General features: G+C 47.9%; 5 protein-coding genes, 1 long non-coding RNA gene and 3 pseudogenes across 9 annotated transcripts; 7 read left to right on the plus strand and 2 right to left on the minus strand.

Moving 5' to 3' along the window:
• Positions 1-509: 509 nt before the first annotated feature.
• Positions 510-25,380, minus strand: LOC119176493 (uncharacterized). Of its 4 annotated transcripts, none has more exons than XM_075877797.1 (3): positions 25,127-25,380; positions 20,232-20,393; positions 510-1,780 (listed from the first exon to the last, which is right to left on the minus strand). In XM_075877797.1, exons 2-3 carry the CDS (start codon positions 20,283-20,285, stop codon positions 848-850), a joined length of 987 nt encoding a protein of 328 aa, XP_075733912.1. In that variant the 5' UTR covers positions 20,286-20,393; positions 25,127-25,380; the 3' UTR covers positions 510-847. The 4 variants fall into 4 exon arrangements, with proteins under 4 accessions (XP_075733912.1, XP_075733910.1, XP_075733911.1 ...); XM_075877795.1 differs by lacking the exon at positions 25,127-25,380 and adding an exon at positions 24,481-24,608; XM_075877796.1 differs by lacking the exon at positions 25,127-25,380 and adding an exon at positions 23,415-23,552.
• Positions 18,480-19,144, plus strand: LOC142775774 (uncharacterized). The gene is made up of 2 exons (XR_012886999.1): positions 18,480-18,544; positions 18,973-19,144. It is a non-coding gene; the product is annotated as an uncharacterized LOC142775774 (long non-coding RNA).
• Positions 25,381-27,593: 2,213 nt separating the features above from the next.
• LOC119175806 (glutathione S-transferase C-terminal domain-containing protein homolog) lies at positions 27,594-29,497 on the minus strand. Its single transcript, XM_075877794.1, has one exon. It carries the CDS (start codon positions 29,088-29,090, stop codon positions 27,849-27,851), a length of 1,242 nt encoding a protein of 413 aa, XP_075733909.1. The 5' UTR covers positions 29,091-29,497; the 3' UTR covers positions 27,594-27,848.
• Positions 29,498-36,664: 7,167 nt separating this feature from the next.
• On the plus strand, positions 36,665-42,230 carry LOC119176492 (tubulin alpha-1C chain). Its single transcript, XM_075877800.1, has 5 exons — positions 36,665-36,768; positions 38,037-38,300; positions 38,890-39,166; positions 39,738-40,265; positions 41,868-42,230. The coding sequence occupies exons 2-5, from the start codon at positions 38,050-38,052 to the stop codon at positions 42,165-42,167; spliced, it is 1,356 nt and encodes a 451-aa protein (XP_075733915.1). The 5' UTR covers positions 36,665-36,768; positions 38,037-38,049; the 3' UTR covers positions 42,168-42,230.
• A 2,123-nt stretch (positions 42,231-44,353) lies between these two features.
• LOC119183465 (tubulin alpha chain-like) lies at positions 44,354-71,221 on the plus strand. Its single transcript, XM_075877799.1, has 5 exons — positions 44,354-44,456; positions 47,824-48,087; positions 56,532-56,808; positions 68,976-69,503; positions 70,859-71,221. Exons 2-5 carry the CDS (start codon positions 47,837-47,839, stop codon positions 71,156-71,158), a joined length of 1,356 nt encoding a protein of 451 aa, XP_075733914.1. The 5' UTR covers positions 44,354-44,456; positions 47,824-47,836; the 3' UTR covers positions 71,159-71,221.
• Positions 71,222-85,300: 14,079 nt separating this feature from the next.
• On the plus strand, positions 85,301-86,543 carry LOC119160145 (uncharacterized). Its single transcript, XM_075876447.1, has 2 exons — positions 85,301-86,467; positions 86,517-86,543. Exons 1-2 carry the CDS (start codon positions 85,301-85,303, stop codon positions 86,541-86,543), a joined length of 1,194 nt encoding a protein of 397 aa, XP_075732562.1.
• Positions 86,544-91,468: 4,925 nt separating this feature from the next.
• LOC142761683 (tubulin alpha chain-like) lies at positions 91,469-103,813 on the plus strand (annotated as a pseudogene).
• Positions 103,814-110,769: 6,956 nt separating this feature from the next.
• LOC142775776 (tubulin alpha-2/alpha-4 chain-like) lies at positions 110,770-123,693 on the plus strand (annotated as a pseudogene).
• A 5,603-nt stretch (positions 123,694-129,296) lies between these two features.
• On the plus strand, positions 129,297-142,011 carry LOC142775775 (tubulin alpha-2/alpha-4 chain-like; annotated as a pseudogene).
• The last annotated feature ends 900 nt before the right edge of the window (positions 142,012-142,911 follow it).

Here is a 142,911-nt window from a genome sequence, read left to right on the forward strand (position 1 = left end):
TACTGACACAAAGTTTTGCGGCCGAGATAGATAGCCTGTGGGGTTGATTCCCGTGAACATTCGTGTATCATCCACGAAACACCAAGAAGGAATATAGCTGAGAACGTATTTTAAATTAATTTTGAAGTTAACGTGAGCCCTCGACTCCGTCGTGCCATTGATACCTTTAATGGGGACCCCCTACATCCCTCCCGTCACCTCGCTGCAGTCCATAAAACAAGTTATGATGACGTCATGTCTGCCATTTTTTCTTTGCTGTGTTTGTTCCCGCAGTTTATACTTCTCGGAGGCTGCTTGCCGTAGTGCACACTTTGAAAGTTTTGTGTTTGGCGACACTGCAGTCCGGTTTTCTATTGGAAAGTAATTCTTGGTGTGAACCGTGCGGAAGTGTGTCACAGTTCTGTGTGCTGACGTGACCAAGAGCTGCACATGCTAGGTGGCGGTAGTTGCACTTGGTTTTTGGTAAAACTAGAGGTACCCTGAAACCCCTAGAACTTGGTGGTGGTTGTGGTAGTGGTTAGATGAGAAAAGGCACCTAATTTCTGCAACCCGGTCGGGAGCACGGCGCAGTGCCCGCGGGGAAGGGAAAAGGGAGAAAAGTGGAAAGAAGAGAAAAGATTAAGTGATCAGTGGCACGGTCGTCATCAGCACGAGCAGCAGTCCAGAAGCAAGGGTAGGGGTGGCAAGGGGCCCGTCCTCAGCGGTAGGCCATGATTCCCGTCTCGTCCAGGAACTCCACCAGGCTCTGGAGCGCTGGTAGATGGGGACGAGATGGGAACAGCAGGTGTTCTAGGATGATGGCAGGAAGGCTATGTCTCTGGAAGGCTGCGGTGACCCTCGAGCGTTCCTAGGCCAAGGCAGGGCAGGCACAGATGAGGTGCTCGAGGGTCTCGGGGTCGCCGCAGCGGCTGGAGGCTGGGGAGGCGCAGCATCCCTTGAGGTAGCGGCGGGCCGCGGTCCACACGCATCTGGTCCGCAGCCGCAGCAGATTGACTCGTTCTCTCCTGGTAAGGCCTGCCTCGGGAATACGCGTGGGTCCTCGCTTATTGGCCACCCTCTGGCCTGGGTGAACCGAGGCGAGGAGCTTCTTGATACAGGCCTGCGTGTAGTCTCTCACCACCACGGCTTGGGTGATGGGGATTCCCGGCTGGTGTGCTGCCCTGGCCAGCGTGTCCGCCTCCTCGTTGCCAGCTATGCCCACGTGAGAGGGCAGCCAGTGGAAGGAGACGGACGTCCCAGCTGCTGCAAGGGCTCGGTACTTGGTTGCCAGGAGACTCCCCGTGAGCCCGGCACGGCGATGGTTGACCAGCGTCTGCAGGGCTGCCTTGCTGTCACACAGGACTGTGACTGGTTCCGCCGGAACGTCCTCGGCCAGCAGGTCCGCCACCAGGTGTAGCCCTACCAGCTCCGTGGCCGTCGAGCTCGCCGGGAAGGGTAGTCGGCACTGCCTGCTGATGACCCGGGATGGGATGACGCAGTCAGCCGCCGCTGAACCGTCTGGCATGACGGATCCGTCAGTGAAGACCTGGAGCCGCCCTGCCAGTTGCTGCTGGAGCTTGGAGATGGCGGCCTGTTGCAGTGCTGCAGCAGGCGTTCGGTGCTTGGTTACCCCGTCCAGGTACAGGTGGACCTCAGGCGGCTGGTGGTGGGGTGGTGGTCCTAGAACTTCGTAAAGTAGCGACACCATTCTTCTCCGCTCGCGTTTCTCCTCGGTCTCTGCTCCTTTGCGCTCGCATTTTGAACGTGGCGCCACCTGCGTTGCTCCTGCGTAACAGACACCCTTTCGCGATGAGAGCGCTTGCTCAGCAGGCAGCGCGCTTAGAGCATTCGCGCCAATCGTCGAACTCATCCTAAAATTATTCTAACGAGTGTAACGTTAGCCCATATCCGTACTCATGATCCGGCCTTGATCGAGTGACTCGGCATTGCAGTGACTGGATGTTAACTTCGTGCGCATCACCCTTTAGTATGTTCTTAAACGTAAAAATGTGATCGTTAGTGAGAACACCCGCTTTCCGTTATATTTCTTGGCACATCATTTAGCGCGTCTCCGAATAAGCTTTACACTGTAAATAACATCGCTCAAACATTCATGTGCGGCTGCTATGGCTAACCTTTCTGTTTGCTGGCGCGATGGTGACCGAAGGGACAGTGGTACTGTTTTCCTTACTCAGCACACTGGTGGTGCAAGCTTCATCGTGCACATGTATAGGATACACAGTATGGGCAGAGATCATTCACAGTGACTGTCATCCAATGAAAGCAATAACTCGAGTTGACGCTGTCGACGCGGGACAATGATGTCGCCGACACCCAATTTTATGGTTTGGTGAGGCATCTAAAGTCTTAATAATGTGTCAGAAGGTGCACATTTGATACATTCGAACAGCTGTGGTTACTTCGTGAAGTGGTTAGACGACCAATCATATTTAAGAAGTGCGCCTTGTGGACGTATCTCGCATACAAACTATATCGCCTAAAGAATGAGCTATCGTATGAATGAACTACGTGAACTACGCTAAGCAATCATACGTGATTGCTTAGCGAGAGTTCCACTCGTGGATATAAACCATCGCATGAAATAGCATATAAACTAACACGTGAAACGACACGTGTGTGTGAGAGAAAAAATACTTTATTCGCAGGATCCTGCGTGCAGGTATAGTTCCCGGCCGCGCAGGACTCTGATTACCCTTCTAGTGCTTTAGTCTAATATAGTCCCAAGAACACTGGGCCTAGATCTCGAGGGTTGCGTCTGGCCTAGCATCAGATACTTTGGTCCCTTTGGCTGGGTTTAACGGGCCGTTGGTTCTCATTTTCTTCTACCTGGCCAGCGCCTCCTCGAGCCGCTGGATCGCCCATTTTTGAGATTGGCAGTCCACAAAGCGAATCCATCGGTCCATCTGTCAGGGTAGGGTCTGCTCGGAGACGAGGTTCGTATTTTCGCATTCGCTCGTTGCGCCTCTACTATTGACGTGTTCTTCACAGGCAGTTCCACTGGATGCGTCACTGCTCGGTTGCACTGCATCATCACACCGCACAATTTATTCGAGTGTCGCAAGTTCTTGTTCACAAACACTGCATATATAGCTTACGAACATCTCCGGGCAGATGTGGCGCGCCAATGCCGGGGATCATACGCACTTCACCTGTAAGTATCTGAGTAACACTAATTCGGCACCAGAGAGATCTCTATGCAGCGCCGGATAGACTCTTCTGCCCTCCCTGAATCATGTGAGAACGCCACCATAGTCGGTCAGGGGTTCCGGCGCGTGTTAGTTGTTCTCTTCCGTACGAGGAGCCACGCTACCATCCCGGCATTCGATGAGTTCACGGGTGGCTGCGTCTACTTCTTCGTTGCGGTTGACCGCATTTAGCAGGTCCCCCACGTGGGCGGGGAACCATTTCATGGTGATGGTCGGTCCGGTAGTGGAGCCGTCCGAGGTTCGCGAGCCCCACAATCCGTTCAGCCTCCCTCCAGATTGTGCTTCTGGCATAGTTCTCGATCGCTGTTTTGGAGTCGCTCAGGATCGTCTTGATGCCGGGAACTCTACCCATCACCCGACATACATCGCTGCTTCCTCTGCTTGGCCCGGGGTCTTGGCTCGTACTCTGCCTGCAATGATCAGCTCACCCGTTGACGCCCGGATGACTGCCACCGCGAACACTTCTTTCCTCGTTGGGTGTTTGGCTACGTCCACGAACGCAGCATTCTCGTCGCTCTGGAACTGTCTTGCTAGGGCCGCCGCCCTTGCCTTGCGCCGCTCCGGATCTCGTTCTGGGTCGACATTATTTGGCAGTGTGAACACGATGATGCCCTTCGCCACCTCGTTCCTTATGGGTACTTGGTCCTACAGCTCATTGTTTTCAGCCTTCTCGTTTCCGGGTAAGCTGAGCCCGGTCCAAGTCAGGATACTTTTGCCCATCCTTGTGCCGTTCAGGCGGGCTAGTTGCGCTGTTCATTGAGCTTCGCCTATTTTCGAGAGTGGGTTGTGCACTCCCATAGCCAGCAAAGCCGACATTATTGTGCCTGGTAACAGGCCCAGTGCACTTCTGTATGCTTTCCTGATGGCAGCGTCTTTTGGTCCAACGGTGGAAGGCTCCCGTGTATGCCGCTTCGCGGACTACGAAGGCTTGCAACAGACGCAGGAACGCTCTCTCGTTCATGCCTTGATATCTCGTCGACACCCGGCCGCTTTACCAGGCGAGTGGCGATTCCGATCTTCGTCACGATGTTCTTCATCGCCGTGGTGTTCGTTCGGACTCCATTCATGTACATCCCCAGAATTCTCAGTCCGGGCTCGTGCGGGCTCGGTGCCCCATTTCTCGTTCGGACCACAATGTTCTCTGCTGCTGCTTGGTTAGCCGCTTTCCTGAAGCGACGAGACAATGGAAGTATTAGGAGTTGTCATTTTTGCGGCGAGCACCGCAGACCTGTGCTCGATATCGCGGTCTGTAGGCATCCACTGCTTCTTGGAGGTTGGCCTCGATCTCCCCGTCACTGCCACCGGTGACCTAAATTGTGACGTCGTCGGCGTACAGGCAGTGCAGGACCCACGGGCTCAGTGCCTCGATCATTACAATGTTGAAGAGAAACGATGAGATGATCGAGCCCTGTGGGGTTCCGACACTGCCCAGTCGTCGTTCCTCCAACTTCTTGCCTCCCAGCTCCAGCCGGGCCGTGCGGTCCGTCAGGAACGCTCGAACGTAGTTGTACGACCCCTCGCCCAGGCCTAGGCGGGAGATCTGCTCCAGGATTGCAGAATGATTCACGTTGTCAAAGGCCCCTGAAGGTCCTGGCCCAGGATGGTCCGGTTGTCCCTGCTGAGTAGCCCTCCTGGGGGATACAGGACTTCTCGCTGCAGTAACAGCATAGCCTAGAAACTGAGCATCGCGTCCGGATAGATGCCGTGCCGTTCCATGTAGTCGTCATTTCGTGTATTGAGTACCTGCTCCAGCACCTTACTCACGCAGGACGTGAGTGAGATGGGACGCAGGCCCTCGATCTCCAGTGGCTTATTGAGCTTGGGTAGGGAAATCGTCTTCGATGTCTTTCAAGCCTTCGGTAGAGTGCCAGACTGCCAGTACTCGTTGAAGTATTTCATTAGTGCCGCAATAGATGAGTCGCTCAGCAGCGGAGCGCCTTGTTGAAGATCTTGTCCGGACCAGCGGCCGAGCGAACGTTGATGTTCTGCGTCGCTAGCCGGACTTCCCATTCTACGATGTCTTTATCTAGGTGGGCGTTAGGTTGCCCGCCGTAGTCTCGATGCTGCTCATTGCTCGTCTCTGGAAGGTACCGGTCATTAAGATGCTTGTTCACTTCCTCTTCCCTCATGCGGCGAGCTGTAGTGTGGAGAATCTGTGCCATGCGGGTATGTTCGAACTCCCTGCTCTTCGTTTCGTCCATAAGCTGTTTGAGAATCTTCCATGTACCACAGCGGTGGAGTTGTCCGTCGATCTGATTACACAGGGCTAACTATTGCTGGTTGCAGAGCCGCTTGCTGTGTCGCTCGATTTCTTTGCCTAGCTCGGCGATCTTCTTGCACAACTTTCAGTTATGTCGTTGTCTTCGCCATCTTCGCTGCAGCGATCTTCTGGCGTCCAATAGATGGGCCAGTCGCGAATCCATTGTGCTGGTGTCCTCGGTGGCCTCAACTTCTCTCGTTGTTTGGTCTGTGGCATCCCTGGGTTTCCCGGGCCATTCTTCGACGTTGGTTATTACACCCGGGTCGAGCTTTCTAAACTTGTCCCAGTCTACGATCTTATGTTTCTTGATCTTGCCCGGGTTGCCGTTGCTGTGGGCTAACGAGATTTCTATCTCTAGAATATGGTGGTCGCTACCGAGTTTGATCCCGGTGTTTCTCCACCTCGTATTTTCGCCCTCGGGTAGGAGCACGAAAGCCAGGTCAGGAGTTCGTGTCCCTGGCCGTGGAGGTACCGATTCTGAATGGTTGTGCCGGGTTCGTTAGCAGCGTGAATCTGGTTTCTGCGGCGTCTTCGAGTAGGTCTCTGCCCTTCGGCGTCGTGACTGTTATCCCAGCCCTTTGTGCTAAGCATTGAAGTCCCCGTAAATTAGTGCTATGGCATCCCCCATTTTAGCCATTTCTTTCCCGGCCATTTGTCTTGCGGTTCTGATTTTATTGAAGAGGGCTTTGAACTTTTGCCCGTTGTGTCTCGGATTGCTGTAAATGTTAGCTAGAAGAAGCGACATGGTCGCTTTGCCCTTTCTGCTTCCCCGCAATCTTCTGCGTCCCATGAAAGCGAGTTCCGTTACGTACATTTCGATTGCGGTGTCCCTGCTACAAAGGAACTGTTGGTGTTTGGTGTATGCTAACCCTTTCCTGATTAGCGTGCACACCCCCTGTACGGCACCTTTCCCGCATGTTCAGGCTGGTGGTGGGCTATCGTGCGTTCTTGGGGTCTCTCTTCCAAGTGCGTCTCTTGGATGGGGATCACATCGAGCCTTTTCTCTAGCTCCAACGCTTTTATGTGCTGCTGTAGGACAGCTTTGCAACATCTGAAACCGTTTGCGTTCCAGTGTCATACTCTGATCGTATTATTGCTGTCCATCTTGGGGCTTGCGATTACATTGGTGTTGTTGCATGTCCGCGAACTGCTGCATCATCTGCTTTTAGAGCTGCTCCATTTGTTGAGCTATTTGCTGTTGCATGAGTTGCGAGCATCTTTGGACGATTCTCTGCTCCATTGCCTCTAGGTTCCTGTCCCATTTTTTGAGCGTACTCTCTAGTCTTGTAAGCCTGTTACTGAAGCCCACGTAGCCCACGTGTTTCTACGTTTTGTCCTTCCCCTCGTGCCCGGTTGCCGTTGACGGCACGTTGTCGTTGTACTCCCCCTCCTCGACTTCGCTCTTGCTGCCGTCTTCATCTTCGGATTGCAGTTCGATCCCTCTGGCTGTCGCCAAGGCTGCCTCTCTGAACTGAGGTCTGTTTCTCGCTGTTCTTTCGTAGGAGCTGCTCGTTGCTTGCGGCTCCGCTCCCGTTTCCTCGAAGGTGCTTTCCGTCGCCATCTTCTCTTCGGTTTCTTGTATACGCCCATCCTTTCGCACGCCGCCATATTGGAAGTTTCTGAAGATGGCGTCCTGTTTGGCGATGTGCTCGCGTTGTTGCTTGATGGTGAGTTGTAGGGCTGTCACCACCGTCTGCAGGTTTTGTATTTCTTTCTGCGCACTCATTACGCTTTCATTTTGCGAGTTTCTGCTTTGCATTATTTTGTGCGGTTGCTCTCGCCGCCGCCTCTGTCTTCGTTCCTGTCTGGCTCCCTGCCCGTTGCCGTGGCAACGCTCTGTGTCTCGGGCTTCACCGGCGCCGGCCTGGCTGTGACGTCAGATTTGCTTACCGGCTCCAGTCTTTTCTTGGAAACCGATTGGCGCCCCGATACGGACCTTCGGCTCGATTTCAAGCATTTTCTGTGCTCTTTGCTGGATGTGACATTTGCCCACAACAGTCCATACGGCCTGCTTTTGCTCTTGCTCCTCGTTTTTGCCTGCGACGTATGAGCTTCGCGAGCTTTCTGTGCGGAGTCGTTTTTTCTAGACGGCCTGGCCACCAGGTGGGAAGCCGGCGCCATCTTGTCTTCCATAGTTCCGTTTTTCAGTTTTGCCGCTATCCGCTTCTTTATTTGCGGTGGCCTCTTAAATTTGTTTTTACAGTTTCCCACTCTTGTGACATGGGAACCGCCACATAGTTTGCATCTTGGTTTGCAATGGTTTACGTGCTCCTCGTCGGGATTTTTCCGCCCGCACGCGAAGCACACCTTCATGCTGGGTGTCGGGCATATATCTGGGTTTGACTAACTCCAGGCAACGGTGAGTAACATGCATTTGGTCGCGTCATAATGGCGTGTGCAGGCATATATTTAAACTCTGGCTAAAGTTACCCGGAACACCATGTATGTATAATAAATATATATATATATATATATATATATATATAAAGGGAAACAAGTGTATACTTAAGGGCTCGTTTTTCGTGTTTTACACAATATTAATGAGATCTAACAGACAATAATGCCAAGGAAGGTATAGGGGAAGTTATTAGGCCAATTGTAATGTAAATGAGAAGAAAGAAAAGTGGGTGAAAAGATAACTTGCCGTGGGCAGGATCCGAACCTGCGACCTTCGAATAACGCGTTCGATGCTCTACCACTGAGCTACCACGACAGCCATCCCCCCCAACCACTTTATCGGGTATCTATGTCAATTTAAACATGGGAGTGTCAGTCAGCGCCACTAGTAGCCATGGCGGCGAGTGTGGTACACTCTTTATGAGCCTGTTTGGCATCACGTAGCACGTGGACTTATTACTAATTGGCAGCTGATCAATAGTCTACTGTATACAACCTAGAGGCACCAAGTCTGCCAGTACGAGACCCTCGTTAATGAATAAGGGAAACAAGTGTATATTTAAGGGCTCGTTTTTCGTGTTTTACACAATATTAATGAGATCTAACAGACAATAATGCCAAGAAAGGTATAGGGGAAGTTATTAGGCCAATTGTAATGTAAATAAGAAGAAAGAAATATATATATATATACATATATATACATATATATATTCACCCACTTTTTTCTTTCTTATTTATATTACATCGGTTCTAATAACTTTTCTATACATTCCTTAGCATCATTGTCTGTTAGATCTCATTATTATTGTGTCAAAACACGGAGAAACGAGCCCTTAGGTATACACCTCTTTCCCTTATTCATTAACGAGGGTCTCGTACTGGCAGACCTGGTACCGTTGAGGGACTATTGGTCAGCTGCCCGCTCATAATAAGTTCACGTGCTATGTGACGCCCCACAGGCTCATAAAAGGGTGTTCCACAGTCGCCACCATGGCTACAGATGGCGCTGACTGACACTCCCACATTTAAATTCACATATAAACCCAATAAAGTGGCTGGGGGGGTGGGGGGATAGTCGTCGTGATAGATCAGTGGTTAGAGCATCGAACGCGTTATTCGAAGGTCGTAGGTGCAATTCCTGCTCACGGCAAGTTATTTTTTCACCCACTTTTCTTTCGTCCTATTTACATTACATTGGTTCTAAAACTTCCCCTATACAATCTTTGGCATCATTGTCTGTTAGCTCTCATTATTATTGTGTCAAAACACGGAAAAACGAGCCCTTAGGTATACACTTCTTTCCTTTATAGCTAAGACTGCCCGGTTGCTGCTGCGACGCTGCCCGTAGATCCGGCTAGCTCTTGCTGCTTCAGTACCGACGCTGATACCCCTTTTGACCTTGCATTTACATTATATTTTGGTGGAGAGTGCTGCGGTCTTTCCCAGTCCTGGAACTGTGTAGCCGAAAGCTGCCGTCCGTCGTGCCTGACGACGCTGCCTTCACACCCCCAGCGGCTTCGCCATGCAGGAGCTGTCCCGGTGCCCAGCTCTTGCGAGAACCCGACATCTTCAGCGGCACCGACGAGAAAGACGTTGAGGATTGGCTGGAATCTTATGAACGAGCCAGCGCTACTAACAAATGGGACAATCCCACAAAGCTTCGTACCGTGATGTTTTATTTAACGGATGTTGCCAAGCTGTGGTACAGAAACCATGAGGTGGATATCTCCACTTGGACTACCTTCAAAACCTGCATCGCAGATGTTTTTGGACGCCCTGGTGTGCGCAAACTTCGCGCAGAACAACGCCTACGAAGCCGGTCCCAACAAACTGGGGAGACATTCACCAGCTACATAGAGGACATCCTCGACCTCTGCCGGCGTGTCGACCCATCGATGGCAGAAACTGACAAGGTGTGACATATCATGAAAGGCATTTCCGACGATGCCTTTCAAGTGCTGCTCTCCAAGAACCCTGTCACTGTCTCTGAGGTCATCGAGTTGTCAGAGTTTCGACGAGCTGCGACAACAGCGTCTTCTCATGCGACGCCCTGACATCCCGGATGACACCCTTTCAAGCCTGACCACAACATCTGACCTTCAGTCGCTGCTATCGCAGATCAAGGAGTTTGTTCGTGCTGAGGTCGCTCGTCAGCTATCTCTGCTATCAACAGCCGGCCAACCACCGTCCCCTCTGCCAGCAAACATTCGCCAGGTCATCCAGGAGCAAGTTTGCGCGGCTCTGCCATCTGCCCGTGACACTTCAGCATTGCCGAGTCCTGTTGCCTCTGCCGAGGTAAATGCACCTCTAAGCTATGCTGAAGTAGCGGCTCGACCACCTCGTCAGACTTTTACGTCACTTCCCTCAGCCGTGCCGCTCCGACCCACTCCTCGGTTCGCTCAGCCAAGGTCCGTCCAGAGTAGTGGACAATGGCGTACACTCGAAAATCGCCCAATATGCTTTGCCTGTGGGCTACCTGGCCACATAGCGCGATAATGCCGTCGGCGCGTCCCTGTCTACCGCCAGAGCTACGACCGAACCTTCGAATCTGCCCTTTATGTGACACCGCGCCCTTCGTTCACAGGCTCTCCTCAGCCCCCCGACCAGACGTCATCGTACGCCGACCACCACCCTCCTGTTAACCGCCACTCGCCATCACCTCGACGCCGCTCGCCATCGCCGATGCATTGTCGTCCTTCATCGCCGGAGCGGGAAAACTAATTGCCGCAGTTCCAGAGGCAGGAACTGCGTCGCCAGCGAAAAGACCAAGGCCTCTCACTTCACCAACGAATGTTCTGGACGTACATGTGGACGGCGTCACTGCACTCGCTCTTGTCAACACTGGTGCCGCAGTTTCAGTGATAAGTGCTAGACTCGGCCGCTTGCTCAAAAAAGTTATGAAGTCACTAGCAAGTATATCACTTCGTACAGTCAGCGCAGATCCCGTCACACCGGCCGCTGCCTGTACTGCTCGCATCCCGATTGATGGCCTCATTTATGTCGTTGAATTGCTAGTGTTGGATTCCTGCTCCTATGACCTCATTTTGGGCAGGGATTTTCTCTCCGCTAATAAGGCCGTCATCAACTGCTCTCGCGCTGAGGTGGCATTTGAAGTGTTTGACGACGCCCCATTATACGATGCTCATAAAACCGGGGACAAACTATTTGTTGCTGAAGACATCATACCGCCGCACTCTTTTGCCCTTACCATGGTGTCTTGCAACTCTCTCGCCGAGTCTAGTGCCCTTTTCACGCCATCTGCTCTTTTCGTTCGTCTCAAGTGTTCGGCGCTACCTTATGCCCTTCTAGAACTTCATGACGGCGTCAGCAGACTGCTCATCTTGAACCTGTTGTCATGTCCTGTAACACTACTTCGAGGTGAGTGCGTCGGGCGTGTTTACAGTCTCGACCCTTCTGCAATTATTGACATGCCGGCTGGTCCTTCCGCCGAACACAAAGTCGCCGGAGTGACCTGTGCCTCTTCGCCGCAGACTACTAGGCCGGACGTACTGAGCAGCTCCATCGCCGACACGTTAACCGTTTCGCAACGTGCTCAACTTCTACGACTGCTGAACAAGTTCCACTATTCCTTCGATTGCACTCCCCTCGGCCGCATGTCAGCCGTCTGTCACCGCATCAACACGGGTACCAATGCGCCATTGCGTCAAAGACCCTATCGCGTGTCCGCAGCCGAGCGCCAGGTTATCGATGACCAAGTAGCTGACATGCTCAAGCGTGGCGTCATCCAGCCTTCGAACAGCCCCTGGGCATCTCCAGTCGTTCTCGGAAGGATGGGTCGATTCGCTTCTGTGTTGACTACCGTCGTCTTAACAAAATAACTCAAAAGGACGTTTACCCGTTACCAAGAATCGATGATGCCCTTGACTGCCTCCAAGGTGTGGAGTTCTTCTCTTCTATTGACTTACGGAGTGGCTACTGGCAAGTCCCTCTGGCACCTGAAGATCAGCCTAAGACGGCCTTTGTCACACCTGATGGCCTTTACGAATTCTGTGTCATGCCTTTTGATCTTTGCAATGCACCCGCAACATTCAAGCGGATAATGGACAATCTTTTGCGTGGCCTGAAGTGTAAAACATGCCTGTGCTACTTGGATGACGTGATTATATTTTCACCGGATTTTCCAACGCTTCTCCGCAGGCTAGATGAAGTGGTGTAGTGCCTAACTGACGCCGGCCTTCAGCTCAACCTGAAGAAATGCCGCTTCGGCGCAAGTCAGCTCACCATCCTCGGTCATGTTGTATTTAAAGAGGGTATTCTTTCTGACACCGCCAAGCTTCGGGCAGTTGCAGAGTTCCCTAAACCTGCGTCTCTGAAGGATCTGCGCAGCTTTCTTGGCCTCTGCTCGTATTTCCGCTGCTTTATTCGGAATTTCGCTATGATCACCACCCCCTTGACTGAACTTCTACATAGTGACTCGAAAAGTTACGCTTGGTCACCCGCCTGTGACGATGCTTTCTAAAAGTTGCGCCGCCTGTTAACCTCGCCGCCAATCTTGCGTCATTTCGACCCGACTGCTCAGACGGAGGTACACACTGATGCCGGCGGTGTTGGACTCGGCGCCGTGCTCGCGCAGCGCAAATCGGGATTCCAGGAGTACGTAGTCGCATACGCAAGCCGTACCCTCACGAAAGCGGAGAAGAACTATTCTGTGACAGAGAAGGAGTGTCCGGCAATTATATGGGCTCTAGGTAAATTTAGACCGTACCTATACGGTCGCCCTTTCGACGTAGTCACCGATCACCATGCGCTTTGTTGGTTATCCACGTTGAAGGACCCCTCCAGCCGTTTAGCTTGCTGGGCTTTGCGGTTGCAAGAGTTCGACATGCGTGTTGTCTACAGGTCTGGCCGACGTCAAACTGATGCTGACGCTCTATCACGCTCACCTATGTCCTCCGAAAGCTCTGCATGTTTATCTGCCGAGGACGAAATGGTTGCGTTCCCAGAAAACTGTGACATGGGCGTCTGAGCAACGCAAGGATGACTGGATCAGCTCTCTTCTGTGATTCCTTTCAGATCCGTCGACTTCTCCATCTTCTCGAACGTTGCGCCATCAAGCGGCTCACTTTGAGGTCCGCGATGGCCTCCTTTATCGCAGGAATTACAAGTCTGATGGCCGAAAGTGGTTACTGGTCATACCTCGCCATCTTTGTGCTGCAATATGTTCAGCTTTCCATGCTGACCCTCAGTGCGCACATGCAGGCATCTTCAAAATATACGCTCGGCTTTCCTCCCGGTTTTATTGGCGAGGCATGTACACCTTTTTGCGCAAGTACATTCAGTCATGCTCGCAGTGCCAACGACGGAAAGCTCTGCCTCATCATACCTCTGGTCCGATCCAGCCAATCCCTTGCCCAGCCAGGCCTTTTGACCGCATTGGGATCGATCTGTACGGGCCCCTTCCATCCATGGCTTCCGGAAACCGTTGGATTGTTGTCGCTGTCGACTATTTGACGCGATACACAGAAACAGCCGCTTTGCCTGCTGCCACAGCACGCGACGTATCTTCTTTTCTCCTGCGTCACTTCATTCTCCGTCACGGCGCACCGCGTGAACTTCTCAGCGAAAGAGGTTGTGTATTCCTCTCTGAAGTCGTCAACGCACTCCTTGCCGAATGCCGTATCATTCACCGGACTACCACTGCCTACCATCCGCAGACGAATGGATTGACGGAAAGATTCAACCGTACCCTAGGGAATATGATATCAAAGTATGTTGCCTCAGACCACTCCGACTGGGACCTCATTCTGCCTTTTGTGACATAGGCTGCTATGACATATTTGTGCCGTTCTATTTTGACACGCTTCCACAGTGAATATCGAGTTTCACAAATTTATTCAATTTGGCTTGTGCCAAAATCCCTTAATGAGTTTATATACATCAATAAGTAATTTATTTATAGTTACATTATCTCAATAGCTTGCCATAAGCACTATTTTATTGAGTGCATCCTATAGACGTTTTTTGAATGAAAATTGTTGTTTGATACTCTCTAGCTGAGTCGGCAAAAAGCTACAAACTAGCACAAACAAGCAGGAAAATTATCGTCTACAGAAATTAGCAAGCAGAGCAAGTTTTAAACACAAAGAAAAATGTGGTGATTTTTAAGCCAGATTTTGCAAAAAGCTGTTGGAGAGTGAGGATCATTTTAGTGGAGAGTTGGAGATGTTTGTCTGGCTTTTTGTCTGATATGTTGCTCCAGATACTGGGTGATAACTATGATATATGCAGTGATAAACACATAACACATACACTCACACACGTGCACTACACTATTTACGATGTTTCATTCAGATTTGGGGCCCAAAAGAATGCCAGTAGCACTTTTGTAACATTTAACACACTGGAGCTACTTTGGCATGCGCCTAAAATATCTGTTGACTCTCCTTAAAAAGTATAAGTGATTGCTATCTATATCTAACAAATTCTGGCATTTTGGATTATATTTATCATACCTTTATCTGGTGTTTGTTTGATACTATTGAGATTTTGCTGTAATTTTAAACAATCAAAAAACATTCCCCTAGAGTTATTCAAACAAAAGACCAAATTGAATGGTACTGCGCAATACTACTTGCACTTTTCAAATACTTTCACACCATTAATTCTGACACGTCAACTCTACCATGCTGTGTCCAAATTTTATTGCATGACTTTATCAGTGTACTGTTATGATTTACTTTAGAGCTTTGCCTCTAAATTTAGGTTTACAGGTTTAACAAAGTAGTACGACCTTTTCGAGATAGTGTATTGAAGGGCTCCAGACAATTTGAACCCCAGTGGGTTCTTTATTGTGCTCTAGTATTCAACCTGACATGGTTCTCTAGGTTTTCAGTTCCACAGAAATGCAACCGTGGTGCCTGAATCAATCAAAGCTGCATCTATTGGGCGAGTACTGTATGAGCCACTGAAGCGGCACCACCTCTGAAAAGATAAGCGCATACATGTGCACTAGCCTATACATGCAAGCGCTTCTCATGAATTAAAAATGATTTTTTTGTGGCTAAAGTATTTTCTTCCTATTTTTTTTCTTCAGGCTTAAAAATGGAATAAAAAAACATTCACAAACTTTATGGACAATGACTAAACAGCCTAAAATTTTATAGAGGGGTTTCGATTCAAAGGGAAGGGGACTTTGGTGCATTAGAACTGTCATTTACTAATTTTATTGCAAGAAACGCCTCAAGGCCCTTACTTGTAGGGATATATTACATAAGGAGGAGGGAAAAACAGATAAGCTGTAGCATCAATAAAAAGCAGAACAACAATACTCATCAAACAAACACCTAAAAAAAGTGTGACATAACAAACAAAATACTGTACAAAAAATGCAGTTCTGAAAATAGAAAGGCTCTAGTGAGACAGACAATTGGGTAATATTTTTAATAACTTTATTAAATTTAAGTGTATTCATGTCAGTTGCAATATAAGAAGGCAGCCGGTTCAACTCGATAATGGTTTTAGGGATGAATGATTTAGCAAAATTGGAAGTACGGCAAGCTATGTGTTTAATTTTGAAAGGACGATGGTGATGTGGAAATATGATTGGAAAAAATGAAGTAATGAGTGGCAGTATATTTTATAAAAAAGAGGTAAACAAGCTAGGGTACAATGATGGTAAAGGTTATCACGACCAGCACAAGCCTTTAGGACTGACACACCACTGAAATGATAGTAATCGGAAAAAAAAAATAAAATCTGTTGCATTTTTCTGGAGAGATCGATGTTACTTATGATGTAGGCCTAATCCAGGTGCCACATCTATGAAGTATACTCTATATTTTAGGGTGAATTGAAGTAAAGTGGGTGAGTTTATGCACCTGTGCAGAAGCATGTTGTAGATTACAATTTAAGAGGCAAAAAGGTAGTGGCAACTACAAAGCGAAATATGTATGATGGTTCCATGTCAGGTAAAACATAGCATGAACATTTAAATAGTTGTCAGTGGAAGCTAAATCAACATTTATGTCATTAGGAGCATGTGAAGTTCAGAAAGCAGCATGAAACTTTTTGTAAACATGACAAGTTTAGCCTTACACTTATTTAGAAACGTAGCCATGATGAGCACCAAGTCGTAATTGAACAGAGGTTGCTTTATAATAACTGATAGCCAGAGTTACATTTCATGGCTCAGTACACTACAAATGTGGTCATCAGTAAAAAGTCTAATTTGAGAAAAAATACATTTAGGCAAATAATTAACAAATATTTGAAAAGAACAGGGGACCAAGGAAACTTCCCTGTAGAGTGCCAGATGTTACTTGAGCCGTCGAAGAGTTAGAGAGATGAAAAGGTGAATTGACTGCGATATCAGAGGAACCCTTGTATACTAAGATGTGTTTGTGAATGTTGAGTTGTGTTAACTACAGAGTCTATGGCCCGTATTCACAAACCAACCTTTGCCTTTCCTCGAGTTCTCCTCAAGCTTCTGTACCCTCTACATGTGTTATAAAGGCACAAAAATGGTAAGGAGGTAAAAAACTACAAGACTGGTTCACGAATATTGGCCAACTTCGTACATCAAGCGCAATAAAGGCTTACAACCGATAACAAAAACTTGAGGTAACACCGAGGATGGTTAGTGAATACGGGCCTATGGTCGGAGACCCAATCAGTGCATCGAAAAAACTGGGAAACAAGGTTTCAACTTAAATGCCAGTGTCTATTAATAAGCCATGAGTAAATTATGTCAGCTGATGGTCACAAGGAAATTCCTTACAGAAACTGTGCTATTTAAACATGATGTAATCTATGAAATAATTATTTGAGTTTGAATGATGCCTTCAAGGAGCTTGGAAAAGGTGTAAGTTAAAGGAATGGGTCTGTAGTTTAGAGAATCAGGGCAGGCGCCTGATTATAACATTGCATAACTTGGCTTCATACCAGTCATGAGGAATGCAGCAAAAGGATAATGATCAATAAAAAAGTGCAGTGAAGGCTTCAAAAATACTCCCAAATATATTTTTTAATATATCGTTGCTAAAAACAAGGCCATCCTTACTTGCATCATCTTTATTGTTTGTAAATAAAGAAAAAATACCATCTTTACTGATGACTTCAAATTTATTGCATAGAATAAAGAAATCATGAAATGATCTAAAGACTCCAAAAGGAGTAACCATTTCAAGAGTGAAAACAGATGAGAACGCTTTTATAATAAGATAGCTAGTCAACGTTCAGATGAATCAGGACGTAAATATGGCCTATATTACATTCCAAAATCTCCAGGGTTTATTACATAGCATAGTGGACACGCGGGGGCGTCTGCGTAAGCAGGGGTTTGGTGTGTAGCGACACCGCGGACACGAGCTAACGGGGGATGGGGGGGGGGTCTCACCAGAGATGGATTGGCCCTCCTGGTGCAGTCTCTGGCCACTACCTTCCACATGCATATGTCAATTAACTCACGGCCCTCAATTCCCAGCAGCTGCGAAGCAACTTACCACGCCAGCGGTCAGATCTGCAACGATCTTGCACGAGCTCACTGTGACAGCGGAATTGTTTTACCTTATATAACATGGCCAATAGGGATCAGAAGATGGTGCAAAAAGACCACCCCACCAACAGGACACCATATGGATTGTGCGAACACTGGATGTTCTCAGCATGACTTCACGGTTCACCTAGCTGCTTGTGAAATGCTGCGACATTTTTTTGCAACTGACTCGGAGGAGTCTTTTGGTGTTGAAAGCGATTAAAGGCTACAAATCCTGGGCCCTGCTTATTGTAATATAGTTCACTGTAATGAAATTTTAATTTCTTTTCAGTGCCTTTCCGAGATTGCACCCCCCCTCCACTCTGCCAGCAATTTCAACTTTGTTTGGGGGGGGGGGGGGAGAGGGTTCATGACTATCTTTTCTATTCAAGTCCCAATCTCATTTCACTCTTGAATTTCAACACAAAAAGAGTGTGTTGAGTAGCAAAAGTTACAACACAACTATCTTGACCACAATGCAGAACAGGAGTGCCTATGTGCCAATGTCTCACTGCAATGTTGCATAAGCCTCATGCTGTACTGAAAATGCATACAAGCCTCCAAGGCAGATGAAAACATAAAAAGTGGCCTGCAACAATGGCTCAGAGGCTAACAGACTATCATGGTTGTGTTCAGCTTCCTGTTATGGCAGCTAGATTTCAATGGGGGCAAAAATTTTCTTGTCTTCCGGTTCCAGTTTACATTGGACAATCATAAGTGGTCACAGCATCTCTCACAGTACCAACATTGCTCTGGCAAGTCAATCAATAAATCAATCCGAATCGCTTAACCGATGTTTAATAGTGTTGCTACCCTTTATGCACATCCATGTGCTACCTGTCACAATGAGGTCTTATTGTCTATGCAGATAGTGAAAGTGCTTAGTGACACTGCGCAGGGCACGGTACATTATCTTGTGTACTTATTCTCACCTATGCCAGTTTTGTGAAGTACAGCTTGCGTTTGCTGCTTGTAACTACATGCACATATTATCTGATGCCTTAGGCTACATGTAAAAAGACTTTATCTGATTGGAGAATGATGCTAATCTTCAAGGTCTGTATGCACATATCTAATATATTATTTGTGCGTTTTGTTTATCAAAGTGTCCGTACAATTACAGAACCGTGTTGGGCTTTTGTGAGCTGTGTAGAATGCCATAGATTGGAAAGCCTGATATCTCTATTAGTGAGTACTATATGACCCTTCATATCTTGCAGTACAAGATAAGCTTGCTCACTCGTTCTGGCTGATTTCGTGCTTTGATTTTCCATGCCTTTGCTGCATGCTCTAATATGATAATCTTAATTTAATTACTTCTCTACGAAAATACAGAGCCATCATCATCATTAATTACTAAGCCTCATTTGAAATCGAATGCAGAAAACTACAATTAAAAAAGAGCCTCTAGCTCAGTTTTTTTCTTGCAGAGACTATGTAATCAATGTAACCTGTATTTCCGCTACTTCTGAAGTGATGAGCAGCATTTACCTAATGCAATTCAGCAAGGCTCCGACTTCCTGGATATCTAAAAATTTTTATGCATAGGTGGCAACTCGAAAAAGAAGCAATGATTCTAATGCTTAGTTATCCGCAACTCTGCGGTGTGATTGCAGCGTAACGAAGCACCCTGCACTGCAGCTGTACAGGCGAACCTGGTGAACCAAGCAGTCAGCGCCACAGAGATTGCACGTTCACTGCATCGTGGGAAAACTTTGCAGATGCTCTCTCCAATTACCTTTTTCAACAAGACGCGAGAATGCCCAATAAAATAGGAAGCTATCATCAGGCGAGAAACTAGAAGAGTACTTTATTCTAAGTCAATCACAGCTCTTCGTTTGAAACTTGTAGATGGTTTTCATAGGACGTGACATTGACATTGCCTTCCATCTATGCCAACTTCCCAATACTACTGCAGGCACATGAAAATATTGCGGTGGTCTTTCTCCTCCAAATGTATGGGCCATCACTGCCCGACACCAATTGTTGGTCGATGACGTTTGGCAAAGAATTGCTTAGTTAAACTTCACAAAAACATTCTCCTCTGCCGTGCTGCTGCTCAGAACACTCCCTCACGAAAATCGTGACATTGAACTAAACTACACACGTGCATTTGTGACAAGAACACCCAATAGCAAATGTTTACAGGATGTTGGCTCTACAACAAATGGAAACTCCTTCTCTATTAGGGTGCGACTCTTCTGCTTGATTGGATTGTTGGTGCATAATAGATTAAGAATAAGACAGTGCATGAGATGGGACAAGATGAAGACAGAGAGGTCTTTTTGTGTGTCTGTGTCTTCATCTAGCCTCGCCCTTAAGCGCTGCTGTATTCTTCAGCTTCTAATACAGCTGGCGACTGCATAGGTTGTAATGCCAACTACAGCCTGGATCATTTATTTGGAGGATATGTTTCCATACAAAGTGACAATAACTTCCTTGAATATTTTGTAGCCTGCAAACTTTTACTGCAGAGTGCAGTGGCAGATCCAAAAGGGGGGCAGTAGGGGTGATCGCCCCTCCTTAAACTCTTTGTCAGCACCCCCGCCCACCTCACTTTATTGCATCTAGTCCACCTCCTATCACCAATTAGGACAAATTAGTGAAACCACTATGGGCACACATTAACAGTATTTATGCTGCAAAGAGGTTTTTCTCCTAGTACAAACAAAGTCATGACCACGCCCCCCTCTCCCGTGCAACTTTAGGCAACTGCCTCCCCCCCCCCCCCGTTGAGAGGACAGCGCCCGCCTGTAATGACTGCATACACCTGAAAAGTTCGACATCTCTGAAGATTAATAAGATGACATTTCACAACACAAACAACATGTACAGGTTCATAGGAATTTCGCACTTTGTACAAACAGGCACTTACCAGAACAGGTGGCCACAGAGACTTACTACGGCATCCTTGGCCGTGTCTAGGCATATGTTGCACTCAAAGCTGCCATCCTGCTGGCCGCTCGTGCTGCCGCCTTCGTCGTTGCTCGAAGAGGCCGACGCTCCTTTCGGGTTCTCCGAAGTCACCACCATGCCCCTGCAAAAATAGGTCACAAAGCTTGAATGACACAACAGCCAAGACTCAAGTAGCGCTCAGAGATAATCTAACCACAGGAAAAATGAGGTAGAACAAGCCGTACCTAACTACCAATACTGCCACATGCAAGGGAGTTTCAGTATACGCATACCAACTATCAGTGCTTGAGATACCAGCAGACAAATAAGCCAAGAAAAGCAAAGGGACATTACTTGTTTCTTTTTTTAATTGCAGTGTAGTGATTTTTACATACAATGAAATGGATTAAAGTGGACAGAACATCACTCTTTCCCCTGTGGGATTTAAATCCAGAACCTTTGAATTATGCACACAATGCTCTACCAATTAAGTCTCCGAAAGAAAAAAAATATGCCCCTTGAGCGATTCCCCTTTTTTCTAACTATCAGAGATTGCGTGACATTTTCCCTTCTCTGTGCTCATCTGTAAGGCTTGCATATCTTCAACATGAACACATACCAGCATTCTTCTTTTTTTCCGTCATCTCACACAGATGTACCATAGTCAGTCAAAATATGAGACATATTCCTTCCACAATAGAGAATAACATGTGAAGACAAAGAGGTAGTGGCAGTGAGGAAAATAAAGAAAGACTGACATTTCAACACCTCTGCAAGCTCCTGTACAACTGACAAGCATGACAGCTTCAGAAATATGGCTGATTTTACCAGTGGCTGTGCTATCTCCCTCCCACTGTTGCCATAGACTAGAAAGAGAAGTTGAGAAGGCACAAAAAAGAAGCAAATATTGCTACTGATACAGTCTGGGATAAGCCCAAGCTACCTCACGAGCCAGGCTTTTGTCCTTTGCCTGCAGAGTAAACAGGCTGCAAGGCTTCAGCACTACCATATTGCCAGATTGGGCTGCCACAATGCTTATGCACATCCTGACAACTAAAATTAGAGGAATTCAGGGGAGCAGGCGCTGAACCTTAAAAGAAGTTCAGACAAAAAAAAAACAAGCATTGTTTTTTAACTAGTCGAATCAGAAAAATAAATAAATAGGCTATTCAACACTCGTTACATTATGATGGCCAGATAACATTCTTGTCGCAAACTGAAGTGCCCTTGACAGGAACCTCGGTGCTCGACTTGCATCCTCGCAGTACGGCATATAGGCAACAGCATATTGTTACCCAGTCAACAGGTCGACGGAGACCGGTTGATTGATTGACTGCCTGATTTGTGGTATTTAATGTTCAAAAACTAACAATGTAGGAGGTACCACAGGGGAGAGATGCATGCTTATTTTGGCTGCAGTTCCCCAGCCAGTAAGAGTGTAACGAGTTTAGCACAATGAATAATCTGCAATAATTTTGAATGCAAGCGGCCTTGCAGCTTTGTACATCGATAGTTTTGAAAAACACGTTTTGAAAAATGAACAAGATATTGAGCTGAAGGAGTCCATGAAACAATTCTTTTCAGACCTAAAATACCTGCCCAGATATGCACATCCCACAAAATTTTTCCTGGCAAGTGCATGCACTTAAGTTAACACCATCACCGTATAACTTACTTTTTAAAGAAAACTGCATGGCCGCAACGATAGGGCATGCAGGCATCATGGTCTATCTGGCATCAGCTAGTTGATAATTTAAAATAATAAATTGTAGGCTTTAATGTTGTCATGACATGTTTCATTGGTAGCAATAGCTAACTCAGTAAGACAAATTTTACCCGGCTTTCTGCAGCCATACTCAGCAGCCAACTTATTCTGAAACTAAGACTGAGACAAGTAAATTTAAATATAAAAGAAAGAAACCAATATGAAATCAATTAGCAGGTTTCAGTTTATGCAGCGGCCTTAACCGCTTTTCAGTAATAATACACTTTTCAGCATTATGCTAAGCTCGTTGAACTTCAAAAACATTATACAAGTTTGTTTTGTCTTAAGAAAATAAGCAGATCTAGCGCACTTGTCTGAAGCAGCCCAGTGCTTTGCAATTAATGGCAATGAGTGTGACTCCATTTTATTTCAGCTACATGTAACGTGAGATCTCCTACAGTGCTTACATTTGTTCTAGTATAGGTTTTGGATTTATATAGTAGGTCACAAGCAGTGTCTAAGTGGAAACACAGTCATGTATGATGCATGCTCACAGACACGGACAGGCAACACATTTGCAGCAATACTGATGGGCAAGTTAGTAGCAATAACATTCTTTTATAGTGCAAAAAGACAGCACAAGAAATTGAGATAGAAGAAGGCACTAGTCTGAAAAGTCGAGTTGAGAGTAGCAGCATCTCTGTGGTGGTGTTCTCTTTTTGCATAAAGGAAAAAAACTATTTTGAACCTCTTGTGTTACAGAGGCACACACCCTAACAAGAACACACCTTCCGCATAATTATGGCTTAAGAATTTTTTAAATTGTTGAGCATGTTCAATTGACAAGTCTATGTTCTTTTAAGACACAGCAGTGCATGTTCCCATTACACTCAGCACAATGCACATTACACTCAGCAGTACAGCACATTACACTCAGCACAATTAAACTTTTACTTTGGTCGGCACAGTGCCTCCAGGTTTTTTACCTTCAACCAGCACAATGGAGTTAAATAAGAGCATGTGTATTGTGTAGAAAGATTTATGTATACAGAGGGGCACGTACTGGCACTGACTTGTGGGTAAACATACCATGGTTGCATAAGCAAGCTTGCATTTGCATTCAGGGCACAGGTAATTTTTATTTATTAATTAAACTGTATACAGCTCAAGTCTTTCAGCAATTCGCATGTGCCTAACAAATATGCTTCATAGATGCTCCCATACCAGCAACAATGCAGTCTCTCTTGTCTAAATGTGCTAATGTAATGAAAGCAATGTTAGTACACATCTCAGACTCTCGCTGCATCTAGCAAATTTACATGTGGACGTGTGGCAGCTGCTTCCAGAATGGCATCGTTCTGTTGCTCATGTGACATACGTGAGTTACAACATCTAAATGTGGCTGGTGTTACGATTTGTGCTTATGCGACACACTGACATAAGTTACTACATCCATACCTGGCTAGTACCTTGGTCTGTTCAAGCTTCTAAGGCCCACTCCCTGCCTTCTCTCTTGTTGTTTTTGTCCTTACAGCCGACTATCCGATACGTGGCTAGCGCTTAGGTTTGCTTGACTTTTGACAGCCGACTATTTGCCCAACTAAAGGTCATAGTTGGCAGATTGATTGATTGATATGTGGGGTTTAACGTCCCAAAACCATCATAGTTGGCAGGATCAGCATATCCGAAAAAAACACAGAGGTGCACTTGGTGGTCAGCGACTAATCTACAGCTCAACCGCCGACATTCAAGGAACAAAAAAAAAGTTGGGGGAGGGTGGGGGGGGGGACGCCCCGCAGTTTGTGCAATTAATAACAAGGCGAAGATGACGGAGACAGGTACGCAGATATCGACATTTCAAGCAGGCCCCGGATTTCGACAGTCCCGAACCCACGTCGTCGGACAGCGCCGGCAAGGTCGAACTTCCCGTCTTTACATGCACGCGCGCCGAGCTAGCAAACGTCCTCCACCAGGCAGTTGTTGGCTGCAGAAGCAACGAGCAGGCGAACGTCTGCGCCGCTTGCACGTAGACGCGGTCGAACAGCTTCCCACCCTGGTCTCGCTTTGTTTGTTGTTTCTCGCCAGCGGTGCCGCAGTCAAGCGCTTGTTGAACAAACCACATATACGTGCTACATTCCTTCAGAGTGGGAATAAAAAAAAAGGTGGGGGGTCGTCTAATCGAAGTTTACGAACGCGACATACAAGCATTCGTCGCAGAAGGTCGCGCGACTGGGCGGCGGTGCGCAAAACTGTCTAGAAGGACTCGATTCCGTTCAAGACTGATTTGGACGAGTTGGCACATGCTCAGCTGGGGAAACGCAGCGCAAAAAGACGAAGCAAGGTGCACAGGTAGGGCATAGTACGGTGCACCGCGTTTCCTGGGTCTTGGCGTCTTTTTGCGCTGCGTTTCCCCCAGTTAAGCATGCATTCCGTTTAGCGTTTCGGTTGGCGAAGTGGGCGGCGTACCACTGCAGTAGATTTTAGGCATTGTAGCACCACACGACACTTGCACACCTATACATACGTGTTTGCCAGGCCAAGGAGTAGTTATAAGGGTCGGGGGCCGTAAACGGGACTAGCCACCCTAACGAGACCATTCGTCGTCGTCGTCCCGGGTGCTTTCTTTTTTGTTTTTACTATTTTACTTTCCTCGGTACCTAGGCCGCACGCACCGCAACGGAGCGCACAGACACCTGAGGCGCGCGCCAAGCTATTTCTATATAACACTCACAGGAAGTAAAAGTCGGAAATGGGCACACGTGCTCACCATCCGGGAGTGAGAAAGATACAAGGGAGAAAAATGAAAGAGAGAAATGTAGGTTGTGTGCCGAAAAGAAACGAGGCGATCAGCGCGCGGCCCCCGCTAGCCCGCTTGTCAACTATGGTGGGAATCGAATCCGCTTGTACTACGGCGATCGAGTCAATCACGTAACGACCGTCGAGGCCGATGCGACCCGTTCAAGGTCTCTCGTTTTGTCGTTCTTTCACGGTGGGAATTATATCATATGACGCACGACAGCGATCTTTCTACACGATTGGGGGGGGGGGGGGGGGGGGGTTGAAGCGTCGCTGTGGGGGAGGTCGCAAAGAGCTCGTTTTCGTTTCTCGGCAGCTGCTATAGAAAAAAAAAAACATGCATACGCGAACCCCGGGCACAAACTGGATCTTACCTCGAAGTTTCCCTCGCAGAGCACGGGCTTGTTTTCGGGTAGGGCGAATCGCTACTACTTTCACTACCAGCAAAACAAGCGTGCTTTCCAACCACAAGGAACGTCGTTGCTTCACAGCTCGGCGCGACGTGACAATTCCGGCACGTCGCGCTGTAATTCCATTCGTAACGTTCGCCTACAATACAGCTACGCAACGCACCACCGGCTTTTCTCCCTATTTTCTGGTCCATGGCCGCTCTCCAAGTGTAACTCTGGACGTCTTCTTCCTTTCGGCTCCTGATACCTCAGCAAGCCCTTTATCCACACAATTTTTGTCTCGCCTCGAGCACTGCCGTCATATGGCCCGAATCAACACCGGCATTTCTCAGGAAGCTCGCAAGTCTCGCTACGACTCAACACACCGTGCTGTCACCTTTTCCCCAGGAGACGAAGTTCTGTGGACTCCCGTGCGTGTGCCCGGCTTGTGTGAAAAATTCCTCAGTCGTTTTATAGGGCCTTATACAGTGATTGAACAAACGTCCCCCGTTAATTACCGTATCTCACCACTTAACGCTCCCTCCGACCACCGTTGCCGTGGGACAGAAATTGTGCCCGTTTCTCGGCTGAAACTGTATACACCCGACGCAATTCCTAATATTGTCTCTCGCGCGGCCAAGAGGCCGCTTCCAGCGTGACGGGGAATTCGTGTGAGCGCAGTCACCGACTCTTCTTTATCAATTGGACGTGTCATCATCATTTGTATAATTTACTCATCTGTAGATATCATCATCAGTGTGTGCCAGCTCGAGCTCGCCTCGAATAAAGCTCTTTCTCATAATATTTTTAATTTCTCTTATTTCATGTGTGAAAACTGTCAAGTGATTGTGAGGCATGCCTCTAACTCGGGTCTCCTGGTTATTTTCTATCCACCAGAGTGGCATTGTATTTTGTCCCCCTGAAACTACTGGCGTGGTCAGGAATCAAACCCGTGCCCTTGAGCACGGTGTGGTGTCACTGTCAGTGAAAGCCTTGTGCAGATGGGAATGCCATCCCACGGCTATAATGAACGCAAAACGTGAGTTACATTTCTGGTTATTGTGGTCAGAATACAGAAACATTTGCATGTATATACTGAAATTGATGTGTGTCTCAGTAACTTCAACTTCTCACAATCATTCTGCAGCAATTCACCAGTGGCGCTTCTTGCATTTTGCTGTGTCGCTTAAGATTTTCAGCTCGAAAAATTGATCAACACAACCATCAATTGCTTTGTGTTCCTGGCATTGGATCAGATATGATGGCATCATACTTTATATAAATATTCAAGTGATGCAAACTTCAGGTAACTTTGCATCATTTTTGAAAAAAAAAATGCGAAGTTATTTTGAGAAGTGTACACCCACTAGTGATGCAGAACTATCGGTAAATGGACTATCGAAAGCTTGAATATTTCCTTTAAAACTACTGATAGCGCTTCAACTGATGAACTACCAATAGTATTACTGATAGTGTAATCAATAGTACCATTGATAGCATTATCAAATTTAATACTGTTGATAATCTTGTGAATAATTATGTTGTTGTTGGCCTGTGACATTGCCAAAACATTTGAGGGAACCAACTATCAGCAATACTCAGTTCGATTATGACGAATATTTTGGCAAAAGAAATAAACTATTTCCAGAATGAAAATGTAGGATAATATCCATTTAAAATTAAATATTCATACTAAAAAGCAATCAGTTACCTTCTACAAATAAAAAACAGTTTTTTTAATGTCGATATGTAAAACTCCAACTATTACTACTTGATATTTTTACTTTTAAATCACAAAATACTATATAGATTTAAAGCCCCATGCAGTTCCATCATATTACATACGTCATGGATTCCTTTCTGCTACAGATGTGCAGTTCAATTTGGTTATCCTGTGTCAGTGAAGCATTCTGGTCAAAGAACACGAGCATGTAAACTTGCTTGCTCTACAGCCTGCTCATCCTGCTCCACCATTTACCACATACCTGAGAAACAAGGCATATACGGCAATGAGTTCATATGATTATTTTTATACTATCAATATTCAACAATCAAACTATCAATAGCTCTATCGATAATGCTATTGATAGTTCTGCATTGCTCTCACCCACACATAAATATATTAAGAGACAGAAGCAAACCATATAAAATCACTGCCATGTGTTACTAGCAAATGAGCATGAATCTTGACTATGGTCACACTTGAGCAAGACATGGCCAGAAACGTTAAATATTGACTTCGTCTTAAAAATATTATTTGCTTTCAACATGTAGTAACAGAAGTGGTGTTTATCAAACTCTCTTTAATTCATCTGACTTTTCTTCACTGGATGGCTTTTTCTCGAGACAGTAGCAGCTGCAGTTGCAGTATTGTGAATTGGCAGGCAAATGCAAATTACCAAAATAGACTTACTTCATGCAATCCGTCTATACTTACTAAGCCCATTCACACTAAGAGGATGCAATGACAGCTTTATAACTGAAAATTGGAAGTATGTAAGAAGGAGCTCATTGGTGGTTGGCAAAACTTGCAGCTCACCAAGAAGGACATAGACAGAAAAAGTAAAGATGGGACGATGTGCTTCGAAGAAAGTGAAGGGAAAATTAAGCGCATCGTCCTGTCTTTACTATCTTCATGCCTGTCTGTTTTAGTGCACTGAAAGTTTTGCCATGTGCGCCTGACAACAGTTAATAAGCATCTCCAACTTCAGCGCATTTTAGATGTCCGTTTGCCAACTAAAACGAGTCCCTTGGGCGAGCAATCATGCGGTACCATCTGTGTCACAATTACTTCGTAGCCACTCTCGGCCGCACACATAGCCCGGTCTCTGTCTACCAGAGCCATGCAATAATGGCCCTGCTGGCATGTAGGCGTGTCACGCTCAGTTCGGTCAGCGTAGTGGCACAGCAACGTGTAGTCCTCCTTCGAGATGCCCGTATCCCTAAAAGCACGACTGAGGGTATAGCTGATTCGATCTGTCACTTTCATGGCACCGTAGCAACAGGGACACGACACGAACGCCGCATTGCGTTCGATGCACTTCTGCAAGACCAAGTCCGTGGCAACGCCGCAAGCATGCAGAGAGACTCCCAAGTCAAAATTACCCACGTAGTAGTTTATATTGCTTTGATAAAAGACAACATTTCGCAAGCCCAGAGACTTCACCCTTTCCCGAGCACGATGCATCGACTCTTCCTTGTTTTCAATCATTACGATCCGGCATTCCGGTAGCAGGTAAGCCAGGACAATGCCCACGTGGCCTCCTCCTGAACAGAAGTCTACAATCGTGCAGCCATCAAAGGCATTTTGAAGAGCCAACACTACGAGGTTCTCAATCTGCTGACACTTGCGCAGGACCCTGTTTTTTGGAAGACCTCCACCAAGGGGGTGCACTTTTTCTGGAAACTCCTCCCAGGGAAGGGGAAGGGAGTCTTTGCCGTGGTTCGGCTTCAAGTCTGGCGATATGTGGGCCTCCCTGAGGGAGTTAATGATGGACTCTGGGTTCTTGTGCCGAATACGAGGCTTTGTGCGTTCTGGATGAGACGAGTAGAGGCTGTCCTTCGGGAGCTCGAACTCTTCTATGAACCTGCTGCACTCTTCTCGCTCGACCTGCTCGATGTGCTTCAGTTCCAAAGATTCCAAGGCACGGTGAGTCTGTATCTGTGCAGACATCGTTTCGTACCACTTGAAAGTGAGAGGTAGCCTTACGGATATTGCCTTCTTACTCGTAACAGCTGCCAACTCGGTGAATATGAGGTGAAGGACGGGAAAAAGCACTACGTCGGCCAGTGTCTGGTCGAAACCCTCGACGAATCTGTGTTCCAGTAGAGGCAGTTTTCCATCAACCGGCTTATGCTCCACGGGCGAGCCGCCTCCTTCACGACGTGACGCCCGAAACACTTGCTGCTGTTTCCTCCGGACATTGTGCGTCTTCACAGGCTGTCGCATGTGGGCCTCGAGAAGGTGAAGTTCTTCGGGAAGCTTCAGCGGCGGAGATTCGAACCCGCTACCAGCAGAGACGCGCTTCCGAAGCTTCGGAAGGGCTCTCTGTATGTCCAGTTCGCAGAAGCGAGTCCAGAGAGAAGACTCGGAGCAGGCTGCGAGGCAACCGCCGCGGAAACCCAGCAGTGCATTGCACTCGCGGTCCCGGGTTCTACTCCCCAACTGACCCAGCGCCCATCGGAGGACACCCGTGAGCCCGCCGATGCAAGTCGCGGTAGTATTGTCGGGTAGATAGACAGCCGGAGGTTCGCAGTCGAGTAGTTCTTGCGGCGTAAGTAAGCCGTCGCTAGTCTCGAAGCACTTGAGTTTCGAAAGAACGCTGCGAGGCAAATCGAAGAGTGGATTGTCGTTACAGTCACTACCGCCATCGCTGGCTGGCTCGCGTGGCACTAAGACGATACGCAGGTCTTCTATCTCACAGTAGGCGAACGTGAACAAAGCGACGAGTGTGTTTTGCGGTACACGCAGAAGCGATGTCGTTGTCTTTCCTGCCGCTGAGCATTACGAGGGGCTCGATTGCCATGATTGTTGGCTCTCCACGAAGCTCTGTCAACTTTGTTGTGGAAGAAAATGAAGCACGAAAATGAAGCACCGCGTACTTGCCCGTCGCCGTGATAATGGATGGATGAATGCTTATGGCTGTACCCTTTAAATCGAGCAGTGGCTAGCGCCACCAAGCCGTAATACTTAATGAACCAAAAACTAGGTTTATTTTTTTTTTCTTTAAAAAGTGAGTTTGAGGATTCGTACTTTGCAGTGAAGGGTTTAATTTTCACTCGTGCCTTGACTTTAACCACCAATCAGATAACCTCATTCTAGTTAAGTCTACCCGCTTAAAGTCTATTTTGCCCTCCCGGTCCCTAAACCCCAGTGCTTTGAAAAACTCTGCGCCATCATCCTGAACTATAGGGTGAAGCCCTTTACAGAACATTATCAAGTGTTCGGCAGTTTCTTCTTCCTCTCCACACGCACTGCATACCGTGTCTACCCTTCGTATTTGGCCCGATATGTCTTGGTTCGCAGTACTCCCGTCCAGGCCTCAAACAATAGGGAACTACCCCGAGTATTATCATAGATCCTTTCCTTGGTAATTTCCTACTTAAAAGTTCGATAGATCTCTAGTGTGGACTTCTTAATCATGCACATTCTCCACATGTCAGTCTCCATTTCCTTCACTTTCTTCTTAACCGATAGTTCTTTTTGGTTTGGCCACCTGCTGTTTTCCAAGTATTTACCAGTCAATTTCCTGGTTCGCTTCCTCCATTTTGTATCGCTATTCATTCTTCATGTACAAGTAGCTGAAAACCTTCCTAGGCCAACGCTCCTCCCCCATTTCTCTCAATCGCTTCTCAAATTTTATCTTGCTGCTAGCTTCCCTGCCCTCAAATGATGTCCACACCATATCACCTTGTACTCCCCGATTTGGTGTATTCCCGTGAGCTCCTAAAGCAAGCCTACCTATTCCACGTTGCTTAATTTCTAATCTTGCTTGAACTTCTGATCTCATGCACAAGACCGCATTGCCGAACGTCAGCCCAGGAACCATGACCCCTTTCCATATTCCTCTCACAACATCATACCTATTGTAATTGCACAGTGCCCTGTTTTTCATCACTGCTGCATTCCTGTTACCTTTAGTCGTCACGTATATTTCGTGTTCCCTCAGGTACTCGGTCCCATTGCTTATCCATACGCCCAGATATTTGTATTTATCTGTTATCTCTAGCGTGACCTCCTGTATTCTAAGCTCACTACCTTCGTTGTCTTTGAAAATCATGACTGCTGATTTTTCCTTACTGAATCTAAAATCTAACCTCATCTGCCTGTGTCTGTGTTCCCTAAAATCATGTCTGTGTTCCCTAAAGGCTTCCTGACGTTTTGCTATGGCTCTCTTAACTTCCTCATCCCACCAACTTTTGGGTTTGTGTCTTCTTTTCCGGGGTGACTTGTCACGCGTCTTAGCAAGCTCTAGCTCAGAGTCTAATTAGATTCGTGTATGTCCACACTGTCTTATTATCCTCCGTGATTACTTGCTCAATTTGTTTAGTGGCTATTTCAATTTGCCTTTCTGGATAAAAGTTTTCCTGTAGTTGCTCATCTTGTCTCCTTCCCACTTTCACTGCTCTTCCAAAACTTAGCGTGATACGTTTGCGATCACTACCCAGACTTCTGGAGCCACCTTCATCTATGTGCATTCCCCTGAGCTTATCATACATCCTTTGTGACATCAGTGCATAATCTATCGTCGACTGCAGCCTTCCTACCTCCCATGTTATTTGCCCTTCACACTTCTCGGTACTTTTGCAAATGATCAAATCAAGCCTTTCACACATATCCATGATCATTTTGCCTGTCGGGCCGGTATACCCATCTATATCTTCTATGTGCGCATTCATGTCTCCTAGTATAATTATCTCGCCCCGCCGCGGTGGTCTAGTGGCTAAGGTACTCGGCTGCTGACCCGCAGGTCGCGGGTTCGAATCCCGGCTGCGGCGGCTGCTTTTCCGATGGAGGCGGAAATGTTGTAGGCCTGTGTGCTCAGATTTGGGTGCACGTTAAAGAACCCCAGGTGGTCGAAATTTCCGGAGCCCTCCACTACGGCGTCTCTCATAATCATATGGTGGTTTTGGGACGTTAAACCCCACAAATCAATCAATCAATTAGTATAATTATCTCGCACTCTGTTCCTAGCTCCTGAATGTCCTTTGATGTACACTCTACCATTGCCTGGTTTTCCTCTCTGGCTTTTGCTCCTGTCCACAAGTACACGAAACCAAGGGGTGTCATTTGACCTGCCACTTTCCCTTTTAGCCATAAATGTTCCTTGCACTCCTGCTTGACCTTTGCCAGTCTGTACTTTTATGAATGAATGCCCCAATACCACCCCCCTTTCTGCTGCCTTCTGTTCTATTACAATATTCCCACGCGTAGTCCGGATTGTTCGGAGGTTGTTCCATGTCCCTGAGATGCGTTTCTACAAAACCGTATACCATCGGCCTCTCTTCCCTTAGCTGTTCTATCTCTTCCCACTTCAGCCTGTTCCTACCACCCTGCATGTTAATATACCCTATGTCTGAATTGGCTCGGCGCTCGGGGCTACGTCTATTTATGCCCCGGACTCTACATATCTTAGATATTGGTGCCACTTTGGAATCGTATCTGTCCATACCACCTGTCGAAGAATCTCCCTGGTTGTTTTCCTCGTGTCGGTCGTGAGCGCCACCGCGCGGAGCTTCTTTAAAACTGAAGGCAGGCCAACTCCGCCATTCCTCAGGCATCTTTCTAGATGAGGCGTTGGCTGAGTGTACGACAGTATGGTACTAAGGTTCTTTATTCTATGGTACTGCCGTACCACGTCTACCGTACTACAGGTGTTTTATGACACTTCCTTGGAACTATGGAGGGCGAGATGGACTGGGACTCACTGAGGCAGCGTTCAATATTGTGTGCGAACAAACGATACGTGCTTGTCCAAATTTGAGCGGCCTTGTCTGACCTCTATGAATGCACAAAGCCTGGACATGTATACCTGGCCCTTTTACATCATTGGCGTAGCCGGGGAGGAGGGTTCAGCCCCACTCACCCAATTTTCAAAATTTGTTTGCGCACATTAGAACACACAAATAGCATATATGGTTGAATGACCTCCCCCCTCTCAAACTAGCTATGCCCCTTCTATGCATGTCCCTTTTATAAAAATCCAGTAGAACCGTTCTTCAAGCATAGCCTAGCTATAGTCATAGGTGTTTTCAGGCTTAGCCGGTGTTTGATCTAAGTGCAATCTAAAAAAGCAAGTTATGGCGACTGAGAGAGGTAAAAGACCGGGGGAGGGTGCGTCGGCGGGACGTCGGAGTGACGCAAACCAGCGCGGCAAGCTTGACTGTTGCCAGGGAAACGCAAACAGCAACAAAATATTCCGTCGCCGGCGGTGTTTTCGGCAACCGTGGCCGCTTTGGCCCAAGGCATTCGTCCGGTTTCTACGGAGCATCCCGCCTGCTTTTCCGGCAGCCGGCCCTTTATTCTTTCTTACAGCTCTCGTCTCATAAACCTAAAAATAGAATAAAGCGATGATGTAGTGACTGCTTATTGATTGATATGTGGGGTTTAACGTCCCAAAACCACCATATGATTATGAGAGACGCCGTTGTGGAGGGCTCCAGAAATTTTGACCACCTGGGGTTCTTTAACGTGCACCCAAATCTGAGCACACGGGCCTACAACATTTCCGCCTCCATCGGAAATGCAGCCGCCGCAGCCGGGATTCGAACCCGCGACCTGCGGGTCAACAGACGAGTACCTTAGCCACTAGACCACCGCGGCGGGGCGACTGCTTATCCATTATGCAACGTATCGAAATGATATACGAAATAGTGCAATATCGTCCGTACGAATAAACTTTTAGCGTAGAAACATTTTAACCAGTTGCATCTCTGTACAGAATAATTTTAGAATCATGATCGGCGATGCGATCTCTGCGATGTGCACTAAACCCGCCTCGTGCTTAATTTTTGTACCTAGTAGGTTTGTACCTAGTACGTGAAGGTAGGTTTAACACGATAAAATCGATAAAACTTGGTGTGCTTGCTATGTGAGAGATAAATAAAAGGAAGGGACAGGAACCTAAAGAAAACTGGTTTGCTACCCTGTAAAGGGGTGTGGAAATAAGAGTTTTCAGGTTTGCTAAATAACAGTTTAGGTTTGTTTTCCCATACAAATCTGAAACCTGCGACCCTGGAGGAGCGGCTGGACTCCCCCCCCCCCTCCCCCGATCATCATGCTTGTTTTTGTTGTTGTTTTTTTGTTAGGGGCGAACCTGTACTGTGGTTCGTTTATATTTAATAAGGTTGTTCTCTCTCTCATACTTAAACCTAACCTTAACAGAGATACGTTACGTTATCTTTATCGATAAACTGGGGTGTAACTACTGGGTTACCAATTAGCATTGTTTGTTTGTTTGGAGATAGGACGGACCCTCGGGGAGCACCACGTTTATGTTTTAATTTGCGAACAACATCCATCCTTCACGTAATAAAATTGTCTTGGTTTTAATAATTCTGGTATCCACTCAATAATATAATGAGAAAAATTTAGGCTCTGTAGGTTGTTCAGTATAATGGAGTGCTCGACACTGTCATATGCTTTAGCTATCTCCAGAGTTACTAAAGCGGCGTATTGTTTTCTTTTGCGAGCAAGCTGTATTCGACTCTCTAAATCGGCATGGGCACACCAAATTGAACATTCACTGCGAAAACCAATTTGGTTTGGCTTTAATATTAACTTATTTGTCATCCAGGCGTTTATTCGGCCATTTAGGACCCTTTCTATGAGTTTCACCATGTTAAACGTTAGCGAAATGGGTCTGATATTTTCTATGCGAAAACCTAATCTTTCCTTTTTTTTATTAATGGAATTACCTTAGCCATTTTCAAGTCATACGGTATCAAGGCGTTCCTTAAAGAATAGTTTACAAGATTGAGGACTTCGCCGGGTGATAGCTTGAATAAAATTTTAATCATAGGAACTGTGACTCCATCAGGACCAGTAGCTGACGAGGGTAAATCTCGAATCACTTTTGATGCTTCAGATAGCGTTACGTTTTGATTGATTGATATGTGGGGTTTAACGTCCCAAAACCACTATATGATTATGAGAGACGCCGTAGTGGAGGGCTCCGGAAATTTAGACCACCTGGGGTTCTTTAACGTGCACCCAAATCTGAGCACACGCGTTACGTTTTCGAAGTCAGCGCGTATGTTACACTTTTGCTAGTTGAAAGTCATAGTCGAAGAAAACTTAATTTCTAGACCTCTGCCAATTGACACTAAAGAGTTCGTCGTTTCTTCTGGTGATAGCTTTTCATAATCAGTATTTACTGTAGACGGCAGGATTTTGCGAGATCGCATATATCGAAATAAAGCTTTATTGTTAGGTTTCGAGATCAAATCGAAATGTCTTTTATCATATTATTCTTTAGCTTGGGCCACCGTGCGATCGGCAAGAAATTTATAATTGGACCAGTTCTTAGGAAACTCATCATGTATTATCTTCTCCCAAGCTGCCTGCCATCGTACTCTTTTCGCCGATTGAACAGCAAATTCAGCTTTTTTGTATGCTCTCTTAATTACTGCGCTTAATCTCATAGCTTTAGTGTCATCACCATCTTGAGGAGAGTCTAAAGAAGCTCGCCTTTAGGTCGTGTTTAAATTTTGGATAATTTATAAAGATCCGGGTACAAGAATTGAACATGATGGTTTAACGGGGCAAGTGATCTTGAACATGATAGGAAAGTGGTCACTGTTGGAGGCGCAATCAAGGGCTGTCCATGATGTACTAGCAATAGCCGAGCTTACAAAGCTTAAATCTAAGTCGCAGCGTGAACGACCTCGAATAAATGTGGGAGTTCTAGCGTTGAGGCACAATAAATTGTTGTCTAACGAACAACCGTTGGCCACATTGATCTGTTCTAAAACCCCAGCATGTATGGTGAGAATTGAAGTCGCCAACTAGAATTTTTTCTTTACAGCCTTCTCGCTGGCAGAGAACCAGTTCTTTTTCTTCATATTTTCAAGCTCAACACTTCAAAAGTTGAATTACCTCATGAATGGCGAGTATAAGACCACACGTGTTGCGTTGAATTACCTCATGAATGGCGAGTATAAGACCACACGTATTGCGCTTGCCGGCATGTCTTCAGAAGTGTAAAGTATTTCATCGTGTGCGTACAATAAATGATTAGAAACACCGACTTTTCCTCCGAAGTATAGAACATATATCAAGCATCTGTAAATAAGCGCATTTAACTGCATCCGTTGATTCGTACGCCAATCGCAGATGTCTATTATTAAGGACCTGCGACGGTGGTCTAGTGGCTAAGGTACTCGGCTGCTGACCCGTAGGTCGCGGGATCAAATCCCGGCTGTGGCGGCTGCATTTCCGATGGAGGCGGAAATGCCGTAGGCCCGTGTACTCAGATTTGGGTGCACGTTAAAGAACCCCAGGTCGTCAAAATTTCCGGAGCCCTCCACTACAGCGTCTCTCGTAATCAAATAGTGGTTTTGGGACGTTAAACCCCACAAATCAATCAGTCTATTATTAGACGCGCACAATTGTATGATAATAGCGGAATTAACGTTTTTGAATGAAAGCACTACTGAGAGGCGTTCAAGACAGCGAAGGGCGAGCCCGCAGTTTCGTGACACACGAAGTTTGGGCGTTGCCGCTTTGGCCTATGCGCCCGCACCACCCCACAGGTTTTTGTACTTTTTTTCTCCTTTCTCATTCATCGTCACGCCAATTTGCCGCGGAAGAATGTGACGAGCGCTGCACAACTACCGAGTGCGCTAAAAGAAAGAGTGCGCAGTTTATTAAAGTAAAAAAAAAGCACATCCTGCTATAAACAAACGCATTTTTGCTTGCAAAATTTTTTATTACCATTGTTTGGAATAAAATTAACTTAACTTAATGGTACTGTGAGTTGTAATTACTAAAAAAATACCGCGCTTGCGCGGCAGAATGGGATGCCTATATAAGACGTTTTGCCGGACTATTTTCTCAGACCCATCAGTTTACGGGCGTACCTTGTCCACGTCAAAGTAAACGTTGCTTTGGGCCGTAAACCGATCAAGTATGTATTCATTCAGCTATAAGTTAGTTTTAGAGGCGCTGTTATGTGCGATGACTTTGTTGAAAGTTTCTATTCTTGCGCGTAATCCAGGAAATGTCGCCGTGTCGCGATAGCTTGAATTGCTCTGTCGGCTCTCGGAATGTATACGAAGTCCTGTCGTAGCCGGCAAATGTCTCTTCATTCATAGGCTGTCTCTTCATAGGCGATTGGTTGCTGAGTGGGCGTGGGTAATTAATCTAGTCCGGAAGTTAAGCCAATGGTTAAACTGACTGCGTTACTGAACTGAACAGTTTGCTTGCGGAAGTAGTCCGCCTGTGGGATTAACATTCCCCCCCCCCCCCCCTCCCCGCCCGGCTAGATTAACATCTTCAAAATTCATCATGGCGTCGTCTCGCTGCGGCTGTGTATTGTGAGGGGTGTTGGGCGGCGCGTCTTCCGAAACCGGCTTTGAGGAGTGAGGGTGCCTGGTGCGGAACCGTTTCCAGGCCGAGGCCTTGTTAGGATCCTTTTGGTAAACCGGTGTGCATCCACGTCAGCGGTTTTTACGCGCACGATCGCGCTCGCTCGCATGTGAAAGGCGTCTCGTCTTGTTAGTCGGAGACAGTCACTTACACTGCGGTTAGGTAGTCATGATAGTGGTGGCGAGTTGTGATAACCGACATATTGAGGCGCGGTTGAGAGGAGTTGCTGCTTCGCTCCCGCTCTCGGGCGTGGCCCCCGGAGCTGCCCTCCGCTGGCAGTCGGTCCACCGCCACGGTGTCGAACATAAACTGCCGTCCCCTGGCGCTTGCGTCGGGCGTGGGCGGTGGTCCCGCATATTCCTGATCTTCGTGCCCGTCCTTCTGGACAATGGCACTGGGGAAAGACCATGCGGTGTACAAGTGTCGTTCATTCATTAGCATGGCAGAGAGCCAAACATTTCCTGTGAGCGTGGTTACAGCTTAGTCAATCATATGCTCTGCTAAATGAGCGATGTGATGTAAGTTCGAGTGGGTTGTTTCTGCAAGTCGTAAATATGCTTAGCTCCGGTGAACTTGACGCGGGATTTCCACTTGCAATTTCCTGTAGTGATGTGGTTCATTGCCCAGTGTGCATGTCAGTATGATGGCGTAGGTGCACGGCGAAAATATAATTTTGGAGTTAGCAGGGTGTTAAGACAGTCTCCCAGTTGTCTGGATCAGTGCTGACCCGTCAATATATGTGCACAACTTTCTGCCTCGAAGCTTGTTGTCAGTGCCTGCTCACGTGCCTGTTTCTTTGTCTCTCAGCTAACCGGTGAAAATGCGTGAGTGCATATCTGTTCACGTTGGACAAGCGGGCGTCCAGATCGGCAATGCCTGCTGGGAGCTCTACTGCCTGGAGCATGGCATTCAGCCCGACGGCCAGATGCCCAGTGACAAGACGATCGGTGGAGGCGACGACTCCTTTAACACTTTCTTTAGCGAGACCGGAGCCGGCAAGCACGTGCCCCGCGCTGTATACGTCGACCTCGAACCCACGGTTGTTGACGAAGTCCGTACTGGCACCTACAGGTGTGCAGCGATTTTTCTCAATCGCACAGCTTCTGTAGGTCTATCGCTAACGGTAGCAGCTTTGCAGGATTTGAATGTTGGTCAACAAACTTCAAACCATTTTTGTACATTGACACATTCGAATCTCTTGTGTAGAGTGGTAGAGCATTTGGATATGAACACTGGCACAGCCCACAGCTACTACAAGCTTCATTTTGTTTGAGCGATAGTGCACAGTTTGGTGTCATTATAGAGCCTATCTGCATATTATCGGAACGGCAACAAACTGGCCACTCTAGACCGCTCAGAATACAACTGTGTACTTATCAAAATGCATGCCAATTACAAATGTCACTTGAAATATACACTACGCATAGTGCGGGTTGTGCTTCAGCATAAAGGTCGGGTCAGTTTACGGTGAACTGTAATTCCAGAATTTAATGTGGCTTGAGACAAGGCAAGTTTAATATGCTATTGGGTATAGAGCATGCCTGTGTGGCTGTTCACTGCAGTTGCCAAAGTACCAGCCCTAGTTTGTGCAGTTGATGTGGCTAATAACTCTTGGCACGGCACTCACAGCTTGTAATAATTGTCTTGTTGACTGCTTCAGGCAGCTGTTCCACCCCGAGCAGCTGATCACTGGCAAGGAGGATGCAGCAAACAACTATGCTCGCGGCCACTACACGATCGGCAAGGAGATTGTGGATCTGGTGCTGGATCGGATCAGGAAGCTGGCAGACCAGTGCACGGGGCTGCAGGGTTTCCTCATCTTTCACAGCTTTGGAGGTGGCACCGGCTCGGGCTTCACCTCGCTTCTCATGGAGCGCCTCTCGGTGGACTACGGCAAGAAGTCCAAGCTCGAGTTTGCCATCTACCCAGCCCCACAGGTACTTGCTTTCTATAGCTTCCCATTCTGTGCTGTAGTTTGTGCGTAGAGTACCCAGACACTATGGAGGTGTCGGCGGCCTGGCTTTCTGGCTCGGTTGCTGGCTAATCCTGTTGGCCCAGGAGCTGCTTCATGTCAGTTGTCCGCGCCACTGTGTCTGACAGCATACCTGTCCCCAGCCATGTGCGGCTGGTGTGGGCTGTACTCCTGCATATTCCTGTTCTTCGTGTAGTCCCATTGGATGAGTACACAGAGGAGAGACCATGCAGGAGACAACACCTTCTCGCACCGCTTTGTAAATGATCTATTGCATGCTGTGCCAATTGGCAGTTGTTAAATTCACGTCTGCTGCCATCTGTTGCCTCTGTTATTATTAGTTCACGCAAGGCGTAGCTGTTCTACTGCTACTTTGTCCTGATCCTGCTAATACTTCAGTAGAGCACTGGTCTAGTCAAGGAGTGCCCTTTACAATGGCAGCTATTGGCTCAATGTATTTGCCATGATCAGTAGGGTTTGAAGCGAAGTGTCTGGCAGTGGTGTGTGCTCGTCCTCACTCAACCTCTTCTTCGAAGGTATCTACGGCAGTCGTGGAACCCTACAACTCCATTCTCACCACTCACACCACTCTCGAGCATTCAGACTGTGCTTTCATGGTCGACAACGAGGCAATCTATGACATATGCCGGCGAAACCTCGACATTGAGAGGCCCACCTACACGAATCTCAACAGGCTCATCGGCCAGATCGTTTCCTCTATCACCGCCTCTCTGCGGTTCGATGGTGCCCTGAACGTTGACCTGACGGAGTTCCAGACCAACTTGGTGCCCTACCCTCGCATCCACTTCCCCCTCGTCACCTATGCTCCTGTCATCTCTGCCGAGAAGGCCTACCATGAGCAGCTCACTGTCGCTGAAATCACAAACGCCTGCTTTGAGCCTGCCAACCAGATGGTCAAGTGTGACCCCCGTCACGGAAAGTACATGGCCTGCTGTCTCCTGTACCGAGGGGATGTTGTGCCTAAGGATGTAAATGCAGCCATTGCGGCCATCAAGACCAAGCGCACGATCCAGTTTGTGGACTGGTGCCCCACTGGATTTAAGGTAAGTTTGCTGCTACCTTGTGCGTCGTGCCTAGCGTAATTGAGAGGACCAGGAAGTTCTAAAGGGACTACCGTATTTACTCGCGTAATCCTCGCAGCCCCCCACATCGCCCAAGAAAAAATACTATTTTTTTTTTTCTAGTATTTATCGCACCCCCGAAAACTGCCGCAATAATGTGGTCTGTTCGTTCCAGCCATTAATGATGATAGTGCACACCATCTGGCGCCATCTCTTAGGCAATAAGCGTACTATTGCATGGAGATTCAATCCAAGCCAAGCCGAATTGGCGAGTGCACGTTGCGGCGTGTTTTGTATGTTTTGTCGGTAATCTTGGCACGTTATGGGGCGATACTGAAGCCACAGGGCTGCTTCAAGTTTCAAGTGATAGATCATGCGCTAAACAACTGCAACAAGGCCACCGGTAGGCCCTTCGGAGCCTACGAGTTTTGTATTCGCTACTGGTGACGGCAGCCGAAATCTACTAAGGTGCATTGGGCCTGCCGTGTGCCTAAAACTGGGATTGATGGTAAACTTCATTTCATCAGAAGGAAACGGACGATTCTGCTAAATAGGCATCAGCCCAATGCTGGCGTCCTAGGCTTACGTTTTGAGGGCTCCTGTTGAGCGCTGACCGCGACCGCTAGGCCCCCAGCGCCCACAAGCTTCGCGTATGGTATTCTAATTATCGACTATTTCCTTCCACGTTTTGTGTCTCAAATAAATCTTGCCTTGTGTTGAACTTCTGCTTTTATTGTTGAGGTAAGTTCTAATTAGTACTTCTTAAAGCTTGCTGTGAGTTGCTGGTGTGAGAATCCCGATTTGCGGCCACTTCGTTTGCTTTTTCGCTCTCAGAGGTTTCGTGGAAAGTTTTCTCCGCGCAATTCTCGCATCCCCCCAACTTTGCATCGATATTCTGGCAAAAAAAGTGCGAGGATTATGCGAGTACAGTATATATTAATGAGAACCAACAATAATGCCACGTTACGTAGTTGTTATTTGTGTATTTCGGAGTAGGACTTCACATAACAAATTGCAGTGCAAACTGAAAATGAAGAACAAGAAAGCCCCCCTTCATTTTTTTTTTCGCTGGCTTAGAATTTGTTGTAAAGATGCGAATCTCTTCATGGAGCTCGGTATCAAACTTCAGTTTTTTGGTCTTTCGTTGCTGCACAACTTCATTTTGATCCCTTTCTCAACTGCTAGTGAGTTGCCCCGCCGCGGTGGTCTAGTGGCTAAGGTACTCGGCTGCTGACCCGCAGGTCGCGGGTTCGATTCCCGGCTGCGGCGGCTGCATTTCCGATGGAGGCGGAAATGTTGTAGGCCCGTGTACTCAGATTTGGGTGCACGTTAAAGAACCCCAGGTGGTCAAAATTTCCGGAGCCCTCCACTACGGCGTCTCTCATAATCAAATGGTGGTTTTGGGACGTTAAACCCCACATATCAATCAATCAACTGCTAGTGAGTTCATAAGACTTGTACATATCCTAGTGGCTTTGTGTGTGAGCGGTGGCTTTTGTTCAGACATAGCTTGTGTTTACAATGTGCTATTGTGGCTTTGTGCATTCTTGGGTGTTCAATCACTACACCCGATTCGTATTGCAGGTTGGCATCAACTACCAGCCCCCGACTGTTGTGCCCGGTGGCGACCTCGCCAAGGTTCAGCGTGCTGTGTGCATGCTGTCAAACACAACAGCCATAGCAGAGGCCTGGGCACGGCTCGACCACAAGTTTGACCTCATGTATGCCAAGCGGGCGTTTGTACACTGGTATGTCGGTGAAGGCATGGAAGAAGGCGAGTTTTCCGAAGCCAGGGAGGACTTGGCTGCCCTCGAGAAGGACTACGAGGAGGTTGGCATAGACTCTGCAGAGGGTGCTGAAGATGATGGTGGGGAGGAGTTTTGAGGAAAAGCGTTGGTGCCCTCCTGCTCGGGGCCATGCAATAAAAGAGCAGTTGTCCATGCCCGAGATTTGTTGATTCTTCATATTAAAGGACTTGGTCTGTCCACGCCATTTAGTGGCTCCTGCCATGTCTAACGCAAGTTATCAGTGGTCTTAACAATGAAAAAAATGTATGTGGTGGGGGTCTTGCTCCATGCTCTCGGTTTTTTGCAGCCATAGAATGGCCAAGTGAACTTGTGGGGCTGCTTGTTTGTGACAGCGAACTTTTTTTTTTTTTGTTGCTGTTAGCTTCAAGACTTGAAATGCCACTAAATCTTCGAAAAAAAGGAAACATATGTAGAGTGATCATTGAGGTGGCTACTAACAGGTGGTGAATCTGATGAAATACCACCTACCAAGTCTGTACAGAGCATGTGATAAAGGGACCCTGCAGTATCCCTGTGCCTGTCTTGTAGACCCTTCCACTGGCGACACAGCCCTTTGATGAGATCCGGTTTCGTTCAACGATTTGCTTTATTAGCAATGGTGGACCACAAGGGCTTCAGAAAATAGCCCGCCGATTTTCCAGTTTCCTTCTGAAATTTGGCTAAATAAATTCAAATATTATAGCTATGTGAAAGTTCTGAAACATTCCCTTGTACTTTACGCACGTTTATTTTATGTGACAGACTGTGAAAGGGATTTTCCGTACGCTTGAAAACGTGCTTTTAGTTTCGACGTCAGGAGCTGGTATATGAGGTGACCGGAAGTTATTTTGGCTACAACGCTTGTTCAAGGAAGTCTCGCTGTTGCGTATCAAAACCTCTGAATCAGCGCTTGCACATTTTTACGGAGTAAGTTTGCAAATATGGTACGCACGAAGCAGTTCCCTTTGCTTTATCTACAATAGGTACATTTCCAAACATGATGTACACGGGCACTTGTGTACATGTCGCAACTAGGCGTATGTATTTTGTACATGTCGCAACTAGGCGTGATTTGTAAAAGAACCCTTCAGCCTCGAGTACGTGAGCAAGAAGAAAAAGTTAACCTAGTATGCAACGCGGTAAATTGAGATAAAGAATGGGATATTGATCCATTTGAACGAACTTAAAGCACGGAAACATTTTGACGAGCCAAGTTGCAGCTGGTGGTGCAGGTGATTTTCAAACTTTAAAATATGAACTTCGTAAACCAGCGATGCCATTTCTGGCATATTTACTGTACCCGCCACGTGCTTAATTTATGTACCTTATAGACGCGAAGAATTGAAAAGGTGTAACACGATACAATAAATATAACTGTGCTTCACATATGCGATTTGTAAATAAATCAATCTATATAAGCGGTCGTTATCTATAAGGCTGGGTGCAACGCACGCAGGAAGGAATGGTGCAACGGAAAACATGGTAAAACCGAGGTTTCGAGATAAGTACAGCCATTGTTTTTCTCCATTTATCTTTTTCATACCTACAAGTTCAACACTCCGAAATTTGGATTGTCTCACGAATGGAGAGTATAAGATCGCACGTTTCGTGCTTGCCGACATACCATTAAATGTCTGCAGTGTATTTCATTGTGTACGTACAATAAATGATCAGACAACAGCTACTTTTCCCCTGAAGTACCTATTTCATATGACTATATCGTTGCATTCATCGACTCGTAAGCCCACCGCCAATGTCAATTACAAAGGGATTAACCTTTTGTTGATTGACGAGCACCATCGAAGGCGTTGAATACAGCGAAGCCTGTTACATTGCGTTCAAACCAAGCCCGCAGTTCGTGACACACATAATTATGGGCGTTGCCACCTTGTCCAATGTACCCGCACCTAACGTCCATAGATGTAAACTGTTCTATATGAAAGAAGAGAACACCTAATAAAACATCTTTCGTCCAGGCACTTTACCCACTCCACCCCACAGGCGCCACAGGTTTCTTTGTATGTTCAGTTCTCATTCATCGTCGGCGCCAATTCGACGCGGAAGAATGCGATGTGTGACGTTGGAGCACTGCTGTCACAACCAAGTGCGCTAGAAGAAAGAGTGCACAATTTTTTCAAATACAATGACATGCATATTACTCTAAACAAACGCATTCTTGCTGCATAAATATCTTCACGGTTTTTAAAATAAAAAAGTACAACCTAACATTTTTGTGAGCTCTAATTATTGAAACATTACTGTGGTTGCGTGACTGATTTGGGTGCCTATATAATGCATCTCGCCGCACTACTTTTTACACACATCAGTTTACGGTCGTACGTTGGTCACGCCTAAGTAAACTTTCCTTTGGGCTGTCAACCCTCAAGTAAGTGCGTATTCCGCCACTAGTTAGTTAAATACACGCTTTTATGTGCGATGAGCTTGGTTGGATTTCCTATTTTTGCGCGTCCAGGCAATTTTACCGCGTCGGGGTAGCTTGGATTGGTGCCGTCTCTCATAGGCCTAGCGCCGGCATGGTCGAAAACACGACTTGCTGTACGTGGCCGGAAATATATGTGTATTCACACTGATCGTAGGTCAGTGCGTTTGAAGAACTAGCTGCGCTGCATTGCGATTGGGTGTTCGTTTTCTATGATCGGAGTGGACGTGCGAAGTGCTTTCGTAGCCGGCCAAGCCGGCAACTGTCTCTTTATAGGCCTAACCTTGGCGTGATTGGTTGCTCAGCGGGCCTAGGATAAATTATTTGATTGCGTTTCGAAGTTAGTCTTATCGCGTCGCTGAATTGAACAGGTTTCTTGAGGAGGTAGTTTAGTTGCACGACGCTTGCGGGTGAACGTCCTGGTTCATGATGGTGTCCGCCCGTTCTACGCTACAGAGGCCATCAGCCGGGCGTGCCCGACCGTCTGGCGTTTTCCAAAGACGTTTGCGCCTCATAAACTGTCCACATGCGGGATTTGACGTGGGTCAGTGCTAGTTGAGCGGTGTAAATTGAGCGAACAGAAGTAAGGCCTGCACCTTGTCGGAACGTCATTAGTTTCGGGTGTCTCGTACTGCACAACTTTTGAACTTGACGCATTTAGCTGTGAACTGGTTTTAATTGGTGCAGGTTACTCCCACGGCCCTAATACTACGAAGAAATCGGCTCGCACGGAGGTGCGTTGCATGCCAAAGCTTATAACCACTATTTCGCATCCGTTTCACCAGCTCCCAATGAAAATAGAAAACTTATGCTACGTGTAACGGAAAGGGGTACCCTAAGCTATAGCAAAAAATATCGCAGCGATTCTGGCACCGTGTTTAGAACATTCATAAATTGAAAAACTGTGAATCTAATGGGCTGATTCAGTGAGCGGCGGTGCTGAACGTAAAGTTACTGTGGCTATATGTGCCACCTCACGCGGGTTGGCGCGACGGCAAGGTTCCTTTTGGCGTTGCATAAGTGGTTGCCAGACTGGCACCGCCTTAGTAGAGGGTACGGCGCCTACGCCTCAGTGCTGCGCTGTGTGCTCAGCTGCACGCGCGGCTGCACCAAGCTTGCACTGTCAACGTAGGAAGTGCAGGAAAATCGTGAACCAGTGGTGCATATCTTCCGCACCTTTCGAAATCAATGGCAGGGTTCAGGAGTCAATGCTGCACCGCTGAAATGAATGATAAGGTGCAGCACCTCGTGATGCTTCACGAGGTGGCGCCGAATAGGACAGGCCTATTTTCTTCTATAGCGTGATGCACATGTCTCAGTTCAGTATCTGTACTATGCGATCTCTAGTGCGAATTTAAAATTAACTGATGTTTTGCTCGCAGGCAGGATTGTCTGTTAAGGTTTTCCATACGCTCACGCCAACCTTTTGCCTCCTTATTTTGGTCAGGTTCATTACTTCGTTTTACACTCCTTGTGAGGTGATTCTGCTACTCATGTGCCAATTTATTGCATGGCTAGGCTCATCTTTAAATGGGCCGTGCAACACTTCTGGAGCATGGTCAGAAAACTCTGCTGATTGGTAGTGGAGGCGGCCTGGAGTTCACAAATTGTCAGTCGGCTAACAATCGCTTTCTCTTCTCTTGACCAATCACGGCAGATGCTTGGAAATTGCTCGTAAAATGCCCATCTATCATCCTTTAGCTGATTTGACCATGGCACGCTCGGTCGTTAGAGATCGCCCCAAAAGGCCGAGACTTGTCCACACGTGCGCGCGATGCGATCACGCTAACAAGGCCGCGCATTCGAAGAAAAAAAAAATATGCTCAACATCGCTAGGCGCACGTGAAGTTTTTTTTTTGCCTCATTCTATCTCTCCCTGCTTCTAGCGCTTTTCGTCGGGACAAGAAGAGAGAATGCCATTGCCACATGCAAGGAATCTTTTTAACACCGCTCGTACTGAACGGATTCTTGAAATGTTTGTCATTGAATTCGTGAGACAATAAGATCTTCCAGTGAATTCATAAAATGTACTTGAAAAAGTGTTTTGGGGGCCCCTTTAAGGGGTACTGACAGAATTTTTCACTTGTTTCTTTTTCTTTCTTTAGCGTCAAATAAGCCAAGACTTTGAGAGCGTAGGAAATGTACTGGTATCTTGTATAATGAATGAGTCTTCCACGTACAGTCAGCCAATGGCTGCTAGATGTAAGCGCATATGCACCCTGAAAACTCGGAGCATGCTTTTGAAAACTCGTTTCGGTTCCTACTGTACACTGACGTCGAGACATGGTATGAGTGAGCTGCATCATCGGGCGGTACTATCTGCAAGCGAAAGTTTCCTTGTTGTATCTTCGTTCGTACGTAGTCTTCATTTGCCTGGTTCGTTTGCTGTGCACAGCACGTTGCTGTCACGCTGGACGCAACTTCAAGATTCATCATTTGCAAGTTTGACGTAACCAGTCTTCTATCGTTAGGTCTGAACGACACTAGACACTGAAAAAATGCGGGTACACGCTTTGGATCGCTCTCTCTTTGTCTTCTATGCTATTACCGAAAACGTTTTACATGCGTAAGCAGCTCAAGTGCAAGACTGTATTTGGCATGTTTTACGAATGTCATGTTGGGTGTCCAGGAGAAAAAGTTGCGGGTAATAGTTATTTGTGATAACCGACATATTGAGGCGCGGTTGAGAGGAGTTGCTGCTTTGCATGGCGCTTCGCTTCCGCTCTCGGGTGTGGCCACCGGAGCTGCCCTGCACTGGCAGTTGGTTCACAGCCACGGTGTCGAACACGAACTACTGTCCCATGGCGCTAGCGTCGGGCATGGGTGGTGGTCCCGCATATTCCTGGTCTTCGTGCCCGTCCTTCTGGGCAATGACACTGAGGAAAGACCATGCGGTGCACACGTGCCATTCATTAGCATGGCAGAGAGCCAACCTTGGAATTTTACTGGAACTTGGAATTTTACTGTGAGCGTGGTTGCAACTTGTGGTTTGTCATGTGCTCTGCACATTCAAATACGCCAATAGTGCAAGTTATGTGTCGCATCAGTCAGCTTGACACGACTTTCCGCTTGCAATTTTGCTGTTGTGGGGTGTTTAACTGCCCTGTACGCGTGTGTTTCCTTGTATGCACATAAAGATTTAGTGGGGGTTGATGATGGGGATCTTAAACACCTTCTCTCTTTGGCGACACCATTGCTGACATGTCAATTCATGCAAATTGCTAATTCCTAGAACATACTGACCTCATAAACTCTTGCCTCAACGGTTGTCATTGGTGCTTACCGACATGCCTGCTTTCTTATTCTATCGCAGCTAAACGGTGAAAATGCGCGAGTGCATATCTGTTCACGTTGGACAAGCGGGCGTTCAGATCGGCAATGCCTGCTGGGAGCTCTACTGCCTGGAGCATGGCATTCAGCCAGACGGCCAGATGCCCAGTGACAAGACGATCGGCGGAGGTGACGACTCCTTCAACACCTTCTTCTGTGAGACCGGAGCCGGCAAGCACGTGCCTCGTGCAGTCTATGTCGACCTCGAACCCACGGTCGTTGACGAAGTCCGTACTGGCACTTACAGGTGTGCAGCAGTTTCTTATGGTCGCACGGCTTCTGTAGTTCTTTTGCAAACTGCAACCACTTGGCGGAATTCGCATATTAAGGGTCATTCTATCTGCTTCCCGCAACGCGCAGCCGATCGGGTAAGCTGCCAAGGAGGTCGTAGAAAGTAATTGCGAAAGTAGAAAAACTGGTTGAAAAGGCGTGTATAAATTGTTAAAGGCGGGGGGTGGGGGGGGGGGGATGTAGCACATGTCCAAGGGACAGAAGAAAATAGTTCTTCGAACTCTTGCATGGCCGTCCTGTTGGCCTTGTTGTGCAAGCAACACTAGCCAACGTTCCCCATTGTGATGGCGTCGTGCGCAGCAAGAGCCGCGGTACATAATTGGTAGACTGCAGTCTGTCGGCAGCAACACGAGCACAGCATGTGTGGCCGCAGCTAGTGAGGCGAACACCGCATCCTTCTCGGTGGTAGCAGTTGGTGCTCTCGTAGGAAGGGGCGGTCTGGTGGCTGAGCTCGTGGGAGGAACTAGCGTACTCGTGGAGGTTTGCGTACGTTGCCGATGTCATTCGGCTGCCACCGCCGATAGCGTCGCAAAACGAGCGGCCCTTCTCGACCGCGGCATTTCCTCACCTGTTGATGTTGTTGACAGTGGTCCTGAACTGTTCCAGCGCATCGTAGAGCCATCCCGAGAGGAGAGTATAACTGTGCCCTTGCCCTAGACTTGCGAAAACAGGCAGCACAGTTTGTTGGTTGCACTTGCAGTTGAGGCAGCACGGATGTTCCGTGCTGGATTGGCAACCTCGGGGTGGCTGCCACCATAATTGAGGCAGAGCTCGTCAGGCAAGTTTGTCGCAGTGGTGTGGCTGAAACTAGTGCAGTGGGCACAAGGGGCTGTGAGAGACGAGGACAGACTGCTCACTGCAGCTTGAAGAGGCACACCTCCAGTGGTATGGTGATGTCATTGAAAATCGAGGTGCCACATGGGCAGGATGTAGCGAATAGTAGTACCCCCTCGCTTGCAAGCTCTACTGGTTCTGTCTTTTTCGGAAGGGGCCACTGCAATGCTTTATGGGCTGCACAAGGAGGGCTGTCCTTTTTGTCCTTCATTGGGGCACCATTAAGTCGTACATATATTTAACCGTGCACTCTCTCGGCTTTCGGACATATTTTTGCATTGAGTTATAGTGCAAGGATCCTTCATGCAGTCAGACTGTTGTGTATTGTTATGGAGCGTACATCTGTGTATTCTTGCCAATACTGCACTCGAGAGGCCACTGAACACACTTGAGAGTTTATGCACTCTGCTTAAGATGAGTGTCTTTTACAAACTTCACCTAAATTATTATGGGGGGAGGTGGCGATCGAAAAAAAACTTTTTTGTTTGTTGAGCTAGAGTAATGAAATTTGGCAGGCATACTGAAGAGTGTCTCGTATAGCTATATATGAAGTTTCATTGCGATATCTCGAGTAGTTTTCAAATTACACTGTTACATAATCCGAGGACATAGTCTGCTGGTGAAAAGCCTAGCATTGTAACAAAACATGCCAGGAAGGTCCAAGTCGTTTTGATCTTTACTCAAAAGAACACTACACAGGATGACATTATCAAAAATTGTCTATTCCTTTTAGTTTTTTTACAAATAACATCCCCATCAGCTTCATGTATTGCATCAGAACTTCTCATGCACTAGTTAGCACATGCAAAAAAAACTAGGCCCTAAGCAAGGTAAAGAATGTCATCCTGTCAACAAGACTTCAAGGATTAAAAAAAAAAACTGCATCAAAATCGGTCCAGTCACTGCCGCGCTACACTTTTCACAAGCAACACTAAGTGCCCAAAACATACTTCAGAGAAAATGGCTTTCAAAGTTTTTGTAGCACTTCACCTTCATCAAAATGCACCAGAACAGTAGTCTTTGGTGTCCATGCCTGCAGGTGGCCTTTTGGTCCTCTGTTTCTTCATCTGGTGCATGTTTGATGATTTTTTAGCCCGCTGGCTGTCCTTTTCTGCAGCCCTCTGGAGGGCAACTGCCCCAGGTTTTACACCTAGTGCAGTGCAAATCTCTGTGTAAGCTCGCAAGCTGCCTGCATTGTACTTTGCAACAGCTTCATGCACTGCTGCTTCCACAGTGAAGAGGGAGGCATGCTGCTGCTTAGATATCGGTGACCAAATCACTGAGTGGAGGCTCTCGGCAGCATTTTGAGTCTTGTTGCCGCTACATCGAGCCAGCAGTTGAGGGTCGGAAAGGCGTTGGTAGATGGGCCGCAGTGCTCCTATAACCTTGCTAGGAAGGTTGTACTTGTGTGGAGGTGGTGACTTTCCTTCTGCTTCTGCTGAACGGTGCCTGCACCAGCCGAGGGCACCAGGAGGACACAGCTGATGATGGGGCTCGGCATCAGTGGATGAAATGTGGTGGAGTGTTGCCATCACCGCCCTTTGCATATCTTGCACATCTGTGTTGCTTCGCAGGGCTAGGCCATAATAGCTGGTGAGCCTCTTTATAAGATCTTGCGTAAGGCCACCTCTTCCACCAAGTGCCTCTCCCTTTTTTGCTTTGCTCACAAGAGAGCGGAGTGCAGTGCCCATTCTTTTCTGGACATGATTCACACAGTCCTCCTTTGCGAGTGGTATGAATCCATGTCTGATCATTGCACAGGGCTGTGTAGGTGCGGCTGTCTCCATCACAAATTACGTTTGTGTACCTGAGGTCGTTCTTGCTGATGGAGTGCCCAAAAAGCTGCAGTGCAGCTTCAACTTCCATGCGCCCTGCGCCTACATCGGTGTTATTTTGGCACTCGTGAGCCTTCCTCCATTCTTCATATGTAGGGTGGCTCTCAGGTGGCCCTAGCGTACACCCAAGGCAGAAATTAGACAAGACTGTGCAGTCAATCACCAGACCCGTGTAAAATTCAATAACACAGCCTATACCAATGTGCGAGCTGTGCCCACGAGTTAGCCATGTGCCATCATACACCACTGTAATGTTTTTCGCGAAGTTCACTTCCATTTCTTCGTATGTGTTCTTGACGGCCTGTACAGCATCTGTCAAAACAGTTTGTGCAGCCACTTTGGCAGCTGGCTTTATCACATTTTTTAAGGGGGGGCGCGGCAAGTAAAGTGCCGATTTTGGTCAAAATATGCGATTTTCTGATTTATTTTTTTTCGTAATCTTCAGACCTTCAACTTCCTTGTTCTAAAATATTACAGCGAAAAGTGCGCTACAAATCCCGCAAATAGTGTTTTTGCCGAGGCTAGTCGCCGAAAAGTGCTAAAAAAAAGCCCCTGAAACGGTGTTGTTCACGCCGCACAAACGCGCCAAGTTGTTGACCGTGGGCCGCCATTTTGGTAGCTTTGGAAAGAGGAGAAAGCCGGCTTCCCGATGGTCGCGGTCTCGTATTTCGCCGAGTGAAAATAAAAGCGCGAGGAGCAAGTAAAAAAACGAAAACGAAGAACGGCAATTGGCTGCGCGGGTCACGTGGTAGCAGGCGCGACCTCTTACTGGTCAAAGCTGCGCCGCGCACCTTGGCAACCTTGGAAGCGCGAGCGCATCTGCGGCCGCCGTGTCGAGAATCATCCGGCGTGCGCTTCGTTTTTTGCCAGTTTGCTGTTTTTGTGATAGTTCGCGTGCTTTTTTTACCAAGCTTTGTTTACATCGGTGGTCTCTTCTGAGTGCTTGCTCATACTGCGGTGCTATGTTGTCGCAAAAAAAGTTCCGGAGCGTCCACAAGTACGGCAAGCGTCGGAAAGCTTGGAACAAAGGGCAGACGACTGCGGCTGCCGTCCCAGTCGCAGTTCCGGACGGAGCATGCTCTTCAAGCGTCACGGAGCCTCTACTCAGACCCTTCGCTGATTGTTGTGAGGCCGAGAGTGTGGAAGGTGCCACATCGTCGTATGTCAGACCGCCGGATGCCGTCGACCGTGATGGACGCTCTCGCGAACCCGATTGCGGTGGCACCGCGTCGGCAGCCGTTGCAACTCCGGGCGTGCGCGCGTCGAACATTCTATTGCGAGTTTCGGCCCAGATTCCGAGCAGTGAAGAAATCGCGCAGCGGGCGCAGACAAGGCGGGATGTTTTGGATGCCGTAGCATCGAAGTCCGCTTCAAAGCGGAAGCTCGAGCTTCTGAACGAAGGCTGCGACGAAAATGACGGCGGTAAGGACTCCACATTCTTCATTGTAAATAAGAAGATGCTGAACGGTCTGCTTTCGTCGGTAAAGTGCAACAAGTGCGACGAAGGGTCGATACGCCTCGAGACTACGCACTGCCTTGGACTCGCGGCGAGGATGGAACTTTTTTGTGACAATTGTGGCATAGTGAACAGTGCGTGGTCGTCCCCGAGGTGCTCCGGGCAACAAAAAACGAACCCCTTTGAGGTAAACGTGCGTGCTTTGAGGGCTGTGCAGTCAGTTAGCAGAAAACAATCTGCCATAAATGACATTTTTTCTGCGATGGACATTTCGCATCGAGCACTGCACCACAAGTCCTACCAGAGACTGCAAAGGAAGTACAGCCACCCTGCCACCACATCAGCTGCCACCCGCATTGAAGCAGAAAGTGCACAGAAGGTGCATGACATTTACAAGGACCTAGGAGGAGTGCCAGGCAACATTGACGTCATTTACGACGGCACGTGGATGACGAGGGGGCACAGAAGTCATATTGGCGTGGGCTGTGTAATCGAGCTGTACACAGGCTTGGTCTTGGACCACTGTGTCCTGTCCAACTACTGCCAAGGCTGTGCTGTTGGCCCCAAGCCTGGTGACGACAACTATGAGGAGTGGCTTGAGAAACACAAGCCACAGTGCCAAAAGAACACCGATGCTAATGCAGGCCAAATGGAAGTAGAAGCAGCGAGGATCATGTTTGAAAGATCGTTTACCAAGTACAAGCTTCGATACATCAATGTGCTCTGCGACGGTGACAGCCGTACGTACCTTGCCCTCACGCAAGACAAGGTGTATGGCTACATGTTGATTAAGAAACAGGAGTGTGTGAACCATGTGAAAAAAAGAATGGGCACTTCCTTGCGCAACCTTCTTGATGAGCACAAATCCAAAGGCCGAGGACTGAGCATGGGTGGCAAAGGCCGGCTGACGCAGGGCCTTATAAAGAAGTTGACGAATTATTATGGCTGGGCCATTAAGAGCCACCCCAACGATGTTCCTGGCATGGAGAGGGCCATCATGGCCACTTATTACCATGTAACATCCACAGACCAGGATCCACACCACGACCTGTGCCCAAGTGGGACCGACTCCTGGTGCCCGCACAATCAGGCATTGGCCAAGGGAGAGCCGCTGCCGCCTCACAAACATAAACTGCCCCCTCACGTGCGAGTGGCACTGCTGCCAATCTACAAGCGCCTCTCGAACAAAGAGCTCCTTGAAAGGTGTGCGCAGGGAAAAACCCAGAACGCTGTGGAGAGTATGAACAGCCTGATTTGGTCACTCCAGTCCAAGAGCCAGTTCGCCTCCCTTCGAAGTGTGGATAGTGCAGTTGCAGATGCAGTCTGCCGTTTCAATGGTGGCTGCAAGAGTGCGCTGCAAGAGATCACTGCTCAACTGGGCTTCAATCCAGGAGACTGCTCTTTGCGGCGAGCAGCCGAAAAGGATGCCAAAAGGGTAAAGAGGGCTCAAAAGGCGCATTGTTCCACGACAAAGAAGCGCAAAACTGGGTTGCGCTCTACAGAGGCCAAGGCCACAGCATCCCAGGATCACTGCCCAGGAGGATTGAGTGTTTTAGGCATGTTGTGAACTTCCAAACAAGAGTGAACTTTCAAAGTCAGTTTTCTCAACTCTTGATTTTCGCCTATGTGCCTTCGCTAGAACATCTGTCATTTTCTAACAAAGACTGATAGAGTCGTTCCGTTTTTTGCACTAGGCTCAGGAGGCCTTTAGCAGTGCAATAAAGCTTTATCTCTCTTCTTACTCATCATTTAAAATTTTTAGAACACATTTTATAATTACTGCGATGTGTGCGCAAAATAACATCCATGTTTTGGAAATTTTATTTATGGTTACAAGAACTAGAAAAATCAACTAATAGCTTCTTTGCACAAGTTGATGCTTTGGGAACATAATAATATGAAAAAATAATTTCATTTAGCAATAATTATCTCTTTAAGTGTGAAGAGCATTAATTAGTATAATTCTGCTTGTAACTCAAAAAGTACAACAGGTATTTGAAAACGGTTTTCATATTTGGAATCCTCACAATCATCCACATACACACACCAAATTTCATCACAAACAGTACATTAATAAAAAAATTAGTTTTACTTGCCACGTCCCCCCTTAAGTGGCGTTGATAAGTCTTCTGGTGCAGTCCTCTGTGCGACACATTCATCACTGCCCAGAAGTCGTTTATAGCAGTAGGTCCTTTTCCAATGCACCTGATTGCCTGCACTGATCTAACATTTACATCGAAGACTCTAGCACCTTCTTTTCTCTCCGACGACCAGTGAGAGCTGGCTGTGCCGCAAGAACGACATATAAGCACCATTTTCACGGCAAGTCCAAGCCTTGTGTCCCGGTCCACAGCGAGGTCTTGCTCATGGCAAATTGGGCAGAGTGTTTTCCCAATCATCGCGTTCAGATCGGTCATCTGCATAAGCACGTATTCTTCTTCTGGCGCAGGCGTAATTTCGCGTTCCTGAGACGCTGTCAGTGCGAATTTCCGCTCGGTTGCCGACATCGCGCCGAGCGACTCGCGAACTGTTGTCGACTGCGCCTCTGCCGTTTGCCTGGACAGAAAGCTTGGTTGAATATGCCTTTGAATGGTGCGACGCTCGCCGAGTAGTCTCGTTATCACTCCGTTGATTTACGGCGTCTGCCGACGCACCTGTCATTTCCGCTTCGATCGTTTCACCGTCATGTTCAACAGCCCGATCTCGGTTAGGCGAGCGTGCAGCCTCACGTTGATGCGTGATAACATTGATAAGCATGCCTTCAGTTGATGACTCTGACACGCGCCTGCGTTGCACCACCTCTGCATTGTCCGCTGGGTTGAGATAACTTGTTGACGGCTGAGGATCCAGGGTGACTTCGTTATCGCCGACTGACTGCCGACTTCTTGGGCGTTTCTGCGAATGCCGTGGAATAGGCGGTCGGCGCTTTCGTTTACCGAAAGCGAGCGCAGTCGCGTGTTTCCTGTGAAGCGTGCGATCCATCGCCGCAAACCACGTGCAAAGCTTTTGAAGAGCCTCCTCGGCACAAAGAGCTGCGTCGGTCGTGCGTCCGGCAACTTGCGACTGTTCAAGCAGAAGGTACGGGAGAACTCGGCGATCGGGGGGGGGGGGGGGGGGGCTGCGCAGAACTATCTTCTCGTGAAGACGGTTCGCACGACAGTGCTGAGGCCAATCTCAAAAGATGAAAAAGCACACGGAAAACGTTTGCAAAGAACAAGTCGGAGCAGACAACAGGCCGGCTGCGCGGCAGCCGCACCATGCGTGGGAGATGAGCATGTGAGCGCCCGCACCAGCCAATAGCAACCACTTGTTTCCCCTCGCTCCGAAGGAGCGCGCGCTCCGTCCAATTGTAGCTCCGCGTTTGAAAAGCGGGAAACGGGAATACCCCGCGCGCTACCCAATCGCAAGTCAGTTACGCCTCGACCACGTCGTTGTTGTCACCGCTGATGGCAGGAAAAAAAGCAAGAAATCGCGAACAAAACGTGACCAAGATGGCGGCGCTCGGTTGAGCGGGGGAGAAACGGCGTGCGCGCCAAGTTAGGGTATTTTTGACGATCACGCGCTCCTCAGGTGCTGCCTCGGCTAGCTAAATATTTTATTTGAGGTACTTTTAGCGTGAATTCGGCGCTGATATTTACAGAGGAGGTAGTTTATAGATTATACTGACCAAATATACTGTTTTCTAAAAAATGGACTTTTTTGACATTTTTCGGTTTTCGAAGGCCGCGTCCCCCCTTGACCCAGGACAGTGTTGGTAGTTAGGCTGTCCAGATTATTTGTTCAGTCTGTTAAAGGTGAACCTTATGCAGGCGTTTGTTGCACTGATGGGCCTTTTTTTTTTTTTTTTTTTGGATGTGAATGAGCGCATGCACGCCGGCCTCAAGGAGGCACATGCCATCATTTCTGGTGGCCAAACCGTGAGGACGCGGGCGGACCAGCCAACATGTGGTGCCACAAACATGCAAATGTTCCTCCCAAAAAGAGGCGCGAACCGGGCTTCCGAGATTGCCTACTGGCACACGGCGGATCATTTCGGAGTCCAGGAGCCACCAGTTTTGATTTCAGCAGTCTCCACTTGGGGTGCTGTTCGGACTAGGAAAAGGCCCATGCTTATGTGGCATGAGACTAGGACACGTTTAGAGGCTGTTTGGCAGAGTGCATGTATACTTCACTGTAGTTGCCAAAGTACCAGCCCTAGTTTGTGCAGTTGATGTGGCTGATAACTCTTGGCCCAACACTCACGGCTTGTATAAATCGTCTTGTTGACTGCTGCAGGCAGCTGTTTCACCCCGAGCAGCTGATCACTGGCAAGGAAGATGCAGCAAACAACTATGCTCGCGGTCACTACACAATCGGCAAGGAGATTGTGGATCTGGTGCTGGACCGGATCAGGAAGCTGGCAGACCAGTGCACGGGACTGCAGGGTTTCCTCATCTTCCACAGCTTTGGAGGTGGCACCGGCTCGGGCTTCACCTCGCTTCTCATGGAGCGCCTCTCGGTGGACTACGGCAAGAAGTCCAAGCTCGAGTTTGCCATCTACCCAGCCCCACAGGTACTTACTTTCTATAACTTCCCAATGTGTGCTGTTGTTCGTGCGTAGAGTACCCAGACACTATGGAGGTGTCGGCGGCCCGGCTTTATGGCTCGGTTGCTGGCTAATCCTGTTGGCCCAGGAGCTGCTTCATGTCGGTTGTCCGCGCCAGTGTGTCCGACAGCATACCTGTCCCCAGCCATGTGGCTGGTGTGGGCTGCACTCCTGCATATTCCTGTTCTTCGTGTAGTCCCATCGGACAAGTATACCGGGGAGAGACCATGCAGGAGACATCACCTTTGCACACGACTTTGTTGTGAATAACCGTCAATTGCAGGCTGTATCGCTTGGCAGTTATTGCTCAATTTGTCTGCTGCCACCACTCTGTTCGGGTTAGGGGAGGCACACCTTTTTTACTGCACTTTCTTTTGTCGTGCCAATGCTTCAATAAAGCACCGGTCCAGTCAAGGAGTGCCCTTTGGCATCTATGGCCCACTTTTTGCCCATGGTCAGTACACTTATACCTGGATATAATGAAATTGACAAATCCTTGAAAAATTCGTGGATTTCAGTTATACAGTTGAACCCCGCTGGAACGGAACTCGCGGGCCATGGAAAATATTTCGTAAAGCAAGAATTCTGTTGTAGCGAAGTAGGAAAATATAGCCGAGCTGAGCTAGCAACACAAAGGGGCGTTTATTCTTAAAGGCCAACTCCGTCAATTTTTCAAGGTCAATGGATCTCAATGAAATTCGCTGGGTATGTTCCTTTGCACATTTCTGTCCTTTATGCCAAATTACAGGCGTGAGAGATGCGCTGCTTGTTTGCAGATGAATATTTGGAGATTGCCTCAAAAAGCTCACCACGCTTGCGAATTATTGGCATCATTGCCTTTGTGACGTCATGTTTGTCATGACAACGAAAGTGACGCAGCAGATGGCATGACTACTTTGGTCGCTACAGCATTTATTCTGCTGGCCAAGAGGCAATGGTGATGTTCAGCATGAGTATAGCACGGGAAAGCTTTCTTCCTTCCTTTGTGGTGTCGGGCCGGCAGTTCACTGGTCTGCCTTCGTTTTTATAGTCTGTGCCAGCGGGACCAATATACGACCCCAGTTTCTTCTATTGTGCTCATGACAAGAGTGCCTCAGTAACATAGATACACCATTGCCTTGAAATTGTAAAAAAATCGCCGGAGTTCGCCTTTCAAATGATAAAAGTGTCTGCTGCTTCCCATTCTTTTCCAGCCGCGTTGCGACGCGATTCAGTCCTGCATAGGGAGGCCGTGGAGAAAACTGCACTGAATGTACCAAATACTGTATTTACTCGCATAATAGGCGCACTTTTTTTCAGAAAATCCGGCTCGAAGTTAGGGGTGCGCCAATTACGCGGGGTAAAATTTTCGAAAATTTTTTCAACTCTGTTCTCGCACTTTAAATCTGCACACTTGTCAAGTAAAAAGTGACTTTATTTACCAATTAATTCAGCATAAAACAAACATACCTACGTACCTTTTAATGAACAAGCGAGAGCCGTCAACTGCACACACACACACGTAAAATTTATTTACACAAAAGTCGTAGCTGTTCCTCCTTTTCCCTATTCGGAGTCGGTCGGAGATCACACATTCATCCTCACCGAGCAGGGATTCGTGTTCGGTGTCCGAATCATCCGCACCCCACAACATGTCATCCTCACTCGCATCCAGTGCGTTCGAGATACCCTTCTTCTTGAAGCTTTTCCTGACGACTTCGTCGGAGATCACCTGCCACACTTCCACGATCCAAGCGCACAGCATTTCCACAGGTGGCCTCTTAATCTTACCACCTGTAGTCGGCTGATGTTGTCCTCCAGCCATCCAGGTGGTGTACAGCCTTCGAACATTGTCCTTGAAAGGTTTATTCAAGGACACGTCCAAAGGCTGCAGTATGGATGTGAGGCCGCCCGGAATCACTGCCAGATCTGTGCGCAGCTTCTTTAGCTCGTCTCGTATGCGGTCTACTAGGTGCCCACGAAAACTGTCCAGGACAAGCATGGACGGCAACAACAGACCACCCGGCCGCCGACTCCAGACTGTTTTCACCAAATCCACCATGAGTTCCGTGCTCATCCAGCCTTTTTCCTGGACTCTGACGTAGATGCCTTGCGGGAATTTTGCCTTTGGGAGCATCTTACGTTTAAAAATAACGTAAGGCGGTAGCTTACGCCCATCCGCTGTCACTGCCAGCATTACGGTGCTTCTCTGTTTATGAGCGCCAGACGTTCTGACGATGACGCTCCGTGCACCTTTCTCCTCCACTGTCGTGTTCCATGGCATATCAAAGCAAAGGGGGGTCTGATCAGCGTTGCCGATCTGGGACAAAATCAAGTCTTTCTTCTGTCGGAGCTTTATAACAAAACTGTGGAAGTCCACCACTTTGTCCTCGTATGCTGCGGGCAAGCGCTGGCAGCATAGGTGGTCCGCCTTCGCAGTGCGAGGCCATGGCGCCGCATGAAACGAGTTGTCCATCCGGAGCTGGCTTTGAACTCTTTTGCTTCGATGCCCTGCGCTCGGGCTATTCTGCGCGCCTCAGTCTGCACATTATCCAACGACACAGCACAGCCGTCTTGTCGTAGCTCCCGTATATGCCGGTCTTGGCACCTCGGAAAGCCCGTCGTGTCTTCTTCGTCGCCTGAAGTTTTTCTTCTTGGTCCCTCCAGTACCGAATACTGGTTTCTCCAACGCTGAAATGCCTGCTTGCAGCCCGGTTGCCGTGCTCCAGCGCGTACTGCACTGCCTTCAGTTTAAACCCAGCCGTGTAGCTCGCGTACTTCCCCATGGTGGAACCAAAGTTCAATACACGACCACAACATACGCACACCGCTTGCAAAATGGCGTTTCTTTCTTTTTCTCTGATGGTGGTGATGGCGATCGAGCCCCCCGGCGTTGTACACGTGACCTCCAAAAAGCGCGGCGATTTGGGGGGTATCGGTAATTGATGGAACAGCAGTTTTTTTTTCGCTCATGGACACTTTTTTTTTCCAGTTTTATTTCGACAAACACATTGGTTAGGTCGTTGCACTTCGAATTTTTTTTATTTGCTCGTCAATTTGCCTTCTTTTTTTCTTCAGGGTACGGGGACCGCGTTCCAACTGTACCGCTGAGGGGTAGAATCGTTTCTGATCGCGACCAAGTTCGGGGTGCGCCTGTTATGCGCGGAAAAAAAAAAATCGAATTTTCTGCGACCAAACTAGGGGTGCGCCTATTATGCGAGTGCGCCGATTATGAGAGTAAATACGGTAGTTGCATTAACACCTTAACACCAGCAGTCTTTCGCCGTCAGTGTATCGGGAAAACGCAGAGATGGAGGCAGGGTATTGCGGACCGGCGATTTTCGCCTTATTCTATGCCATTCTTACCATCCATCACTCCCGGCTAGCTGATTTGGTTGATAATGTGGACAAACAGCTGCTCTGATTAGGTACCACACTGGCCAAGCGCGAATAAATTAAGCATTGGAATCGGGGGGGGGGGGGGGGGGGGCTGCAAAAAGGAAAGCATGCACTGAGCAACTGAGCTTCATCTTCGGATTGTCTGCGGTTAGAAAGCAAGCCAGCGGCGATAGCAGAATAGTCTCATTGTCATCACTATTGGGCAATGGCGGCGGTTTCTGGTGGTGCCAAGGCGCGTTTTAGACTTTGTCGACATATTTTCAGGTTCTGGAAATGCATCAGTGTTAGACTAGGTTTCCTGTAGAGCAATAAATGTCCGAGCCGGGAATCGCATTGTGAAGCTTCGTTGAAGCGGGGGACGGCAGAAGAAAAGGTGTTCGTTGTGGTGACAATATTTATGCATTGTCTCCTATGGACTGCTGACAGGGAACTGCGATTTTTTCGTTGCAGCAGAAAGTTCTTTGAAGCGGCGTTGTTATAGCGGGGTTCGACTGTTTCCTGAATTTTCGTACTGAATGTGCATACATATGCGCAAAATAAACAAAAGGGAGACTGAAGGCAGAACTAAGTCGAACCACTTTTTTTACAGTAAAATCACTGTGATTATATCCCAGGCCTTTACCAGGCTTGCACTCATCGCCTATGCGGCCTACACTACCACCCTGACTTGCTGACTTGACGCTTTGGACGCATGTTTCACTGTATTGACCACTCCTGGCCTTCATACAGGAAACGGAACTTTTCATTTTCACAGTGAAATCTCTGTATACCGAACTTCATGGCACCGTGGAAATTTTTTATTTTGCAAGGTCGTAGTGAAAGCTCAAAATTCACCATGCTTATTTTTCGCAGACCAAAATGACCCACTTTTACAACGGTGGGTTCTTGAACTCTTTTTTTTTTTCACGAGAAAAACAAATGCACAAATAAACGCCTAAATATGCACGTTTACAAAAGGTCCTTGCAATGAGAAGGCCTCCAGCTAATCCACATTCCTGGCGTGCGATTTGGTTCTTTGGTCACAACAGCCTGCTTTATGACTTGCTTGGTGAAAACAGTTTCCGCTTCTTTGTCTCAAATCACCGCAGCATGAATGCAGAGTTCCTTTGCGGGCGCGATAAGTAATCACAATATGCACGTTTACAAAAGGTCCTTGCAATGAGAAGGCCTCCAGCTAATCCACATTCCTGGGGTGCGATTTGGTTCTTTGGTCACAACAGCCTGCTTTATGACTTGCTTGGCGAAAACATTTTCCGCTTCTTTGTCTCAAATCACCGCAGCATGAATGCAGAGTTCCTTTGCGGGCGCGATAAGTAATCACCGAAAAAAAAAGGTGAACACTACTGACACGCTACTACTGACCTCTTTCGAAGAACAAAAAAAAGTGCTAAAAATTTTCTCGTTCTGTTTTGTGCTCCTTCGCTGTCTCAGGTTTTAAGTGGCCATGCTTCTTGCTCTGCAACTCCCGCTCTGCCTCGCTGACCTTGCCCTCCGGTGTTGCCCTCGCCCCCTCGCCTCTGCTGCTTGTAAACCAGCAGCGTCAGCATTTCATCAAAAAGAGAGCAGAAAATCGCTCTTTTCTTTTCCCCCCTCTGCCCTGTCGCCCCGCCACAGTGGTCTAGTGGTTAAGGTACTCGGCTGCTGACCCGCAACCTGCTGTGGCGGCTGCGTTTCCGATGGAGACGGAAATGTTGTAGGCCCGTGTACTCAGATTCGGGTGCATGTTAAAGAACCCCACGTGGTGTAAATTTCCGGAGCCCTCCACTACGGCGTCTCTCATAATCATATGGTGGTTTTGGGGCGTTAAGGGGGGACGCGCCCTTTGAAAACCAAGAAATCGCGATAAAGTCGATTTTTTGAAAACCACATACTCGGGCAGTATGACTCATCAACTGCCTCTACTGTAAATATCAATGTCTAATTCATCGCGAAAGTATGTCAAATAAATTTTATAACATGCCGCGGCGAGAGAGCGCCAAAAATACCCCAACTTCGCGCGCTCGCCATTTCCCAACCGCTCTGCCGATCGCCGCCATCTTGATGTTGTTTTGCTCGTGAATTCTTGTGCTTTTTTTTTTCGCCACCCGCAGCAGTGGCGGTGGCGCTCCGAGGCGGGAGTCGCTCACGATTGGGGGGGCTCGCGGAAGCTTTCTAATGTCCCGCTGCCTGGATGCGAAGCCGCGATTGGACCAAGCGCGCGCCTCTTGAGGGTATGGGGAACGCGCGGCTCCTATTGGCTGCTGCGCGCGATGACGTAGCTGCTTCTCCGGCATGCGCCGGCTCGTCGTCTGCACCGACGCTTGCAATGCCGGCGTTCTTTGTGTGCCCCGTTTGCCATCATTCCGATCGGTCGTCACACGTGCTCCTCTCTTTCACAGTCTTCACGAGACGATCTTCTACCGCCTTCACGAGGCGCGGATTGTTGCGCTGACGGTCACGATGGGCATTTCGAAGTTCAAGACTCGGCACGCGTTCGGTTCAAGAAAGCGTCGGCTGAAGCTCGTACGCATGGCTAAGCTCACCTGCACGCCCACGCGCGGCGACAGTTGCACCGATGCTTCCGCTTCATCTTTTCAAGACGATTGCGTCGACGCTTCTGGCGACTAGACTTCTACACCATCGGCACAAGGATCCGTCGTGACGAGTGCGCCTGGTGTGTCGCGCTCGCTAACCGCATTGATTCCGGCCCCGAACAGCGAGACCGCGTCGTCGACTGTGCACTTCCAAACACGTTTTCGGACGTGCGAGGAGTTGGCAACGGCGGAGAGAGAACGTGCTGCTGTGCAACGAAAGCTTGGCACTATGCAAGCGACCGAGAGGAAGTTTCAAGCGATGATGCCTGAACCCGAAGCTGCCACCGCTAAGACCGAAGGCGAGAGATATTTCCTCGTGCAAGGGGATGCCCTTAGCGACATGCTGTCCAAGACCCCATGCCCGTGCTGCCTCGCGACCGGGATGAAAGTTCAAGGAGGCACCCAGCTTGGACTTGCCACGAAGCTTGAGCTGGTATGTCCACATTGTGGAATAGTTTCAAGTTCGTGGAGCTCTGCTCGTCAGAACGAGTCAAGGGCCTTCGACGTGAATATAAGAGCCATTACGGCCATGAAACAAATCGGGAAGGGACAGACAGCCCTCAACGACTTTTGGGCAATTATGAATGTTTCCCACCGTGGCCTGCACCACAGAACTTTCGAGAGGCACCTGAAGCAATTCAGAGAACCACAGCAACAGACCCTGGATAAATTCAATGAAGAATCGGCTTCTGCTGTGAAAAAGGTGTACAAGGAGATGGACCCATCTTTCTGCAAGGACATTACAGTGAACTATGATGGCACGTGGCATAAGCGCGGACATACATCTCACATTGGAGTTGGTGCAATCATCGAGTATCACACAGGCCTCATCTTGGATGCTGTAGTTTTATCGAATCAGTGTCTCGGCTGCCAGGTAGGACCGAAGCCTGAAGACGAGGGCTATGCAAGCTGGTTTAAGGGGGGACGTGGCAAGTAAAACTAATTTTTTTATTAATGTACTGTTTGTGATGAAACTTGGTGTGTGTATGTGGATGATTGTGAGGATTCCAAATATGAAAACCGTTTTCAAATACCTCTTGTACTTTTTGAGTTACAAGCATAATTATACTAATTAATGCTCTTCACACTTAAAGAGATAATTATTGCTAAATGAAATTATTTTTTCATATTATTATGTTCCCAAAGCATCAACTTGTGCAAAGAAGCTATTAGTTGATTTTTCTAGTTCTTGTAACCATAAATAAAATTTCCAAAACATGGATGTTGTTTTGCGCACACATCGCAGTAATTATAAAATGTGTTCTAAAAATTTTAAATGATGAGTAAGAAGAGAGATAAAGCTTTATTGCACTGCTAAAGGCCTCCTGAGCCTAGTGCAAAAAACTGAACGACTCTATCAGTCTTTGTTAGAAAATGACAGATGTTCTAGCGAAGGCACATAGGCGAAAATCAAGAGTTGAGAAAACTGACTTTGAAAGTTCACTCTTGTTTGGAAGTTCACAACATGCCTAAAACACTCGGAATCCTCCTGGGCAGTAATCCTGAGATGCTGTGGCCTTGGCCTCTGTAGAGCGCAACCCAGTTTTGCGCTTCTTTGTCGTGGAACAATGCGCCTTTTGAGCCCTCTTTACCCTTTTGGCATCCTTTTCGGCTGCTCGCCGCAAAGAGCAGTCTCCTGGATTGAAGCCCAGTTGAGCAGTGATCTCTTGCAGCGCACTCTTGCAGCCACCATTGAAACGGCAGACTGCATCTGCAACTGCACTTTCCACACTTCGAAGGGAGGCGAACTGGCTCTTGGACTGGAGTGACCAAATGAGGCTGTTCATACTCTCCACAGCGTTCTGGGTTTTTCCCTGCGCACACCTTTCAAGGAGCTCTTTGTTCGAGAGGCGCTTGTAGATTGGCAGCAGTGCCACTCGCACGTGAGGGGGCAGTTTATGTTTGTGAGGCGGCAGCGGCTCTCCCTTGGCCAATGCCTGATTGTGCGGGCACCAGGAGTCAGTCCCACTTGGGCACAGGTCGTGGTGTGGATCCTGGTCTGTGGATGTTACATGGTAATAAGTGGCCATGATGGCCCTCTCCATGCCAGGAACATCGTTGGGGTGGCTCTTAATGGCCCAGCCATAATAATTCGTCAACTTCTTTATAAGGCCCTGCGTCAGCCGGCCTTTGCCACCCATGGATTTGTGTCCTCGGCCTTTGGATTTGTGCTCATCAAGAAGGTTGCGCAAGGAAGTGCCCATTCTTTTTTTCACATGGTTCACACACTCCTGTTTCTTAATCAACATGTAGCCATACACCTTGTCTTGCGTGAGGGCAAGGTACGTACGGCTGTCACCGTCGCAGAGCACATTGATGTATCGAAGCTTGTACTTGGTAAACGATCTTTCAAACATGATCCTCGCTGCTTCTACTTCCATTTGGCCTGCATTAGCATCGGTGTTCTTTTGGCACTGTGGCTTGTGTTTCTCAAGCCACTCCTCATAGTTGTCGTCACCAGGCTTGGGGCCAACAGCACAGCCTTGGCAGTAGTTGGACAGGACACAGTGGTCCAAGACCAAGCCTGTGTACAACTCGATTACACAGCCCACGCCAATATGACTTCTGTGCCCCCTCGTCATCCACGTGCCGTCGTAAATGACGTCAATGTTGCCTGGCACTCCTCCTAGGTCCTTGTAAATGTCATGCACCTTCTGTGCACTTTCTGCTTCAATGCGGGTGGCAGCTGATGTGGTGGCAGGGTGGCTGTACTTCCTTTGCAGTCTCTGGTAGGACTTGTGGTGCAGTGCTCGATGCGAAATGTCCATCGCAGAAAAAATGTCATTTATGGCAGATTGTTTTCTGCTAACTGACTGCACAGCCCTCAAAGCACGCACGTTTACCTCAAAGGGGTTCGTTTTTTGTTGCCCGGAGCACCTCGGGGACGACCACGCACTGTTCACTATGCCACAATTGTCACAAAAAAGTTCCATCCTCGCCGCGAGTCCAAGGCAGTGCGTAGTCTCGAGGCGTATCGACCCTTCGTCGCACTTGTTGCACTTTACTGACGAAAGCAGACCGTTCAGCATCTTCTTATTTACAATGAAGAATGTGGAGTCCTTACCGCCGTCATTTTCGTCGCAGCCTTCGTTCAGAAGCTCGAGCTTCCGCTTTGAAGCGGACTTCGATGCTACGGCATCCAAAACATCCCGCCTTGTCTGCGCCCGCTGCGCGATTTCTTCACTGCTCGGAATCTGGGCCGAAACTCGCGATAGAATGTTCGACGCGCGCACGCCCGGAGTTGCAACGGCTGCCGACGCGGTGCCACCGCAATCGGGTTCGCGAGAGCGTCCATCACGGTCGACGGCATCCGGCGGTCTGACATACGACGATGTGGCACCTTCCACACTCTCGGCCTCACAACAATCAGCGAAGGGTCTGAGTAGAGGCTCCGTGACGCTTGAAGAGCATGCTCCGTCCGGAACTGCGACTGGGACGGCAGCCGCAGTCGTCTGCCCTTTGTTCCAAGCTTTCCGACGCTTGCCGTACTTGTGGACGCTCCGGAACTTTTTTTGCGACAACATAGCACCGCAGTATGAGCAAGCACTCAGAAGAGACCACCGATGTAAACAAAGCTTGGTAAAAAAAGCACGCGAACTATCACAAAAACAGCAAACTGGCAAAAAACGAAGCGCACGCCGGATGATTCTCGACACGGCGGCCGCAGATGCGCTCGCGCTTCCAAGGTTGCCAAGGTGCGCGGCGCAGCTTTGACCAGTAAGAGGTCGCGCCTGCTACCACGTGACCCGCGCAGCCAATTGCCGTTCTTCGTTTTCGTTTTTTTACTTGCTCCTCGCGCTTTTATTTTCACTCGGCGAAATACGAGACCGCGACCATCGGGAAGCCGGCTCTCTCCTCTTTCCAAAGCTACCAAAATGGCGGCCCACGGTCAACAACTTGGCGCGTTTGTGCGGCGTGAACAACACCGTTTCAGGGGCTTTTTTTTCGCACTTTTCGGCGACTAGCCTCGGCAAAAACACTATTTGCGGGATTTGTAGCGCACGTTTCGCTGTAATATTTTAGAACAAGGAAGTTGAAGGTCTGAAGATTACGAAAAAAAATAAATCAGAAAATCGCATATTTTGACCAAAATCGGCACTTTACTTGCTGCGCCCCCCCTTAAGCACCATGTGTGCCAAAAAACACTGATGCCAAGTCTGGGAGGATGGAGGTTGAAGCAGCTGTAACTCTGTTCTCACGTTCACTGTCCAAGCATAACCTCCGGTATACAACCATTGTATCTGATGGGGACAGCGCCACATTCTCTGCCCTTCAACAAGACAATGTTTATGGGCTAGTCCCTATTGTGAAAGAAGAATGCTTAAACCATGTCCGGAAGAGGATGGGCACAGCCCTACGTAATCTTGTGCAGAAAAGCGAACAGGCTCTGGGAGGGAAGGGCAGATTGACAAAAGCCCTTATTGATAAACTCGCAGACTATTATGGCTGGGCACTGCGGAACAATTCAAACAATGTGGCTGCAATGCAGCGTGCAGTGATGGCGTCATATTATCACGTCACCTCAACTGACGAGGATCCTCACCATGACTTGTGCCCTGAAGGTGCAGACTCGTGGTGCAGTCATAATGCCTGCAAGGGGAATGGCGTGCCACCTCCAAAGCACAAATACAATCTTCCGGGCTACGTTGCAGAAGCGCTGCTGCCAGTCCACCCGCGCCTTTCGCAGGCTTCTCTACTGCAACGCTGCCTGGGAGCAAAGACTCAAAATGCATCGGAGTCATTCCATTCTGTCCTATGGTCCTCGATGCCCAAGGAGCAACATGCATCATTGATTGCTGTCGAGACAGCACTGCATGACGCAGTTTTGCGGTATAATGCCGGCTGCTACAGGGCCACCCAAGAGTTGTCGTCATCAGTGGGACTCGCACCTGGCCACCTAACCATTCAACGAGCTGCGGAGAAAGACTCTGCGTCTGAGAAAGGCTCAGAAAGGGATGAATGAGAAGCAGGAAAAGCGGCAAAGAAAAAGAGAGCCTAAGGACACATCTAGCTACTCTGCAGGGTCATTTTAGACCATAATAAATGTTTGAAGCTTTCGAAGTCAATTTTCTCGGAATGACTTTTTTGGCCAGTGAGGCTGCTTAGTCGGGTGGTCTCTCTGGAACTGCTGGTCTGATTTCTATCAAGTTTTTTTTATTATGCACCTTAATAAATTGCCCAGGGCAAGACAAGCCCGCTTTTTCAATTTATTGTGTCTGTAATTTGTAATAATTAACTAAAACTTCATTGATGAGAGCCAAATTGTGAACACTAAATTCAGTGCTCTGCTAACATTTTTTGGCAACGAAATTTAAAAAAAGGGCTCTGTCTTGCCCTAAAGCACCTATCCAGGAATCATCATAGTGAATTTCACAGTGCTAGCACATTTTTCAAATTCTCCAGACCCTGACTAAGGGAGACATGTGGACTACCCTGATAAATGGCTGTAACTTGGGAACCAGTGAACATAACTGCATGAAACTTTGTGGTTATTCAAATGGCTTTGCTATTAGTGTACCCTGAAAATTTCATTAAGATATCTCAACAAACAAAAAAGTTGCCCTTCGAAGGTAGCTTCCCCCCATTAAACCCCACAAATCAATCGATCTCTGCCCTGTCGCGCGTCCATCGAGAAGCGTGGTGTTCATTCGCTTTGTCGTCTGCTTACGTACTGCTCCTGGGTAGCCACGACTGTTTTCAGAACGCGAGTTCGTAGTACATAGGTGCTGTTAATATAATGTGGAACTAAATTAATGCTCGTTATTCTGAAAAGTTCAATATTCTGAAATAAGTAGTAGTAGTGAAATAATTTTACTTTAAACTATTAGAACTCTGCGTGGGATTTTTTAGAAAGTTTGTTAATGTGGGGTTTGTTCTGGAGATTTTACTATATTTAACTGATGCCAGTAGGGTATACTGGCGCCAATAAAAAAAATTCGATACCCTTTATATGGACATTCTCAGCGGTTTTTTGCCGTCGCCGTCATCTTCCGTAACAAGTCCAAAACAATACCATGCCCCCCCACCGCGCATCGCAACTTTCACGAGCGGGTAAAAAAAGCTCGTGCGCTGCTCAAGCAGAGATCGAATGAGTCGTTTTATGGAGGTTCGTTATAAATATGTTTAAGTGTGTCTACCGGCAGCGGTGTATTCTAGTCTTTACTTTACGTCTTCTCATTGCAGGTCTCCACAGCAGTCGTGGAACCCTACAACTCTATTCTCACCACACACACCACCCTGGAACATTCAGACTGCGCTTTCATGGTCGACAATGAGGCAATCTTTGACATCTGCCGGCGCAACCTCGACATTGAAAGGCCCACCTACACGAATCTCAACAGGCTCATTGGCCAGATCGTCTCCTCCATCACTGCCTCTCTGCGGTTTGATGGTGCCTTGAATGTCGACCTGACAGAGTTCCAGACCAACTTGGTGCCCTACCCTCGCATCCACTTCCCCCTCGTCACCTATGCTCCAGTCATTTCTGCCGAGAAAGCCTACCATGAGCAGCTGACAGTCGCTGAGATCACCAACTCCTGTTTTGAGCCTGCCAACCAGATGGTAAAGTGTGACCCCCGTCACGGAAAGTACATGGCCTGCTGTCTCCTGTACCGAGGGGATGTTGTGCCTAAGGATGTAAATGCAGCCATTGCGGCCATCAAGACCAAGCGCACGATCCAGTTTGTGGACTGGTGCCCTACTGGATTTAAGGTAAGTTTGCTGCTACCTTGTGCGTCGTGCCTAGCGTAATTGAGAGGACCAGGAAGTTCTAAAGGGACTACTGTATTTATTCGCGCAGTCCTCACACTTGCATAATTTTCGCAGCCCCCCACATCGCCCAAGAAAAAATGCTATTTTTTTCCTGTATTTATCGCACCCCCGAAAACTGCCGCAATAATGTGGTCTGTTCTTTCCAGCCATTATTGATGATAGCGCACACCATCTGGCGCCATCTCTTACACAAAAGCGTCCTATTGCAAGGAGATTCACTCCAAGCCAAGCCGAATTGGTCAGTGCACGTTGCGGCGTGTTTTGTATGTTGTGTCGGTAATCTTGGCACGTTATGGGGCGATACTGAAGCCACAGGGCTGCTTCAAGTTTCAAGTGATAGATCATGCGCTAAACAACTGCAACAAGGCCACCGGTAGGCCCTTCGGAGCCTAAGAGTTTTGTATTCGCTACTGGTGACGGCAGCCGAAATCCACCAAGGTGCATTGGGCCTGCCGTGTGCCCAAAACTGGGATTGATGGTAAACTTCATTTCATCAGAAGGAAACGGACGATTCTGTTAAATAGGCATCAGCCCAATGCTGACGTCCTAGGCTTACGTTTGGAGGGCTCCTGTTGAGCGCTGACCGCGACCGCTAGGCCCCCAGCGCCCACAAGCTTCGCGTATGGTATTCTAATTATCGACTATTTCCTTCCACGTTTTGTGTCTCACATAAATCTTGCCTTGTGTTGAACTTCTGCTTTTATTGTTGAGGTAAGTTCTAATTAGTACTTCTTAAAGCTTGCTGTAAGTGGCTGCTGTGAAAATCCGTATTTGCGGCCACTTCGTTTGCTTTCTCGCTCTCGGAGTTTTCGTGGAAAGTTTTCCCCGCGCAATTCTCGCACCCTTCAACTTTGCATCGATATTCTGGCAAAAAAAGTGCGAGGATTATGCGAGTACAGTATATATTAATGAGAACCAACAATAATGCCACGTTGCGTAGTTGTTATTTGTGTATTACGGAGTAGGACTTCACATAACAAATTGCAGGGCAAACTGAAAATGAACAAGAAAGCCCCCCTTCATTTTTTTTTTTCGCTGGCTTAGAATTTGTTGTAAAGATGCGAATCTCTTCATGGAGCTCGGTATCAAACTTCAGTTTTTTGGTCTTTCGTTGCTGCACAACTTCATTTTGATCCCTTTCTCAACTGCTAGTGAGTTCATGAGACTTGTACAATTCCTAGTGGCTTTGTGTGTGAGCAGTGGCTTTTGTTCAGACATAGCTTGTGTTTACAATGTGCTATTGTGGCTTTGTGCATTCTTGGGTGTTCAATCACTACACCCGATTCGTATTGCAGGTTGGCATCAACTACCAGCCCCCGACTGTTGTACCCGGTGGCGACCTCGCCAAGGTTCAGCGTGCTGTGTGCATGCTGTCAAACACAACAGCCATAGCAGAGGCCTGGGCACGGCTCGACCACAAGTTTGACCTCATGTATGCCAAGCGGGCGTTTGTTCACTGGTATGTCGGTGAAGGCATGGAGGAAGGCGAGTTTTCCGAAGCCAGGGAGGACTTGGCTGCCCTCGAGAAGGATTACGAAGAGGTTGGCATAGACTCTGCAGAGGGTGCTGAAGATGATGGTGGGGAGGAGTTTTGAGGAAAAGCGTTGGTGCCCTCCTGCTCGGGGCCATGCAATAAAAGAGCAGTTGTCCATGCCCGAGCTTTGTTGATTCTTCATATTAAAGGACTTGGTCTGTCCACGCCATTTAGTGGCTCCTGCCATGTCTAACGCAAGTTGTCGGTGGTCTTAACAATAAAAAGCATGTATGTGGTGGGGGTCTTGCTCCGCGCTCTCGTTTTTTGTAGCCATAGACCAGTCAACTAAACTTGTGGGGCTGCTTGTTTGTGACAGCGAACCATTTTTTTGCTGCTGTTAGCTTCAAGACTTTAAATGCCACTAAATCTTCGAAAAAAAGGAAACATGTAGAGTGATCATTGAGGTGGCTACGAATAGGTGCTGAATCTGATAAAACACCACCTACCGAGTCTGTACAGAGCATGTGCTAAAGGGACCCTGCAGTATCACTGTGCCTGTCTTGTAGACCCTTCCACTGTTTGCCGACACAGCCCTTTAATGAGATCCGGTTTCGTTCAACGATTTGCTTTAATAGTATTGGTGGACCGCAAGGGCTTCAGAAAGTAGCCCGCCGATTTTCCAGTTTCCTTCTGAAATTTGGCTAAATAAATTCAAATATTATAGCTATGTGAAAGTTCTGAAACATTCCCTTGTACTTTACGCACGTTTATTTTATGTGACAGACTTTGAACGGGATTTTCCGTACGCTTGAAAACGTGCTTTTAGTTTCGACGTCGGGAGCTGGTATATGACGTGACTTGAAGTTATTTTGGCTACAACGCTTGTTCAAGGAAGTCTCGGTGTTTCTTTATCAAAACCTCTGAATCGGCGCTTGCACATTTTTTATGGAGTAAGTTTGCAAACATGGTACGCACGAAGCAGTTCCCTTTGCTTTATCTACAATAGGTGCATTTCCAAACATGGTGTACACGCGCACTACGTACAATGTAGTGGGAGGTTACCACCAGTTGCAGGGCGTAGAGGATTTCTTACATGTCGCAACTAGGCGTGATTTGTAAAAGAACCCTTCAGCCTCGAGTACGTGAGCAAGAAAAAAAAGTTAACCTAATATGCAACGCGGTAAATTGAGATAAAGAATGGGATATTGATCCCTTTGAACGAACTTAAAGCACGGAAACATTTTGACGAGCCAAATTGCAGCTGGTGGTTAGCCGCCGCCGATAGTTTTCACCGCGCCGCCGACGCGAACTGATCGGCGCGCCGCCGCCGCCGACGTTTTTCATCGGCGCAATCGGCGCGCCATTTATGCGCCAGTACGGACTTTTCATAGATTTGTCTTCTTTTTCATCTTGATTTATAGCCTCGTTTCACATTTTATGTAGCCAGTAAAAACCAGGCTTCTTAGTTATCTTCATCCAGCTTCAGAGGCCGAGAGTACCACTATGAACAGCGGAACGAGTTCGGCGACCGCTGCATGAAATGACATATTGGACAAATTGACGAAAAATAATTGTAACAGTTACAGTAAAGCATAGACACTGCCATCTTAGGCTCAAAAGCAATTTTTGCTGTTTTTTTGTGTGTCTTAATTAGCTATGATTATGGTGATACGACGTTGAATGTAATGGCCCAGCGTTTTGATGCGTGCGAGTTCGCCATAGCACAATTCGAATATTCATACGGATGAAAAACGGCTTCATTATCAGTCCAAGATGGCAGCCTATAATTGTGCCCGAAACAGGGCGTATATAAAGAAGAAATGTAGTGGTAGCAGTGCAGCACGAATGCAGCGCGTTAGATGAAGGGAGGAGGAGGAATAAATGAGGAAGGACAGGGAGGTTAGGCGTTAGATGAAGAACTACACAAAACCCCGAAGGACGAAATCGAAAGGGCGAAGTTTAATGAAGATTAAAAGCGTCGAAGCATAATACATGCTCGAACCTACTCAGGGTATATCAGCACCTGTCCGTGGTGTTATAGTTGATAATTTTCGAGGATGACCACCTATATGCAGCGTCTGAACATGCTGCAGAAAATATTCACCGTCTGTTTTATTGTTTAACTTATCTGTTTGTACCGGCCTTTTAAGACATTGGATTCCCGGGATGAAGATGCCAAGGCAGTAAGATGGCAAGAGAGAGAGAAAGGAAGGCTGGGGGATTAACCATATCTTGGCATACGGTTTGCTGCCTAGCACTGGGGGTTGAGAAATAGGGGCAAGAAAGGACATGTAGAAAGACAGAAAATAAAACGCATGTGCACTCAGGAGTAAGATGGCAAACTTAACAGAGGATTTATTACATTCTGTACAGACAGGGCGAGAGGTCTCTTGCGAATGAGCTGGGTGGCTCACTAGAAAGTGTACGTTTTGACTTAATCAGGGAATGGGTCCAGAGTGCGCTGTTGAATCACGAGACACACACGCCATTTCTGACGGTGCCGCTCACACTCGCTCAAGTCAAGGTCTTTGATAGGGGCGTGGCCACCACACTGCACCTGTGACACCAAGAAACCATTGTGGTCGTCTCGTCGAACGTCTTATGGTGTCGGAATGCCACCTTACTTCCCGGCTAAGATGGACAGTACACGGCGGACAGCAGGCTGGCAGCCCTTCAGTGACTTGTTTGATGAACAAAGAACGCGGCCCTCCCCCGTTGGCCCAGGCGCCGCGCGTAACAACGGCTATCCAGTGGTGAGAAGAGGCGTAATAAGCTTGTCTGAGACCACCAGATTTAAAAAGAACAAAACAAAATTTAAAAACTTGCCAGTAGACAATTTACAAAAGACGGCTGGATTCATCAAAAATCCAGAGACCGACATTTGAGCGACATGTCATATATGACATAGTTCAGCAAACTGGTTTTCATGACGTAACTTGAACGGACCTACTGGCACTGGGAGAGGTTAAGAATGATTGTCGCTGACAGATGTACTTCTGTTGCGAAGGTAATGCTCAGAGTCAACCAAATAAAACTTAACATTATATTCAAGTCTTGATAAAAAAATAAGTCAAGTTAGAAGGCTCCTGAGGTGACCAAATAATAAATTACTTCACCATACTTTATGAAGAAGTAATTTGCAAATAAATAATGCAACCGCTGTTTATATGACATTCAATGACGTGACCGCAATCAACGGTGTGTCGTCGCTATAAAACTGGAAAGTTAGATGTGGACCCGATCGGGCGAATGCGGCGGAGAACGAATATGTCACGTAATAAAAGCGATGTGATGTTGCACATTTTCATCTTTACAACTCCGTGCCCTTCTGCTTGCTCGTGATGTGTTCGAAGGAGCTAGCCAAGTGTCAGGTAGAAGTCAAGCAGAGTAGCCGGGGCTGATAAGAGCAACGTTTATGTTCACTATTTACACACTAAAGGTAGCATCATGGAAGCTTGATGAGAGCTTCTGAGAGCTGGTTCAGAGCGTCTTGGTGCTCGCGTTTTAAGCCGTGGTCTTCCTAAAATTCTCTGCAGGAGAAAACAATAGACAGTTTGCAATAATCTGCAAGGCAGCTTTTCTGTAAGGTTAGTTTTCCAACCATAATCTCTCGTTCACAGACTGCTTTTCTTGCTCATTTTGTTTTTGCCATTCATCTTTTTGAGATCTTGTTGTGCTCGCGTGCCTTTGCTGGAATTTGGAGAGGTGACATTTTGTTGTACTCGCGTGCTCGCGTGCATTCGCTGGAATTCGAAGAGATAAAGACACAATGAGGGAGAAAAGCAGTCTGTGAACGATAGTTTTTGGCTAGAAAATAAACCTTACAGGAAAGCGGCCTTGCAGATCACTGTAAATGGACAGACTGCATGTCCATTCAGTCCAGGGCAGTCCAAAGAAATTGTCGTCTTCATCTCCGTCCCCCAAATGGTGGGGGTAGTGGTTAGAAGAAGGCGCCTAATTTCTGCAGCCCAGCAGGGAGCACGGCGCAGCGAATAAAGATAAAAAAACGAGAAGGAGAAAGAGAGAGAAAGTCAAACACTGCCTTCTTTTCTACCCAGGAAATAGAAAGGATGCATGTTCAGTTCGTCACACGGCGAGAGAGAAACACAACGTAGGTCATAGTGCAATAATACGCACAACGCAGCACAGTGCAATAACGTTGCATCGCACGTGCAGAATAGCGTCTGCAGCGCTAGGGCCAGGGGGAGTGGAAGACTTGAAAGCACCACAGAGTGTGGGAAACATACCTGACGACGGATCCCAACCTCTCGGCTAATTATTCAGCGCGTCTCGTGGCACGTCGAACGAATCAAGCTGCCTTGATTTCCGACAGCTCTTCCTAGGCCATCAGTCAGTCAGGCGTGTCCAAAGAGTTTTTGACGAGGGGAGCCAACAGTCCTAAAGAATTCGAAGTATGACTTTCGTGTTGTCGCCTCTTTTGGCGCACCTCGAGAGCGTTGACCCGGAACAAATCAGGGTAGGTGAGGTGACTTTCCGCGAACCTTACCTGCTTTCCAAACCAGTTACTGCATGCAAGCTTCCCCTGAATGGATGAATGTGTGGCTGAAGAAAAAGAAAAAGACACCATCTTTCCTTGCGAGACCACGGCTTAGTCCCTTGAAGGGAAATGGGAGAGTGGAGAAAATAGTTTAGAAGTAGGTAGGAGGAGAAGGTTTGGAAGAACGTGACGGTCATGGCTGCTAGAGCAGAAAGATAATAGGGGCCGTCGGCAGGGCAGTCCGAGTCGTACAACTTGGAAATGTGGAGCTGCAACCATGTACGCAGATACCTAAGGTCATTCCCACGAGAAAAAAAAAATCTGCATCACCTTTCTTGGGCAAGAATACAGAAAACTAGCTAAACGAAAAAACTAAAATAAGTAAAGAAATAACCGATAATCTAACCACCAATTGTCACCACAGCTGCGGAAGGAAAGAAGGAAAAACGTAATCCGCGACCTCGGCACCAGCGGCTACGCAGAGGCATTTATTCGCAGAATACTGTGTATAAGAAAAGACACGGGAAACACGACACCAATGGCGCCGCAACGACGCCGCGTGTCGACCAAACTTGAGCTCACGGAACAGCGAACGAAGCACAATGGCAGAACACTGCGAGACCACTCGCAACAAGTTTGCCCCATACCAGTCCCCATGGCACGGTGTAGAGCTCGTTGCGTTGTTTTGTAGTCTTTCTGCATTCCTTGAAGTGCACAAAGAGCGCGAAAGCTTCGGTACGAGAAACCTGAGCGTGGAAACAACTTTGCCATCAAGCCGTTTGCAATGTGGACTGGACGAATGCAACGACATGTGAGGGGCGACGGGAAGTTCTTACGCGCTTCAAAGATGTCTATGAATGGAAAAGTGTCTAAATGGGAACGAAAAAAAAATCTACAAAAACACGGTCATTGCTATGTTGTATCAGTACAACAGAATTGCAAGCCTGTTGGAAAAAGATGGCAGCAATATCTCATAAAGAGACTCGAGAATTAAAAGCCTCTCTGATTGCCGAGAGGTAACAGAATTCTTCGACCAATAAATTTATTTCCGCGAGTGATAAAGGATCACGTACGACATGAACGGTGCGTTTCTGCCTCCTTCCTTCTTGAAATATGACCGCGACAATTTTCATGGTACCTTAAAATACGCCGCCGCTGTTTAACTGGTAGCAAATGACATGACAAAAGCCCATAGTCTGTGCCATTGCTACATTTTAACAAAACTTGAAATTCAGCCAGATGGCGCATTGCTATCGGGAAATTTCAAGCGCAAACTAATGCTTCCACATGACGTTCACAAGCATCTGTCCTGTCTCTCTCGTTCTTGTTAACGTCTTGTTTGGCGCTCACAACTTTCCCAATCGCCACAATTATTCAAGAAAAATCTGAAGTGGCATCTGATGCACAAGCAGTTCAACGCAATAGAAAGACAGAATGGGTGCTCGATTGCTCGCGAATCGTGCTGCTTTCTCGTCCTTGAAGCCACATTAATTATAAAACCGGAGCTTAGCACTCATACTCCGTTGATTAAGTAGATAATCATAGATCAAGCTCAGTGTGGATTCCGATGTCGCGTAATAAATGTGAGCTGCAGTGCCACATGTGTCACAACATGCTGCAGAACCCAATTCCATGCCTTCGTACCGTCATGCTCGTTTAATACGAACGTTTGTAGATTGGACTACAGAAACAGCATTAAAGACCGAGAATTATTTAATTCTTCCGTTCATTAGTAACGCACTTCGTTATGCATTCTTCTGTTCTCTGGGAGCAGGTCACGTGAGTTTTGTAGCATGAATTAACATAAATTGCTGTTTCTATTTTACCACAGTCACCGAACGGTGTACAATATAAAGACATCACCTGCATTAAACTTCGTGTCAGCACAATGTATACAATGCTCAATTACATCGCAAAAAATACGTGTTTCATGCAAAGAATTTCCTAATGCTTCGTTAGATATTCAACCGTTAAAATTAAAAATAGCACCACCGTGAACGGGATTAACTCCGTGACCAAATTTCAGTGCAAAAAGCGCTTGAATAACTGCACCTTGCAGGTATGCAATATACATTGCATGAGGTTTTAGATGTATGGTGACTTCATTAGTTCAGGTTACATTGTTTTTGTAGAATTAGCTTTTTAGTCACGTTTACTATGCTTTTTAATGTTAATATTTCACCTCATCAGTCATTTAGTGATGGTCATTTCATTTCCACATCCTTAAATGAGAGTTATGAATAGTTAATATCCAAGCATTTTTTAAAGATATATGACTGGTTTTTATCAAAGGACCAACCCTAGAACGAGTTCCGGGAAAGGGGGAGATAGTAACAGTCTTATAATGCGAAAAATAAAATTCTCGGCTATACAAGCTGGAACGTCAAGAGGTTTTAAATATTCGGAACACTAGGTCGGCAAAATAAATGGAGCCCACATAGACCCACTCAGTAAATGTGCTTTTATCTTATGACTCGATATAGGGCCCATCCTATAGCCGGAATTTCGGTCACCTATAAAAATATTTTTCTCTGCAAAACATTTTCGCAATAGACAGCTTTCAATAGAGCAAATCAGCGCGACATTTTTTGAATACACCTGAGATAGTGGAATGACCGATCAAACTTTACGTGAATACCTATCACTTTTCGTCTCCACTGTCTCTTTCCAAGTTGGTGTTCTTCCTTTCTTGACATTCAACTTAACAGCATTTTAACAAATCCGCATCATATTGGTTCTATAGAAGAAAATAGCTTGTGGTATACGCATCTCAAATCAAACTTGGGCGTGCACTTACGCCCCATCTCACTGTTTTGTATCGATCATTTCAGCGTTCTCATTTCACTTACGGCATTGTCACGTGGTTGCGACGGCAAAAAATATGGTACGTGGGTTGCTCAAGACGACACTTTTTATTGAGTGAACATGTGCATAGGAAAGTGCAAAGTACTAGAAATCCGTGCTTTACACAGAAAGCGGTAATTAGAGCATTGGTCGTCGGTAAAATGATCTGCGCAAAGGTACGTCGCCATTTATACGCGTAGCATTCATATCGTAGGTGTCTCAAGCTTATCAGGAGATTCTAAAATAATGTAGAGTTTTCGCAGACAGCCAAGCGTCCTTTGCGAAAGGAAACTGATTAATATGTGGTGTTTAACGTTTCAAAACCACCACATGATTATGAGAGATGCCGTAGTGGAGGACTCCAGAAATTTTGACAACGTGGGGTTCTTCAACATGCACCCAAATCGCAGCACATGGACCTACAGCATTTTCGCCTCTATCGAAAATAAAGCAGCCGCAGGTGGGACTTGATCCCACGACCTGCGGGTCAGCAGCCGAGTACCTTAGCTACTGAACCACTACGGCAGTGCCTTTGCGCAAGACAGTGACATAAAAATACAAGTGAGCGTGGCAGTATAATAATGTTGCGATAAAATTTCAGCAGATGACACATGTTTCACTGTGGATGCCATTTTCATACAGAACCGTCAGTGGGTGGCCACGCGTTGCAAGGTGGATCGACGTCTTTGGGTATTTTGAGTAGGATAAATTTCTACCTAAAACATACGGCGTGACGACAGCACTCACGTTGACTGTAAATATTAATGAAACGAAGTGCACGCTTCGGTGGGATGATATGCATATCATTAAGAAGCTGTTGTGTATTTCTCAAAGGTCGAGGTCCTTAATGGTCGAGTGACCCTTCTCTATCACGTGCTGGGTGAAAGGAATATATCCATGTAATGTTTACAGCCAGCCTATTGACCGCAACAACTGACGGTGTCGGCCGACATCACTCCTGTAAGTCTATTTAGTGATGTATCCGTTACAGTAAAAAGTAACTAAATACCTCACTCGTTACTCAAATAAGAAAAAGGGGAATGTTTCACGGCTCCACGTTATATAGATACATAAAAAAGGAAACGCACTACCGTTACCGTAACCGAAAAAAACAGAACGAATGTTACCTCTGCCGTAGCTCCGGAGTCATCAGTTTTAATCAATGTGTCTTTGCTGCAGAAACCCACAATGATAATTTTAAATCTCAAATTTATGTTTCACACATACTAACCCAAGCAAGGATTATACTCAAAATGTTCAGTTAACGAGAATTATTTGTACAAATGTACTGAACCTTAGCAATGTCATATAGAAACTTAATGATGCCTGCACATGTGATGGCTTCTGACTCTGCAGTGACACAGGATGAAACCATTTTTTTTATTGGAGCATTATACACAAAGTGAGGTCCAATAATCCACGGTATTCATGAAGAAACTATCACTGAACTCTCAAGAAATTTACAAATATCGGCCTTTTCTTGATCCTTCAGCACCTCCAATAAAGCAAGTCGAAATCGCCACTGTTGGACCTAGCCACCGGAAGGGCCCACCGCGCGCCAGTAGGCAATCACGGAGGCCTACATTGGTGCCTTTTTATTAGAGAGGGGGGGGGGGATCGGAAGATGTCGTGGGGAAAAGGGGGGACACTTACAAGCTTGTGACACCAGATGTGCCTTGCCGAGACGTAAGTCTAGAAAAATCACGTCTTGCAACACACATCTTGCAACAGCAGCCTTTTTTAATATGTTGCAGGTTTTAATTTTGTTTATATAAGAATTCAAATCATGCCTAGAAATCAAATATACAAAAAAACAAAGGTTCCCAGCACTAGTAATTGCATTGTTCTGTTGTGTTTTTTCCGGAACAAGTCGAGAGTGGCAGTTGCTATTTCGATTTCTCGCACATCTGATGGGTATTGAGCACGTGAACACGCTACAAAAAAGCATTGAACAGTTGAATGTTTTATACATACTTATCAAGCATTTTTATTTGTGACGTTTTTATGAGAAATTTTAATGGGGCCCACTTGCAAGGGGTGTTTCCCTCCCCTGACCAAACACCAAGGGGTCGGGGAGTCAACGTTTTCTGCAGGCGTGGTCAACGGACGCCCAGCTCGTGACCAGTATGGGTTGTGTATCTGAGCAAATATTGCATTTGCTCTCATCTGCACATATGACCATCGACAGGTTTTTGTCTTGGGGGGATGCAAACCCTTCTTTCAACTTGCATCACGACTGAGGGAGTAGGTCGTGTTGGTGTCGCTAGAGTGGGTAGCAAGTGCTGGTGGAGCTTGAAGGGTTCAAGTGTCCTTTTTGCACCACCCGCCTCGCCCACGCCCATGTCTACACTTCATTCATTGAACACTGCGCTGAGAACTAGTTGAATAAATGCGCAGATTTGTTTCCTTCCACATCCTATACCGCTGCATAAAAGATTCTCACATTGTGAAAAGTAGGTATTTTGATTCGTTTGAAGGAAAGTTACATTCAAAGCATGACAGATACTCAAAAAATCGGTTTCATGCAATCGCAATAAGAAAACTCGAAGCAGAGGTGCTTCTTTTTTGTGCAGCGTACAGTGTAAAAGTAAGATCGGATTCGGAAAAAGCGAAATGAGTGACGTGCGTCACTGCTTGCTCATTGTTCAATGAAAGAAGGTTTCATAAAGTATGACGTAGCTAACAACAGCAACAAACTGCTGCATCTTAAATTAAAAAAAAGCAAAGTGCTGCACATTCACGGTAGAACATGCACTTATATTGAAATACGCGTTATTTTTTATGAATGCAAAATAAAAACTATTTTACCAAACGCTTTCCATTCATAGGGATGTGGATACATCTGTGTAGTGTCATTTATGCTATTTGGATGAAAATCCCTGAATTTCAACGAATTGAGTAACCTGTGGCAAAAGAGCCTTTTGAATTTTCAGTTTCGGTTTCTGCGCCGCCGACGCTGCCGCCGCCGACGAAAATTGGCCGCACGCCGCCGCCGATGAAAAAACCGGCGTGCGCCGACAACGCCACCGCCGCCGACTCTGGACGACCCCCACGCCGCCGCCGGTCGAAATCGCCTCGGCGCACACCTCTACTGGTGGTGCAGGTGATTTTCAAACTTTAACCCTTTCGGCCCTGGCGGTGTCAATTGACACCACCGCACGATATTTGCCCTAGTATCTCGGAAACGTAACCAATACTGCTCATTTTTGGAGGCGTATTTCTTGAATGATCCCCACTGCAATTGACACCAATATTGCGGCACGTTTGTCGAGGTAGCAGCCACAAAGAAGAAGCGCGACCGAGGTCTTTCGTGAAGCCGAGGTGCGTAAGTTGAGGCGGATAAGTGCCATTTTCGGGACGACGTACCGAAGCTGTTTCAGTGAGTATTAGGCTGAAAAGTGAGACGTTGGTTTTCATTTTGAGTACACCATTGATTGGCAGCAAAAAAGAAGCCATTTTTTTCTTTTCCCAATCACTGGGCCCTAATTACCTAATTTGATGTTACACTAATTAATCCAATAATGCTTGTACCAGTGGCTCAATTTTTTTGTTCCTGGTCTTCTGAGGTCATAACTACGAGAAACACGCGCACAAAAAGTGTATCCAACTAAAATAAAAAATCCAGGGCTTAAAGGGTTAAAATATCAACTTCGTAAACCAGCCATGCCATTTCTGGCATATATACTGTACCCGCCACGTGCTTAATTTATGTACCTTATAGACGCGAAGAATTGAAAAGATGTAAGACGATACAATCAATATAACTGTGCTTCACATATGCGATTTGTAAATAAATCAATCTCTATAAGCGGTCGTTATCGATAAGGCTGGGTGCAACGCAGGAAGGAATGGTGCAACGGAAAACATGGTAAAACCGAGGTTTAGAGATGAGTACAGCCGTTGTTTTTCTCCATTTTTCTTTTTCATACCTACAAGTTCAACACTCCAAAATTTGAATTGTCTCACGAATGCAGGGGCGGCGCCAGGATGTTTTTACTGGGGGGGCAACCACGAAAAGTGAGTTCCTCCGGGGGGGGCAAGCTAGCTCTGCTCCTACTAGGTTTTCAATATATGCTTCCGGGCACTTGGGTGGGCATAGGGGGGGCAGGCGAGAATTTTGGGGGGGCTCCAGCCCACCCTTGCCCCCCCCCCCCCTGGCGCCGCCCCTGCACGAATGGAGAGTGTAAGATCGCACGTTTCGTGCTTGCCGACATACCATTAAATGTCTGCAGTGTATTTCATTGTGTACGTACAATAAATGATCAGACAACAGCTACTTTTCCTCTGAAGTACCTATTTCATATGATTATATCGTTGCATTCGTCGACTCGTAAGCCCACCACAAAAATAAATTACAAAGAGATTAAACGTTCGTTGATTGACGAGCACCATCGAAAGGCGTTGAAGACAGCGAAGGGTGTTACATTGCGTTCAAACCAAGCCCGCAGTTCGTGACACACGTAATTATGGGCGTTGCCGCTTTGTCCAATGTACCCGCACCTAAGGTTCATAGATGTAACCTGTTCTATATGAAAGCAGAGAACACCTAATAAAACATATTTCGTCCAGGCACTTTACCCACTCCACCGCACAGGCGCCACGGGTTTCTTTGTATGTTCAGTTCTCATTCATCATCGGCGCCAATTCGACGCGGAAGAATGCGATGTGTGACGTAGGAGCACTGCTGTCACAACCAAGTGCGCTAGAAGAAAGAGTGCACAATTTTTTCAGATACAATGACATGCATTTTACTCTAAACAAACGCATTCTTGCTGCATAAATATCTTCACGGTTTTAAATAAAAAAATTCAAACTAATGTTTTTGTGAGCTCTAATTATTGAAACATTACTGTGGTTGCGTGACTGATTTGTGTGATTATATAATGCATCTCGATATATATTATTTTTTTCCGGCCCAAAATTACGTTGTGTTTGAAAAACCATAGGCCTTTTAGTTAAGATCCTGCCGCCCGGTTCTTGGCCAATCCCCCTTTCTGGGTGTGCGCCAGAGTACCAAGGATCATCATCATCTCGCCGCACTACTTTTTACTGAGTCATCAGTTTACGAGAGTACGTTGATCACGCCGAAGTAAACGTTCTTTTTGGCTGTTAACCCTCAAGTAAGTGCGTATTCCGCCACTAGTTAGCTAAATACACGCTTTTATGTGTGATGAGCTTGGTTAGATTTCCTATTTTTGCGCGTCCAGGAAATTTTACCGCGTCGGAGTAGCTTGGATTGGCGCCGTCTCTCATAGGCCTAGCGCCGGCATGGTCGAAAACACGACTTGCTGTACGTGGCCGGAAATGTATGTGTATTCACCCTGATCGTAGGTCAGTGCGTTTGAAGAACTAGCTACGCTGCAGAGCGATTGGGTGTTCGTTTTCTATAATCGGAGTGGACTTGCGAAGTGCTGTCATAGCCGGCCAAGCCGGCAATTGTCTCTTTATAGGCCTAGCCTTGGCGTGATTGGTTGCTCAGTGGGCCTAGGATAAATTATTTGATCGCGTTTCGAAGTCAGTCTTATCACGTCGCTGAATTGAACAGTTTTCTTGAGGAGGTAGTTTAGTTTCACGACGCTTGCGGGTGAACGTCTTGGTTCATGATAGAGTCCACCCGTTACGCTACAGAGGTCATCAGCTGGGCGTGCCTGACCATCCGGCGTTTTCTAAAGACTTTTGCGCCTCATAAACTGTCCGCATGCGCGATTTGACGTGGGTCAGTGCGAGTTGAGCGGTGTAAATTGGGCGAACAGAAGTAAGGCCTGCACCTTGTCGGAACTTCATTAGTTTCGGGTGTCTCGCACTGCACGACTTTTGAACTTGACACGTACAGCTGTGAACTGGTTTTAGTTGGTGCAGCTTCATCAAACGGCCCTAATACTACGAAGAAATCAGCTCACACGTAGGAGCGTTGCATGCCAAAACGTATAACCACTATTTCGCACCCGTTTCACCTGCTCCCAATGAAAATAGAAAACCTCTGCTACGTGTAATGGGTACCCTAAGCTATTGCAAAAAATATCGAAGCGATTGTGGCACCGTGTTTAGAACATTCATAAATTGGAAAACCTTCTGAATCTAATGGGCTGATTGAGCGAGTGGTGGTGCTGAACGTCAAGTTACTGTGGCTATAAGTGCCACCTCACGCGGGTTGGCGCGACGGCAAGGTTCCTTTTGGCGTTGCATAAGTGGTTGCCAGACTGGCACCGCCTTAGTAGAGGCGGGTACGGCGCCTACGCCTCAGTGCTGCGCTGTGTGCTCAGCTGCACGCGAGGCTGCACCAAGCTTGCACTGTCAACGTAGGAAGTGCAGGAAAATCGTGAACCAGTGGTGCATATCTTCCGCACCTTTCGAAATCAATGGCAGGGTTCAGGGGTCAATGCTGCACCGCTGAAATGAATGATAAGGTGCAGCACCTCGTGAACTGCTTCACGTGGTGGCGCCGAACAGAACAGGCCTATTTTCTGCAATAGCGTGATGCACATGTCTCAGTTCAGTATCTGTACTATGCGATCTCTAGTGCGAATTTAAAATTAACTGATGTTTTGCTCGCAGGCAGGATTGTCTGTTAAGGTTTTCCATACGGTCACGCCAACCTTTTGCCTCCTTATTTTGGTCAGGTTCATTACTTCGTTTTACACTCCTTTTGAGGTGATTCTGCTACTCATGTGCCAATTTATTGCATGGCTAGTGTTGTGTAGTGTGACTGTGGCCGCTAGGTTTGGCGGCAACAGGAAAGACAGCTACGAACATGTGATGTGTGGCCGCTCCACCTGGCGGCGTTGAAGTGGTTCTGAGATGTTTTTGATACGCATGTGGTCAGTTGGTGTTTGCCGGCGGAGTGAGGCCTGGCGTAAATAAACGTTCGTGTCCCTCAACCCACAACATGTAACACTGGCGACTAGGATGGGATAGGTCGGTATGACGTCCAGCGCGGCAATGGAGGACGGGCGGAACCCCGGACAACGGGAGGCCTCCAGCAATGGCTCCCTCGAGCAATTCAACTTGTCACAGCCGGACGAGTGGGAAGACTATGCTCAGCGGTTCGAATTCTTCCTGGAGGCGCAGGGCATTACGGACACTGGAAAGAAAAGGTCGACGTTTCTCAGCCGTTGCGGGGCCGCGACGTTCCAGTTGGCCAAGGCCCTCGTCGCGCCGGTCCAGCTGAAAGATACGCCGTACGAGGACATCATCGCTGCCCTTCGAAATCATGTTTCGCCGAAACCACCGGAATTGGCGCGGCGATACGAGTTCCATCGCAGAGAGCAAGCAACCGGTGAGTCCGTCGCTGCATACCTCGCGGCTCTGCGAACGACTGCACAGCACTGCAACTTCGTTAACCTTGATAAGGCACTTCGAGACCGTTTCGTTTTTGGCCTGAGGAACGATAAAGCTAAACGGCGCATTTTGGCGAAAAAAGAAGTGTCGCTCGCCTGCGCCGTCGAGGAAGCTACCGCTGCTGAGGCCATCGACCGTGAGGCCAGCCAGTCGCGACTAAATGCAACCGCGCCGCGTACCGAGCCAGTGCACCAGGGAACGGTCGCCGACTGTGGAGAGGACCAGGACGGCCTCGAGGAATGTGTTCGTCAGTTACGTGCAGACACCAGTCAACGCAGGGACGCAGGACTGGGGGGCGGATCTTGTGCCGGTTGTGGGGGGCCGCACGAGCGCCGGTTGTGTCGTTTCCGTGATGCGCAATGCCGAGGTTGCGGAGAAACAGGGCACATAGCCAAGGTCTGCCGGTCTCAACGGAAGCGGGACCGCCGTGCAAATTTTGAGACAAATGGCAGGACGGACAATTCGCGGACCACTCCGCGTGCGAGTACCTCGTACTGCGACAACCTCACGGAGACCGCCATCCACGATGTGCCCCAGCCCGGGACAAAGAAGATTCACGTTGCTGTCGAAATCGAAGGTGTGGAATGCGAGATGGAGGTGGACTCGGGATCCACGTTTTCGCTCATCTCCGAGGCTACGGCCAGGCAAATCTTCCCGAATGGGTGCATCCCGAAGTTGAAGCAACTCGGCGTCGTTATGAAGGACTATCAGGGAAACTGCATAGCAGTGCAAGGGATGGCCACAGTTACAGTAAAATTCAGGGGTTTTGCTGGCCCACTGAAACTTGTCATTGTCAAAGGGCAGCGTCAAAGCCTCCTTGGACTAGACTGGTTTCCAGCATTAGGAATTAAGGTCACCGGAGTGCATCATGGACGAACTGGCCACGGCATTTGACAAGCTGTTTGAGGAGTTTGCTGTTGTCTTTGACGGGGGACTGGGGTGCTACAAGGGACCACCTGTGAAGTTGGCCTTGAACCCGGAGGTGGTGCCAGTCCGCCTAAAGGCAAGGAGGGTGCCCTTTGCACTGCGCCAAAAGATCGATGCCGAGCTGGACAAGCTGCTACAGCAGGGTGTTCTGGAGCCAGTGGACTGCGCGGAGTGGGAAACCCCTATTGTCACACCATTGAAGGGAAATGGAGACATCCGCATCTGTGCAGACTACAAGTGTACCATTAACAAGGCCCTCCAGCAGCATGCATATCCGGTGCCGGTGGTCAGCCACGTATTGGCTTCTCTCTCAGGCGGAACCATTTTTGCAAAGCTCGACTTGGCCCAGGCTTACCAGCAGCTGCCTGTCACCGATGAGTCTGCAGCAGCACAGACCATCGTAACGCATCGTGGGGCGTTCAGGGTACGCCGATTGCAGTTTGGTGTCAGTGTCGCACCTGGCATCTTCCAAAATCTAATGGAAACCCTCCTACGTGGAATACCAGGTGTAATTCCATATTTTGATGATGTGCTAATTGCAGGGGCGTCAGGTCAAGGATTGCTCTTTCGCCTTCGCGAGGTCCTTCGCCATTTCCAGGATGCTGGGCTGAAGGTAAAAAGAGAGAAGTGCCAGCTGGGTGTCGCCCAAGTCGAGTTCTTGGGGTTTCGAATAGACGCCGAGGGCATCCATCCGACCCCAGAAAAAACACAGGCCATTCTTGGTGCACCTCGCCCGTCAAACAAGACCGAACTCCAGGCATTCCTGGGACTGGTGAACTTCTATCATGCGTTCTTGCCACACAAGGCCACTGTTGCGGAACCACTACACCGACTTTTGGACAAGAAGGCCACCTTTGTGTGGGGCCAAACACAACAAAGAGCGTTTGAAAGCGTGAAAGAACTCTTGGCATCCAATCAGGTTTTGACGCATTATGATGAGAAGCAACCTCTCATCCTTGCCTGTGATGCGTCCCCATACGGAATAGGAGCTGTGTTGAGCCACCGATTGCCCGGCGGCACAGAAGCACCGGTCGCCTTTTATTCAAGGACCCTGTCGAGTGCAGAGCGAAACTATGCACAGATCGATAAGGAGGCACTTGCCGTGGTTGCAGGCGTCAAAAAGTTTCACGACTACCTGTTTGGCCGGCCTTTTCAGATCCAGACGGACCACAAGCCACTGCTCGGGTTGTTCACGTCTGACCGCCAGACACCACAGATGCTGTCTCCGCGGATGCTGCGCTGGTCTATCTTCCTGAATGGATACCAACATACGCTGCTCCACCGGGCTGGGAGGCACTTGGGCCATGCGGACGGCCTAAGCAGACTGCCCTTACAGCACCAGGGCCACGATGACCCCTCTCCCGCAGAGGTTGTCATGCTCCTGGATGCGCTGCCAGAACCACCCCTCCATGCAGCGGACATTGCCACCCACTCTGCCAAAGATCGCACCCTTTCACGTGTTCTTAACTGGGTCTGGACGGGGTGGCCAAGGGGCAGCATGGGCCCAGAGTTTTCTGCCTTCACATCAAGGCAGCACGAACTGACTGCCCACAAGGGTTGCCTACTCTGGAGTGACCGTGTGGTGATTCCACAAAAGCTGCGGTTCCGGGTGCTGGAAGCACTGCATTCTGGGCACCCTGGTATTATCCGGATGAAGGCACTTGCCCGCAGCTATGTGTGGTGGCCAGGCATGGATGCTGCCATCGAAGAATGAGTCCGATGCTGCTCCTCTTGTCAGGAGACGCGGCCAGAGATGCCTCGAGCACCCGTCCACCCTTGGGAGGCGTCTCGGAACCCATGGTCCCGCCTCCATATGAATTTTGCCGGTCCCTTTCAAGGGCAGACCTTCTTAATCGTCGTGGATTCGTATTCAAAGTGGCTGGAGGTCATCCCAACATCCTCTATAACGTCACAGACAGTAATCAGTGCATTACGGAAACTGTTTGCCACGCATGGTCTCCCAGACACCATTGTCTCAGACAACGGAGCTCAGTTTAAGTCCACAGAGTTTCGAGAGTTCCTGGACAGCAATCTGATCCGCCAGGTAACTTCGGCACCATTCCACCCATCTACGAATGGCCAGGCAGAAAGGATGGTACGCACTACCAAGGAAGGCCTATCTCGCATCATCCAGGGGAACTGGGCACGGCGCCTGGCAGATTTCACACTGCAGCAGCACGTAACCCCACACACGACTACGGGGCGATCCCCGGCCGAGCTCCTGATGGGCCGCAAGTTGTCAACGATGTTGGACCGCCTGCACCCTGATCGGGCCCCAGAGAAGTCCACACGGTTGGCAGATTCCCCGTCCAAACCACGCACGTTTCAGCCTGAAGACCCTGTCTTCGCACGTAACTATGCTCAGGGGCCTCTGTGGATTCCAGCAGTGATCTCCCGTGCAACCGGACCAATATCTCATGAGGTCACGGCCCCTGATGGTCGAGTACTGCGCAGGCATGTGGACCAACTCCGTCGCCGGACGGTCGGGCCTACCCAAACGGCGGGTGCAGAACTGGAAAGACCGCAGCCTGAAAGACGACCGATGTCAACGTCTACCCCTGAAGGCTCGAGTTCTGTCCCGGTGGCCCCTGAGGGCTCGAGTTCGGCCCCTGTGGAGCCAGACGCACCGGGGGAGCAGCCGACTCCTGTGGTTAGCAGTGTGCCCCCACAAGAGGGCGGAACCGTTCCACTGACTGTCCCAGTGGAGGCAAATGACGAGCCTTTAGAGCCACCACTGTGCTTTCGTCGCTCGCAGCGTGCTCGGGGAACCCCGCACCATCTAAGAGACTACGTACTGGCCCTGGCTGACTGCTGGGTTCAAACTTGGAGAGGAGGGGTGTTGTGTAGTGTGACTGTGGCCGCTAGGTTTGGCGGCAACAGGAAAGACAGCTACGAACATGTGATGTGTGGCCGCTCCACCTGGCGGCGTTGAAGTGGTTCTGAGTTGTTTTTGATACGCATGTGGTCAGTTGGTGTTTGCCGGCGGAGTGAGGCCTGGCGTAAATAAACGTTCGTGTCCCTCAACCCACAACATGTAACAGCTAGGCTCATCTTTAAAGGGGCCGTGCAACACTTCTGGAGCATGGTCTGAAAACTCGGCTGATTGGTAGTGGAGGCGGCCTGGAATTCACAAATTGTCAGTCGGCTAACAATTGCTTTCTCTTCTCTTGACCAATCACGGCAGATGCTCAAAAATTTCTCGTAAAATGCCCATCTATCATCCTTTAGCCGATTTGAACATGGCACGCTCGGTCGTTAGAGATCGCCCCAAAAGGCCGAGACATGTCCACGCGTGCGCGCGATGCGATCACGCTAACAAGGCCGCGCATTCAAAGAAAAAAAATATGCTCAACATCACTAGGCGCACGTGAAGTTTTTTTTTTGCCTCATGCTATCTCTCCTTGCTTCTGGCGCTTTTCGTCGGGACAAGAAGAGAGAACGCCATTGCCACATGCAAGGAATCTTTTAACTCCGCTCGTACTGAACGGATTCTTGAAATGTTTGTCATTGAATTCGTGAGACAATAAGATCTTCCAGTGAATTCATAAAATGTACTTGAAAAAGTGTTTTGGGGGCCCCTTTAAGGGGTACTGAAAGAATTTTTCACTTGTTTCTTTTTCTTTCTTTAGCGTCAAATAAGCCAAGACTTTGAGAGCGTAGGAAATGTACTGGTATCTTGTTTAATGAATGAGTGTGCCACGTACAGTCAGCCAATGGCTGCTAGATGTAAGCGCATATGCACCCTGAAAACTCGGAGCATGCTTTTGAAACCTCGTTTTGGTTCCTACTGTACACTGACGTCGAGACATGGTATGAGTGAGCTGCATCATCAGGTGGTACTATCTGCAAGCGAAAGTTTCCTTGATGTATCTTCGTTCGTACGTAGTATTCATTTGTCTGGTTCGTTTGCTGTGCACAGTACGTTGCTGTCACGCTGGACGCAACTTCAAGATTCATTATTTGCAAGTCTGACGTAACCATAGTCTTATATCGTTAGGTCTGAACGACACTAGACACTGACAAAATGCGGGTACACGCTTTGGTGCGCTCTCTCTTTGTCTTTTATGTTCTTACTGAAAACGTTTTACATGCGTAAGCAGCGCAAGTGCAAGACTGTATTTGGCATGTTTTACGAATCTCAAGTTGGGTGTCCAGGAGAAAACGTTCCGGTTAATGGTTATTTGTGATAACCGACATATTGAGGCGCGGTTGAGAGAAGTTGCTGCTTTGCATGGCGCTTCGCTCTCGGGCGTGGCCACCGCAGCTACCCTGCACTGGCAGTCGGTCCACAGCCACGGTGTCAAACACGAACTACTGTCCCATGGCGCTAGCGTCGGGCGTGGGTGGTGGTCCCGCATATTCCTGATCTTCGTGCCTGTCCTTCTGGGCAATGGCACTGAGGAAAGACCAAGTGGTGCACACATGCCATTCATTAGCATGGCAGAGAGCCAAACATGGAATTTTGTTTACTGTGAGCGCGGTTACAACTTGTGGTTTGTCACGTGCTCTGTGAATTCAAATATGACAATAGTGCAAGTTATAAATGTGTCGCATCAGTGAGCTTGAGACGACTTTCCGCTTGCAATTTCGCTGTTGTGGGGTGTTTTAACTGCCCTGTACGGGTGTGTTTGCTTGTATGCACATAAAGTTTCAGTGGGGGTTGATGATGGGAATTTTAAACCCCTCCTTTCTTCGGCGACACCATTGCTGACCTGTCAATTCATGCAAACTGCTAATTCCTAGAACATACTGACCTCATAAACACTCTTGCCTCAAAGATTGTCATTGGTGCATACCGACATGCCTGTTTTCTTATTCTGCCGAGGCTAAACGAAGAAAATGCGCGAGGTCATATCGGTTCACGTTGGACAAGCGGGCGTTCAGATCGGCAATGCCTGCTGGGAGCTCTACTGCCTGGAGCATGGCATTCAGCCCGACGGCCAAATGCCCAGTGACAAGCCGATTCGCGGAGGTGATGACTCCTTCAAGACATTCTTCTGTGAGACCGGAGCCGGCAAGCACGTGCCTCGTGCCGTCTATGTCGACCTCGAACCCACAGTCGTTGACGAAGTCCGTACTGGCACTTACAGGTGTGCAGCAGTTTCTTATGGACGCACGGCTTCTGTAGTTCTTTTGCAAACTTCAACCACTTCGCGGAATTCTCCTATTAAGGGTCATTCTATCTGCTTCCCGCAACGCGCAGCCGATCGGGTAAGCTGCCAAGGAGGTCGTAGAAAGTAATTGCGAAAGTAGAAAAACTGGTTGAAAAGGCGCGTATAAATTGTTAAAGGCGGGGGGTGGGGGGGATGTAGCACATGTCCAAGGGACAAAAAAAAATAGTTCTTCGAACTCTTGGATGGCCGTCCTGTTGGCCTTGTTGTGCAAGCAACACTAGCCAATGTTCCCCATTGTGATGGCGTAATGCGCAGCAAGAGCCACGGGACATAATTGGTGGACTGCAGTCTGTCGGCAGCAGCATGAGCACAGCATGTGTGGCTGCAGCTAGTGAGGCGAACACCGCATCCTTCTCGGTGGTAGCAGTTGGTGCTCTCGTAGGAAGGGGCGGTCTGGTGGCTGAGCTCGTGGGAGGAACTAGCGTACTCGTGGAGGTTTGCGTACGTTGCCGATGTCATTCGGCCGCCACCGCCGATAGCGTCGCAAAACGAGCGGCCCTTCTCGACCGCGGCATTTCCTCACCTGTTGATGTTGTTGACAGTGGTCCTGAACTGTTCCAGCGCATCGTAGAGCCATCCCGAGAGGAGAGTATAACTGTGCCCTTGCCCTAGACTTGCGAAAACAGGCAGCACAGTTTGTTGGTTGCACTTGCAGTTGAGGCAGCACGGATGTTCCGTGCTGGATTGGCAACCTCGGGGTGGCTGCCACCATAATTGAGGCAGAGCTCGTCAGGCAAGTTTGTCGCAGTGGTGTGGCTGAAACTAGTGCAGTGGGCACAAGGGGCTGTGAGAGACGAGGACAGACTGCTCACTGCAGCTTGAAGAAGCACACCTCCAGAGGTATGGTGATGTCATTGAAAATCGAGGTGCCACATGGGCAGGATGTAGCGAATAGTAGTACCCCCTCGCTTGCAAGCTCTACTGGTTCTGTCTTTTTCGGAAGGGGCCACTACAATGCTTTATGGGCTGCAAAAGGAGGGCTGTCCTTTTTGTCCTTCATTGGGGCACCATTAAGTCGTACATATATTTAACCGTGCACTCTCTCGGCTTTCGGACATATTTTCGCATTGAGTTATAGTGCAAGGATCCTTCATGCAGTCAGACTGTTGTGTATTGTTATGGAGCGTATATCTGCGTATTCTCGCCAATACTGCACTCGAGTGGCCACTAAACACACTTGAGACTTTATGCACTCTGCTTACGATGCGTGTATTTTACAAACTTCACCAAAATTATTAACCAAGGACAGCGCTGGTAGTTAAGCCGCCTAGATTATTTGTTCAGTCCGTTAAAAGTGAACCTTATGCCGGCCTTTGTTGCACTGATGGGCCTTTTTTTGGGGTGTGAATGAGCCCAGGCACGCCGGCCTCAAGGAGGCACACGCCATCATTTCTGGTGGCCAAACCGTGACGACGCGTGCGGACCAACCAACATGTGGTGCCACAAACATGCGAATGTTCCTCCCAAAAAGAGGCGCGAACCGGGCTTCCGAGATTGCCTACTGGCACATTGCGGATCATTTCGGAGTCCAGGAGCCACCAGTTTTGATTTCAGCAGTCTCAACTTGGGGTGCTGTTCGGACTAGGCAAAGGCCCATGCTTCAATCAGTCAATCAGTTTATTATCATGTCATAAAAGGATGTTACAGGGAGTAAAATATACAGAAGAGGGCATGAGACTCGGACACGTTTAGAGGCTGTTGGGCAGAGTGCATGTATACTTCACTGTAGTTGCCAAAGTACCAGCCCTAGTTTGTGCAGTTGATGTGGCTGATAACTCTTCGCACAACACTCACGGCTTGTATTATTCGTCTTGTTGACTGCTGCAGGCAGCTGTTTCACCCCGAGCAGCTGATCACTGGCAAGGAAGATGCAGCAAACAACTATGATCGCGGTCACTAATCAATCGGCAAGGAGATTGTGGATCTGGTGCTGGACCGGATCAGGAAGGTGGCAGACCAGTGCACGGGACTGCAGGGTTTTCTCATCTTCCACAGCTTTGGAGGTGGCACCGGCTCGGGCTTCACCTCGCTTCTCATGAAGCGCCTCTCGGTGGACTACGGCAAGAAGTGCAAGCTCGAGTTTGCCATCTACCCAGCCCCACAGGTACTTACTTTCTATAGGTTCCCATTCTGTGCTGTAGTTTGTGCGTAGAGTACCCAGACACTATGGAGGTGTCGGCGGCCCGGCTTTCTGGCTCGGTTGCTGGCTAATCCTGTTGGCCCAGGAGCTGCTTTATGTCAGTTGTCCGCGCCAGTGTGTCTGACAGAATACCTGTCCCCAGCCATGTGGCTGGTGTGGGCTGCACTCCTGAATATTCCTGTTCTTCGTGTAGTCCCATCGGACAAGTACACCGGGGAGAGACCATGCAGGAGACATCACCTTTTCACACCACTTTGTTGTGAATAACTGTCAATTGCAGGCTGTGTCGCTTGGTAGTTATTGCTCAATTTATCTGCTGCCACCACTCTTCTCTGTTGCCTCTCTCTCTTTGGGTTAGGCAAGGCACACCTTTTTTACTGCACTTTGTTTTTGTCGTGCCGATGCTTTAATAAAGCACCAGTCCAGTCAAGGAGTGCCCTTTGACAGCTATGGCCCACTTTTTGCCCATGGTCAGTACAGTTATACCTGGATATAACAAAATTGAAAAATTCCTTGAAATATTTGTGGATTTAAGTTATACAGTTGAACCCCGCTAGAACGAAACTCGCGGGGCTCAAAATATTTCGTAGAAGCAAGAATTTCTTTGTAGTGAAATAGGAAAATATAGCTGAACTGAGCTAGCAACACAAAGGGTCATATATTCTTAAAGGCCAACTCCGGCGATTTTTCGACGTCAATGGATCTCAATGAAATTCGCTGGGTATGTTCAAACAGTCCAAACTGTTATCCGAGACCAGGTAGGAGCGTAGGCCTAGCTAGCGAAATCAGCGACAGTCCGGGCCGAGCGTCACGTACTTAGCACTGACAATGTGTTTGCCGAGATTTGCATGACCCACTACATTCATCATTACATATTTCCCCCTCGCTGAAGAAGGTGCCAAGTAAGTGTTCTAAGGTGTCGTGAGGACAAGTGGTTCGTGATATGGTTTGAGGCGATCCACATGTACGATTTCGCGGCCTTGGCGACGCAGGTCCACAGTTGCCATGAGGGGTTCGATGAGGTAGTTAACAGCGGAAGTTTGTTCTATGACGTGATAAGGTCCATGGTATACCTGCTGACAAACTTTGTAGAGGCACCAGGAGCAGCACTGGGGGACACCCACAGCCAAACAAGAGAGTTGGGCGAAAATTGGCAGTTGGACCGTCCATCGTCGTGACGAAATTTTTGTAGCCCTTGTTCTTGTGTTGTAAGGGTGCGAGCTAATTGCCGACATTCTTCTGCATACCGCGCGGTTTCGGAAACTGGTGTGCCTTTGGATGAGTCGGGTCGGTAGGGGAGAATGGTGTCAATTGCAGATGATGGTTCTCGACCATAAAGTAAAAAGAATGGAGAAAAGCCTGTCGTTGCTTGAGGTGCCGTGTTGTAAGCGTACGTTACGTAAGGAAAGATAAGATCCCAGTTGGTGTGGTCGGAAGCGACATACATAGAAAGCATGTCGCCAAGAGTACGGTTGAAACTCTCGGTCAAGCCATTTGTTTGTGGGCGATATGCGGTAGTACAGCGGTGAATCACATGGCATTCTGCAAAAAGTTCTCGAATAACATCCGCGAGAAAGACACGGCCTCGGTCGCTCAAAAGTTCACCTGGAGCACCGTGATGCAGAAGAAAACGTTGCAGCAGAAAGACGCAACGTCATTCCCAGCTGATGTATATGGTAGAGGACCCTAAAGGTCTATTCCAACTCGGTCGAATGGTCGCACTGGGCACGGTAATGGCTGCATTGGTGGAGTAGGACGGCTAGGATCGTGCTTGGGGCGTTGGCACTCTGTGCAAGATCGAATGTACTTTTGAACGAATGTGTACATGCCGCGCCAGTAAAACCGTAAACGTAGCCTGGCGTAGGTTTCAAACAAACCGGCGTGCGCACACTGCGGATCGGCATGGAAAGCAGCACATATGCTGGCGCGGAGATGCCTGAGTATGACGAGTAGCCATTCGCGACCGTCAGGGAGGTAGTTGCAGTGATAAAGTATTCCATCACGGATGGCGAAGTGAGAGGCTTGTCGGTGTAGCACTCGAGATGGCGGGTGGGCGAGTTTTCAGATAGGTAATCCATCAGAGACGCAATCCATGAATCTTTGCGCTGCTCTACAGCCATGTTGATGGGTCCTGATAGTGGAAAAAAGTTGTCTTGGATGGAGACACTTGCAATATCAGCAGAAACAGGCGAACGCGAAAGAGCGTCGGCATCGGCGTGCTTCTGGCCTGAGCGATAAATGACGCGGATGTCGTACTCTTGGAGCCGTAAAGCCCATCGTGCCAAGCGTCCTGAGGGGTCTTTGAGGGAGGATAACCAGCAGAGCGCGTGGTGGTCGATAACAACATTGAAAGGGCGGCCGTACAGATAAGGCCGAAATTTTGTAATGGCCCAGATAATCGCTAGGCATTCTTTCTCAGTTACCGAATAATTTGCTTCTGTTCTTGTAAGAGTGCGGCTCGCGTACGCAACAACATATTCTTGGTAACCAGGCTTTCGTTGGGCGAGTACAGCGCCAAGACTGACACCACTAGCATCTGTGTGGATTTCTGTGGGAGCGCTTGAATCGAAGTGACGCAGTATGGGTGGTGTTGTAAGCAGTTCACGGAGCTTCGCAAAGGCACTGTCGCAAGCTGGAGACCACGCAGATAGATTGCGGTCTCCCTGAAGTAGGTCTGTCAGAGGCGCCATGATCGAGGCGAAATCCCGGACGAAGCGGCGGAAGTATGAGCAAAGCACAATGAAACTACGCAGCTGCTTGAGAGACGCACGTAGCTTAGCGGGGTCAGGAAGAACGCCATCCTTCGACACGACGTGTCCGAGAATGGTCAGCTTGCGCGCTCCAAAGTGACACTTCTTCAAGTTGAGTTGGAGGTCTGCTGCAGAGAGGCAGCGTAGAACCTGTTCCAAGCGACGAAGGTGCGTGGGAAAATCGGGCGAGAAACCACTACATCGTCTAAGCAGCACAAACACGTGTTCCATTTGAGGCCTCGTAGGATAGCGTCCATCATGCGCTCCATCATGCGCAACTGTTTGACAGGTGAACGACGCCTCGCTTTAGCATGTCACCTACTTGTTTATCGATGATACGGCGTTCAGTCGGCGAAACAAGGTATGGTCGCTGCCGTAGTGGTGGGTGATTACCTGTGTTGATCTGGTGGCATACGGTAGATGTTCGACCTAAAGTAGCGCTGTGACTGTCAAAAGATGGTCGAAACTTGTCGAGGAGGCTCAAAAGCTCACACCTCTGTTGTGGGTTTAGGCCTTCGTCGATGACACGGTTGAAAATGTCGGTAGTGGAAGGGTCATTCACGGAACTACAGGAGAGGGCACTGACTTCCGATGATTCATCAGGAACGTCAAGTGTAGCGATGGTTTCGAATGATTCTATCGAACCAATACTTTCGCCTCGAAGTAGCGTAATCGTGTATGGTAACGGATTCTCCACAGGCACGTTGGTCTCCCTACCTTAAAAAGTAACGAGAGCGATTGGAAGCGGTGATAGGTGGCGATGAACGAAAGCAGCGGAAGGCGTGAAGAATGCGGTAGCGTCGACGACGGTGGAACACTACACAGGTGCGAAGACAGTAGCGCGTGGAGGGATTTGGGTGTCGTCACTAATGACTAACTTCGCGTCGGAAGGGTGAACATGCACTGGTAGCGCATCACCAAGGGGACAAAAGGCGACTTCGGCACGGGCGCAATCAATGACGGCTTGGTGATGGGAGAGAAAATCCCAACCTAAAATGATGTCATGAGAACAGTGCGGGAGTACTACAAACTGCACTGTGTAGGGCACTCCTTGAATTACAAGTATGGCAATACACGCGGTCACAGGCTGCACAGGCTGTGCAGTGGCAGTATAAAGACATGAACGCAAGTAAGGCGTTGTCACTTTTCGAATTGAACGGCAAACGTTTTCGGCGATGACAGAAATTGCGGCACCAGTATCAATAAGGGCAAGTACGGGTACACCTTCAAGAACGGCATTAATTACATTCGACGGCGGACGAAGAGGGCTTGTGCTTTGCGACGAGGACGCAGCTCTTGCCTCGGAAACTGCGTCATTTAGTTTTCCGCGTCGATTGTAGGGGGGGCGTCGGCGCATCGGGGAGGGCGAGCGTCGACGTGGAGAAGGAGATCGGCGATCAGGAGCTGGTCGGTGGCTTGGACGAGGAGCGCACAATTCGGGGTGTGGGGTGTATTGAGTGTACGTGTAATCGTTCTCATATGGACGTAGGTTTTCACGTGAGTGGAGTGGGCGGCGGCGGCACAGACGTGCGACAAGCCCAGGTAGACCACACGAAAAGCAGATCGGTTGGTTGTCGGCAGTGCGCCATGGATCAGGGACTCGGTGAACTGGAGGTCATGGCGGCTGGGTGGCATAAACAGGAGCAGGCAGTGGAGGCGGCGCTTGAAACGTCTGTGGTCGTGGTCGTGCTGCTGCTTCGGCGTACATCCATGGTGCATTGACTGGTGGCACCAGCTGTGGAGGAAGGACCTCAGACACTTGATCTCGTATAATAGTCCGTAGAGTAGGGCTAAGCGGTGCACTGCGCTCCGGTAGGCCAGAGATGAGCGAGAGTTGGCGGGCAACTTCCTCGTGCACGAAATCTTTGATCTGCGAGAGGTACTGGGATCGATACCCCGCACCTCCACCAATTATAATAAAGAACGAAGACAGTCAAAACTGTTATCCGAGACCAGGTAGGAGCGTAGGCCTAGCTAGCGAAATCAGCGACAGTCCGGGCCGAGCGTCTCGTGCTTAGCACTGACAATGTGTTTGCCGAGATTTGCATGACCCACTAAATTCATCATTACACTTTGCACATTTCTGTCATTTAAGCCAAATTACAGGCTTGGAAGATGCGCTGACTGTTTGCAAATGAATTTTTGAAGATTGCCTCAAAAAGCTCACCTCGCTTGCGAATTATTGGCAACATTGCCTTTGTGACGTCATGTTTGTCATGTCAACGAAAGTGACGCAGCAGATGGCATGACTACTTTGGTCGCTACAGCGTTTATTCTGCTCGCCAAGAGGCAATGGCGGTGATGTTTAGCATGAGTATACGACGGGAAAGCTTTCTTCCCTCCTTTGTGGTGTCAGGCCGGCACCTCACTGGTCTGCCTTTGTTTTTATAGTCTGTGCCAGCGGGACCAATATACGGCCTCAGTTTCTTACCAAATAGCACATCATTCACAGACAGGATGCCCGGTTGGTTTTTCAGTTTGTGTTGTGCTTTTTTGCCGATTAAAAATTATTTTCAGTCTTCCTTAGCATTTCAGCTATTGTGCTCATTACAAGAGTGCCTAAGGGACATAGATACACCATTACTTTGCATTGTCAAAAAATCGCCGGAGTTGGCCTATCAAATGAAAAAAGTGTCCGCTGCTTCCTATTCTTTTCCAGCAGCGTTGCGACGCGATTCAGTCCTGCATAGGGAGGCCATGGTGAAAACTGCACTGAATGTACCAAATAGTTGCATTAACACCTTAACACCAGCAGTCTTTCGCCGTCAAAGTGTATCGGACAAAGCAGAGATGGAGGCAGGGTATTGTGGAGCGGCGATTTTCGCCTTATTCTATGCCATTCTTACCATCCATCACTCCCGGCTAGCTGATTTGGTTGATAATGTGGACAAACAGCTGCTCTGATTAGGTACCACACTGACTAAGCGCGAATAAATTAAGCATTGGCATCGGGGGGGGGGGGGGGCGCTAAGAAAGAAAGCATGCACTGAGCAACTGAGCTTCATCTTCGGATTGTCTGCGGTTAGAAGGCAAGCCAGCGGCGAAAGCAGAACAGTCTCATTGTCATCACTATTGGGCAATGGCGGCGGTTTCTGGTGGTGCCAAGGCGCGTTTTAGACTTTGTCGACTTATTTTCAGGTTCTGGAAATGCATCAGTGTTAGATTGGGTTTCCTGTATAGCAATAAATATCCGAGCCGGGAATTGCATTGTGAAGTATCGTTGAAGCGGGGGGCGGCAGAAGAAAAGGTGTTCATCGTGGTGACAATGTTTACGCATTGTCTCCTATGGATTGCTGAAAGGGAACTGTGATTTTTTCGTTGCAGTAGAAATTTCTTTGAAGCGGCGTTGTTATAGCGGGGTTCGACTGTTTCCCGAATTTTCGTACTGAACGTGCATACATATGCGCAAATTACACAAAAAGGAGACTGAAGGCAGAACTAAGCCGAACCACTTTTTTTACAGTAAACACACTGCGTTATTATATCTCAGGCCTTTACCAGGCTTGCACTCGTCGCCTATGCGGCCTACACCACCACCCTGACTTGCTGACTTGACGCTTTGGACGTACGGTCCACTGTATTGACCACTCCTGGCCTTTATACAGGAAACAGAACTTTTCATTTTCACAGTGAAATCTCGGTATACCGAACTTCATGGCACCGTGGAAATTTTTTATTTTGCAAGGTCGTAGTGAAAGCTCAAAATTCACCATCCTTATTTTTCGCAGACCAAAATGACCCACTTTTACAACGGTGGGTTCTCGAACTCTTTTTTTTCACGAGAAAAACAAATGCACAAATAAATGCCTAAATATGCACGTTTACAAAAGGTCCCTGCAGTGAGAAGGCCTCCAGCTAATCCACATTCCTGGGGTGCGATTTGGTTCTTTGGTCACAACAGCCTGCTTTCTGACTTGCTTTGCGAAAACAGTTTCCGCTTCTTTGTCTCAAATCACCGCAGCATGAATGCAGAGTTCGTTTGCGGGCGCGATAAGTAATCACCGAAAAAAAGGGGAACACTACTGACACGCTACTACTGACCTCTTTCGAAGAACAAACAAAACTGCTAAAAAATTTCTCGTTCTGTTTTGTGCTCCTTCGCTGTCTCAGGTATTAAGTGCCCATGCTTCTTGCTCTGCAACTCCCGCTCTGCCTCGCTGACCTTGCCCTCGCGTGTTGCCGTCGCTCCCTTACCTCTTCTGCTTTTAAACCAGCAGCGTCAGCATTCCATCAAAAAGAAAGAACAGAAAATTGCCCTTTTCTTTTCCCCCCTTTGCCCTGTCGCGCGTCTTTCGAGAAGCGTGGCGTTCATTCGCTTTGTTGTCTGCTTCCGTACTGCTCCTGGGTAGCCACGACTGTTTTCAGAACGCGAGTTCGTAGTACATAGGTGCTGTTAATATAATGTGGAACTAAATTAATGCTCGTTATTCTGAGAAGTTCAATATCCTGAAGTAAGTAGTAGTAGTGAAATAATTTTACACTAAACTATTAGAACTCAGCGTGGGATTTTTTAGAAAGTTTGTTAATGTGAGGTTTGTTCCGGAGATTTTACTATATTTAACTGATGCCAGTAGGGCATACTGGCGCCAATAAAAAAATTCGATACCCTTTATATGGACATTCTCAGTGGTTTTTTGCCGTCGCCGCCATCTTCCGTAACAAGTCCAAAACGATACCATGCCCCCCCCCCCCCCCCCCCACCGCGCATCGCAACTTTCACGAGCGGGTAAAAAAAGCTCGTGCGCTGCTCAAGCAGAGATCGAATGAGTCGTTTTATGGAGGTTCGTTATAAATAGGTTTAAGTGTGTCTACCGGCAGCAGTGTATTCTAGTCTTTACTTTACGTCTTCTCATTGCAGGTCTCCGCAGCAGTCGTGGAACCCTACAACTCTATTCTCACCACACACACCACCCTGGAACATTCAGACTGCGCTTTCATGGTCGACAATGAGGCAATCTTTGACATCTGCCGGCGCAACCTCGACATTGAAAGGCCCACCTACACGAATTTCAACAGGCTCATCGGCCAGATCGTCTCCTCCGTCACTGCCTCTCTGCGGTTTGATGGTGCCCTGAATGTCGACCTGACAGAGTTCCAGACCAACTTGGTGCCCTACCCTCGCATCCACTTCCCCCTCGTCACCTATGCTCCAGTCATATCTGCCGAGAAAGCCTACCATGAGCAGCTGACAGTCGCTGAGATCACACACTCCTGTTTTGAGCCTGCCAACCAGATGGTAAAGTGTGACCCCCGTCACGGAAAGTACATGGCCTGCTGTCTCCTGTACCGAGGGGATGTTGTGCCTAAGGATGTAAATGCAGCCATTGCGGCCATCAAGACCAAGCGCACGATCCAGTTTGTGGACTGGTGCCCCACTGGACTTAAGGTAAGTTTGCTGCTACCTTGTGCGTTGTGCCTAGCGTAATTGAGAGGACCAGGAAGTTCTAAAGGGACCACCGTATTTACTCGCGTAATCCTCGCACTCGCATATTTCTCGCAGCCCCCCACATCGCCCAAGAAAAAATACATTTTTTTTCTAGTATTTATCGCACCCCCGAAAACTGCCGCAATAATGTGGTCTGTTCGTTCCCGCCAATAATGATGATAGCGCACACCATCTGGCGCCATCTCTTACACAATAAGCGTACTATTGCATGGAGATTCAATCCAAGCCAAGCCGAATTGGCCAGTGCACGTTGAGGCGTGTTTTGTATGTTTTGTCGGTAATCTTGGCACGTTATGGGGCGATACTGAAGCCACAGGGCTGCTTCAAGTTTCAAGTGATAGATCATGCGCCAAACAACTGCAGCAAGGCCGCCGGTAGGCCCTTCGGAGCCTAAGAGTTTTGTATTCGCTACTGGTGACGGCAGCCGAAATCCACTAAGGTGCATTGGGCCTGCCATGTGCCTAAAACTGGGATTGATGGTTAACTTCATTTCATCAGAAGTAAACTGCGGACAATTCTGTTAAATAGCCATCAGCCCAATGCTGACGTCCTAGGCTTACGTTTTGAGGGCTCCTGTTGAGCGCTGACCGCGACCGCTAGGCCCCCAACGCCCACAAGCTTCGCGTAAGGTATTCTAATTATCGACTATTTCTTTCCACGTTTTGTGTCTCAAATAAATCTTGCCTTGTGTAAAACTTCTGCTTTTATTGTTGAGGTAAGTTCTAATTAGTACTTCTTAAAGCTTGCTGTGTGTTGCTGGTGTGAGAATCCCGATTTGCGGCCACTTCGTTTGCTTTTTCGCTCTCAGAGGTTTCGTGGAAAGTTTTTCCCGCTCAATTCTCGCACCCCCCAAACTTTGCATCGATATTCTGGAAAAAAAAGTGCGAGGATTATGCGAATACGATATATAATATTGAGAACCAACAATATTGCCACGTTACGTAGATGTTATTTGTGTATTTCGGAGTAGGACTTCACATAACAAACTGTAGTGCAAACTGAAAATGAAGAACAAGAAAGCTCCCAATCATTTTTTTTCGCTGGCTTAGAATTTGTTGTAAAGATGCGAATCTCTTCAGGGAGCTCGGTATATAACTTCAGTTTTTTGGTCTTTCGTTGCTGCACAACTTCATATTTATCCCTTTCTCAACTGTGAGTTCATAAAACTTGTACGATTCCTAGTGGCTTTGTGTGCGAGCAGTGGCTTTTGTTCAAACACAGCTTGTGTTTACAATGTGCTATTGTGGCTTTGTCCGTTCTTGGGTGTTCAATCACTACACCAGATTCGTATTGCAGGTTGGCATCAACTACCAGCCCCCGACTGTTGTACCCGGTGGCGACCTCGCCAAGGTTCAGCGTGCTGTGTGCATGCTGTCAAACACAACAGCCATAGCAGAGGCCTGGGCACGGCTCGACCACAAGTTTGACCTCATGTATGCAGAGCGGGCGTTTGTTCACTGGTATGTCGGTGAAGGCATGGAGGAAGGCGAGTTTTTCGAAGCCAGGGAGGACTTGGCTGCCCTCGAGAAGGACTACGAAGAGGTTGGCATGGACTCTGCAGAGGGTGCTGAAGATGATGGTGGGGAGGAGTTTTGAGGAAAAGCGTTGGTGCCCTCCTGCTCGGGGCCATGCAATAAAAGAGCAGTTGTCCATGCCCGAGATTTGTTGATTCTTCATATTAAAGGACTTAGTCTGTCCACGCCATTTAGTGGCTCCTGCCATGTCTAATGCAAGTTGTCAGTGGTCTTAACATGAAAAAGCATGTATGTGGTGGGGGTCTTGCTCCGCGCTCTCGTTTTTTGTAGCCATAGACCAGTCAACTGAACTTGTGGGGCTGCTTGTTTGTGACAGCGAACCATTTTTTTTGCTGCTGTTAGCTTCAAGACTTCAAATGCCACTAAATCTTCGAGAAAAAGGAAACATGTAGAGTGATCATTGAGGTGGCTACGAATAGGTGCTGAATCTGATAAAACACCACCTACCGAGTCTGTACAGAGCATGTGCGAAAGGGACCCTGCAGTATCACTGTGCCTGTCTTGTAGACCCTTCCACTGTTTGCCGACACAGCCCTTGAATGAGATCCGGTTTCGTTCAACGATTTGCTTTAATAGCATTGGTGGACCACAAGGGCTTCAGAAAATAGCCCGCCAATTTTCCAGTTTCCTTCTGAAATTTGGCTAAATAAATTCAAATATTATAGCTATGTGAACGTTCTGAAACATTCCCTTGTACTTTACGCACGTTTATTTTATGTGACAGACTTTGAACGGGATTTTCCGTACGCTTGAAAACGTGCTTTTAGTTTCGACGTCGGGAGCTGGTATATGAGGTGACCGGAAGTTATTTTGGCTACAACGCTTGTTCAAGGAAGTCTCGGTGTTTCCCTATCAAAACCTCTGAATCAACGCTTGCACATTTTTACGGAGTAAGTTTGCAAATATGGTACGCACGAAGCAGTTCCTTTTGCTTTATCTACAATTGGTGCATTTCCAAACATGGTGTACACGCGCACTACGTACAATGTAGTGGGAGGTTACCAGCAGTTGCAGGGCGTAGAGGATTTCTTACATGTCGCAACTAGGCGTGATTTGTAAACGAACCCTTCAGCCTTGAGTACGTGAGCAAGAAAAAAAAGTTAACCTAATATGCAACGCGGTAAATTGAGATAAAGAATGGGATATTGATCCCTTTGAACGAACTTAAAGCACGAAACACTTTGACGAGCCAAACTGCAGCTGGTGGTGCAGATGATTTTCAAACTTTAAAATATCAACTTCGTAAACCAGCCATGCCATTTCTGGCATATTTACTGTACCCGCCACGTGCTTAATTTATGTACCTTATAGACGCGAAGAATTGAAAAGATGTAACACGATACAATCAATATAACTGTGCTTCACATATGCGATTTGTAAAGAAATCAATCTCTATAACCGGTCGTTATCTATAAGGCTGGGTGCAACGCACGCAGGAAGGAATGGTGCAACGGAAAACATGGTAAAACCGAGGTTTAGAGATAAGTACAGCCGTTGTTTTTCTCCATTTTTCTTTTTCATACCTACAAGTTCAACACTCCAAAATTTGAGTTGTCTCACAAATTAAGAGTATAAGATCGCACGTTTCGTGCTTGCCGACATACCATTAAATGTCTGCAGTGTATTTCATTGTGTACGTACAATAAATGATCAGACAACAGCTACTTTTCCTCTGAAGTACCTATTTCATATGACTATATCGTTGCATTCGTCGACACGTAAGCCCATCACAAAAATCAATTACAAAGAGATTAAACGTTCGTTGATTGACGAGCACCATCGAAAGGCGTTGAAGACAGCGAAGGGTGTTACATTGCGTTCAAACCAAGCCCGCAGTTCGTGGCACACGTAATTATGGCTGTTGCCGCTTTGTCCAATGTACCCGCACCTAAGGTTCATAGATGTAACCTGTTCTATATGAAAGCAGAGAACACCTAATAAAACATCTTTCGTCCAGGCACTTTACCCACTCCACCGCACAGGCGCCACAGGTTTCTTTGTATGTTCAGTTCTCATTCATCGTCGGCGCCAATTCGACGCGGAAGAATGCGATGTGTGACGTAGGAGCACTGCTGTCAAAACCAAGTGCGCTAGAAGAAAGAGTGCACAATTTTTTTCAGATACAATGACATGCATATTACTCTAAACAAACGCATTCTTTCTGCATAAATCTCTTCAATGTGTTTAAATAAAAAAATACAAACTAACGTTTTTGTGAGCTCTAATTATTGAAACTTTACTGTGGTTGCGTGACTGATTTGTGTGCCTATATAATGCATCTCGATATATATTATTCTTTTTCAGCCCAAAATTACATTGTGTTTGAAAAACCATAGGCCTTTTAGTTAAGATCCTGCCGCCCGGTTGTTGGCCGATCCCCCTTTCTGGGTGTTCGCCAGAGTACCAAGTATCATCATCATCATCATCATCTCGCTGCACTATTTTTTACTGAGTTCCCTAAAAGTACACATTCGTGATCTGATTCCTTTAACTGAGCAACAAAATTCTCCAGAAATTGTTTACCATGATATCTTCTCAACTCACGCAAAGCTATAACCTACAGGCATTTTAAATGGTTTATTGCAGGACCATTTAAGTACTCTGCCAACAAAAGTCATTATAGCAACGGACGCATCTCAATCACATGAAAAATCAGGCGTTGGAATATATTGCCCCGTACTTGATTGGTCATTTTCACTTCGCTTACCGGACTTTCTTCCTGTCTTTCTGGCTGCATTCATGGCAATAATGTTAGCTTTGCGAAAGGTAAATATTTCCATTCCAGTCGTAGCAGTCATAACTGATTCATTATCAGTGTGCTCTTCTCTGTCCGCATCTGGTCACTCACCTATAGTTAAACTTTTTAAATCGTTGATCTTCTGTCATCTCCGAAGTATTCGTTTAATCTGGACACCAGGGCACAAAGGTTTGTTGTTAAACGAAATAGCTGATTCTCCTGCGAAGGCATCCCTTTCGACACCAATTATTCCTATTTTCCCTCATACAGTATACATTACGGTGGCGCGATTTCGCACACTTAAAATCAGGCAAAATTTATCTGACCCTGCACTGACGGCTTCTCCAGAGTACAAACATTTGTTATTTCCCTGGCGCAATGAACTGACTAAGTCAAGGATGATGGAAGTTGTCATCACGAAATTTCGTTGCCGCGTTACGTCCCTCAATTTTTACTTGCATAGATCAGGCATATTGAATTCCCTAATGTGCATTTACTGTAATCAAGAGGAAACGATCAGACATTTTTTATTACATTGTCGCCGTTACGATTTATTCAGGCAAAGCATACTAGCACCACCTCTTCAAAGACTGGGCTTGCAACTATCACAACCTGATCTTCTTTCATTTGGACCCTCTACACTGGGTTTCAGCCACAGGGATGTTTTATTCACCGTTCAAAAATACATCACTGCGACTAAACGATTTTCTTGCTCAATTGCTGTCTCACTATTTTTCTTCTTTTTTTTCTGCAAACTTGATATCGGTATTTCAAATCAAAACTAAGTTACAAAAAAATTTTTTGTAGGAATGACGCAATGCTGAAAGTTTAGGGCAAATTCACCTTATAATCGGCCAATCCTCTTCTTTGGGTACGAGCCATTTGCACAGGGAAACAACAACAACAACAACAACTACTGAGTCATCAGTTTACGAGAGTACGTTGATAATGCCGAAGTAAACGTTCCTTTTGGCTGTCAATCCTCAAGTAAGTGCGTATTCTGCCACTAGTTAGCTAAATACACGCTTTTATCTGCGATGAGCTTGATTAGATTTCCTATTTTTGCGCGTCCAGGAAATTTTACCACGTCGGGGTAGCTTGGATTGGCGCCGTCTCTCATAGGCCTAGCGCCGGCATGGTCGAAAACACGACTTGCTGTACGTGGCCGGAAATGTATGTGTATTCACCCTGATCGTAGGTCAGTGCGTTTCAAGAACTAGCTGCGCTGCAGAGCGATTGGGTGTTCGTTTTCTATAATCGGAGTGGACTTGCGAAGTGCTGTCATAGCCGGCCAAGCCGGCAACTGTCTCTTTATAGGCCTAGCCTTGGCGTGATTGGTTGCTCAGTGGGCCTAGGATAAATTATTTGATCGCGTTTCGAAGTCAGTCTTATCGCGTCGCTGAATTGAACAGTTTTCTTGAGGAGGTAGTTTAGTTTCACGACGCTTGCGGGTGAACGTCTTGGTTCATGACAGAGTCCACCCGTTACGCTACAGAGGTCATCAGCCGGGCGTGCCTGACCGTCCGGCGTTTTCCAAAGACTTTTGCGCCTCATAAACTGTCCGCATGCGCGATTTGACGTGGGTCAGTGCGAGTTGAGCGGTGTAAATTGGGCGAACAGAAGTAAGGCCTGCACCTTGTCGGAACGTCATTAGTTTCGGGTGTCTCGCACTGCACAACTTTTGAACTTGACGCGTACAGCTGTGAACTGGTTTTAATTGGTGCAGGTTAATCACACGCCCCTAATACTACGAAGAAATCAGCTCACACGAAGGAGCGTTGCATGCCAAAACGTATAACCACTATTTCGAACCCGTTTCACCTGCTCCCACTGAAAATAGAAAACCTCTGCTACGTGTAACGGTAAGGGGTACCCTAAGCTATTGGAAAAAATATCGCAGCTATTCTGGCACCGTGTTTAGAACAATCATAAATTGGAAAACTGTCTGAATCTAATGGGCTGATTGAGCGAGCGGCGGTGCTGAACGTCAAGTTACTGTGGCTATAGGTGCCACCTCACGCGGGTTGGCGCGACGGCAAGGTTCCTTTTGGCGTTGCATAAGTGGTTGCCAGACTGGCACCGCCTTAGTAGAGGCGGGTACGGCACCTACGCCTCAGTGCTGCGCTGTGTGCTCAGCTGCACGCGAGGCTGCACCAAGCATGCACTGTCAACGTAGAAAGTGCAGGAATATCGTGAACCAGTGGTGCATATCTTCCGCACCTTTCGAAATCAATGGCAGGGTTCAGGGGTCAATGCTGCACCGCTGAAATGAATGATAAGGTGCAGCACCTCGTGAACTGCTTTACGTGGTGGCGCCGAATAGAACAGGCCTATTTTCTGCAATAGCGTGATGCACATGTCTCAGTTCAGTATCTGTACTATGCGATATCTATGCGAATTTAAAATTAACTGATGTTTTGCTCGCAGGCAGGATTGTCTGTTAAGGTTTTCCATACGGTCACGCCAACCTTTTGCCTCCTTATTTCGGTCAGGTTCATTACTTCGTTTTACACTCCTTGTGAGGTGATTCTGCTACTCATGTGCCAATTTATTGCATGGCTAGGCTCATCTTTCAAGGGGCCGTGCAAGACTTCTGGAGCATGGTCAGAAAACTGTGCTGATTGGTAGTGGAGGCGGCCTGGAATTCACAAATTGTCAGTCTGCTAACAATTGCTTTCTCTTCTCTTGACCAATCACGGCAGATGCTCAAAAATTGCTCGTAAAATGCCCATCCATCATCCTTTAGCTGATTTGAACATGGCACGCTCGGTCGTTAAAGATCGCCCCAAAAGGCCGAGACTTGTCTACGCGTGCGCGCGATGCGATCACGCTAACAAGGCCGCGCATTCGAAGAAAAAAAAAATATGCTCAACATCGCTAGGCGCACGTGAAGTTTTTTTTTGCCTCATGCTATCTCTCCCTGCTTCTAGCGCTTTTCGTCGGGACAAGAAGAGAGAATGCCATTGCCACATGCAAGAAATCTTTTAACTCCGCTCGTACTGAACGGATTCTTGAAATGTTTGTCATTGAATTCGTGAGACAATAGGATCTCCAGTGAATTCATAAAATGTACTTGAAAAAGTGTTTTGGGGGTCCCTTTAAGGGGTACTGACAGAATTTTTCACTTGTTTCTTTTTCTTTCTTTAGCGTAAAATAAGCCAAGACTTTGAGAGCGTAGGAAATGTACTGGTATCTTGTTTAATGAATGAGTGTGCCACGTACAGTGAGCCAATGGCTGCTAGATGTAAGCGCATATGCACCCTGAAAACTCGGAGCATGCTTTTGAAAACTCGTTTCCGTTCCTAGTGTACACTGACGTCGAGACAGGGTATGAGTGAGCTGCATCATCAGGCGGTACTATCTGCAAGCGAAAGTTTTCTTGATGTATCTTCGTTCGTACGTAGTCTTCATTTGTCTGGTTCGTTTGCTGTGCACAGCACGTTGCTGTCACGCTGGACGCAACTTCAAGATTCAATATTTGCAAGTCTGACGTAACCATAGTCTTCTATCGTTAGGTCTGAACGACACTAGGCACTGAAAAAATGCGGGTACACGCTTTGGTGCGCTCTCTCTTTGTCTTCTATGCTCCTACTGAAAACGTTTTACATGCGTAAGCAGCTCAAGTGCAAGATGTTTTACGAATCTGATGTTGGGTGTCCGGGAGAAAATGTTGCGGTTAATAGTTATTTGGGATAACCGACATACTGAGGCGCGGTTGAGAGAAGTTGCTGCTTTGCATGGTGCTTCGCTTTCGGGCGTGGCCACAGGAGCTGCCCTACACTGGCAGTCGGTCCACAGCCACGGTGTCAAACACGAACTACTGTCCCATGGCGCTAGCGTTGGGCGTGGGTGGTGGTCCCGCATATTCCTGATCTTCGTGCCCGTCCTTCTGGGCAATGGCACTGAGGAAAGACCATGTGGTGCACACGTGCCATTCATTAGCATGGCAGAGAGCCAAACTTGGAATTTTGTTTACTGTGAGCGTGGTTACAACTTGCGGTTTGTCATGTGCTCTGGGATTTCAAATATGGCAATAGTGCAAGTTATAAATGTGTCGCATCAGTCAGCTTGCCACGACTTTCTGCTTGCAATTTTGCTGTGTTGGGGTGTTTTAACTGCCCTGTACGCGTGTGTTTGCTTTATGCACATAAAGTTTCAGTATGGGTTGATGATGGGGACTTTAAACTCCTCCTCTATTCGGCAACACCATTGCTGACCTGTCAATTCATGCAAACTGCTAACTCCTAGAACATACTGACCTCATAAACACTCTTGCCACAAAGATTGTCATTGTGCTTACCGACATGCCTGTTTTCTTATTCTGCCGCATCTAAACGAAGATAATGCGCGAGGTCATATCGGTTAACGTTGGACAAGCGGGCGTTCAGATCGGCAATGCCTGGTGGGAGCTCTGCTGCCTGGAGCATGACATTCAGCCCGACGGCCAGATTCCCAGTGACAAGACGATCGGCGGAGGTGGCGACTCCTTCAACACATTCTTCTGTGAGACCGGAGCCGGCAAGCACGTGCCTCGTGCCGTCTATGTCGACCTCGAACCCACAGTCGTTGACGAAGTCCGTACTGGCACTTACAGGTGTGCAGCAGTTTCTTATGGTCGCACGGCTTCCGTACTTCTTTTGCAAACTTCAACCACTTAGCGGAATTCGCATAATAAGGGTCATTCTATCTGCTTCCCGCAACGCGCCGCCGATCGGGTAAGCTGCCAAGGAGGTCGTAGAAAGTAATTGCGAAAGTAGAAAAACAAACTGGTTGAAAAGGCGCGTATAAATTGTTGAAGGTGGGGGGGGGGATGTAGCACATGCCCAAGGGACAAAAAAATAGTTCTTCGAACTTTTAGATGGCCGTCCTGTTGGCCTTGTTGTGCAAGCAACACTAGCCAATGTTCCCCATTGTGATGGCGTCATGCGCAGCAAGAGCCGCGGCACATAATTTTTGGACTGCAGTCGGTCGGCAGCAACACGAGCACAGCATGTGTGGCCGCAGCTAGTGAGGCGAACACCGCATCCTCCTCGGTGGTAGCAGTTGGTGCTCTCGTAGGAAGAGGCGGTGTGGTGGCTGAGCTCGTGGGAGGAACTAGCGTACTCGTGGAGGTTTGCGTACGTTGCAGATGTCATTCGGCCGCCACCGCCGATAGCGTCGCAAAACGAGCGGCCCTTCTCGACCGCTGCATTTCCTCACCTGTTGATGTTGTTGACAGTGGTCCTGAACTGTTCCAGCGCATCGTAGAGCCATCTCGAGAGGAGAGTATGACTGTGCCCTTGCACTATACCTGCGAAAACAGGCAGCGCAGTTTTTTGATTGCACTTGCAGTTGAGGCAGCACGGATGTTCCGTGCTGGATTGGCAACCTCGGGGTGGCGGCCACCATGATGAGGCAGAGCTCGTCACGCAAGTTTGTCGCAGTGGTGTGGCTGAAACTACTGCAGTGGACACGAGGGGCTGTGAGAGACGAGGACAAACTGCTCACTGCAGCTTGAAGGGGCACACCTCCAGTGGTATGGTGATGTCATTGAAAATCGAGGTGCCACATGGGCAGGATGTAGCGAATAGTAGTACCCCCTCGCTTGCAAGCTCTACTGGTTCTGTCTTCTTCGGAAGGGGCCACTGCAATGCTTTATGGGCTGCAGAAGGAGGGCTGTCCTCTTTGTCCTTCATTGGGGCACCATTAAATCATACATATATTTAACCGTGCACTCTCTCGGCTTTCGGTCATATTTTTGCATTGAGTTATAGTGCAAGGATTCTTCATGCAGCCAGACTGTTGTTTATTGTTATGGAACGTATATCTTCGTATTCTCGCCAATACTGCACTCGAGTGGCCACTAAACACACTTGAGACTTTATGCACTCTGCTTACGATGCGTGTCTTATACAAACTTCACCTAAATTATTAACCAAGGACAGTGCTGGTAGTTAAGCCGTCTAGATTATTTGTTTTGTCTGTTAAAGGTGAACCTTGTGCAGGCCTTTGTTGCACTGATGGGCCTTTTTTTGGATGTGAATGAGCCCAGGCACGCCGGCCTCAAGGAGGCACACGCCAACATTCCTGGTGGCCAAACCGTGACGACGCGTGCGGACCAACCAACATGTGGTGCCACAAACATGCAAATGTTCCTCCCAAAAAGAGGTGCGAACCGGGCTTCCGAGATTGCCTATTGGCACACGGCGGATGATTTCGGAGTCCAGGAGCCACCAGTTTTGATTTCAGCAGTCTCCACTTGGGGTGCTGTTCGGACTAGGAAAAGGCCCATGCTTATGTGGCATGAGACTAGGACACGTTTAGAGGCTGTTTGGCAGAGTGCATGTATACTTCACTGTAGTTGCCAAAGTACCAGCCCTAGTTTGTGCAGTTGATGTGGCTGATAACTCTTGGCGCAACACTCACGGCTTGTATAAATCGTCTTGTTGACTGCTGCAGGCAGCTGTTTCACCCCGAGCAGCTGATCACTGGCAAGGAAGATGCAGCAAAGAACTAGCTCGCGGACACTACACAATCGGCAAGGAGATTGTGGATCAGGTGCTGGACCGGATCAGGAAGGTGGCAGACCAGTGTACGGGACTGCAGGGTTTCCTCATCTTCCACAGCTTTGGAGGTGGCACCGGCACGGGCTTCACCTCGCTTCTCATGAAGCGCCTCTCGGTGGACTATGGCAAGAAGTGCAAGCTCCAGTTTGCCATCTACCCAGCCCCACAGGTACTCACTTTCTATAGGTTCCCATTCTGTGCTGTAGTTTGTGCGTAGAGTACCCAGACACTATGGAGGTGTCGGCGGCCCGGCTTTCTGGCTCGGTTGCTGGCTAATCCTAATGGCCCAGGAGCTGCTTTATGTCAGTTGTCCGCGCCAGTGTGTCTGACAGCTTACCTGTCCCCAGCCATGTGGCTGGTGTGGGCTGCACTCCTGAATATTCCTGTTCTTCGTGTAGTCACATCGGACAAGTACTCAGGGGAGAGACCATGCAGGAGACATCACCTTTGCACACCACTCTGTTGTGATTAACTGTACATTGCAGGCTGTGTCGCTTGGCAGTTATTGCTAAATTTGTCTGCTGCCACCACTCTTCTCTGTTGCCTCTCTCTGTTTGGGTTAGGCAAGGCACACCTTTTTTACTGCACTTTGTTTTTGTCGTGCCGATGCTTTAATAAAGCACCAGTCCAGTCAAGGAGTGCCCTTTGACAGCTATGGCCCACTTTTTGCCCATGGTCAGTACACTTATACCTGGATATAACAAAATTGATAAATTCCTTGAAAAATTGTGGATTTCAGTTATACAGTTGAACCCCGCTAGAACGAAACTCGCGGGGCTCGGAAAATATTTCGTAGAAGCAAGAATTTTGTTGTAGTGAAATAAGAAAATGTAGGTGAACTGAGCTAGCAACACAAAGGGGCGTTTATTCTTAAAGGCCAACTCCGGCGATTTTTCGAGGTCAATGGATCTCAATGAAATTCATTGGGTATGTTCAAACAGTCAAAACTGTTATCCGAGACCAGGAAGGAGCGTAGGCCTAGCTAGCGAAATCAGCGACAGTCCGGGCCGAGCGTCTCGTACTTAGCACTGACAATGTGTTTGCCGAGATTTGCATGACCCACTACATTCATCAATACATATTTCCCCCTCGCTGAAGATGGTGCCAAGTAAGTGTTTTAAGGTGTCGTGAGGACAAGTGGTTCGTGATATGGTTTGAGGCGATCCACATGTACGATTTCGCGGCCTTGGCGACGCAGGTCCACAGTGGCCGTGAGGGGTTCGATGAGGTAGTTAACAGCGGAAGTTTGTTCTATGACGTGATAAGGTCCATGGTACTTGCTGACAAACTTACTAGAGGCACCAGGAGCAGCACTGGGGGGCACCCACAGCCAAACAAGAGAGTTGGGCGAAAATTGGTAGTTGGACCATCCATCGTCGTGACGAAATTTCTGTAGCCCTTGTTCTTGTGTTGCAAGGGTGCGAGCTAATTGCCGACATTCTTCCGCATACCGCGCGGCTTCGGAAACTGGTGTGCCTTCGGATGAGTCGGGTCGGAAGGGGAGAATGGTGTGAATTGGAGATGATGGTTCTCGACTATAAAGTAAAAAGAATGGAGAAAAGCCTGTCGTTGCTTGAGGTGCCGTGTTGTAAGCGTACGTTACGTAAGGAAGGATAAGATCCCAGTTGGTGTGGTCGGAGGCGACATACATAGAAAGCGTGTCGCCAAGAGTGCGGTTGAAACGCTCGGTCAAGCCATTTGTTTGTGGGCGATATGCGGTAGTACAGCGGTGAATCACATGGCATTCTGCAAGAAGTTCTCGAATAACATCCACAAGAAAGACACGGCCTCGGTTGCTCAAAAGTTCACGTGGAGCGCCGTGACGCAGAACAAAACGTTGCAGCAGGAAAGACGCAACGTCACGTGCTTTCGCGGCTGGTAGAGCGGCCGTTTCTGCATATCTCGTGAGATGGTCGATCGCTACAATAATCCAGCGATTCCCAGCTTATGTAAGTGGTAGAGGACCATAAAGGTCTATTCCAACCCGGTCGAATGGTCGCACTGGGCACGGTAATGGCGGCATTGGTGCAGTAGGACGGCTGGGATCGTGCTTTGGGCGTTGGCACTCTGTGCAAGATCGAATGTACTTTTGAACGAATGTGTACATGCCGCGCCAATAAAACCGAAAACGTAGCCTGGCGTAGGTCTTAAAGAAAGCGGCGTGCGCACACTGCGGATCGGCATGGAAAGCAGCACATATGCTGGCGCGGAGATGCCTGAGTATGACGAGTAGCCATTCACGACCGCCAGGGTGGTAGTTGCGGCGATAAAGTATTCCATAACGGATAGCGAAGTGAGAGGCTTGTCAGTGTAGCGCTCGAGATGGCGGGTGGGCGAGTGTTTCAGATAGGTAATCCATCAGAGACGCAATCCACGAATCTTTGCGCTGCTCTACAGCCATGTTGATGGGTCCTGATAGTGGAAAAAAGTTGTCTTGGATGGAGACACTTGCAATATCAGTAGAAAAGGCGAACGCGAAGGAGCGTCGGCATCGGCGTGCTTCTGGCCTGAGCGATAAATGACGCGGATGTCGTACTCTTGGAGCCGTAGAGCCCATCGTGCCAAGCGTCCTGAGGGATCTTTGAGGGAGGATAACCAGCAGAGCGCGTGGTTGTCGGTAACAACATCGAAGGGGCGGCCGTACAGATAAGGCCGAAATTTTGTAATGGCCCAGATAATCGCTAGGCATTCTTTCTCAGTTACCGAATAATTTGCTTCTGTTCTTGTAAGAATGCGGCTCGTGTACGCAACAACATATTCTTGGTAACCAGGCTTTCGTTGGGCAAGTACAGCGCCAAGACCGACACCACTAGCGTCTGTGTGGATTTCTGTGGGAGCGCTTAAATCGAAATGACGCAGTATGGGTGGTGTTGTAAGCAGTTCACGGAGCTTCGCAAAGGCACTGTCGCAAGCTGGAGACCACGCAGATAGATTGCGGTCTCCCTGAAGTAGGTCTGTCAGAGGCGCCATTATCGAGGCGAAATCCCGGACGAAGCGGCGGAAGTATGAGCAAAGCACAATGAAACTACGCAGCTGCTTGAGAGACGCAGGCCCCGGGAACTCGCGAACAGCACGTAGCTTAGCGGGGTCAGGAAGAACGCCACCCTTCGACAAGACGTGTCCGAGAATGGTCAGCTTGCGCGCTCCAAAGTGACACTTCTTCATGTTGAGTTGGAGGTCTGCTGCAGAGAGGCAGCGTAGAACCTGTTCCAAGCGACGAAGGTGCGTGGGAAAATCGGGTGAGAATACCACTACATCGTCTAAGTAGCAGAAACACGTGTTCCATTTGAGGCCTCGTAGGAGAGTCTCCATCATGCGCTCAAATGTTGCCGGCGCATTGCATAGCCCGAATGGCATCACATTAAATTCGTTTAACCCGTCTGGTGTAACAAAGACAGTTTTTGGCCTATCATGCGGATTCATAGGCACTTGCCAGTACTCAGAGCGTAGATAAAGAGAGGAAAAGAACTCTGCGCCTTGTAAACAGTCGAGGGCGTCATCAATTCGAGGCAAAGGATCAACATTCTTTCGTGTTATTTTGTTTAGGCGACGATAATCTACGCAAAAACGTATCTTGCTGTTCTTCTTTTTAACTAAAACAACCGGTGACGCCCAAGGACTGTTTGACAGTTGAACGACACAACGCTTTATCATGTCACCTACTTGTTCATCGATGATACGGTGTTCAGTCGGCGAAACACGGTATGGTCGCTGCTGTAGTGGTGGGTGATTACCTGTGTCGATCTGGTGGCAGACGGTATATGTTCGACCTAAAGTAGCGCTGTGACTGTCAAAAGATGGTCGAAACTTGTCAAGGAGGCTCAAAAGCTCACACCTCTGTTGTGGGTTTAGGCCTTCGTCGATGACACGGTTGAAAAACTCGGTAGTGGAAGGGACATTCACGGAACTACAGGTATTTCAAATAAAAATTAGGTTACGAAAAATTGTAGGAATGACGCAATGCTGAAAGTTCACCTTTTAATGCAAATTCACCTTTTAATCGGCCGTTCCCCTTCTTTGGGTACGAGCCATTTGCACAGGAAAACAACAACAACAACAACTACAGGAGAGGGCACTGACTTCCGATGATTCATCAGGAACGTCAAGTGTAGCGATGGGTTCGAATGATTCTATCGAACCAATACATTCCGCTCGAAGCAGCGTAATCGAGAATGGTAACGAAATCTCCACAGGCACGTTGGTCGCACCACCTTGAAAAGTAAAGAGAGCGATTGGGAGCGGTGATAGGTGGCGATGAACGAAAGCAGCGGAAGGCGTGAAGAATGCGGTAGCGTCGACGACGGTGGAACACGACACAGGTGCGAAGACAGTAGCGCGTGGAGGGATTTGGCTGTCGTCACTAATGACTAACTTCGCGTCGGAAGGGCGATCATGCACTGGTAGCGCATCACCAAGGGGACAAAAGTCGACTTCGGCACGGGCGCAATCAATGACGGCTTGGTGATGGGAGAGAAAATCCCAACCTAAAATGATGTCATGAGAACAGTGCGGGAGTACTAGAAACTGCACTGTGTAGGGCACTCCTTGAATTACAAGTCTGGCAGTACACGCGGTCACAGGCTGCACAGGCTGTGCAGTGGCAGTACGAAGACATGAACCCAAGTAAGGTGTTGTCACTTTTCGAATTGAACGGCAAACGTTTTCGGCGATGACAGAAATTGCGGCCCCAGTATCAATAAGGGCAAGTACGGGTACACGTTCAAGAACGGCATTAATTACATTCAACGGCGGACGAAGAGGGCTTGTGCTTTGCGACGAGGACGCAGTTGTTGCCTCGGGAACTGCGTCATTTAGTTTTCCGCGTCGATTGTAGGGGGGCGTCGGCGCATCAGGGAGGGCGAGCGTCGACGTGGAGAAGGAGATCAGCGATCAGGAGCTGGTCGGTGGCTTGGACGAGGAGCGTACAATTCGGGTTCTGGGGTGCATTGAGTGTACGTGTAATCGTTCTCATATGGACGTAGGTTTTCACGTGAGTGGAGTGGGCGGCGGCGGCAGAAACGTGCGACGTGCCCAAATAAACCACACGAAAAGCAGATTGGTCGGTTGTCGGCAGAGCGCCATGGATTATGGACTCGACGAACTGGAGGTCGTGGCGGCTGGGTGGCATAAACAGGAGCAGGCAGTGGAGGCGGCGCTTGAAACGTCTGTGGTCATGGTCGTGCTGCTGCTTCGGCGTACATAATTGGTGCATTCACTGGTGGCACCAGCTGCGGAGGAAGGACCTCAGACACTTGATCTCGTATAATAGTCCGTAGAGTAGGGCTGAGCGGTGCACTGCGCTCCGGTAGGCCAGAGATGAGCGAGAGTTGGCGGGCAACTTCTTCGCGCACGAAATCTTTGATCTGCGAGAGGTACTGAAATCGATACCCCGCACCTCAACCAATTATAATAAAGAACGAAGACAGTCAAAACTGTTATCCGAGACCAGGTAGAAGCGTAGGCCTAGCTAGCGAAATCAGCGACAGTCCGGGCCGAGCGTCTCGTGCTTAGCACTGGCAAGGTGATTGCCGAGATTTCATGACCCACTAAATTCATCATTACACTTTGCACATTTCTGTCATTTATGCCAAATTACAGGCTTGAGAGATGCGCTGATTGTTTGCAAATGAATTTTTGAAGATTGGCTCAAAAAGCTCCCCTCACTTGCGAATCATTGGCAACATTGCCTTTGTGACGTCATGTTTGTCATGTCAACGAAAGTGACGCAGCAGATGGCATGACTACTTTGGTCGCTACAGCGTTTATTCTGCTCGCCAAGAGGCAATGGCGGTGATGTTTAGCATGAGTATACGACGGGAAAGCTTTCTTCCCTCCTTTGTGGTGTCAGGCCGGCACCTCACTGGTCTGCCTTTGTTTTTATATTCTGTGCCAGCGGGACAAATATACGGCCTCAGTTTCTTACCAAATGGCACATCATTCACAGACAGGGTGCGCCCGGTTGGTTTTTCAGTTTGTGTTGTGCTTTTTTTCCTATAAAAATTATTTTCAGACTTCCTGAGCGTTTCAGCTATTGTGCTCATGACAAGAGTGTCTCAGGAACATGGATAGACCATTACTTTGGATTGTCAAAAAAATGCCGGAGTTGGCCTTTCAAATGAAAACAGTGTCCGCTGCTTCCTATTCTTTTCCAGCAGCGTTGCAACGCGATTCAGTCCTGCATGGAGAGGCCATGGTGAAAACTGCACTGAATGTACCAAATAGTTGCATTAACACCTTAACCCTAGATGTCTTTCGCCGTCAAAGTGTATCGTACAACGCAGAGATGGAGGCAGGGTATTGTGGAGTGGCGATTTTTGCCTTATTCTATGCCATTCTTACCATCCGTCACTCCCGCCTAGCTGATTTGATTGATAATGTGGACAAACAGCTGCTCTGATTAGGTACACACTGGCCAAGTGCGAATAATTTAAGCATTGAAATCGGGGGGGGGGGGAGCTGCAAGAAGGAAAGCATGCACTGAGCAACTGAGCTTCATCTTCGGATTGTGTGCGGTTAGAAGGCAAGCCAGCGGCGAAAGCAGAACAGTCTCATTGTCATCACTATTGGGCAATGGCGGCGGTTTCTGGTGGTGCCAAGGCGCGTTTTAGCCTTTGTCGACATATTTTCAGGTTCTGGAAATGCATCAGTGTTAGACTGGGTTTCCTGTATAGCAATAAATATCCGAGCCGGGAATTGCATTGTGAAGTTTCGTTGAAGCGGGGAACGGCAGAAGAAAAGGTGTTCATCGTGGTGACAATGTTTATGCATTGTCTCCTATGGACTGCTGACAGGGAACTGTGATTTTTCCGTTGCAGCAGAAATTTCTTTGAAGCGGCGTTGTTATAGCAGGGTTCGACTGTTTCCCGAATTTTCGTACTGAACGTGCATACATATTCGCAAATTAAACAAAAGGGAGACTGAAGGCAGAACTAAGCCGAACCACTTTTTTTACAGTAAACTCACTGCGTTATTATATTTCAGGCCTTTACCAGGCTTGCACTCGTCGCCTATGCGGCCTACACCACCACCCTGACTTGCTGACTTGACGCTTTGGACGCACGGTCCACTGTATTGACCACTCCTGGCCTTTATACAGGAAACAGAACTTTTCATTTTCACAGTGAAATCTCGGTATACCGAACTTCATGGCACCGTGGAAATTCGTTATTTTGCAAGGTCGTAGTGACAGCTCAAAAATTCACCATGCTTATTTTTCGCAGACCAAAACGACCCACTTTTACAACGGTGGGTTCTCGAACTTTTTTTTCACGAGAAAAACAAATGCACAAATAAACGCCTAAAAATGCACGTTTACAAAAGGTCCTTGCAGTGAAAATGCCTCCAGCTAATCCACATTCCTGTGGTGCGATTTGGTTCTTTGGTCACAACAGCCTGCCTTTTGACTTGCTTGGCGAAAACATTTTCCGCTTCTTTGTCTCAAATCAGCGCAGCATGAATGCAGAGTTCCTTTGCGGGCGCGATAAGTAATCACCGAAAAAAAAAAGGTGCACACTACTGACACGCTACTACTGACCTCTTTCGAAGAACAAAAAGAAGTGCTAAAAATTTTCTCGTTCTGTTTTGTGCTCCTTCGCCTTCTCAGGTATTAAGTGCCCATGCTTCTTGCTCTGCAACTCCCAATCTGCCTCGCTGACCTTGCCCTCCCGTGTTGCCGTCGCTCCCTTACCTCTTCTGCTTTTAAACCAGCAGCGTCAGCATTCCATCAAAAAGAAAGAACAGAAAATTGCCCTTTTCTTTTCCCCCCTTTGCCCTGTCGCGCGTCTTTCGAGAAGCGTGGCGTTCATTCGCTTTGTTGTCTGCTTCCGTACTGCTCCTGGGTAGCCACGACTGTTTTCAGAACGCGAGTTCGTAGTACATAGGTGCTGTTAATATAATGTGGAACTAAATTAATGCTCGTTATTCTGAAAAGTTCAGTATTCTGAAGTATGTAGTAGTAGTGAAATAATTTTACACTGAACTGTTAGAAGTCTGCGTGGGATTTTTTTAGAAAGTTTGTTAATGTGGGGTTCGTTCTAGAGATTTTACTGTATTTAACTGATGCCAGTAGGGCATACTGGCGCCAATAAAAAAAAAATCGATAAGCTTTAAATAGACATTCTCAGCGGTTTTTTCGCCGTCGCCGCCATCTTTTGTAACAAGTCCAAAACGATACCATGCCCCCCTCCCCCTCCCCACGCATCGCAACTTTCAGGAGCGGGTAAAAAAGCTCGTGCGCTGCTCAAGCAGAGATCGAATGAGTCGTTATATGGAGGTTCGTTATAAATAGGTTTAAGTGTGTCTACCGGCAGCGATGTATTCTAGTCTTTACTTTACGTCTTCTCATTGCAGGTCTCCACAGCAGTCGTGGAACCCTACAAGTCTATTCTCACCACACACACCACCCTGGAACATTCAGACTGCGCTTTCATGGTCGACAATGAGGCTATCTTTGACATCTGCCGGCGCAACCTCGACATTGAAAGGGCCACCTACACGAATCTCAACAGTCTCATCGGCCAGATCGTCTCCTCCATCACTGCCTCTCTGCGGTTTGATGGTGCCCTGAATGTCGACCTGACAGAGTTCCAGACATACTTGGTGCCCTACCCTCGACCCAACTTCCCCCTCGTCACCTATGCTCCAGTCATATCTGCCGAGGAAGCCTACCATGAGCAGCTGACAGTCGCTGAGATCACCAACTCCTGTTTTGAGCCTGCCAACCAGATGGTAAAGTGTGACCCCCGTCACGGAAAGTACGTGGTCTGGTGTCTCCTGTACCGAGGGGATGTTGTGCCTAAGGATGTAAATGCAGCCATTGCGGATATCAAGACCAAGCGCACGATCCAGTTTGTGCACTGGTGCCCCACTGGATTTAAGGTAAGTTTGCTGCTACCTTGTGCGTCGTGCCTAGCGTAATTAAGAGGACCAGGAAGTTCTAAAGGGACTACCGTATTTACTCGCGTAGTCCTCACACTCGCATAATTTTCGCAGACCCTCACATCGCCCAAGAAAAAAATGCTATTTTTTCCTGTATTTATCGAACCCCCGAAAACTGCCGCAATAATGTGGTCTGTTCGTTCCATCCATTAATGATGATAGCGCACACCATGTGGCGCCATCTCTTATACAATAAGCGTACCATTGCATGGAGATTCAATCTAAGCCAAGCCGAATTGGCCAGTGCACGTTGCGGCGTGTTTTGTATGTTGTGTCGGTAATCTTGCACGTTATGGGGCGATACTGAAGCCACAGGGCTGCTTCAAGTTTCAAGTGATAGATCATGCACTAAACAACTGCAACAAGGCCGCCGGTAGGCCCTTCGGAGCCTACGAGTTTTGTATTCGCTACTGGTGACGGCAGCCGAAATCCACCAAGGTGCGTTGGGCTTGCCGTGAGCCTAAAACTGGGATTGATGGTAAACTTCATTTCATCAGAAGGAAACTGCGGACGATTCTGTTAAATAGCCATAAGCCCAATGCTGACGTCCTAGGCTTACGTTTTGAGGGCTCCTGTTGAGCGCTGACCACGACCGCTAGGCTCCCAACGCCCACAAGCTTCGCGTAAGGTATTCTAATTATCGACTATTTCCTTCCAAGTTTTGTGTCTCAAATAAATCTTGCCTTGTGTTGAACTTCTGCTTTTATTGTTGAGGAAAGTACTAATTAGTACTTCTTAAAGCTTGCTGTGAGTGGCTGGTGTGAGAATCCCGATTTGCGGCCACTTCGTTTGCTTTTTCGCTCTCAGAGGTTTCGTGGAAAGTTTTCCCCGCGCAAATCTCGCACCCCCCCTAACTTTGCATCGATATTCTGGAAAAAAATTGCGAGGATTATGCGAATACGATATATATTATTGAGAACCAACAATATTGCCACGTTACGTAGATTTTATTTGTGTATTTCGGAGTAGGACTTCACATAACAAACTGTAGTGCAAACTGAAAATGAAGAACAAGAAAGCTCCCAATCATTTTTTTTCGCTGGCTTAGAATTTGTTGTAAAGATGCGAATGTCTTCAGGGAGCTCGGTATATAACTTCAGTTTTTTGGTCTTTCGTTGCTGCACAACTTCATATTTATCCCTTTCTCAACTGTAAGTGAGTTCATAAGGCTTTTACAATTCCTAGTGGCTTTGTGTGTGAGCAGTGGCTTTTGTTCAAACATAGCTTGTGTTTACAATGTGCTATTGTGGCTTTGTCTGTTCTTGGGTGTTCAGACACTACACCCGATTCGTATTGCAGGTTGGCATCAACTACCAGCCGCCGACTGTTGTACCCGGTGGCGCCTCGCCAAGGTTCAGCGTGCTGTGTGCATGCTGTCAAACACAACAGCCATAGCAGAGGCCTGGGCACGACTCGACCACAAGTTTGACCTCATGTATGCCAAGCGGGCATTTGTTCACTGGTATGTCGGTGAAGGCATGGAGGAAGGCGAGTTTTCCGAAGCCAGGGAGGACTTAGCTACCCTCGAGAAGGACTACGAGGAGGTTGGCATAGACTCTGCAGAGGGTGCTGAAGATGATGGTGGGGAGGAGTTTTGAGGAAAAGCGTTGGTACCCTCCTGCTCGGGGCCATGCAATAAAAGAGCAGTTGTCCATGCCCGAGCTTTGTTGATTCTTCATATTAAAGGACTTGGTCTGTCCACGCCATTTAGTGGCTCCTGCCATGTCTAATGCAAGTTGTCAGTGGTCTTAACAATAAAAAGCATGTATGTGGTGGGGGTCTCGCTCCGCGGTCTCTTCTTTTGTAGCCATGGACCAGGCAACTGAACTTGTGGGGCTGCTTGTTTGAGACAGCGAACCATTTTTTTTTGCTGCTGTTAGCTTCAAGACTTGAAATGCCACTAAATATTCGGAAAAAAGGAAACATATGTAGAGTGATCATTGAGGTGGCTACGAATAGGTGCTGAATCTGATAAAACACCACCTACCAAGTCTATACAGAGCATGTGCGAAAGGGACCCTGCAGTATCACTGTGCCTGTCTTGGAGACCCTTCCACTGTTTGCCGACACAGCCCTTTAATGAGATCCGGTTTCGTTCAACGATTTGCTTTAATAGCATTGGTGGACCACAAGGGCTTCAGAAAATAGCCCGCCGATTTGTCAGTTTCCTTATGAAGTTTGGCTAAGTAAATTCAAATATTATAGCTATGTCAAAGTTCTGAAACATTCCCTTGTACTTTGCGCACGTTTATTTTATGTGACAGATTTTGAAAGGGATTTTCCGTACGCTTGAAACGTGCTAATAGTTTCGACGTCAGGAGCTGGTATATGACGTGACCGGAAGGTTTTTTGGCTACAACGCTTGTTCAAGGAAGTCTCGGTGTTTCCCTGTCAAAACCTCTGAATCAGCCCTTGCACATTTTTATGGAATAAGTTTGCAAATATGGTACGCACGAAGCAGTTCCCTTTGCTTTATCTACAATAGGTGCATTTCCAAACATGGTGTACACGCGCACTACGTACAATTTAGTGGGAGGTTACCACCAGTTGCAGGGCGTAGAGGATTTCTTACATGTCGCAACTAGACGTGATTTGTAAAAGAACCCTTCAGCCTCGAGTACGTGAGCAAGAAAAAAAGTTAACCTAATATGCAACGCGGTAAATTGAGATAAAGAATGGGATATGGATTCCTTTGAAAGAACTTAAAGCACGGAAACATTTTGACGAGCCAAACTGCAGCTAATGGTGCAGGTGATTTTAAAACTTTAAATATCAACTTCGTAAACCAGACATGCCATTTTTGGCATATTTACTGTACCCGCCACGTGCTTATTTGATGTACCTTATAGACGCGAAGAATTGAAAAGATGTAACACGATACAATCAATATCACTGTGGTTTGGTTCACATATGCGATTTGTAAATAAATCAATCTCTATAAGCGGTCGTTATCTATAAGGATGGGTGCAACGCACGCTGGAAGGAATGGTGCAACTAAAAACATGGTAAAACCGAGGTTTCGAGATAAGTACAGCCATTGTTTTTCTTCATTTATCTTTTTCATACCTACAAGTTACCCACTCTGAAATTTGAATTTTCTTACAAATGGAGAGTATAAGATCGCATGTTTCGTGCTTGCCGACATACCATTGAATGTCTACAGTGTATTTCATTGTGTACGTACAATAAATGATCAGACAACAGCTACTTTTCCCCTGAAGTACCTATTTCATATGACTATATCGTTGCATTTGTCGACTCGTAAGCCCATCGCAAAAATCAATTACAAAGAGATTAAACGTTCGTTGATTGACGAGCACCATCGAAAGGCGTTGAAGACAGCGAAGGGTGTTACATTGCGTTCAAACCAAGCCCACAGTTCGTGACACACGTAATTATGGGCGTTGCCGCCTTGTCCAATGTTCCCGCACCTAAGGTCCATAGATGTAACCTGTTCTATATGAAAGAGGAGAACACCTAATAAAACATCTTTCGTCCAGGCACTTTACCCACTCCCCCCCACAGGCGCCACAGGTTTCTTTGCATGTTCAGTTCTCATTCATCGTCGGTGCCAATTCGACGCGGAAGAATGCGATGTGTGACGTAGGAGCACTGCTGTCACAACCAAGTGCGCTAGAAGAGAGAGTGCGCAATTTTTTCAAATACAATGACATGCATATTTATCTAAACAAACGCATTCTTGCTGCATAAATATCTTTACGGATTTTAAATAAAAAAATACAACCTAACGTTTTTGTGAGCTCTAGATATTGAAACATTACTGTGGTTGCGTGACTGATTTGTGTGCCTATATAATGCATCTCGATATATATTATTTTTTTCAGCCCAAAATTACGTTGTGTTTGAAAAACCATAGGCCTTTTAGTTAAGATCCTGCCGCCCGGTTCTTGGCCGATCCCCATTTCTGGGTGTGCGCGAGAGTACCAAAAATCATCATCATCATCATCTCGTCGCACTACTTTTTACTGAGTCATCAGTTTACGAGAGTACGTTGATCACGCCGAAATAAACGTTCCTTTTGCTGTCAACCCTCAAGTAAGTGCGTATTCCGCCACTAGTTAGCTGAATACACGCTTTTATGTGCGATGAGCTTGGTTGGATTTCCTATTTTTGCGCGTCCAGGAAATTTTACCGCTTCGGGTAAGCTTGCATTGGCGCCGTCTCTCATAGGCCTAGCACCGGCATGATCGAAAACACGACTTGCTGTACGTGGCCGGAAATATATGTGTAGTCACACTGATCGTAGGTCAGTGCGTTTGAAGAACTAGCTACGCTGCAGAGCGATTGGGTGTTCGTTTTCTATAATCGGAGTGGACGTGCGAAGTGCTGTCGTAGCCGGCCAAGCCTCGGCGTGATTGGTTGCTCAGTGGGCCTAGGATAAATTATTTGATCGCGTTTCGAAGTCAGTCTTATCGCGTCGCTGAATTGAACAGTTTTCTTGAGGAGGTAGTTTAGTTTCACGACGCTTGCGGGTGAACGTCTTGGTTCATGATAGTGTCCGCCCGTTACGCTACAGAGGTCATCAGCCGGGCGTGCCTGACCGTCCGGCGTTTTCCAAAGAAGTTTGCGCCTCATAAACTGTCCGCATGCGCGATTTGACGTGAATCAGTGCGAGTTGAGCGGTGTAAATTGAGCGAACAGAAGTAAGGCCTGCACCTTGTCAGAACGTCATTAGTTTCGGGTGTCTCGCACTGCACAGCTTTTGAACTTGACGCGTACAGCTGTGAACTGGTTTTAATTGGTGCAGGTTAATCACATGGCCCTAATACTACGAAGAAATCAGCTCACACGAAGGAGCGTTGCATGCCAAAACGTACAACCACTATTTCGCACCCGTTTCAACTGCTCCCAATGAAAATAGAAAACCTCTGCTACGTGTAACGGTAAGGGGTCTCTAAGCTATTGCAAAACATATAGCTGCGATTCTGGCACCGTGTTTAGAACATTCAAAAATTGGAAAACTGTCTGAATGTAATGGGCTGATTGAGCGGCGGTGCTGAACGTCAAGTTACTGTGGCTATAGGTGCCACCTCACGCGGGTTGGCGCGACGGCAAGGTTCCTTTTGGCGTTGCATAAGTGGTTGCCAGACTGGCACCGCCTTAGTAGAGGCGGGTACGGCGCCTACGCCTCAGTGCTGCGCTGTGTGCTCAGCTGCACGCGAGGCGGCACCAAGCTTGCACTGTCAACGTAGGAAGTGCAGGAAAATCGTGAACCAGTGGTGCATATCTTCCGCACCTTTCGAAATCAATGGCAGGGTTCAGGGGTCAATGCTGCACCGCTGAAATGAATGATAAGGTGCAGCACCTCGTGAACTGCTTCACGTGGTGGCGCCGAATAGAACAGGCCTATTTTCTGCAATAGCGTGATGCACATGTCTCGGTTCAGTATCTGTACTATGCGATTTCTAGTGCGAATTTATAATTAACTGATGTTTTTCTCGCAGGCAGGATTGTCTGTTAATATTTTCCATACGGTCACGCCAACCTTTTGCCTCCTTATTTTGATCAGGTTCATTACTTCGTTTTACACTCCTTGTGAGGTGATTCTGCTACTCATGTGCCAATTTATTGCATGGCTAGGCTCATCTTTAAAGGGGCCGTCACACTTCTGAAGTATGGTCAGAAAACTCTGCTGATTGGTAGTGGAGGCGGCCTGGAATTCACAAATTGTCAGTCGGCTGACAATTGCTTTCTCTTCTCTTGACCAATCACGGCAGATGCTCAAAAATTGCTCGTAAAATGCCCATCTATTATCCTTTAGCTGATTTGAACATGGCACGCTTGGTCGTTACAGTATGCCCCAAAAGGCCGAGACTTGTCCACGCATGCGCGCGATGCGATCACGCTAACAAGGCCGCGCATTCGAAGAAAAAAAAATATGCTCAACATCGCTAGGCGCACGTGAATTATTTTTGCCTCATGCTATCTCTCCCTGCTTCTAGCGCTTTTCGTCGGGACAAGAAGAGAGAATGCCATTGCCACATGCAAGGAATCTTTTAACTCCGCTCGTACTGAACGGATTCCTGAAATGTTTGTCATTGAATTCGTGAGACAACAAGATCTTCCACTAAATTCATTAAATGTACTTGAAAAAGTGTTTGAGCGGCCCCTTTAAGGAATACTGACAGAATTTTTCACTTGTTTCTTTTTCTTTCTTTAGCGTCAAATAAGCCAAGACTTTGAGAGCGTAGGAAATGTACTGGTATCTTGTTTAATAACTGGGTGTGCCACCTACAGTGAGCCAATGGCTGCTAGATGTAAGCGCATATGCACCCTGAAAACTCGGATCATGCTTTTGAAAACTCGTTTCGGTTCCTACTGTACACTGACGTCGAGACATGGTATGAGTGAGCTGCATCATCAGGTGGTACTATCTGCAAGCGAAAGTTTCCTTGATGTATCTTCGTTCGTACGTAGTCTTCATTTGCCTGGTTCATTTGCTGTGCACAGCACGGTGCTGTCACGCTGGACGCAACTTCAAGATTCATCATTTGCAAGTCTGACGTAACCATAGTCTTCTATCGTTAGGTCTGAACGACACTAGACACTGAAAAATGCGGGTACACGCTTTGGTGCGCTCTCTATTTGTCTTCTATGCTCTTACTGAAAACGTTTTACATGCGTAAGCAGCTCAAGTGCAAGACTGTATTTGGCATGTTTTACGAATATCATGTTGAATGTCAAGAAAAAACGTTGCGGTTAATCGTTATTTGTGATAACCGACATATTGAGGCGCGGTTGAGAGAAGTTGCTGCTTTGCATGGCGCTTCATTCTCGGGCGTGGCCACCGGAGCTGCCCTGCACTGGCAGTCGGTCCATCGCCACGGTGTCAAACTCGAGCTACTGTCCCATGGCGTTAGCGTCGGGTGTGGCTGGCGGTCCCGCATATTCCTGATCTTCGTGCCCGTCCTTCTGAGACATGACACTGAGGAAAGACCATGTGGTGCGCACGTGCCATTCATTAGCATGGCAGAGAGCCAAACTTGGAATTTTACTGGAACTTGGAATTTTACTGTGAGCGTGGTTACACCTTGTGGTTTGTCATGTGCTCTGCGAATTCAAATATGGCAATAGTGCAAGTTATAAATGTGTCGCATCAGTCAGCTTGACACGACTTTCTGCTTGCAATTTTGCTGTTGTGGGGTGTTTTAACTGCCCTGTACGCGTGTGTTTGCTTGTATGCACATAAAGTTTCAGGGGGGGTTGATGATTGGGATTTTAAACCCCTCCTCTCTTCGGCGACACCATTGCTGACCTGTCAATTCATGCAAACTGCTAATTCCTAGAACATACTGACCTCATAAACACTCTTGCCTCAAAGATTGTCATTGGTGCTTACCGACATGCCTGTTTTCCTATTCTGCCGCAGCTAAACGAAGAAAATGCGCGAGGTCATATCGGTTCATGTTGGACAAGCGGGCGTTCAGATCGGCAATGCCTGCTGGGAGCTCTACTGCCTGGAGCATGGCATTCAGCCCGACGGCCAGATGCCCAGTGACAAGACGATCGGCGGAGGAGACGACTCCTTCAAGACATTCTTCTGTGAGACCGGAGCCGGCAAGCCCGTGCCTCGTGTCGTCTATGTCGACCTCGAACCCACAGTCGTTGACGAAGTCCGTACTGGCACTTACAGGTGTGCAGCAGTTTCTTATGGTCGCACGGCTTGTATAGTTCTTTTACAAACTTCAACCACTTCGCGGAATTCGCATATTAAGGGTCATTCTATCTGCTTCCCGCAACGCGCAGCCGATCGGGTAAGCTGCCAAGGAGGTCGTAGAAAGTAATTGCAAAAGTAGAAAAACAAACTGGTTGAAAAGGCGCGTATAAATTGTTAAAGGCGGGGGGGGGGGGGGGAGGATGTAGCACATGCCCAAGGGACAAAAAATAGTTCTTCGAACTCTTGGATGGCCGTCCTGTTGGCCTTGTTATGCAAGCAACACTAGCCAATGTTCCCCATTGTGATGGCGTAATGCGCAGCAAGAGCCGCGGGACATAATTGGTGGACTGCAGTCTGTCGGCAGCAACACGAGCACAGCATGTGTGGCCGCAGCTAGTGAGGCGAACAACGCATCCTTCTCGGTGGTAGCAGTTGGTGCTCTCGTAGGAAGGGGCGGTCTGGTGGCTGAGCTCGTGGGAGGAACTAGCGTACTCGTGGAGGTTTGCGTACGTTGCCGATGTCATTGGGCCGCCACCGCCGATAGCGTCGCAAAACGAGCGGCCCTTCTCGACCGCTGCATTTCCTCACCTGTTGATGTTTTTGACAGTGGTCTTGAACTGTTCCAGCGTATCGTAGAGCCATCCCGAGAAGAGAGTATTACTGTGCCCTTGCCCTAGACCTGCGAAAACAGGCAGCCCAGTTTGTTGGTTGGACTTGCAGTTGAGGCAGCACGGATGTTCCGTGCTGGATTGGCAACCTCGGGGTGGCTGCCACCATAATGGAGGCAGAGCTCGTCACGCAAGTTTGTCGCAGTGGTGTGGGTGAAACTACTGCAGTGGGCACAAGGGGCTGTGAGAGACGAGGACAGACTGCTTACTGCAGCTTGAAGAGGCACACCTCCAGTAGTATGGTGATGTCATTGAAAATCGAGGTGCCACATGGGCAGGATGTAGCGAATAGTATTATCCCCTCGCTTGCAAGCTTTACTGGTTCTGTCTTCTTCGGAAGGGGCCACTGCAATTCTTTATGGGCTGCACAAGGAGGGCTGCCCTCTTTGACCTTCATTCGGGCACCATTAAGTCGTACATATATTTAACCATGCACTCTCTCGGCTTTCGGACATAATTTTGCATTGAGTTATAGTGCAAGGATCCTTCATGCAGTCAGACTGTTGTGTATTGTTATGGAGCGTATATCTGCGTATTCTCGCCAATACTGCACTCGAGTGGCCACTAAACACACTTGAGACTTTATGCACTCTGCTTACGATGCGTGTCTTTTACAAACTTCACCAAAATTATTAACCAAGGACAGCGCTGGTAGTTAAGCCGCCTAGATTATTTGTTCAGTCCGTTAAAAGTGAACCTTATGCCGGCCTTTGTTGCACTGATGGGCCTTTTTTTGGGGTGTGAATGAGCCCAGGCACGCCGGCCTCAAGGAGGCACACGCCATCATTTCTGGTGGCCAAACCGTGACGACGCGTGCGGACCAACCAACATGTGGTGCCACAAACATGCGAATGTTCCTCCCAAAAAGAGGCGCGAACCGGGCTTCCGAGATTGCCTACTGGCACATTGCGGATCATTTCGGAGTCCAGGAGCCACCAGTTTTGATTTCAGCAGTCTCAACTTGGGGTGCTGTTCGGACTAGGCAAAGGCCCATGCTTCAATCAGTCAATCAGTTTATTATCATGTCATAAAAGGATGTTACAGGGAGTAAAATATACAGAAGAGGGCATGAGACTCGGACACGTTTAGAGGCTGTTGGGCAGAGTGCATGTATACTTCACTGTAGTTGCCAAAGTACCAGCCCTAGTTTGTGCAGTTGATGTGGCTGATAACTCTTGGCACAACACACACGGCTTGTATTAATCGTCTTGTTGACTGCTGCAGGCAGCTGTTTCACCCCGTGCAGCTGATCACTGGCAAGGAAGATGCAGCAAACAACTATGCTCGCGGTCACTACACGATCGGCAAGGAGATTGTGGATCTGGTGCTGGACCGGATCAGGAAGGTGGCAGACCAGTGCACGGGACTACAGGGTTTCCTCATCTTCCACAGCTTTGTAGGTGACACCGGCTCGGGCTTCACCTCGCTTCTCATGAAGCGCCTCTCGGTGGACTACGGCAAGAAATGCAAGCTCGAGTTCGCCATCTACCCAGCCCCACAGGTACTTACTTTCTATAGCTTCCCATTCTGTGCTGTAGTTTGTGCGTAGAGTACCCAGACACTATGGAGGTGTTGGCGGCCCGGCTTTCTGGCTCGGTTGCTGGCTAATCCTGCTGGCCCAGGAGCTGCTTTATGTCAGTTGTCCGCGCCAGTGTTCTGACAGCATACCTGTCCCCAGCCATGTGGCTGGTGTGGGCTGCACTCCTGAATATTCCTGTTCTTCGTGTAGTCCCATCGGACAAATACACCGGGGAGAGGCCATGCAGGAGACATCACCTTTGCAAACCACTTTGTTGTGATTAACTGTCAACTGCAGGCTGGGTCGCTTGGCAGTTATTGCTCAATTTGTCTGCTGCCACAACTCTTCTCTGTTGCCTCTCTCTGTTTGGGTTAGGCAAGGCACACCTTTTTTACTGCACTCTGTTTTTGTCGTGCCGATGCTTTAATAAAGCACCAGTCCAGTCAAGCAGTGCCCTTTGACAGCTATGGCCCACTTTTTGCCCATGGTCAGTACACTTATACTTGGATATAATGAAATTGATAAGTTTCTTGAAAAATTTGTGGATTTCAGTTATAGAGTTGAACCCCGCTAGAACGAAACTCGCGGGGCTCGGAAAGTATTTCGTAGAAGCAAGAACTCCGTTGTAGTGAAATAGGAAAATATAGCTGAAGTGAGCTAGCAACTTAAAGGGGCGTTTATTCTTAAAGGCCAACTCCGGCGATTTTTCGAGGTCAATGGATCTCAATGAAATTCGCTGGGTATGTTCAAAGAGTCAAAACTGTTATCCGGGACCATGTAGGAGTGTAGGCCTAGCTAGCGAAATCAGCGACAGTCCGGGCCGAGCGTCTCGTACTTAGCACTGACAATGTTTTTGCCTAGATTTGCATGACCCACTACATTCATCACTACATATTTCTCCCTCAGTGAAGATGGTGCCAAGTAAGTGTTCTAAGGTGTCGTGAGGACAAGTGGTTCGTGATATGGTTTGAGGCGATCCACATGTACGATTTCGCGGCCTCGGCGACGCAGGTCCACAGTGGCCGTGAGGGGTTCGATGAGGTAGTTAACAGCGGCAGTTTGTTCTATGACGTGATAAGGTCCATGGTACCTGCTGACAAATTTTGTAGAGGCACCGGGAGCAGCACTGGGGGGCATCCACAGCCAAACAAGAGAGTTGGGCGAAAATTGGTAGTTGGACCGTCCATCGTCGTGACGATATTTCTGCAGCCCTTGTTCTTGTGTTGTAACGGTGCGAGCTAATTGCCGACATTCTTCCGCATAACGCGCGGCTTCGGAAACTGGTGTGCCTTCGGATGAGTCGGGTCGGTAGGGGAGAATGGTGTCAATTGGAGATGATGGTTCTCGACCATAAGGTAAAAAGAATGGAGAAAAGCCTGTCGTTGCTTGAGGTGCCGTGTTGTAAGCGTACGTTACGTAAGGAAGGATAAGATCCCAGTTGGTGTGGTCGGAGGCGACATACATAGAAAGCATGTCGTCAAGAGTACGGTTGAAATGCTCGGTCAAGCCATTTGTTTGTGGGCGATATGCGGTAGTACAGCGGTGAATCTCATGGCATTCTGCAAGAAGTTCTCGAATAATATCCACGGGAAAGACGCAGCCTCGGTCGCTCAAAAGTTCACGTGAAGCGCCGTGACGCAGAACAAAACGTTGCAGCAAGAAAGACGCAACGTCACGTGCCGTCGCTGCTGGTAGAGCGGCCGTTTCTGCATATCTCGTGAGATGGTCGATCGCTACAATAATCCAGCGATTCCGCAGCTGATGTATATGGTAGAGGACCATAAAGGTCTATTCCAACCCGGTCGAATGGTCGCACTAAGCACGGTAACGGCTGCATTGGTGCAGTAGGACGGCTAGGATCGTGCTTGGGGCGTTGGCACTCTGTGCAAGATCAAATGTACTTTTTCACGAATGTGTACATGCCGCGCCAATAAAACCTAAAATGTAGCCTGGCGTAGGTTTTAAACAAACAGGCATGCGCACACTGCAGATCGGCATGGAAAGCAGCACATATGCTGGCGCGGAGATGCCTGAGTAGGACGAGTAGCCATTCGCGACCGTCAGGGTGGTAGTTGCGGCGATAAAGTATTCCATCACGGATGGCGAAGTGAGAGGCTTGTTGGTGTAGCGCTCGAGATGGCGGGTGGGCGAGTGTTTCAGATAGGTAATCCATCAGAGACGCAATCCACGAATCTTTGCGCTGCTCCACAGCCATGTTGATGGGTCCTGATAGTGGAAGGAAGTTGTCTTGGATGGAGACACTCGCAATATCAGTAGAAACAGGCGAACGCGAAAGAGCGTCGGCATCGGCGTGCTTCTGGCCTGAGCGATAAATGACGCGGATGTCGTACTCTTGGAGCCGTCAAGCCCATCGTGCCAAGCGTCCTGAGGGATCTTTGAGGGAGGATAACAAGTACAGCGCGTGGTGGTTTTTAACAACATCGAAAGGGCGGCCGTACAGATAAGGTCGAAATTTTTTAATGGCCCAGATAATCGCTAGGCATTCTTTCTCAGTTACCGAATAATTTGCTTCTGTTCTTGCAAGAGTGTGGCTCGCGTACGCAACAACATATTCTTGGTAACCAGGCTTTCGTTGGGCGAGTACAGCGCCAAGACCGACACCACTAGCATCTGTGTCGATTTCTGTGGGAGCACTTGAGTCGAAATGACGTGGTATGGGTGGTGTTGTAAGCAGTTCACGGAGCTTCTTAAAGGCACTGTCGCAAGCTGGAGACCACGCAGATAGATTGCGGTCTCCCTGAAGTAGGTCTGTCAGAGGCGGCATGATCGAGGCGAAATCCCGGACGAAGCGGCGGAAGTATGAGCAAAGCACAATGAAACTACGCAGCTGCTTGAGAGACGCAGGCCCCGGGAACTCGCGAACAGCACGTAGCTTAGCGGGGTCAGGAAGAACGCCATCCTTCGACAAGACGTGTCCGAGAATGGTCAGCTTGCGCGCTCCAAAGTGACACTTTTTCAAGTTGAGTTGGAGGCCTGCTGCAGAGAGGCAGCGTAGAACCTGTTCCAAGCGACGAAGGTGCGTGGAAAAATCGGGCGAGAATACCAGTACATCGTCTCTAAGTAGCACAAACACGTGTTTCATTTGAGGCCTCCTAGGATAGTGTCCATCATGCGCTCAAATGTTGCCGGCGCATTGCATAGCCCGAATGGCATCACGTTAAATTCGTATTACCCGTCTGGTGTAACAAAGACAGTTTTTGGCCTATCATCCGGATTCATGGGCACTTGCCCGTACCCAGAGCGTAGATCAAGGGAGGAAAAAAACTCTGCACTTTGTAAAGAGTCGAGGGCGTAATCGATTCGAGGCAAAGGATAAACATCCTTTCGTGTTATTTTGTTCAGGCGACGATAATCTGCGCAAAAGCGTATTTTGCCATCCTTCTTTTTAACTAAAACAACCGGTGACGCCCAAGGACTGTTTGACAGTTGAACAATGCCTCGCTTTAGCATGTCACCTACTTGTTCATCGATGATACTGCGTTTAGTCGGCGAAACACGGTATGGTCGCTGCCGTAGTGGTGGGTGATTACCTGTGTCGATCTGGTAGCATACGGTAGATGTTCGACGTAAAGTAGCGCTGTGACTGTCAAAAGATGGTCGAAACTTGTCAAGAAGGCTCAAAAGCTCACACCTCTGTTGAGGGTTTAGGCTTTCGTCGATGACACGGTTGAAAATGTCGGTAGTGGAAGGTTCATTCACGGAACTACAGGAGAGGGCACTAACTTCCGATGATTCATCAGGAACGTCAAGTGTAGCGATGGTTTCGAATGATTCTATCGAACCAATACTTTCGCCTCGAAGTAGCGTAATCGTGAATGGTAACGGATTCTCCACAGGCACGTTGGTCGCACTACCTTAAAAATTAACGAGAGCGATTGGGAGCGGTGATAGGTGGCGATGAACGAAAGCAGCGGAAAGCGTGAAGAATGCGGTAGCGTCGACGACGGTGGAACACGACCCAGGTGCGAAGACAGTAGCGCGTGGAGGGATTTAGGTGTCGTCACTAATGACTAACTTCGCGTCGGAAGGGCGATCATGCACTGGTAGCGCACTACCAAGGGGACAAAGGGCGACTTCGGCACGGGCGCAATCAATGACGGCTTGGTGATGGGAGAGAAAATCCTAACCTAAAATGATGTCATGAGAACAGTGCGGGAGTACTACAAACTGCACTGTGTAGGGCACTCCTTGAATTACAAGTCTGGCAGTACATGCGGTCACAGGCTGCACAGGCTGTGCAGTGGCAGTATGAAGACATGAACCCAAGTAAGGCGTTGTCACTTTTCGAATTGAACGGCAAACGTTTTCTGCAAAGACAGAAGTTGCGGCACCAGTATCAATAAGGGCAAGTACGGGTACACCTTCAAGAACGGCATTAATTACATTCGACGGCGGACGAAGAGGGCTTGTGCTTTGCGACGAGGACGCAGTTCTTGCCTCGGGAACTGCGTCATTTAGTTTTCCGCGTCGAATGTAGGGGGTCATCGGCGCATCGGGGAGGGCGAGCGTCGACGTGGAGAAGGAGATCGGCGATCAGGAGCTGGTCGGTGGCTTGGACGAGGAGCGTACAATTCGGGGTCTGGGGTGTATTGAGTGTACGTGTAATCGTTCTCATATGGACGTAGGTTTTCACGTGAGTGGAGTGGGTGGCGGCTGCACAGACGAGCGACGTGCCCAGGTAGACCAAACGAAAAGCAGATCGGTAGGTTGTCGGCAGTGCGCCATGGATTAGGGACTCAGCGAACTGGAGGTCGTGGCGGCTGGGTGGTGTAAACAGGAGCAGGCAGTGGGGGTGGCGCTTGAAACGTCTGTGGTCGTGGTCGTGCTGCTGCTTCGGCATACATCAATGGTGCATTGACTGGTGGCACCAGCTGCGGAGGAAGGACCTCAGACACTTGATCTCGTATAATAGTCCGTAGAGTAGGGCTAAGCGGTGCACTGCGCTCCGGTAGGCCAGAGATGAGCGAGAGTTGGCGGGCAACTTCTTCGCGCACGAAATCTTTGATCTGCGAGAGGTACTGGGATCGATACCCCGCACCTCCACCAATTATAATAAACAACGAAGACAGTCAAAACTGTTATCAGAGACCAGGTAGGAGGAGCGTAGGCCTAGCTAGCGAAATCAGCGACAGTCCAGGCCGAGCGTCTCGTGCTTAGCACTGACAATGTGTTTGCCTAGATTTGCATGACCCACTAAATTCATCATTACACTTTGCACATTTCTGTAATTTATGCCAAATTACAGGCTTGAGAGATGCGCCGATTGTTTGCAAATGAATTTTTGAAGATTGCCTCAAAAAGCTCACCTCGCTTTCGAATTATTGGCTACATTGCCTTTGTGACGTCATAATTGTCATGTCAACGAATGTGACGCAGCAGATGGCATGACTACTTCGGTCGCTACAGCATTTATTCTTCTGGCCAAGAGGCAATGGCGGGGATGTTTAGCATGAGCATACCACGGGAAAGCTTTTTTCCTTCCTTTGTGGTGTCAGGCCGGCACCTCACTGGTCTGCCTTTGTTTTTATAGTCTCTGCCAGCGGGACCAATATATGGCCTCAGTTTCTTACCAAATAGCACATCATTCACAGACAGGGTGCCCGGTTGGTTTTTCAGTTTGTGTTGTGCTTTTTTGCCTATTAAAAATTATTTTCAGACTTCCTGAGCATTTCAGCTATTGTGCTCATGACAAGAGTGCCTCAGGAACATAGATACACCATTACTTTGCATTGTCAAAAAATCACCGGAGTTGGCCTTTCAAACGAAAAAAGTGTCCGCTGCTTCCTATTCTTTTCCAGCATCGTTGCGACGCGATTCAGTCCTGCATAGGGAGGCCATGGTGAAAACTGCACTGAATGTATCAAATAGTTGCATTAACACCTTAACACCAGCAGTCTTTTACCGTCAAAGTGTATTGGACAACGCAGAGATTGAGGCAGGGTATTGTGGAGCGGAGATTTTCGCCTTATTCTATGCCATTCTTACCATCTATCACTCCCGGCTAGCTGATTTGGTTGATAATGTGGACAAACAGCTGCTCTGATTAGTACCACACTGGCCAAGCGCGAATAAATTAAGCATTGGAATCGGGGGGGGGGGGAGCTGCAAGAAGGAGAGCATGCACTGAGCAACCGAGCTTCATCTTCGGATTGTCTGCGGTTAGAAGGCAAGCCAGCGGCGAAAGCAGAACACTCTCATTGTCATCACTATTGGGCAATGGCGGTGGTTTCTGGTGGTGCCAAGGCGCGTTTTAGACTTTGTCGACATATTTTCAGGTTCTGGAAATGCATCAGTGTTAGACTAGGTTTCCTGTAGAGCAATAAATGTCCGAGCCGGGAATCGCATTGTGAAGCTTCGTTGAAGCGGGGGACGGCAGAAGAAAAGGTGATCATCGTGGCGACAATATTTATGCATTGTCTCCTATGGACTGCTGACAGGGAACTGTGATTTTTTCGTTGCAGCAGAAATTTCTTTGAAGCGGCGTTGTTATAGCGGGGTTCGACTGTTTCCCGAATTTTCGTACTGAACGTGCATACTTATGCGCAAATTAAACAAAAGGGAGACTGAAGGCAGAACTAAGCCGAACCACTTTTTCTACAGTAAACTCACTGCGTTATTATATCTCAGGCCTTTACCAGGCTTGCACTCGTCGCCTATGCAGCCCACACCACCACCCTGACTTGCTGACTTGACACTTTGGACGCACGGTCCACTGTATTGACCACTCCTGGCCTTTATACAGGAAACAGAACTTTTCATTTTCACAATGAGATCTCGGTATACCGAACTTCATGGCACCGTGGAAATTCGTTATTTGGCAAGCTCGTAGTGAAAGCTCAAAAATTCACCATGCTTATTTTTCGCAGACCTAAACGTTCCACTTTTACAACGGTGGGTTCTCGAACTCTTTTTTTTTTCACGAGAAAAACAAATGTACAAAGAAACGCCTAAATATGCACGTTTACAAAAGGTCCTTGCAGTGAAAAGGCCTCCAGCTAATCCACATTCCTGTGGTGCGATTTGGTTCTTTGGTCACAACAGCCTGCTTTCTGACTCGCTTGGCGAAAACAGTTTCCGCTTCTTTGTCTCAAATCACCGCAGCATGAATGCAGAGTTCCTTTGCGGGCGCGATAAGTAATCACCGAAAAAAAGGTGAACACTACTGACACGCTACTACTGACCTCTTTCGAAGAACAAAAAAAGTGCTAAAATTTTCTCGTTCGGTTTTGTGTTCCTTCGCTGTCTCAGGTTTTAAGTGCCCATGCTTCTTGCTCTGCAACTCCCAATCTGCCTCGCTGACCTTGCCCTCCCGTGTTGCCGTCGCTCCCTTACCTCTTCTGCTTTTAAACCAGCAGCGTCAGCATTTCATCAAAAAGACAGAACAGAAAATCGCCCTTTTCTTTTCCCCCCTCTGCCCTGTCGCGCATCTTTCGAGAAGCGTGGCGTTCATTCGCTTTGTCGTCTGCTTACGTACTGCTCCTGGGTAGCCACGACTGTTTTCAGAACGCGAGTTCGTAGTACACAGGTGCTGTTAATATAATGTGGAACTAAGTTATTGCTCGTTATTCTTAAAAGTTCAGTATTCTGAAGCAAGTAGTAGTAGTGAAATAATTTTACACTGAACTATTAGAAGACTGCGTGGGATTTTTTAGAAAGGTTGTTTAAGTGGGGTTCGTTCTAGAGATTTTACTGTATTTAGCTGATGCCAGTAGGGCATACTGGCGCCAATAAAAAAAATCGATAGTCTTTATATAGACATTCTCAGCGGTTTTTTGCCGTCGCCGCCATCTTCCGTAAAAGGTCCAAAACGATACCATGCCCCCCCCCCCCCCCCCCACCGCGCATCGCAACTTTCAGGAGCGGGTAAAAAAGCTCGTGCGCTGCTCAAGCAGAAATCGAATGAGTTGTTTTATGGAGGTTCGTTATAAATAGGTTTAAGTGTGTCTACCAACAGCGGTGTATTCTAGTCTTTACTTTACGTCTTATCATTGCAGGTCTCCACAGCAGTCGTGGAACCCTACAACTCTATTCTCACCACACACACCACCCTGGAACATTCACCCTGCGCTTCATGGTGGACAATGAGGCAATCTTTTATATCTGCCGGCGCAACCTCGACATTGAAAGGCCCACCTACACGAATCTCAACAGGCTCATCGGCCCGATCATCTCCTCCATCACTGCCTCTCTGCGGTTTGATGGTGCCCTGAATGTCGACCTGACAGAGTTTCGGACCCACTTGGTGCCCTACCTTCGCATCCACTTTCCCCTCGTCACCTATGCTCCAGTCATCTCTGCCGAGAAAGCCTACCATGAGCAGGTGACAGTCGCTGAGATCACCAACTCCTGTTTTGAGCCTGCCAACCAGATGGTAAAGTGTGACCCCCGTCACGGAAAGTCCATGGCGTGCTGTCTCCTGTACCGAGGGGATGTTGTGCCTAAGGATGTAAATGCAGCCATTGCGGCCATCAAGACCAAGCGCACGATCCAGTTTGTGGACTGGTGCCCCACTGGATTTAAGGTAAGTTCGCTGCTACCTTGTGCGTCGTGCCTAGCGTAATTGAGAGGACCAGGAAGTTCCAAAGGGACTAACTAATTTACTCGCATAATCCTCGCACTCGCATATTTCTCGCAGCCCCCCACATCGCCCAAGAAAAATCACTATTTTTTTCTAGTATTTATCGCACCCCCGAAAACTGCCGCAATAATGTGGTCTGTTCGTTCCCGCCATTAATGATGATAGCGCACACCATCTGGCGCCATCTCTTATACAATAAGCGTACTATTGCATGGAGATTCAATTCAAGCCAAGCCGAATTGGCCAGTGCACGTTCCGGCGTGTTTTGTATGTTTTGTCGGTAATCTTGGCACGTTATGGGGCGATACTGAAGCCACAAGGCTGCTTCAAGTTTCAAGTGATAGATCATGCGCTAAACAATTGCAACGAGTTTTGTATTCACTACTGGTGACGGCAGCCAAAATCCACCGAGGTGCGTTGGGCCTGCCGTGTGCCTAAAACTGGGATTGATGGTAAACTTCATTTCATCAGAAGGAAACTGCGGACGGTTCTGTTAAATCGCCATCAGCCCAATGCTGACGTCCTAGGCTTACGTTTTGAGGGCTCCTGTTGAGCGCTGACCGCGACCGCTAGGCCCCCAACGCCCACAAGCTTCGCGTATGGTATTCTAATTATCGACTATTTCCTTCCACGTTTTGTGTCTCAAATAAATCTTGCCTTGTGTTGAACTTCTGCTTTTATTGTTGAGGTAAGTTCTAATTAGTACTTCTTAAAGCTTGCTGTGAGTTGGTGGTGCGAGAATCCCGATTTGCGGCCACTTCGTTTGCTTTTTCGCTCTCAGAGGTTTCGTGGAAAGTTTTCCCCGCGCAATTCTTGCACCCCCCCACCCAACTTTGCATCGATATTCTGGCAAAAAAGTGCAAGGATTATGCGAATACGATATATAATATTGAGAACCAACAATATTGCCACGTTACGTAGATGTTAGTTGTGTATTTTGGAGTAGGACTTCACATAACAAACTGTAGTTCAAACTGAAAATGAAGAACAAGAAAGCCCCCCATTCATTTTTTTTCGCTGGCTTACAATTTGTTGTAAAGGTGCGAATCTCTTGAGGGAGCTCGGTATCAAACTTCAGTTTTTGGTCTTTCGTTGCTGCACAACTTCATATTTATCCCTTTCTCAACTGTTAGTGAGTTCATAAGACTTGTACAATTCCTAGTGGTTTTGTGTGTGAGCAGTGGCTTTTGTTCAAACATAGCTTGTGTTTACAATGTGCTATTGTGGCTTTGTCCATTCTTGGGTGTTCAATCACTACACCCGATTCGTATTGCAGGTTGGCATCAACTACCAGCCGCCGACTGTTGTACCCGGTGGCGACCTCGCCAAGGTTCAGCGTGCTGTGTGCATGCTGTCAAACACAACAGCCATAGCAGAGGCCTGGGCACGGCTCGACCACAAGTTTGACCTCATGTATGCCAAGCGGGCGTTTGTTCACTGGTATGTCGGTGAAGGCATGGAGGAAGGCGAGTTTTCCGAAGCCAGGGAGGACTTGGCTGCCCTCGAGAAGGACTACGAGGAGGTTGGCATAGACTCTGCAGAGGGTGCTGAAGATGATGGTGGGTTGGAGTTTTGAGGAAAAGCGTTGGTGCCCTCCTGCTCGGGGCCATGCAATAAAAGAGCAGTTGTCCATGCCCGAGATTTGTTGATTCTTCATATTAAAGGACTTAGTCTGTCCACGCCATTTAGTGGCTCCTGCCATGTCTAATGCAAGTTGTCAGTGGTATTAACAATAAAAAGCATGTATCTGGTGGTGGTCTTGCTCCGCGCTCTCGTTTTTTGTAGCCATAGACCAGGCAACTGAACTTCTGGGGCTGCTTGTTTGGGACAGCGAACCATTTTTTTTGCTGCTGTTAGCTTCAAGACTTGAAATGCCAGTAAATCTTCGAAAAAAGGAAACATATGTAGAGTGATCATTGAGATGGCTACGAATAGGTGCTGATTCTGATAAAACACCACCTACCAAGTCTGTACAGAGCATGTGCGAAAGGGACCCTGCAGTATCACTGTGCCTGTCTTGTAGACCGTTCCACTGTTTGCCGACACAGCCCTTTAATGAGATCCGGTTTTGTTAAACGATTTGCTTTAATAGCATTGGTGGACCACAAGGGCTTCAGAAAATAGCCCGCCGATTTTCCAGTTTCCTTCTGAAATTTGGCTAAATAAATTCAAATATTATAGCTATATGAAAGTTCTGAAACATTCCTTTGTACTTTTTACGCACGTTGTTTTTATGTGACAGACTTTGAAAGGGATTTTCCGTACGCTCTAAAACGTGCTTTTAGTTTTGACGTCAGGAGCTTGTATATGAGGTGACCGGAAGTTATTTTGGCTACAACGCTTGTTCAAGGAAGTCTCGGTGTTTCCCTATCAAAACTTCTGAATCAGCGCTTGCACATTTTTACGGAGTAAGTTTGCAAATATGGTACGCACGTTGCAGTTCCTTTTGCTTTATCTACAATAGGTGCATTTCCAAACATGGTGTACACGCGCACTACGTACAATGTAGTGGGAGGTTACCACCAGTTGCAGGGCGTAG

Source organism: Rhipicephalus microplus, chromosome X (assembly GCF_043290135.1).
Source record: "Rhipicephalus microplus isolate Deutch F79 chromosome X, USDA_Rmic, whole genome shotgun sequence".
Lineage (NCBI taxonomy): Eukaryota > Metazoa > Arthropoda > Arachnida > Ixodida > Ixodidae > Rhipicephalus > Rhipicephalus microplus.

What these genes read in the sequence shown, in the direction of transcription:
- LOC119176493 (XM_075877797.1), bottom strand. Translation starts at nt 20,285, where the DNA reads ATGCCTAGACACGGCCAAGGATGCCGTAGTAAGTCTCTGTGGCCACCT. An exon ending in CTCTGTGGCCACCTGTTCTG is followed by an intron (nt 1,781 to 20,231) that starts GTAAGTGCCTGT and finishes TCATCGCGAAAG; the next exon opens with GGTGTCTGTTACGCAGGAGC.
- LOC119176492 (XM_075877800.1), top strand. Translation starts at nt 38,050, where the DNA reads ATGCGTGAGTGCATATCTGTTCACGTTGGACAAGCGGGCGTCCAGATC. An exon ending in CCATCTACCCAGCCCCACAG is followed by an intron (nt 39,167 to 39,737) that starts GTACTTGCTTTC and finishes TCTTCTTCGAAG; the next exon opens with GTATCTACGGCAGTCGTGGA. An exon ending in GGTGCCCCACTGGATTTAAG is followed by an intron (nt 40,266 to 41,867) that starts GTAAGTTTGCTG and finishes TTCGTATTGCAG; the next exon opens with GTTGGCATCAACTACCAGCC.
- LOC119183465 (XM_075877799.1), top strand. Translation starts at nt 47,837, where the DNA reads ATGCGCGAGTGCATATCTGTTCACGTTGGACAAGCGGGCGTTCAGATC. An exon ending in GTCCGTACTGGCACTTACAG is followed by an intron (nt 48,088 to 56,531) that starts GTGTGCAGCAGT and finishes TGACTGCTGCAG; the next exon opens with GCAGCTGTTTCACCCCGAGC. An exon ending in CCATCTACCCAGCCCCACAG is followed by an intron (nt 56,809 to 68,975) that starts GTACTTACTTTC and finishes TTCTCATTGCAG; the next exon opens with GTCTCCACAGCAGTCGTGGA.
- LOC119175806 (XM_075877794.1), bottom strand. Translation starts at nt 29,090, where the DNA reads ATGCGACAGCCTGTGAAGACGCACAATGTCCGGAGGAAACAGCAGCAA.
- LOC119160145 (XM_075876447.1), top strand. Translation starts at nt 85,301, where the DNA reads ATGACGTCCAGCGCGGCAATGGAGGACGGGCGGAACCCCGGACAACGG. An exon ending in AAGGGATGGCCACAGTTACA is followed by an intron (nt 86,468 to 86,516) that starts GTAAAATTCAGG and finishes TCATTGTCAAAG; the next exon opens with GGCAGCGTCAAAGCCTCCTT.